Source organism: Myodes glareolus, chromosome 10, assembly GCF_982192425.1.
Source record: "Myodes glareolus chromosome 10, mMyoGla1.1, whole genome shotgun sequence".
In the NCBI taxonomy this organism is placed as follows: domain Eukaryota; kingdom Metazoa; phylum Chordata; class Mammalia; order Rodentia; family Cricetidae; genus Myodes; species Myodes glareolus.
This window is the reverse complement of record NC_142035.1, coordinates 22,993,978-23,099,273: the sequence shown is the minus strand read 5'-3', so window position 1 is coordinate 23,099,273 and position 105,296 is coordinate 22,993,978. Positions and strand designations below refer to the sequence as shown.

The following is a 105,296-nucleotide window of genomic DNA, read 5'->3' as shown; positions in this document are numbered from 1 at the left end:
GCTACACAGTGAGACCTAGTTTCAAAAAGAACAAAGATACACTGTCTGGATGAACCCCTTTTCCCCAGTGTTACATTTGTCTAATTAATGAGAGGTTGAACGCATCCCTAGCCTACATATACTAGTTATATTTTGTGCATCTTAACCAGGCATGCATGTGTCAGAAGACAGCCTGCAGGAGTGAATGTTCTTCTTCCACCACGTGGGGCCTGGTAATCAAACACAGGTGTCAGTCAGGCTTGGCCACAAGCTTTTCCTCACTGGTCCATCTCCCTGGCTCAATTATTCCTTTTCTTTTTTGTTTGTTTGCTTTGTTATTTATTTGTTTGTTTGGTTTTTCAAGACAGAGTTTCTCTGTAGCGTTGGAGCCTGTCCTGGAACTTGCTCTGTAGACCAAGCAGGCTGTTTTGTTTCTTGAGACAGGGTTTCTCTGTGTAGCTCTGGCTTTCCTGGAACTCGCTTGTAGACCAGGCTGACCTTGAACTCAGAGATCCACCTGCCTCTGCCTCCCAAGTGCTGGGATTAAAGATGTGCACCACCACCACCTAGACTCCCAATTATTCCTTTTAATTATTTCCTATGTGCAGAACTTTTGTTGAGTTCTTACACGTGGAGAGATGCAGACAAGGAAAGGTGAAATAGATGTGCTCCTAAGCCTGAAAAGAACATAGCACAGTTCCTTTCACAGTAGGAAAGAGTCGGGACAGGGGAATCTCTGAGGAGGGAGGACAGAAGCCCTTTGCTGAAGAGGGAGTCTTTAAAACAGGAGAGACAGAAACTGGGACCCATGGTCAGCATTAGGTAGTAGGAAGGAACGCTGTGTCCTGGGACTTGTAATTTGGTCAGCTTGACTGAAATGCAAGGAATGTACAGGGGAGCAATCATAGATAAGATTGGGCCATCAGAAGAACCGGGTCTTGTTATACCCCTTCAAGCTCTGTAACATGGCTCCTCCTTGTGTCAGCTTTTATGTCCCACTAACGGCATTAGGAAGAACTGGGGATGTAGCTCAGGTCATAGAATACTTGCCTAGCATGCAGGAGGCCATTGGTTTAATCCCAGCACCCCATAATTTATGCAGAGTAAATTACTCTAACCTCAGAACTTAGGATGAGTTCCTAAGAACTTAGGATGGAGGCAAAAGGATGGGAAGTTCAAGGTCATCATTATGTAGTGAGTTTGAGGCAAATCTGGGCTACAGGAGATCCTGCCCCTAAAACCTAAAAACCACTCAAAACAACAAAAAAGCTAAGCAATCACCATGGAACTCCATACTTGGCAAGAAAGGTTGCTTTTTAACTAAATCTTTTTGAGAATTTCATACGTGGTATTTGTATCATTTCCAAACACCCCTCCCCCTCCAACTCATCCTGTGCCCCATCATTCCCTCTCAAAGTCATGACCTCTTCTATAATTATTATTACATGTGCACACGCACACCCTACCGAGCCCATTTAGTGTAGCTCTTATGTACACGCGCTTAGGGTTGACCTCTTGAGATAACCTATCAGTATGTTTGCCTCTGGAAAATCAATTCTCCCTCTCTCAGCAGACACTGTTTGTCTGTGGCTCATCTAGAGGTGGGGCCTTATGAAATTTCCCTAACCAGGTTGGCATGTCTGGTGTTATTACGTGGGCCTTGTTGAGGTGACCATATTGTTGAGAGTTCATGGGCAAAGAAAGCATCTCTGGCTCTTACAATCCTTCTGATCCTTCTTCCCATGTTTCCTATGCCTCAGGTAGATGTGTGGGGGTCTCTGTGACCCCCCAGGGCCAGCAGAGAGTCACCCAAGTGAGGCAAGAGGGAGTTTGGTTCAACACGACTCAGTAGTTAGTTCAAACTTCTAGAGTCTCACCCTGGGCAGTTTACTTTGGGTGTATTTCAGCACAGCACAATTTTGAAAAAAGATTCCTCATAATTACTTCATCCCATGTCTACAATAAATCTTTTTTTTAAAAAAAAATTTATTTATTTATTTATTATGTATACAATATTCTGTCTGTGTGTATGCCCGCAGGTCAGAAGAGGGCACCAGACCTCATTACAGATGGTTGTGAGCCACCATGTGGTTGCTGAAAATTGAACTCAGGACTTTTGGAAGAGTAGGCAATCCTCTTACCCTCTGAGTCATCGCTCCAGTCCCTACAATAAATCTTAAGGCTTGACTACATCAACACTCTTTGTAAAGTACATGTGGCCTCTGCTGTAAAGATGGGTTCTATTGACTGAGAAACAGTGCTCAAGAGAAGGGTATAGGGAAGATGACTGAGACAAACATAAGAGTCTGGAGGAGTCAGGAGTGACCTGGCCGTACAGAGACCACAAAAGTCAACAGGCTATAAAGCACATCCAGTCCCAGTCTTCTGGGTGGGAAGCAGGTTATACCTCTCTTCCTTTGAGAGATAACCCCGTGTTTAACAGTCCTGGTTCCCTTACTGCTTACCTGTGAGCACAAGGGCCTCTGTGTCCCCTACACAGATGTAACCTTGGGGCCGACAATACACTGTCACTCATGCTCTGGATTTCGGCCAGTTGCAGATCTCTGCGGTAGCCTCTGTGTGCTGCAAAAAGAAGCTGCTTTGGTGAGGAGTGAGGGCTGCACTTCCCTGTGGCTATCAGTACTGAGAATACAATTAGAAACTTTATTGATTGAGGAAAATGGTAACAGCAGATTCCCCTCTAGGGTCTATAACCCCTTCAGCCACATATAGTTGGCCACGTTTACTACACCTGGCATGAATTTCCTCCTACTGAGAGGGTCTTCTGGTGTGGGAGAATTGTCTGTATTCTGTCAATCATGTTTAAATAAACGTTGATTGGCCAGGCAGGAGGTGTAGGCGGGAAAACCAGCCAGACAGGAAGTGGAAATGATGCAAGGAGAGCAGGAGAATTCTGGGGAGGAGGAAGTTGATTCCTCTCTTAAGTCCAATTTTGATAACCCTTGAGATAATAGTGCCACTACTGTACTATTTGGGACACTTCACCAGTTGGCCATTGTTCGGGTTCATTGGCTTTACAGATGGATAGACTGTAAAAGTAAATAGATTGGTTGTTACATCCCATCTCCCCATATAATAGCTTTGAATCTATGAGAGCTAGGCCTTAAAGAGGGGCCTTCTGGGAAAGTTACAGCTCGAATCTTCCAAGTTCTGTGTCTAAAGCATATGGTGTTTGCAGCAATAGATTCTTACCTTCAAGTTCTGGGAGGCAACCGAGGGCCACTGTTGTAGGGAGGAGAGAGCCGCTTGTTCATCCCGGCAGCCCGGCTAACTTACTCCCAAAATCATCACACAGAAGCTGTATGAATTAAATCACTGCTTGGCCCATTAGCTCTAACTTCTTATTGGCTAACTCTTACTGTTATTTCTTTGGGTCTGATCCCTTTAAGAGCTAACCACGACCACTCCCCAGCCACTTCTGACGTCCCTCGCTGCCATCTTAACTCTCTCTCTTTGGTCTTTCTCTCACACATGTTTCTCTCTGTCTCTATGTTTTTATGTCTTTATGTTTGTCTATCTCTGTCTCTCTGTTTGTTTCTTTTTAAGTAATAAATGTTTATCCTTATGTTTATTTATTATGTTCTGTGAGCCTTTTATCCACCATCCCCATCCGCCTGACTCGTCCGGCCGCATGGCGGGATCAGCCTGCCACCCTGGAGATCTTACAGGGACCCACAGCCATCCTTGTTGGGCTAGCGGCTGCTCTGCGAGCCTGCCAGGGAACACACCCGCTTATTTTTAAAGAACAATACTTACATCTTAATCTAACCCATTTCTATTCATCTGTGTATCGCCAGGTGGCAGTGGCTTACCAGCAAAGTTCAGTGTCCTATCTCTGGTGGTTCCATGGTGTCTCTCTGCCTCTGCCTCCTTTCTCCCAGCATTCAGTTCCCTCTTCCCGCCTACCTAAGTTCTGCCCTATCAACAGGCCAAGGCAGTTTCTTTATTCATTAATGAAAGCAACACATAGACAGAAGGACCTTCTATACCAGGCCACAGCAATAGCTTATTGTTGCTTGAAGAGAAATACTCCCCATTCCTCAGCTTTACACACTGGGTCCCCAATTGATGGCACTGTTTGGGGCGGCTTAGGAGGTATAGTCTTGTTGGAAGAAGTATGTCACTTGAAGTCAAGCTTTGGGAATTTAGAGATTTGCACCATTTCCAGTTTGTTCTCTCTACTTTGTGTTTGCAGTTCAGGTAAGAGCTTTCAGCCCAGTTGGTTGTTGGTGGTGCACACCTGTAATCCCGGTACTCAGGAGGTAGAAGAGGGTGGGATCTCTGTGAGTTTGAGGCCATCCTGGTATATGTCGCAGGTTCCATGCCAGCCAGAGCTACAAAGTGAGACCCTGTCTCAAAAATAAAGTGTACAGCCAGGCGGTAGTGGTGCATGTCTTTAATCCCGGCACTAAGGAGGCAGAGTCAGAAGGATCTCTGTGAGTTCGAGGCCAGCCTGGTCTGCAACACTAGTTTCAGGACAGCTAGGGTTGTTACACAGAGAAACCCTGTCTTGAAAATTCCTTCAAAAAAGTGAATTATATATGTGTGTGTATGTGTCACATATATACATACATGGGGTAATAATGCTTCTCTCAAGATCCAAAGACTACCAAAAACTCGAGTGCCAGGCAAGGAAAACCTCCCTTTGTATTATCGGTCAAGGTGGTCCAAGTTTGCTCTCTTTTTAAGAGTCAGGTTAGATGTCACAATACTTTCACACTAAGTAGGGGCTCACCTCTGTCAGATAAACTGGAACTCAAAGGAGCTCTCAAACAGAGGACAGGACAGGATCAGACGGGGACTGCTTGTTTGAGATCAGAATCCTTGATCCTCCTCTTTCCTCCTGGTCTCTGTGGAATCTAATCAAGCATATTAGCATCACCTCTCCAGAGTTTAGTACATGCACCTCCTTTGAGCTGGAACACAGCTTAACATGTTAGACTGTCTTCATACCTCAAACTCTCTAAGAACTTCCACAAGCTGGCTCACGTTCTAAGTACGATGTGATGTGGCAAAAAATATTGGACTGGGATGCAGGATTCTGGAATTCTGTTTTTGTTGTTGTGGGGTTTTTTGCTGTTTCTTTTGTTTTTGTTTTTGAGACAGGGTCTCACTATAGAGCCCTGGCTATCTTGAGACTCCTTATGTAGACCAGATTGTCCTTGAATTCAGAACTGAGAGATCCTCCCACTTCTGCCTCCATCATGCTAGGATCAAAGTCCTGTGCTACCACCATGCTGGGTCAGGATTTTCAAATTCTAACCTGTCATGCAACATGGTCTCAGTGAAGTAAATCCTTTTAAAACCCTCTCTGTACCTGTTGGACGCCTTGTGTAAATCGTGCAGGTTGCACTCCATTGCTTTTCCTAGTGTGGACCTAAATTAGGATACAGCATGTAATTATTTAAAATGTACATTCTAGGACAGCAAGATGGCCCAGTGGGTAAAGGCACTTGCTGCCAAGCCTGAAGACCTGAATTTGATTCTCTCTCTCTCTTTCTTTCTCTCTCTCTCACACACACACAGAGGAGAGAGAGAGAGAGAGAGAGAGAGAGAGCGCATATCTGAACACTAGACCAGCTTTGACTGCACAGTGAGATTGTTTAAAAAATAAAGACGGGTGATTAAAACATAATTTTTTAATGTGTTGAGTGATGCTCTGCTCCTTCTTAATATTTACTAAATATTCCTAAATACCTGGCCACTCATTATAGGCTAGACCTATCTAGCTGCTGGAGGATATAGAAGTGAACAAAACATATATATAATATATATATATATTATATATATATATATAAAATTTCCCATTCTTGCCAGTGGTGGTGACACACACCATGAATCCTAGCACTCTGGAGGCAGAGGCAGGTGAAACTCTGAGCCTTAGACTACAGACAGAGTTCAAGGACAGTCAGGGTTACATAGAGAAAACTTGTCTCAAAAAACAAACAAAAATCCTCAGAAGTTAAAAGTGTAGCTGGGAATGACGGAGATAATGAAACGTCTGTAATTGGGAGACCGAGTCAGCAGTATTAGCCTCCTGATTCGGGGTCATCTTGAGCTACATAGCCAGTACCAGGCCAGCAAGAGGTACATAGTTAAGACCTCATGTTCAAAACACTCAAAGGATTGCAGAGATGGCACAGTCAACGAAGTGCTTACTGTAGAGGCCTGAGGACCCAAGTGCAGAGACTCAGCACGCAGCAAAAAGCTAGGCCAGAGCTCAGGGGCCTGTCTGTAACTCCAACTCTGAGGAGGTGGACACAGCACAGTCCCTAGGACTCGCTGGTTTGGCTCAAAAAACAAAGAGAAGGGGCTGACATGGTTTGCCCCCCTCCCAAGATAGCTTTGGAGCCTGTTCTGGAACTAGCTCTTGTAGACCAGGCTGGCCTCAAACTCACAGAGATCCACCTGCCTCTGCCTCCCGAGTGCTAGGATTAAAGGCGTGCACCACCACTGCCAGGCCTGACATGGCTTGTTGCCTAAACATGAGGACCTGAGTTGTTATCCCCACGCCTGCAATCAAAAGTTCTGGGGGAGCCATAGTGTATTGCAGGCCATAGCTGGAAAAAAAAATGGTGAGCCCCGGGCACAGTGAGAGAGACCCTATGGCAAAACCGAAGGTGGAGAGCCGTAAGATAGCAGACATCAACCTCCGGCCCCACACACGAAGCCATTAAAAATAGCGGGCGTCTGCTTGGCTCCCAGTGACGTCACGCAGCTCTGTGACATGGCTCCTCTGTGACGGCAGCAGCGGGCAGAGTCGGCCGCGCGGCTCGGGGCTCAGGCAGGGTCCGACCGCGCGGCAGCGGAGGGAGGGCCGAGGGCTTTGGCTGCGGCGACTTCGGCTTCCCCTGGGAAGCTCCAGGGCAGGATGCGGCGGAGCCCCCGCTCAGGCTCGGCCGCATCCTCTCACAATCACGCACCCGACTTCTTCAGCGAGAACAGCAATAGTTCCCACAGCGTGACTTCGGGGGACAGCAATGGGCGCCGGTCCGCTGGGCCGGAGCTCGAGCAGCCCGAGGGCAGAAGGGCCCGGGGCTCGAGCTGTGGTGAGCCCGCCATAAGCCCAGGAGAGCCCGGAGGAGACACCTGGGCAGGAAGCTCTCGGCCGAAGCCTGCGCCTCGGAGCCACAAAGGCCAGACCGCCTGTGGCGCGGCAACCGTGAGGGGCGGGGCCTCGGGTGCGGGCGGGGTCGAGCCCGGGGGCGAGAGGGCGGGGCGGGCTCGCGGGGCGGGGCGGGGCGGGGCCCGGCGCGGACCAGGGTGCAGTTCCGATCTCGCCCCTGAGGGGGCGAGCTCCACGCGAGTCTCTGAGGGGCGGGGCACGGTGTCATGGCCGGTCCCGGGAGGGGGCGGAAGCGATCCTGTGATTGGGCATGGCTGAGGAGGCGCCGCAGCGCCGACGTGAGTGGCAGCCTGGACCCGTGCCCCGCCGCCCCGAGACTCAGGCTAGGGCGGGTTATTCTGCTGACTGAAGCTTTCCCGCCCTGGGTCTGGGGGTGTGCAGGGAGCGTGGCATGGGGGTGCGGCGGGACCGAGGCTTGTTAAGAGAGGCTACCCAGCTGTTTAGCACTAGGTTCAGGAGCCAGCGCCCGGGCCCCGGGGGAAGTGCGGGACTGCGGTGCCCAAGACCTCAATGAAGCCCTGGACTCCCGCAGAACCGGGTGAATCTCCTGCAGACTTGGAGGAGCAGCTCGACCTTCTCCCGGCCCTGGATCTGAGGCAGGAGATGCCTCCCACGCGGGTGTCCAAGAGCTTTCTGAGTACGATCCAGGACAGCCCCATTCTCTCGAACCTGGCACTCGGAACCCCAGTTCTCCTTCCGAGCCCGGGTCCGAGAATCCAGCCCCATCCCCTCTGACCTGGCACTCGGAACCCCAGTTCTCCTGCCCAAGCCCGAGCCCAAGTGTCCAGCCTCGGCTCGTTTTCCCAGCCCACCCTCACCTCCTGAGCCCCAGGACCTTGCCCCTGGCCCTTCCCGAGCCTTTCTGAACCTGCACCACCCCACCCACATGGCTTGCCCTCTCTGAGAGGTTTCTCCTGTCCCCGGCCCCCAGGTCTCCTCTTTCAGGTGCTGAGCGTATTGTTATCAGTGGCAGGAGACGCGCTGGTCAGTGTGTACAGGTCAGAGGAAGAATGGGCAGGGATGGCTCAGGGAAGGGCAGCAGGGCTGGGCCCCACCAACGCTTGAGCTGATTCGTATCTGATTGAGTTGCGTTCCTAGGAACTGGGTATAGAACCCTGGGGTCGAGGCTAGGGTGGGTTAGGGCCTCAGGCATCAGCTTCCAACCTGGTTCTTCAGGGAAGTCTGCTCCATCCGCTTCCTGTTCAGTTCTTTGTCGCTCCTGAGCATCTTCCTGGCAGGTGAGGAGCTTCGACTCCTTGGGGCCCCAGCTCTGAAGGTTTGTAGCCAAATTCAGCTCACATGTCCCTGTGCCCCTCGACCCACACTAGTGACTCCGCTTGGGCTCTCACAGTCAGTCCTTCTGCAACCCCAGCCCCAAACTCCCTTGCTTTCCTCCCCGTTCCCTTATATCAGCGGATGCCCTGTTCTCTTTTTCTAGTATTCTGGTGGGGTCTCCTGTACCTGGTCCCCACTTTGGAGAATGTGAGTTGAAGAGACTATGTCTCCAGGCGGGGTAAAAGTTGTGGGGAGGGCATCACTGGGCTGCTGGGAGAGGCAATGTAGGAAGTATTGAGCACAATCCCCAGAGGCCAACCCAGAATGGGAGGGAAAGGGCAGTAATTCTCAAAAAGGGAGGTCCTGGGAGTCTAGCCACACCTTGCTTATTTGCCCCTCCCTCAACAGGAGCCTAAGGAGATGCTGACTCTGAGGTGAAAGAGGGCAGGGATTGGGAGCTGGGCAGCTCTGCAAATCTCTGGGGGCTTTCAGAAAGGCGTGCACAGGGATGGGTAGCTGACACATGGCACCTACCTCCCCAATCCAGCCAATACCATCAGCGCGTGCACTCCCAGAGCCAGCAGCTGCAGCAGCTGCAGAAGGAGCTGAATAAACTTCACAAGGAGGTGTCCAGCGTGCGCGCAGCCCACAGTGAGGTGAGTCCCCTCCAAGGGGACTCGGGGGGGGGGGAGGGGCAGGTCTGCGCTTTGGAACTGCCACATCCTGGGTCCTGAGACGAATCTTCACCCCAGATACCCACTGTGGGGACTCTTTCTCAAGGCCCTTAAAGTCCTATCTCTGAATATTGGGTTACTGAGAAGCAGAGCCACTGTAAACTAGCCTGCAACCCTCCTATTCCAACTTCTGCCTTTAGAGAGTGGCCAAGCTTGTGTTCCAGAGACTGAATGAGGACTTCGTGCAGAAACCCGACTATGCACTGAGCTCTGTGGGTAAGCCGTAGATATATGGAAAGAAGCAGACTCTGGGACCTAGATAATCGCATTGATGAGAAAGCCTGGGAGTCCCTGAAAGTGACTTCTGCCCGCCCAGGAGCCTCTATCGACCTGGAGAAGACATCCAGTGACTATGAGGACACCAACACTGCCTACTTCTGGAATCGCTTGAGCTTCTGGAACTATGCTCGCCCACCCTCAGTCATACTGGAGGTGGGCCTGGAACCAGGGTGCTGGGGATGGTGCCAATGGGCAAGAGCCGGGAGAGGGCAAGAATCAACTTGGTGGAGAGAGGACTGGAGCTGAGGTCAGTTTGGCTTCAGAAGGTGCCCCACTGGAGGCAGGGTCTGGCATGGTGTGGGAAGGTTCCTGCCAAGCCAAGGATGGCGTTAAACTGAAGAGAACTCTAAGTGCTGGGGACTCAGCATTGCCTCATGTGGATAGGCAGGAACCAGGGCAGAAGGCAGAGCTCTGGGCTGAGTAGCAGCCCTAGGACAGGGTCTTGCTATGCAGCTCAGGCTACCCTCCAATTCCCAGTACTGTCTGGTCTCGGGGTTGTCGTGTGTTCTGATGGTCTGTCCAAACTCCTGCAGCCAGATGTGTTCCCTGGAAACTGCTGGGCCTTTGAAGGTGACCAAGGTCAGGTGGTGATCCGACTGCCAGGTCATGTGCAGCTAAGCGACATCACCCTACAGCATCCTCCACCCACCGTGGCACACACTGGAGGAGCCAGCAGTGCACCCCGGGACTTTGCAGTCTTTGTGAGTGGGGCAGGGACCAGGAGATGGAGCATCTGCTTAGGAAACCCTAGACAGTGGTGAGAACTATTGCTAGGGTGTGTCATTGTTTGCTCATCTGTAAACTGGACATACACACGGGCCACTACAGGCTGTAATGAGCATCATCATATCCAGATAGTAAGTATTGGCTTTCTAAGCTCTATACATATTATTTCATTGCTCCTGCAAAACCTATGAAGTACTGTTGTTTCCTCCCATCTGAAGGGGAATGATCGTGCTCTAAAAGGAGTGATTACAAACTCAGTCACATTATTTTTTTAAAAAGATTTAAGTATGAGTGGTTTTGCCTGTATGCAAGTATGTGCATCACATGCATGCCTAGTGCCCCAGAAAGTCAGAAGACAGTGGTAGATCTGAACTGGAGGTAAGAACAGTGTGAGCCACCATGTGGGTGCTGGGAACTCAGCCTGGGTCCTTGGCAAGAGCCACCTTTCCTACCCTGCTAACAACTTTCTAGTAGCCTGATTGGTTTGCTTAAGATAGGGCCTTCTCTGCAGCCCAGGTTGACCTTAAACTCACACTCCTGGCTTAGCATCCCTAGTGCTAGGCTATCCTGGCTGTTACATTCCACACCACACATCCTATGTTAGAGCATGAACCAGAGCACAGGTAGCTGTGGAGGTGTAGATGGCTCTGAACAAAGCTGTCCTGTGCTTCCTCTGTACCTCTCTGTTCCTCCATACACTCTTCCCCTCCAGGGGCTCCAAGCTGATGATGAGACGGAAGTGTTCTTGGGAAAATTCATCTTTGATGTGCAGAAATCTGAAATTCAGACTTTCCACCTACAGGTGTGTTTATCCCTAGGGGTGAGAGCACTAAGATGGGGCAATGGACATTGGTGGGAAGGACAGTCTTAAGAGCAGTTGTTGGCATGATCCGTTTGTCTCCCCAGAATGACCCTCCATCAGCCTTCCCCAAGGTGAAGATACAGATTCTAAGCAACTGGGGCCATCCCCGTTTCACATGCTTATATCGAGTCCGTGCCCACGGTGTGCGGATCTCAGAGTGGGCAGACAATGCCACAGGGGTCACTGGGGGACCCAATTAAAAATGCTGACGGTTGGAGGATTGAGATTTGTGCTAAAGAAAACTGCATCTGTGCTGGGAGGTCACCTTTGGGGTCAAGCTCTGGCTGCCTATAGCAGGTCAGTATGGCAGAACACGGCCCTCAACACATCCTCTTTATCTGGAGAAGTCCAGAGTCATATAGTAGCAGCAGGTAATGCTTATAGTATCTACCATATGCAAGAGAAAGTGTTGTGGACGTTCCACACTGTACATGATGCAGCTTGATCCTCAGTACAGAGAAGGAAACTGCTCAGGCGGCAACTCGCTCCACTCATATTCGGGAAAAGGAGCACAGGAATGGGGCCTCCCTCAAGAGGCATCCGTCTTCACCTGGAGAGTTCTCAGCAGCTGAAGTCATGCTTATGCTCAGTCCCTACCCCCAATTCCTGGAAATGTCCTCAGTTCTTGCTACATACAGATTTAGACGGAAACTCTCCTCTGGCAAACACTGGAAAGCTAAGATCTGGAAATTTCTTGGAAACCTTTTGAGCAAAGCTGACCTACGCTTGGTAGCTTTCATGCAGCTGGTCATTTCTCGGACCTTAGGTGTAGGTCATGTGATGTTCATCAGATCTAATAATCCTCACTGTAATGGCTAAAAGAACTGGTCAGGGTGGTGGGAAGTGCAAACAGGCAGTCAATTAGAGTTCTTAAGGGTGGAGAAAAGAGACTAGCATGGGTAGTCTCTTGGCTGTTGGGATCCTTCCTACTGATATGTGAGGCAGAACACTTATCCATCTACTTAAATTAGGGTGATAGTATTTTGTCATTGGAAGACATAAGTGCCTCCCAATCTAAGGCTGGTCTAGAACTCACTATGTAGCCCAGGTTAGCATAAAATAAAATTCAAGGCAATACTCCTGTCTCAGGCACTCCAGTGCTAGGACTGTAGACATGAACCACCTCATTAAGCTTCTGTTCATACTTTTCATATATGTACGTTGAGTGTGCATACCATTCTAGTATGGAGGTCAGAGGAAAACTTTGTAGAGTTAATTTTCTCCTTCCACCTCTATCCTGAAACTAGCTCTTGTAGACGGGCTGGTCTAGAACTCAAAGAGATCCACCTGCCTCTGCCTTCCAAGTGCTGGGATTAAACGCGTGTGCCATCACCGCCCGGCTTAAACAGGGTCTTATGTAAGGGAAGATGTCCTTAACTCTACAGCTCCCAAAATATATCCAAAGATAAGCTAAGTGGTAGAGCCCAACTCTAGCATGACTTAGGCCCTAGGCACAATTCCCAACACCAAAAACAAAACAAAACAAATATAGCCACTGAGCATTTATTGATAAATGGATACATTTTTTAAAGCAAATTAGCATATATAAAAATAAAAATTTTATATTGTGTATAAAAATATGAAACAGTAACAGCTGAGGGAAAAATACTTTGAATATGCTGAAAAGAACAACAGAATGAAGACTCTGACACATACAGCCCATGAAGAGGCTACTGAGAATAAAGTCAACCTAGGAATGATCCCTAGCCATAGGTAGGTATGGAAATAAATTCAAATTAAAAATGTGAGATCTGAGGAAAAAGGTGACTAACATAGACTTGGAAAAGGAGACAAGGCAGTTGTGATAAGGCATCCAAAATAAATGCAAACCAGATACAAATAGTATATTTTTTTGTCTGATCTGAAGCTCATAGTATGAGTCCACATCAAACCCACAGCCATCCACCTGCCCCTGACTCACAACTGTTGGCATTACAGCCATAAGCCACCAATCATTGTTCCCATTATCTCCCCCTCCCTTGCCCAGAGACAGGGTTTTCTGTGTAACAGTCAGTCCTGGCTGTCCTGGAACTCGCTTTGTAGACCAGGTTGGCTGGCCTCAACTCAAAGATTCAAGCACCACTGCCTCGCGTGTGCTGAGGTTAAAGGTGTGCAAACAATTTTTCCTTTTTTTTTTTTGGACACAGGGTTTCTCTTGCTGTCCTGGAACTTGCTCTGTAGAACAAGCTGACCTCAAACTCAAGAGATCCACCTGCCTCTGCCTCCTGAGTGCTGGGATTAAATGTATGTACCACCACACCCAGTTTTTTTTAATATTCTGTCTGTGTGTATGCCTGCACGCCAGAAGAGGAGACCCCATTACAGATGGTTGTGAGCCACCATATGGTTGCTGGGAATTGAACTCAGGACCTTTGGAAGAGCAGGCAATGCTCTTAACCTCTGAGCCATCTCTCCAGCCCCCACACCCAGTTTTTAAACAATGATTTATTAGCTCAGAAAACAAATTTTAAAATACCTCTGCTTCCTGGATGCTGGGATTCAAGTTGTACACAATCATGACTGACTGGCAGATTGAGTGAAATTTTAATTCTGCACTTAAAAGTTCCCTTCCTCCCTGCAAAAGAAAATCTGTTTTTCTAAATCAGGCACCAAGTGTACCATAGCTTCATCTACTTCATAAGCTAAGGAAGGAGGATCTCTTGAGTCCAAAGAGTCTGAAGTCAGCCTGGGCAATGTGGTTAAGACATGTCCCTCCTATAAAGTTTTTACAAAATGAATATATATGTTAAATCTCTAATAATATAAGAAAGCTATTAAGCTGTACATAGTGGGGCATGCTTATAATCCTAGCACTTGGGAGATGGAGTAAGAAGACAGAAATTCAAGACATCCTTGACTACACATGTAGGGCCAGGCCAGGGCTGAACTACATGAGACCGTAAGTCAAAAAAATAAAAAAAGGCAAACCAAAAAATATCAGAACTGTGAACCAGGCACAGTAGCACATTCCAGCGTCCACGAGGTTAAGGCAAGATGGTAAACTGCAGGCCAGCCTGGGCTACACAAGTGTTCCCAAAGAACAGAGGAACAAACCTAGCACAGGAGGTCTAGTAGCCCTCACTCTCTCAGCTTCGCCACCTCTAACACCTTCCATCTTATCCATGTTCCCAGCTCAGCTACACCCAGAGGAAGGAACAACCACGTGCTTACTTTATATACCAACTTTGTTTTCAAAGTTTGTCTCTGGGGTGATTAGACCCACTTTGCTTGGATAGGGTTATCAGACTTTCATTCAACAAGGCCAAGGTCAACAAAGACTCAGGTCAAAGTAAGCAAGGCTGTCTATACCAGTGTGTAACCCTGAGAAAGGGGTGGATCTTTATACTAGTCTTTCCTGAATGAGATGGGTCCAAGGCAGGTAGGTTGGTCAAGAGCAGCAATAGCAGAAACAAGTATAAATATATCAACTATAAAGTGGGAAAAATGTGCAGGGTTGGTCCACTGCCTAAAGGACTGAGTGGGCTAAAGGCTGAAATAGACTGACCATAGCCTGCTCTCCAAGGAAACTTATGCCTGGGGGGGCTGTGCAGGGCCCTTGGCCGGAGTTGGAGGTGCCTTCAATGGGGCCCAACCTTGGGCTCTGAAGTAGGAAACCAGCTGAGTAGGCACTTCTGCAAGTACAGTCTGTGCTAATGCCTCCCGTGGAGCCTGTCAGGAGAAGAAAGGCAAAGTCAATGAGAGCCTGTAAGTCTCTACATCTTACCCAAAATTCAACCTTTCCAGACTTTGATGAAAAGGCTTTATCTACTGAGCCTCAATACCACTTCCACCATCCTGCAAACTCCTCCCCTACTCACATTCTGAAACCGTCGATAAGGCACAAACTGCACTATGTCACGGGCAGCTGCTTCTCCACGACGTGTGCGAAGAGGGCCACCATCAGCATCCAGTTGTTCCATGACCTCAAAGTCAGCACCACCCACGCCCACAATGATCACGGACATGGGCAGCTTTGAGGCTTGCACCACAGCCTCACATGTGGCTTCAACGTCAGTCACAGCGCCATCAGTCAAAAGCAACAGTACGAAGTATTGCTAGAGACAAGTTCATATACTGAAGCAAATCCTCTTTCCCAAGCCCTCCCAGGCACACAGTCCCACTGATTAGATGCCCTCTTTACACACTCATCGCCACCCTGGCACCACAGCTACCCACAGCTCTTACCGAGGCTGTCCTCTGCTGTGCAGCCTGGGCTGCGAACCTAGCCACGTGGTTGATGATGGGTGCAAAGTTGGTAGGCCCATAGAGACGAACTTGGGGCAATGCTTGACGGTAGGCATCTACAATACCCTGGATGCCTACAAGGAACAGCAGAAAATTCTATAAAGTTGTAGACCTTAGACCACCTAGGATTAGGTTAGACCTGAAATCTTCCCATCTAGACCCAGAAGATGTAGAAACCTGGAAGTATTTCATCCTTGCTACCCAAGACAGAGCTCGATCCAACAAATGAAACTAAAGGGCAAAGAAGACAGGACTTGATAGAATATTTTGAATTAATTAACTCCCCAAATGTGAGTTTGTAGCTTGAGGGGCCTGCTTGTTGGGGTTTCTGTCCCGCCCAGTACCCCAACAAGCCAGCAAGTCCCAAAGAGAAATTACATACAGGACTCCATAAGGTTATAAGCTGATTGGCCCATTTGGTCAGGCTTCTTGTTAACTCTTATAACTTATATTAACCCATTATTCTCATCTATGTTAGCCATAATGGCTCCGTACCTTTTTTAGTGTGACAGCTTACATGTTTCCTCTTCGGTGGTCTGGACAGGAATGGCGAGAGAGCTTCTGCTTTCAGAATACTCCCAGTCTTTTTGCTCCACCCCTACTTCCTGTCTAGCTTTCCCACTTATACTGCCTGCCTGGCCAATCAGCGTTTTATTAAAATATGATTGACAAAATACAGATAATTCTCCCACACCATGAGTTATTTTCTGAGCTGGGCGGTGGTGGTGCACACCTTTGTACCCAGCCCCAGGGAGGCAGAAGCAGGTGAATCATGAGTTTGAGTCCAGCCTGGTCTACAGGGTGAGTTCCAGGACAGTCAAGACTACACAGAGAAACATTGACTTAAAAAAACAATATTTTCTGAACTGGGGAGTAGACTGGTTGTGTTAGTACTTTGGAAACTGAGCAAGAGGATTGCTATGAGTGTCAAGAGAGCCAGCAAGAGGCTCACTCGGCAGGTAAAGGAGCTTGGTGTGCAAGCCCGGTGACCTAAGTTCCATCCACAGAACTACATAGAGATAGAGTAGGACAACTGACCCCACAAGGCAAGACCCACCTGTCTTGCCCTCCCAAATGCTGGGGTTAAAGGAGTAAACAAGCACGCCCGGCCTGGGTCACAAATGTGAGGCTAGCTTAAATAGAGCTCTAGGCCATCCCAGCCAGGGTACAGAGAGATACTGTCTCAAGAAGGGGGAAAAAAAAAGTAGTTTGGGAGGCAGAGGCAGGCAGATCTCGATGACTTTGAGGCCAGCCTGATCTATAAGAGCTAGTTTCAGGACAGGCTCCAAAGCTACAAAGAAACCCTGTCTCAAAAAAAAAAAAAAAAAAAAAAGTAAGATGATCAGATGAGGTCAAGTCAAATTTTTCAAGTTAACTAGGTGCTCACGTGGAAGTGCTGGGAAGGCCCAAATCTTGGGTCTTTTTTTTTTTTTAATATATTTTTAAAAGATTTATTTATGTGCATTGGTGTTTTGATGTGAGGATGTCAGATCCCCTAGAACTGGAGTTACAGACAACTGTGAGCTGCCATGTGGGTGCTGGGAATTGAACCCAGGTCCTCTGGAAGAGCAGTCAGTGCTCTTAACTGCTGAGCCATCTCTCCAGCCCCAGATTTTGGGTCTTTGTGAAAAAACTTGGGACGTCACGTAAAACATCTCCCTAAACTAGGAATGTGGCTAGTGGTAGAGTGCTTACTCGTATACATAAGGCTCTGGATTCCATCCTTAGCACAGTCAGGTCAATGGTAGCCCACCCAGTCTTTTTCCAGGCTTTCATTTGAGACCAAGTTGCCCAGGCAGACTTTGAACTTTTGATTCTCTTGCCGCAGCCTCCTGCGTAGCTGGGAATATAGGGCTTTGCCAGTAGGCCCATAAAATTTTACTTATATTTTAAACCAAAGCACACAGCGGGAAGAACTTGCCCCAAATCTCAATAATAAGGTGAATTGACTCCACTGGGCTAGCTCTAACCTCCACTTCTCTCTCCCAGTCTTCTCTACCCACAGAAGCTCCCTCCTCAGGTGTGGAATTGTTTCACACTGGAGAATGGGGGATTACCTGCACAGTAGGGATTACTGGGATTGAAGTTCAAGGCAAATTCATGTGAGACCTGAGGACGAGAACGAAAATGACTCAGCCAGGTGTGGCTTATAAAGCTCCACTATTAGCCCACAGGACATTAAGACTAAGACTAGAAGGTTGCAAGTTTAAACCCAGCCTGAAGCATACAGCGAGACCTATTTCAGAAAAAGAAAAAAACAAAAAAGGCTGAGTATAGGAGTGCACACTTTTAATCCCAGCACAGGAGTGCCAGGATCTCTATATACTCAGATCAACCTGAACACACACCAAAAAAAGAAAAAGAAAAAAAAAATTAGACTTTTTCTATCTTCCCCTACATTTTAGCAACCTGAGTGTCATCTCCCCACCCCTGACACACAACATGTTTTAGCCCCAACAGGGCCTATGTAAACCAGGCTGGTCTTGAACTCTGAGCCACCTGCCTCCCAAACGCTGAGATAAAAGATGAGTCACAACACCCAGCAAAGATGTCATTTGTTTTTGTTTGGAGACAGGGTTTCACTGTGTATCTCTGGCTATTCTGGAACTCACTATGAAGACCAGGCTGGCCTTGAACTCACAGAGATTGGCCTACCTCTGCTTCCTGAGCCCTGGAACTAAAGGTCTACACCACCATGCCCACCTAAGATTTTATTTTTTATTTATATTTATGTTTGTGTGTGTGCATGACCAAAGCAATCAGAAGAATGCAATTGAGTGCCCTTTGAAGCTGAGGTACAGGTAGCTAGCCATCTTATGTGGATGTTAGGAACTGAACTTTGGTCCTCTGGAAGAACAACAAGGATTCAACAGCTGAGCCATCTCTCCGGGTACCACCAAGCCCTTTCTGTGTCAAGAAATAGCACACTCTTGAGCGACCCAAGTGCAATAGAGTGCATGTTTAGCATGTTTAAAGCCCATGGTTCAAGCCCCAAAACTACAAAATCCAAACAAGGGCATTCAGATCTATGGCAGGAGTCCCACAGAAGCAATTTGGCCCTGCATTTGCTGTATACCTGCCTGCAAGAACGGACCCCTGGATCTCTCCTTGAAGCTAGATACCAAGCAATAAATAAATTTACCACAGACTCGAGTTAGGATCTTGATATAAAAAACAACAGAGAAAAGTAAGAAGAGGGCTTACCTGCCAGTTAGGGGGTACCTGGGCCCCAAATCCAAATGCTGGAAACAGCTTGTCTCTGTGGAGGACAGGGAATTAGAAAAGAAGCAGTGAAAGGTTTTGAGTCTAGAGGCTGAAATGTGTAAAAGGCATGGGAGGGGCCAGAACCCCAAACTCACGAGTCGTAGTCTTGAACCACACTGCCCACACTCCACAGTGCTGTCAGATACTCATTGACTCCTGTCGGGCTCAGATAGTGCAGGGAGTCAGGTGAGGATGGGTCTCCATTGGAGCCAGTGAAGTCGACGCCCACCTGGAAAGAAAGCAAGAATGCAGACAAAGGCTACTTTACTTTAGCCTAAGGCCTGTTCATTTGCCCCTAGGATGGCAAACTTTACTTACAGTAAAGTTGATTTGGCAGCCTCCCATCACATAGTCCAGGAAGGAATACTCTGTTTCTACCTGCAGATGAAACCAGGGTTAAGCCGTGGCTAATAGGGGTTAAACATCATGGAGTCCAAGGCTCAGAACTCAGAGCCTAGGTCACATGGATTATCATCTTACCCGGCAAGTCTTGACATAGACAATTCCAGAGTTCTTGTAGCTTTTCTTTTTCTGCTGCTTCTCAGGGTGGACACATTCAAATTCAGCCTGGTAGGGAGCAGGAAACCGCCACAACATCATCAGCCAAAAGACCTAGGCTGAACCCTCCAGACTTTCCTCTGGGCAGCAGCCTTCTAGGTACACCAAAGCACTGCCAACAATCAACACTTACCGGGACTGCTTGAAGTTGGGCCAAGGTGGTGTGAAAGGTACCAATGAGATCATGTGACCCGTCACTGTCACAGTCTGAGCAGCGTACCTGGGGGGAGGGGTCTGTATATAAAGGAGACACAGGGCAAGCAAGAAGTCCCTTCCCAGGATCTATTCCCTTGATCAGTCTATTAAGGTAAACTCCTCACCTGGATGGGTGTGTCGGGGTCCCCACCACAGAAATGCTGGAGAGGAACTGAGAAGCGCTTCCATGTAGGGTTCAGGTTGTTCTTGATTACCTGGGGTAGAGGGTAATGAGCTCTGGCCTGGCCCATGAAGATCTCCCACCCTCTCCTACCCCATCAAAAGTCTTTCTCCCTCGGCTCCCAAACCTGCTAATCACAAACCCAGGAGATTCCCTCCTATGCCAGCCCCACCGATACCAGGAGTCACACCTCAGATCTGTATGTCAGGTGCCACTTTCCATCACCTTGGCGGAAGAACTCCAAGAATGGGTCAGATTTTCCTAGGAAGTCCTGCCGATGCCAAAGAGACCCAGTTATAGGACTCGGGAAGACAGCCAGTGTCAGCCCTCAGCCCCTTAATTCTTGGATCCCCAGGTCCTCTTTCCAGACACACCTTCTTATCCAGGTTCCTAGCTTCCACCTCCATGGTTACTACACGGCTGTCCTTTACCTCCTGGGCTGAAACCTAGGTGGGGAGGACTTTATCACCTCATGAATTATTCATTCCATAAGCTGCTCCCCATCCAGGGTTTATTCCTTACTGTAATGGTTCCCCGCCCAGCAGGCTTCCCCGGCTTCAACATCAAGGGGAGAGTCAGAGTCCGACTGGACACAATCTGGGAAAAATGAGGTGAGAGAGGCTTCAGCACCTCAGACAGGGTTAGGTCCTGCTTGGCTGGCACACCCGGGCTCCGGGGTTTCACAGCACACACAATCCCTGGCCCTGCCTACTTACCTGACCTAGGGAACACTCAGCTCCCCCTAGGAAGTCATCGTCCCCAAGCTCTGGTGTCTTGTTGTCTATGTCATAGATGCCAAAGCGTAGCTTTTGGACAGTCTCAAAGTGGTACTCAATCTGCAGAGTCTTGGAGAACGCAGGGCTTGAGCAGTTCCGGACTCGCTCAGTCCGGCAAAGCTGTGAGAAGAGGCCACCAAGCATCAGTTACAAACCTGATGTTACCCCGAAACATACTCTTGCCCTCCCTCAATGACCTTAACTTTCAAGGTCCATCTCACCTCAGCCCAGGTGCCCCCTCCCACATCCTGTAAAAGGACACAGAGTGGGTCAGATTTGGAGCTGATATCCTTGTCAATGAGATGGTCACAGGAAATGGACAGCTGAACCAAGGTCACACAGTGGGCCATCTGGGGAAAAAGAGTTGGGTCAAACATCAGGGCCTCTTCCGTCTTTCCCTGACTCTAATTTCCAGCCTGAGAAAACCTCAGGTTTCACACAGGCAGCCTCAATACTCCTGAACCCTAAGTGAGTTCAACAGCACAGGGCATAAACTCTGGCTTCAAATTAACCGTTATTCTAAGTGGCCTTAATGTCAACAAAGCTGTGCAGACCAGGACCTAGAGCCTTAACCACTGCAGAGCATAATCAACCTCACTGTGGACTGAGCACCTGACCTGAGGTCAGAATTAGGCCACATTTCAATCCCAACAGCCTCCAGTGGGGTCATTACCTAAATACTGCTCCCCAAAATCCTCTGCAGATAATGATCCCCTCCAACTCTGGGGCCTGCATCTTGCGAGTTGAGACCCATCCCCTCCACTGACTTCTAATCTCGAAGCAGCTGCGCATGTCTACTCCTCAGCATTTCCACGACACGATCCAGTCTAAACCGCTATTTATGTTGCCCAGAAATAGCAATAGTCTCTTCAGCTGGTCGCTTAACCTGTGCCATCCCTACTTCCGCTTCCCATCTCCACCCCAGAAGGTTATTAATATAGCAACCAAATTTATCCTGGCAAAACAGTCACACAAGGAATGGCGGCACAGCCTGTCATCACAGCACCCAGGAAGCAGAAGCAGGATTGCTCTAAGTCCAAGGGCCACCTTAGAAAGCATACAGAGTTCCAGGCTACCCATGGCTACAAAGTGAAACCCTGTCTCAAAACTCAAACAGACAAAAAAATGCAAAGTTGTGGCTCACACTGTAATTCTATCTCTGGGAGACCGAATAGAAGGAACAAGAGTTCCAGGTCAGCCTGAGCTACACAGTGAGTAGGAAGCCATCCTGGGTTACATGAGATCCTGATTCAAAAGCAAACAACAGGGCTTGAGGAGTGCCTCAGCAGTTAAGAGAATACTTTGCTCTTGTACAATTCCCAGCACCCATGCTGGGTGGCTCACACCTGCCCACAACTCCAGCCTCTGGCCCATACACTTAGTCCATAAACACATACACATTAATTTAAAATAAACATGTCAACAACAAAATCCTCCCTGACGTCACACTCTGAACCACCATTCGTAGAACATACACAAGCTGCACACTGGTCTGATGGACGATCTAACCTGAGCTGTCAGTTCTCTTGCTCGCTCATTCTGGCCTTTGCCTTCCTCAGGCCCACCGGATTCCTATTCCGAAGCCCACAGTCGCAGGCTGTTTTTATCAGCCATATGACTGTTCCCTCTCCTGTGGGGTTCCTACTTACCATTGCATCAGTGACGTAGGAGTCTTGCCTGCCACTAAATTCCCTCCCGCCACTGACACATCACAGGCTCCATTATTAATGTCACACTAGTACCCAACTTACTAGACATATTTTAGTTATATGATCAGTCTCTAGTACTAAAATGTAAACTGTGTGGAGAATTTATATGTTTGTGTACTGCTCTATCCTAAGCACCTAGATATGCTTGTTGCATGAAATCCAAAAGGCCATTTCCAGAACTAAGTCTCAGACTGACTGGCCTCTTGTCTCCAAATTCAGACAGCCCCAAACCTCTCCAGTCCACCTATTTCCTCCATGACAATCACCACCTTGCATGGATCACCAGAGCGACTACAGTGTGGTCCTTCCTACAGCCTATGATGATCCACAGTCAACACGCACCGTCTGTATCAGCTGTACACGATTCCCCACTGGACTTGCCTCAGCAGCACAGCTTCCTACCTAGCAGTACTTCCTCGGATGTCTCCAGCCTCAGACCAACCAGGTCTCCAGCCTCCACCCAACCTGCATCATCTCACGTTGGTCCCCAAGTCTTCAGTTCGTTGTTTTATGGTACTGGAACTGACTAGGCCCTGTGCACGCCAGGAAATCACCTGCTGCTGAGCTACATCTCCAGCTCTAGTCTCCCACCCAGAATATCTACACTGGTTATTTTTAGAGTCACCCACAGCACTTGAGCTCAAATGAATGATGAAAATCCCACTACTCTTCATCCAAAAGTCTGTAGCGGACTAAGCCAAGTGTATGTGGTATCACTCCCACCCGGTAGGCCTCCTGCTCCCCAGGCTCCACATTCCATCTGGCTGTGAGAGATTAAGGTCTGGAAGCAGTTGGTAGCCGCAACTACTCTCATCGGCAGGTCCAGCGTTCTAAGGTTGCTACTGCAAGAGGCTGCAGACTTCCAGTTTTCCCGATGGTTCCCTTAGGGGTTCAACAGACCACAGCATTGTGCCACGCAGTATTCTGAATTCCTTGTCTGCCACCTCAGGTTCTCGGAAGCAGTGTTCACTACTCATTTCACTGTTGTGTTAACACCACAGAGACCCCCAAAACTCAAGGTAATGTAAAAGGCGCATCAGCCAGGAGGCGCCAGGCTCACTACCGAACACATAGGAATGCTGAACAGTACCAGGCTCACTACAAAACACATAGGAATGCTGAACGGTACAGGTAGGCTGGATTCACTACCAAACACACAGGAATGCTGAATGGTACGGGTAGAGCTGAGTTCACTACCAAACACATAGGAATGCTCAACAGCAGCTCAACCAAATAGAACCGTCTGTCTGTATCAACAGAAAGCACTAGATTATCAAAGTCAGCAAGAGTATAACCCACTTTGAAACATATGTTCCTCAGGGAAGTGTATAATCAATAGATCCGAATACTTGCACATAGTAATATACACAGGCAAACAGAAGTATGTACACTCACCCCTCTATTTTGAGACAGGGTTTCATGTAATCCAGGCTGGCCTCCAATGGACTTTGCAGATGAGAATGACCTTAAATTCTAGATCCTCCTATTTTCCCATGTGAGTGCTTGGAATATAGGCATGCATCACCATGCCTGGGTTATTATAACCTATACACTTCTGTATAGTTCTTGACATTAAACATTTGAAGGTGTTTATTAGCTTCACACCTAACCCCAACACACCTTGAATATTGCTAATTCTAAGCCCAATACTTTTATTCCAGCTCAAGAACTTCAAGCCATCACATTTCTTACCCTCACAGGTGTCTCCTCCTTGGTTCTGCCTCACTTAGCCAATTTCCGCAGTCAACAACAAACCCTGTATAACTGCCAATGGCCGTTAGATTCAACACCAAACTCTCTAGCAACTATTTTGTTCTACTCCTGAGGTAGAATTGCTATAGAATTGAGTAGTGGTGTGGTAGAGTTAACCCTGCACGATTTAGCTCAAATTATAAGGCCTTTCTTAGCCACTTCCCTTAGCTCCCACCTTTAGGACAGACAGAATGTGAGAACCAATATCCTATCATAATGAACATCTTCTCGTCCACAACTCTGGTCTGACGTGATTCCCCTTAGGAATTCTAGCCCCATAGAATGTCATCATCTTTGGCTAAGTGTAGTGGTTTCTTTATCAGCCTTTTTGCAACCACACAGCCACTGTGTTTACTAGCTAAATAAAAATCAGACAGTGTCATTTCTCTGAGATAATGTCCCAATACATTCAACATAAAATCATTTAATATAAAAACCCTAAGTTTGAGGACAAGAGAGATGGTTAAGAGCCCTTTGTGTTTCCAGAGGGTCAGAGTTCAGTTCCCAGGACCTACGCTGTTCACACAGGCAGTTCACACAGACACCTGTGACTCCTGCTTCAAGGACTCCAACGCCCTCTTCTGGCCTCCACAGGCACTGCAAACACATGCATAAACCACCAATATTCATGGCTGGCAAGATGGCTTAGTGGGTGACAGTGTTTGCCATACCTGAGTTTGGTCCCTGACCCACAGGGATTTAATCCATGTGTAAATAGGCATCTAACCACCCAAGCATGTTCCTACAGGGCTGCCCTTTCCAATCCACACCCACAGTGTCAATTCTATTCTCCATTTCAGGGCCTTTGTACCATGTTTCTACCCTGAACAGCAAGCAGTGTAAGAGCAGCAACCCTGCCTACTTTGTCTGTATCTCTGGTACCTACTGGAACTAGATACTCAGTGAATATTCAGTAACTGCATTATTGATGAAACAACAGCAAGAGAATTGTCTTTCACTCCCCTTCCATTTAATTGTGGGCTCCTCCAAACTATCACAAAGTCATTAGCTCTATATACCCCGAACTAGTACTCAATGCATAAAGCTGCTGCTTGGCTATCTGATGGACTAATGGGAACTCATAACTTCAGGTCCTTTCCATTTGAATTATTGTACAGCAATAAACCTTCCCTTTCCTGCTTTTAATAACTGAATTGTGAAATTTTAACATGGAGGGCTAAGATGTTGCCTAGCTCAGAGTTTTGCCTAGTGGACACACATCTCTGGTTTCAACCCCCAACACTAAAAATAAACTAAAACAAAAACCAAACCATAAGACAAAATTTCAATACACGGCTCCCACAATTCTACTTTAATGAAAACCAATTTAAATAAATAGGCAAAAGATCTGAAGATGTTTTATAAAACATAAATAAGAAATAAGCGTATAAAATGATCCACACTGTAAATGACTGAGAAATGCAAAATAAAACAATGGGGCCAGGCAGTGATGGCACAAGCCTTTATCCCAGCACTTGGGAGACAGAAGCAGAGGCAGGCAGATCTCTGTGAGTTCGAGGTCAGCCTGGTCTACAGAGCTAGTTCTAAGACAGCCAGAGCTACACAGAGAAATCATGTTTCAAAAAAACCAAAACCAAACAAAAGACAAAAAACCTACAATGGGATAGTTACAAACCCATCAGTGACTAAATATAAAACCAACAAAGATTAAAATTGGCAAAGAATATAAGATTCTCGGAGATGGTGAAAGTATTAAATGTGCCACCCTGGGAAACAGCCTGGCAAGTTTGTCAGAAAGTCAAATATATACCTGTCCAAGTGCAATTCCACTGGCAGGTTCTAATCCAGAAGAAATTACAGCATTATGTCCAAAGCTTGATTAAAAATGCTCAGAGCAGCTCTACTTATTATATCCTAAAACTTGAAACATTCCTAGCATCAATATGAGAATGGATAGTTGTTTATAGAAAACCAATAAGCACAAAACAGATTATTAATAACTGAAATCTGGATAAATCTGAAGGATAAAATATATTGATTTTATTCATTAGTTTTAAAATAGGCAAAAACTGCCAAAGGTCGTGGCACACGTCTTTAATGCCAGCACTGCTGAGTGTTGGCAGAGGCAGGTGGATTATATGAGTTGAAGATTAGCCTGGTTTACAGAGTGAGTTCCAGGACAGTGAAAGCTACACAGAGAAACCCTATCATGAAAAACAAATGAAAAAGAAAAAAGAGACAAAACCTAATCTTTGCTGTCCTTCTTCCTCCATGGGGAGAAGTGGGCATTGACTGAGGAAAAACCATGTAAGTTCAGGAAAAGAGGGTCACTTGGGCCACAAAGGGTCTGCACTTCATTCCAGCCATGTTACCGTGGGCCCACTGTGTGCAAAGGAGGATATAGGGCTTAACTCTGTGATGTTACTAAGTTGGCCTTGTTTCCAGTCTCAATGTCAGGGCTTCCTGTGCAACCAAGATTTTCATTTTTTATTTTTTTTTTCTCACAGACATGCCCTTTTCTTTTTTGGGGGGGAAAAAAAACCTTAAGAATTTGCAGTTTCCACTGAGAATCACGTCTACCATCCCATCATCTCCCATCATCTGGGAGCAGAGGACAGAAAACTAGTTTACAGTCACCTTGGGTCATGAGGCTATCTCAGGAATATGGAAACAAAAACTCAGAGCCTTGTACACATGACACAAGCACTCTTACTCTGAGCTGCTTTGCCAGCCTCCACCAGAAATGACTTACGTGGCCCTTACTGGCCTCAAATATCAATTCATCTCAAGCACTGGGATTACAGGAAAAACCACAAACCAACAGATAGCTAGTATACTTTTTGTGCCAAACTTCCTTTAAATTATCTCTAATTGATGGAGTTATTAATTTTTCAAGTCTTCTGTTTGGGAATCTGTGGTTAAAATTCCTGGTGCATTTGACCATGGTTTATTATTCCTAAACAGCTACACAGAACTTGATTTGAGATAGCATCTTTTCAGATGGGTTAGGCTGGCCTCAAATTCACTATCTTCCTGCCTTTGGCTTCAGCGTGCTGGGATTAGTGTTGCCACCATGCCCCGTCAACAGCTACATACTTTATCCAGACTCATGTTTCATATAGTGCCATTTTCAACCAAAGGAGGCTTTCATTTCAACCCCCTTAAACACCGCAGTGAGGTGAATTGGTACAGAAAAATAAGAGATTTTATCATTTAAGAGGTTTGGCTTATGCTTCCTAGATCTTTGGGTACAGAATTCCTGCTCAATTATAGGATAAGCCAAGGACCTTCAGAAATTATTTAAATTCACCTGTCTAATGCTAAAGCCATCAAAGAAGAGGTGAGTTTTCTGATACCTCTGACAGCTCTCCTCTTTCCAGTGGACTAGTACAGAGCTACAGATGGGAACACCTAGAAGGTAGGGCTCCCACCTTCTCTGTCTTGTTCAAGGTCACTCGGGGATCTCACTCCTTTTTACTTTTTGATATTTTCTACTCCCACTGAGGGCCTCAGAGCTTTCTAAGCCCTGTACAGTTCTATGTCCTCACTTAAAACATGCATTCTCCAAGCAGTGCATGTCTGCAGTCCAGAAAAGGCAGGATTGAAGGTCTGAGTCCACCCTGAGCTCACATAAAGAGAATGTGTCTCAAAACAAATGAAACCCACTATCTCACTTTTATATTTGCAATATCGTGACCATCTAACCCACATTCTGTGACCTCAGGCAGAGGAGAGGCAGGATTTGGCTGTGGCCATGTGGTTAAGGGAGAATTAGAACACAAATATTTGGACTCCTTAAGACCTCCTCACAACTTTGTTTTTTGAGACAGGATCTCATCGTGTGGCCCTGACTAGCCTGTAACCTGCTATATTGGTCAGATTGGCCTCACACTTGCACAGAGCCTCCCAAGGATTGGGATTAAAGGTGTGAGCTTTCGTGCCTGTCCTAGAACTTTCTGGATTATAGTAAAACTCCTTCCTCTCCAGGGGGAGAAATGAACGTTTTTATATTCACTACCAATCAGATGGAGACAAAAGTATGGACCTCCCAACTCTAAAAACTGTTCTCACCTCTTCCTACCCATCAGACACTATTGTACCAGATGGTGTCCTACCTATATAGTTTGGGCAAAATGATCAAACCTTAGGTTCCTCAACTGGAAGGGGGTTAGGAACTAGCTCTAAAGATTAAATAATGTGTGCAAGTTTCCTAATATACAGTACTTACGACCTGTGCTGGAATTATCAGCATGCTAGCCACCACCATCTTCCAAGCCTAACTCATGCATGCTACCTTTCCCAAGCTCCCCAACAGCAGCACTCAATTTCTCTGGAGGTGCTGTATCTAACCTACAATGGGCAACTGCATTCTTCGGATGGCTCTCCATTTCCTTGCGTACTGTGAAACTTTTTGCAGCAGGGTCTGATATACCCCACAATAGCCTCTATCTTACAAGAAAGCCAAAACTGGCCCATATCTTTCTGCCTCTACCTCCCAAATGCTTAATTATAGGTCACAAATTCTGCTAGTATATCTTGGCTAGGCATCACGAACCTATAGACAACAGAAACTCGAACACTTGAGAGAAACTGGCATCACTGTAGTGGACCAGGGTTACATGTGAGCAGGTGGCCCTGGTAGGTTTAAGGAAAGACTAAATGCCTAAAACTCTCCTGTTTTTTCCTTGGGAGACAAGTTATCTGCATACCACTGTAGATAGGGATTCTCTTCACAAATACAAAAATCGTGTGCCCTTCATATTTTAACGACGTTCTTTTCCCTGCATCAGCAGGCTCCAGCTGCCTTTCATAAACCCCAAAACAGACTTTTTCCTCCTGGGTTCTACTGCAACTAACTCAGCACCAGATGGCTAAAACTCACTTCTCAGTTCTTTAAGCTCAGGAGTTACATGAGCCTCTTCAAACCCAAGAGCTTAACCAGGCAACCTTCCAATCCCTATCTTCCTTTTTCTACCCAAGGTACAGGTGGCAGCAGCTACAAGCAGGTCAGTGTGAGCGGGAGCAGCATTCCTTCAGACAACTCAGTCAAGATCACACCTCTTGTTGCCTACCTTGGCAAGATGGAGCAGCTCACAGACGCTGGATCGAGTCTTGGAGGCCAATCAGGAAATCCTCCAGAGGCTCCCAAACGAAGCACCACCACCCACTGAATAGCCCCCTTTCCCATGAACCAACCAAACAAGACTATACCCACCACTTTTCTTCCCTTCTCATGTCCTCAAAGGGATATGAAGAAGGCAGCTGTTTTCTTACCCATGCAACTCTAATTTCAGGATTCTCCAAATTTAAATCAGCAGCTCCAAAGACATTTCTCATAGTTCACAAACCGAACCAAATTTCTTTTTAAGACAGTCTGTAGAGCAGGCCAACCTATTATTCTAGATCCCTCATGCCTCCGTCTCCCGTGTGCTGTTATTAACGGTGTGCCTGATCATGTCCAAGTCCTTACTTATAAGTCCACTTATAAAAGTGGCATTCTTGAGTCATATGTGACTTAGGACAAATAAAACTGTGTTCACAAATTAAAATTTTAAAGTGAGATTCCTTTTGAAGCATATATTTCAAAGACGCCTATGTGCCATACAGAAAACCTAAGAGGGAAAATTCAGCAGTTTCCCACCTTGTATTGGGATGACCAAGAAAGTCTGAAAGCCACTCATCCAACTCCAAAAACGGTGAAGACTACCCCAAAGCCAAACAACATCTCACCTGTGCCAGACCATTCACAGAAGAAAAAAAAAAAAAAAGGCCTAGCTGAGAGAACTGAAGATGGAGGAACTCAGCCACCTTAGCATTGAGTTCCTCTTCACCCAGAGACTCTGAACACATCCTATACAAACTTCATCTGCTCACTTCAAAAAACCTGCCTGGTCAGTACCTGAGGACAAGTTAGCAGGTAGCAGTTTTGCTTCTCCATGCTTACTTGGAGTTAGGGAACTAAAATCATGGAGCACTGAGGGAGGCTCTTTCCAATTGGGGGCACATCATACCGCTAGCGACTTCAGTCCCCCTCCCCCAGATCCGGGAAAAACGGGGCAACACTTGCTATCTATGAAGTAATCGAGCATCCATGAAAATTCCACTCACAGTTAGACAGGTTCACAGCTCATACCTGTAATCCCAACACTGAGGAAGATTATTTTATAGCCATCTTGGGCTACAAAGTAAACTGAAAAATCTCTATCCAAACAGAACTAGCAGTAGGGCCTCAGGCAAGTTAGTCTCCTTTTCTTTGCTTAGATTTCCCTATCTATAAAATGGGAGTGGTAGTGTGCGCCTTTAATCCCAGCACTTGGGAGGCAGAGGCAGGTGGATCTCTGTGAGTTCAAGGCCAGCCTGGTCTGTAAGAGTTAGTTCCAGGACGGGATTCAAAGCTACAGAGAAACCCTGTCTTGAAAAACCAAATAATAATAAGTTAATTAAATAAAATGGGAGTGGTGACGGTACCTCTAGGAGCTTAGTGACCAATAATAAGGGTCCCTCATTTGGTGGGATGCCTACAACGTATTTTCTCCTTTAGTGCTCACAAATGAGTAAGTGTGCCTTTGGGTCTTGGTGTAGCACCACTTCTGCTCCGTTTGCTCATGGGGCAATCACAACTTAAATGACAACACGGTGCCTCCACCACACAGAAAAGGGAAAGGTCACAAAGAGGCTAAATCAAAATCACTTTAGTTCCATGCTTTTATCTTCTCTTTAGGGCAAAACTTAAACAGATTTCAAAAGAAATGGAGTAGCTGGGCTCACAGAACCTTAGACGCTTATCACTGGACTGGGTAATCTAAATCCTCTTTATAAACAGAGGCCAAAGGACACATTTGCCATGGGTCATAAGAAATGATGGTACCAAAGGGGATTTCTCTGTCCCATTCTACATTACTATTCACATCCTGTAATTCAGTCCAATCTTAGATCAAGGTAATCACTAAAATCTTCCTATTGTGTCTCCAAGGCCTCTTCTCCATGACCTTTATTAACTAGCCTTATACAAAGGGACAGAGGACATTCACCACAATCTCCTTATTACTGGAACAGGAACAGGATTTGCTGGACCCCACATTCACAGGATCTCAAAGGGTGAATTTGAAACAGCAAATACAAATACTAAGGCAAACAAATACGTGTGGTATAATTCACCTCAGAAAGGAGACTTGCAGCAGCTACCTTCAATGGTAGTCATTTGTCTTCACCCTACCCTGCTACAACATATTCAATGCCTGTTATACGTGGGGTGTTGTGAGGTAATAAATGACCATCTCTGAGCATCACAAGGGTACTGAAAAAACCACTGCCTCTCCAGTATGCATACAAATTGAGCAGCACAGCAAACCAAAGTAGAGCATGTTTCCATACTCCTCACTGGAGCAATTCACTTGGGTGGAATATATGGAGGTTTTTAAGGATTCTTCTCTAAAATGCCTGTCTGGAAAACTAAAATTTGCAATAGGGAAGCTATAGTATAACCACGAATTAGTTTCACATGTGTTAACTGTCTGACCATCTTTATGGACTGTCCAGGAAAGCCTTTACACAGTTCCTATGGTGCATTCAGTTTCAAGTACAACTAAACACTTATATATATGAATTTAAGAATCTAATCTCTTAAGAAACGGGCATTTTTCTGTCTGCCTTCACACCATTAAGACCTGTTGTGTTCAGCACACAAGTGCCCAAAAACGTGTTAGGACGACATATGGTCAAGCTATAGCTGCATGAAAATCTAAGTGTATGAAGTTGAGTTCCACCATCAAAGGAATAAAGAGGAACCTACTGTAGTAAATAGCCACCTGAGCAAGTTTATAGCCAAGAGGCATTGATGGTCCCATAGATCATAAGGCTGAAGGGAATACAGATGCTGTGTCAGCCACCTGGCCCCATTTGCAATCTAACATTGTGGAGAGAGGTCTAATTCAGAATGGAGCAAGACGTTAGGCAATTAGTAGCCAAATGATCTGTTATGTATAAGACTGTTCAAGCAGCAAGATTTCATTTTTTTTTCTCCCTTGAGATGAGGTCTTGAAGTCACTATGTAAACCAGGCTGATCCAGAGTGCTGGGATTAGAAGCATGTAGAATGACTAGCCTTTCTTAAGTGTGAACCATTTAACAGCTAGTATGTAGCAGCACAACATGGTTACTGTTTGGTACGGTCACATATAACCATCCTGGGCAATAAAAAGTTCAAAGTAAACACTCTTTACTTGTCAGGAAACTACATTCTGAGACCCATCACCTGGTTTCCAGATGATTTACTATGCGAGTAGGAAAAGAAAAAAAACTGGTAGCGGCGGGAGAGAATGAAATATCAAGGCAACTCGTGGAATGAGTTAGGCTGTTGCTATGCCTCTGTACTTGTTTTTCCTCCTTTCAGATTAGGAAGACAGACTCAAAAATTAATTGTTCCCTAGGCCAGAGTGTGGACAGGGAGAGGGGGAGCAATATCAGCCTTGCTACCCACCACTTCTCTACAACTCATCTGCTAAATTTTATGTCCTGACTTTCTTTGGCGGGAGGTCCCAGAGGTCAAGAGAAGTCAAAGATCTTGGTTGAGATTCTCTCCCCTAATACACAGCCTCAGTGTTTTTGAAGTGTTGTCCTGTACCTGGGACTGGACTGTTTATATCAGGATCATTTCTCCTGGACTCTTCAGTAGCAGAGTTGATATTTAATAGTATGTTGTCTTGATTGTTTGTGACTTATGCTGATTCAGAAAAGCCACACTTAATGATGCTTTTGAGACTTTCAGACATATAACGTAGCTCAAAACACCACAAATAAGTCTAGAACACACTAAAAATTACCATTTAATAGATGAACTTGCTTATGTTGATGAACATAAGGATCTTTACTGAACTGTGCTTACTGCAAAGGTGCTACCACAGTACTCTTCAAACTATCTTACAGTAAGCCGTCATGAGCTTTCAGAGTTTATACTAAAAAAATAAAATCTTTAGCCAGGAGTGGTAGGACACCCTTTAATGCCAGTACTCAGGAGCCAGAGGCAGGGGGTAATCTCTGAGTTTGAGGCCAGTCTGGTCTACAAAACAGAGTTCCAGGACAGTCAGGGAAACTTTGCCCCCCACCCCAAAAAGGATCTAAATGTAGATACTATCGTATCTTCTAAAATCTGTTTTGGGGAAGAGTAGTGCTAGGCGTACATATACATAACTCATTTGCTTTCTTGTGTAAATGCTAGAGAGCAGAAAACAATGAATTACAGAAGTGACCTCTCCTGAGCCCACCCCTTTCAGATGGTAGAGACACTGTATATGTGGGGGTGGCTAATCCCACTTAGTCATCTTTGAAATGCTTACTCAACATTGATCAGTTTTTAAGATTCAGACAAGGTGGCCTATGTCAGCTGTCCAGTTACTCCAAAAGCTGAGGTGGAAGAGTGATTCCCCCATCTAAGTCAGACTAGCAGTGTAACGATACATAGCTCTGTAATAGTCAGCTGCTACCTGGAGTATGTATTAGTCTAAGATCATCTAAAGCGAGATGGTAGCTCATTGTAGCTCAGTGGTAGGCTGTCTGCTCAGACTGTCTTAAACAACAGAAAATTCAAATACAAGCTAAAGTCTTATGTAATAAAGACAAAAATTACAAACATTTTCCAAGAACTTTGGTTGCAGGGAACAGCCCACTAACTTTTGCAACTCTAACCCATCCTTTTAAAAAATAAACCAGCCGTCTATGACAACTTCCTTTACTAATTCTCGTTAAGTTGAACAAATATGAAAGGGACGAACCAAGAACAGCGATGTCACGAAGCAGCAAGTGATTTGGTTCCCTTTTCTTCCCCACCTTAAACCCATCACAAAGAATACAAAAGCAAAGCTTTAAGTAGGTGAAATTAAGAATCTACTCCGAGAATTTCTTTTACTTTTTCACTGCAACCATTATTTTAAAATGAGAGTTCACAGACCCCTTGGAGACTCCTGGTGAGGAGTATCTGGTCCTCAAGTTTTCTAAATCCACATAACGAAGCCATTAGCTAGCAAAGCACACACAATAAAATGAAATTCTGATACCACAGATTTGACCTAGAATCAAGTTTCCTCCCTGCCATCCCAAGGCATCCTCTTCTTCCCACACTTCAGCATTAGACAAGAACACACAACAATTTTTTCCTCTAAAATAACCAAATCCAAATTTCCAAAGGCACAAATATATCATTTGTTAAACACAAAAATCCAAAAAGCAATATTACAGCTCAAAGACGTACTTTGTGCAGTTAAAGCATTAAAAGCATCAGCCTTTATTTTATGACAAGTTTATTGAACAGTATCCAAGACTTCTTCTTTATAAGTGAAAAACTGCTAAACGATGCCACAGTAGTAGGTGCTGGCATGGTGTGTCACACTGACAGCCTCTCGGCTGCACTGGTTTCTAAATTGGACTACAGAACTGCCAATAAAACAGCTGAAGGAAAAAAAATTTACACATAGCAATTGTGTGCGGGAAAAGTACTCAAAGTGATCACCACCAGAATCTCTTCCCAAAATGGACTAGGAGTCTTTTTACACATTCTTAACTCATTTTTCCAGTGCTTTTAAACTGAGTGCATTTTATTTTCACACACTTGTACAATCACAGATCCATCAAAATGGAGATTGAGTAAGCTTTTGTGTTTCCTTATTTTTGTGCAAAGTGACCATTTTCACCCAAAATGGGTAAGCTTGCTTACTTCCATATATATACAAACTCCTATCATCAAATAGGTCAAGACTGACCTTAACTACACTGAGTATTACCATCAGTAAGTTTGACATTTCCTAATGCAGGAACTACATTTCACTTAACACTGTTGGATTAAAACAAAACCCAAAACAGCCACTAATAATTGTACATCCAAACTAGTATAATCACAAAAAACACCTCCAAATTATGCTTATGAACTAAATCTATCACTGAAGTTCAAGAAAATTTACAAATTTGCTTATTTATAAAATACATTTGTAGGTTTTGCTAATCCTTTAAAAGCAAAAGGGAAAAAAAAACAAACACCAATAGAACTCAGGAAAAAACAAACCTAATGAAAAAGATTCTCGTCCATTAATATCAAAGTCACCGAAAACAGACAATAGAATTTACACGAGAAATTGAGAATACCTGGGCAGTGCTTACAAACACTCTTTGAGCAGAGCTTTACAAAGCCTTCATACCATACAAACGAAAAGATTATGTAAATTCAAGTCTCTACCAAACTAGTTCTGGAGAAAATTTGTCTGTCGAGAGGTATAGTTTCATAAAACACATTTTCATGGTTATTAAAACAAAAACTGAAACTTCAATGCCCAGAACAAGATAAAACAATATACTTAGCAGTTAGATCTGTTAATAATCTCATAGATAGATACAAAAATTGAAGTTCCAGAGGGCAGAGCATTTAATTACATTTCACAACAACCATTGTTGTGACCCAAGCAAATGCAGAACACGATTCTCTGATTTCTACACCAACACTATTTTCTTAATTTATTTAATGAACAGTGAGATCCAAGTTTTTCTTTTTAGCATTTATCTTAGATGTAGAAATAACAATAGGTGCAACTGAGTGTATGAAATATTTAATAAATGTGTAGGAATATACAACCAAAATAAATTGTGAGAAAGAATAAAAGACTGTCACCTTCCAACAACCAATTTTTCTAAAAGATAGTCAGCTTTCCAATGGAGAAAATAACCAGGAGTTGAAATAAGATGCCCCAAAGTAGTTCTGAAGTGTTCATATTCTGTCTTTAGAATGAGAAATGATTACTTAACAAAAACCATCACGTATAAACATATTGCTTTTTGAGGCAGTTATCTATCTGTCAAATAAATTATATCTGTGAGTTACTAAGTGATTCACAATGCAGCCACTTCTCAAAGTCTGCATAATCCGTTTCCTAAACAAAAACTCCATTCTATCACCCTCCAAGACTATAGCAGTGAATAGGTTTTTCCACACCTTATCACACAAGGGACTGTTGCCACTCTTAACTCAAGAGTTAACGACGAAACTGGATTTCAGTGTTCCACTGCCCTAGAACACCACAAAGGCACTACATATAGACATACATACATGTTTGTGTGTGGTATATATGTATATGTATGTGTGTGTACATATACATATATGTATATACAAGAAATGTCTTTTTAAAAGCAAATGCAGACTTCTAAATAATGTTGATGTGTTTCAAACCAAAGCAAAGTCTGTGAAAGATTAAATTTATTTTCCATGATTATTCAATAATCTTCAATTCTGTATGTTATGTTAATATAAAAGTTTTCAAGCATTTTAAATAAAGAAAAACCCCTAGAGAGCCTTAAGTGTCAATGAACAAGATGTGATGAGCCAAATACTTTTATGAAAAGGACATTTAGCCAACCAAAGTCTATGTGATCCCCTACTTTGGTGTCCTGATTGCCAAAAGGAAAGAAAATGAAAACGCAAGGAGTCATCTCAGTTCTCTCCTCTGATAGCTGTACTCTGTATAAAAGAGTATTTGTGAACAGGCTCATAATCGAACAACTACACCAAAAGCCTCCACGTTGACAGAATTAAGCACACATCAACCTACGGTCCACCTTAGGGATCTTACATTCTACAACACTAATGCTAACAAACTACCAACTTCAACTTCAGTTTTAAATTCCAAGATAGACTGCTCTTTCTTATGGACCCCTTTGTTCCAAATGTCACCTAAAATTGGGACAAAAGCAATTTGCTAAATTAGTCCATCACAATAAGGACTTCAAATCAAATACCTAAATATTGATTACTAAAGTGGTTTCTGGTTTCCCTTACCATCCAAACAATATAAACAATTTAACTAAACTAATAAAACTTAGCGGTCAAACCAAAAAAAGCCAGTAGAGGACTCCATAGTTTATTTTTATGGTAAAAGTCATTTCACACAACCATAAGTGTGACATTAGAAATCAAAGTTCAGGGTTATATAGCACAAACCAAGTGTGGAGTTTTTATATTAGAAATTAATTAAAAACCAGCGAAGTAGTTGTACTCATTACAAGTGAGTCAATTAGGCAAATAGCGGCAACATCTGAAGCAGGACTATCTATACAGCAAGAACCCTCAAGAAGCAATAAAGGTACATACAATGAATCCAGATACAGAGACTTTATTCAATTTTAAAAGAAAATGTCGGTTGTAGACAAAGCTTTGACCCTCTAACAAAGCAAATATGTCCAACTTTAAATCAAATTGCAAAAGTAGCCAACTTCTAGTTGTCAGCAACTGGCAAGAGCACCCTCCATGAGCTCTACTCTTGTTTCTATCTTCTTTATCCCATGTGGTATAAAAGAAGCCAATCTAGATTCCTTGATAAGCTTTATATGATCAACAAGTTATAGAAATAGTTTCTACTGGTATGGCCAAATTATTTTTGGTGTTCCCTCCAGATAGCTTTACTGTAACAAACTACAATGTTTATTCTGTGGATTGTAAACAGCCAACCAATGCTCTGTGTTATAGAAACCAATCTATCTGCAATAGAAACAATCCACAGGTTCTAACCTGGAAATACTAAGAAAACAATCTGGATGCATTAATCACAGCAACATGAAGATATACCCTAAAGAACTAATGGGAACGGCTACCCTAAAACAAGCTTTACCTTTCTTGAACCTATAGGCCTATCATTTAAGTCAATGACAGCAGCAGTGGCTTCATCCCGCGATTCAAAGGCCACCATGGCTTCACCTGTAGGCATACCTTTTTCATTGTATTTTAAACATACTGAACCTGGGATTACCTGATAACCATAAAAGAAATCTAAAATTTCATCAATAGATACAGTAAAGGGCATGTTCTGGACCTTAATTATTGTAGGTCCTGGTTTTCCAGAGCTAGCTCCAAAGCCAGGGGGACCCCCAATATGTATTGGGCCAGGCCCAGGCCCAGGCCCAAACGCTGGAGGCCCGCTCAAATGCCCAGGAACGTTTCCAAGACCAGGGGGTCCACTTCCAAAACCAGGAGGAGCACTTAAACTACCAGGGCCATTTCCAAAATTCTGAGGGATCCCCCCAAATCCTGACGGCCCACTTAAATTATTTGGTGCACCTCCAAAACCTGGAACTTCCAGTCCTAGGCCAGGCAAACCACTGTTTCCAACTGAAGGCATAACAGGTCTAACATCACCAAAGGCACCTCCTAATCCTGGAGGGGGAAGTGGTGGTCCAAAGGCATTCGGCCCACCAAAATTACCAGGGAAGTTAAATGGCGGACCATTATTGGCCTCCTTCGATCCTACAGTCAAGAAAACATGCTCTTCTCCTCCTGCAGTGGGAATGCCAGCACCAGGCATTGCAGGACCAGGTATTGCGGGACCAGGCATTGCGGGACCAGGCATTGCAGGACCAGGCATTGCAGGACCAGGCATTGCAGGACCGGGTATTGCTGGACCGGGTATTGCTGGACCGGGCATTGCGGGGCCAGGTATTCCGGCACCGGGTATTCCGGCACCGGGTATTCCAGCACCAGGTATTCCGGCACCAGGTATTCCGGCACCAGGTATTCCAGCGCTGGGCATCCCAGCACCAGGCATTCCAGCAGTGGGCATACCCGTATTAGGCATTCCAGCACCTGGCATTCCGGCACCAGGTATCCCAGCACTGGGTATTCCAGCAGTGGGAATTCCAGCAGCAGGCATCCCTGTACTAGGCATCACTGGTACTGCAGGATTACCTGGAACAGGAATCTTTAAGCCCTTTTTTCCTTGGGCTGGGGGATTTTTCTCAATCTCTCGCATATCTTCTAGGGTAACTATATGAACAAAAGCTTCTCTCCCATTCAGCTTTTTACGGTGTAAGTGTTCAGATTTACGTGCATCATCTTCAGTTTTAAACTGAACCAGTGCTTGCCCTAAACCTTGCCCATTATTATCAACAAGAACATGTACAGCATTCTCATCCACTGGGATTCCTTCTAGGAACTGAAGAACGTCCATCTTGGTAATGCTGAATGGAATGTTTGTTATATGGGCACAGACTTTGGCAGAATTGACATCCCCCTCCGGATTTAACACTATTTCCCTCTGGTCATAGCTGAAGTTCTGAAGTCGTTTTCGAATCATATCTATCTTTTCTAGCATACCTTTCTTAGTAATTGGATGAACTTGGATAAAGCGATTGCCCATGTATTGTTTATGACGGCACAGTGCAGCCTTATAGTCAGCATCATTCCTGAATTCTACAAAGCCTTCACCAGTTGCTTTCCCATTGGGTCCATAAGCTATATAAATACTATCTTCCACAATATCCAACTTCTTAAAAAAATCAATGACATGTTTGTTTTCTGCTTCAAATGGTAGCCCTTTTAAGTAAACACAAAAACCAGCCTCATGTGGTGATCTTGACCGTGACCTTTTCTGCCCACTGGGCGATTTTGACCTTGGAAGTGTCTGTGGAGGGGGATGGGCTTGTCCAGAAGACCCCATACTTTGTTTAAAAGTGATAAGACCTCCAGCAGCTACCCACTGTCTCTCTGTGGCAGGACTGACTTCCACATAGCGTTGAATCATCAGCATTCTGTTCCGTTTCAAAGCTTCAAATGTATCTTGAGGGGAGAGAAACTTAACCAATCCATTCCCATTATTTCGACCTACGTGATCTTTTAACAAATGTACTGCATCAACTCGAAGCCCGTGGAAAAACTCTCTGACATCATTTTCCATTGCAGAAAAAGGCATTCCATGCACACTCACATACAGATCATCAGGGTTGATGGGAAGTGACTTCACGCTGCTTTGAGAGTTCATCTGGATAGGGTTAACAGGATTTAATGGACCCAGAAAAACAGGGTTCAGATTATTGTTTAGACTCATAGGTGCTCCAGAGCCATTCATTCCAGCAGGTAGAGGCGCCACAGGTGGTGGATTCAAGGGTGGCATGCCTGACATGGGTGGCAACGGGTTAATAGGTGGCACAGAAGGGACTGGGGGAATGGGAGGCACAGGAGGCACAGGAGGCAATGTTGGTACTGGAGGAGGAACTGGTATTGGGGGAATGGATGGCAGCGGTGGCAAAGATGGCATCGCTGGGATTGGAGGAATTGGTGGTGGTGGGACCGTGTTCATTGGAGAAGCTGTACTCGGAATGGTCGAGCTGAATGTTGGACTCCCAAACGAAGTCCCCATACTTGGAGGAGCAGATCCTACGCTGGCTGTGGAAAATGTCTGTATGTTTTTGCTGCTCTCATGAACAGAAGTAGTAGCAGTAACTACACTTGGTGAAGGATTATTAAAGTTGGGTGCTGTTGCCGGCAAGTTTACCCTGCTGCTCATCCCTGAGCTAGGTGGTGGTCCTGATCTGCTAGCATTTGCTGGTGGTATATCTAAGTTGGCAGTTTCAAAACGCCTACGACTCAGTTCAATCATATTCTGCATTTCTGTTTTACTACTCAATAACAGTGTTACTTTTGACCCTTTAATTGTACCACCTGTGCGCATCATACCAAGCCTTGCATCTTCATCAGTGGCAAAAACGATGAAAGCCTCACCCAGTTCACCCCCTACAATATGCACGCCCCCATCAGGGATGGTCAATCCAGAGAAGAAGTGGCGAATGTCCATGGTCCCCGCCACAATTGGGAGACCTTGCAAGCGGATGACCACAGCCATGCTGCGCTGAAACCACACACACCTGCAGATGAGAAAAGGCAACGGCCATGTCAGACTCCTATTTATTATACCAAGTTTTTAGTTGCAAGAATGACCAGCTACCATATTATCCCACAAACATTCCCTCAAGCTATCACAATATCTTTAATTTAAATCACTGAAAGATCTGAACAATTGCAATAAAGAGGTTCAGTCCAAGACTCAAAAAATTCAAGAAAAACTATAGAATAAAGAAAGTCACCATAAACATTATTCAGAGCACTAAACTTTCAGTGAGATTTAGAAGAAATCCATAAAAATCTATAGGGGGAAATTATACAAACGATGCATCAAAAATTAATACTTAAAACTTATTTAGCCCCTTTAAAACGCTACAATTTTATAGTTATCAGAGTGATTCTTCATAAGGCTCAATCTCAAAAGCCAAAAGAAACAGAAAACTGGAATGTTCCTGGATTACAAACACTTAACAATAAAGTAGGTTCATATCAAATGAAGGACTTATATCAAATGTGAAAAGCATTCACAAGACCTTGAGTTCAATCCTTAGCACCAGAAATCACAAACGATAACAGATTTCATAATTTGTAGTAAAACAATTTGTTTTATAGTTCTTAAAACAAAGAACCATCTGGAGTTGCAGAGATGATTCAGTGGGTAAGAAAGTATTTTCTGTATATACAATTGTAAGAACATGAGTCCTAGCCCTGCATCCACAAAGTGTGGCCTAGAATTCCCCACTGTCAGCCTAGTTCCAGGTATAGTAAGAGATAACTATCAAAAGAATAAGGCAAAGAACAATGGAGTACCTGACATCTTCTTTCAGCAATTACCTGTACACACAGGCTTATATATGTGCACATGTGTACACGCACATGCATACATGTGTGCACACATGTACAAACACTATCTGGATTTACTATAAGCAAAGTTAATACATACTAAAAATCCAAAGAAATACTAAATATAAAAGCCAAAATCTGAGTTAACCTACATTTATTACCCTAAAGTGGAACCTATCACACCATTATTCACCATGGTTATTTAACCAATCTCAGGTCCAGTGATTTTACCATTTGCATTGAACAACAACTTTAAGCCAGGCAGTGGGGGCACACGATTTTAATCCTAGCACTCGGAAGGCAGAAGCAGGAAGACCTCTGTGAGTGTGAAGCTAATTTGAGTCTACAAAGTGAGTTCCAGAACTGGCTCCATAGCTACTAAGAAACCCTGTCTTGAAAAACCAAAAAAACTTTAAATCTTTAAAAACAAACAAAACAAACCAACAAACAAACACCTAGGGCCAGACAGGTGGATCTGCCTTTTATCCCAGCATTTGAGAGGTAGATTTCTGTGAGTTTGAAGCCATTCTGCTCTACATAAGAGTTTCAGGCTCTGAGGGCTTCATAATGAGATTCAGTTTCAAAGAAATAAAATAAATCAGCTGGTAGAATGTTTGCCTAGCACTCATAAAGTTCTGGGATCCATCCCTAATTCCCCAAAAGCTCAGTATGGTGGTGAATGTAAATTATTCCAGTACTTGAGAGGTTGAGGCAGGAGAGGATTTTGAATCTCAGAGCAATTATCATAGATTACATATTAATATACAATTCACAACTAGGGCCTCTGACCCAACTTAACAACTCCTGTTGAATCTTTTGTTGCTCACTGATCTCCTAGCAAAACCTGTCTCAAAAAAATATAAAATAAAAGGAAGATAGGGAAGGGGCTCAGTGAGATGGCTCAGCTTGCTGCCAATACTGAAGACTTCAGTTCCATCCCCAGGAGATGAATTAAGGGAGAGAATCAACTTAGACACACACACAAGTAAATAATTGTAAAATAATAATAATAATAAGGTTCAGCTGGAGAAATGGATCAGAAGTTAAGCATGCTCACTGCTCCTGCAGAGAAACTGAGGCCCAGCACCCTCACAGTAGCTCATAACCACCTCTAACTCGGTTTCAGGAGATCTGATGCTTGCTTCTGTCCTCCATGAGCACCAGGAACATGCGGTACACATAACAAAATATTCATATACATAAAATAATTCTTTAATAATAGTAATAGGGCAGCACTTGGGAGGCAGAGGCAGACAAGTTTGGCTATGGTGGCCTATACTTTTAATCCCAGCATCCAGAAGTCAGAGGCAAGCAGATAATCTGTAAATCTGAGGTCTACAGTGAGTTCCAGGACAGGTAGAGCTAAATGGTGAGATACTGTAGCAAAAAAAAAAAAAGTGTAGCAACAATATGAGCTGGAAATGTAGCTTAGTTGGTAAAGTGCTTGGCATCCATGAGGATTTTGGTTCAATCCCATCACCCCATTAACTGGGTACTGAGTATGGAGGCATATACCTGCAGTCCTAGCATGGGAGAGTTGGTCATAAGAGGATCAGTTTAAATTCATACTTGACTACTTGGTTACACAGCCAATTTAAGGTCAGCCTGAGCAATATGAAACCGCTTCAAAATAATAAGGGGACTGGAGAGATGGTTCAGTGATTAAGATCACTTGTTCCTACAAAGGACCCATGCTTAATTCCCAGCATCTATATAGTATAGTAGCTCACAAACACATAGTTCAGGGGTTTCAACTCTTTCTTCTGGCTTTGCCAGGTACATACACATACACATAGGCAACCATTCGTACACATGAAATAAAAATAAAATTTTAAAATAGGGGTAGAAAGATAGCTGAGGGGCTAGAGAGATGACTCAGAGGTTAAGAGCATTGCCTGCTCTTCCAAAGGTCCTGAGTTCAATTCCCAGCAACCACATGGTGGCTCACAATCATCTGTAATGGGGTCTGGTGCCCTCTTCTTGGCCGCAGGCATACACACAGACAGAATATTGTATACATAATAAACAAATAAATAAATAAATAAATAAATAAATTTTTCTTAAAAAAAAAAAGATAGCTGAGCAGAGCTTAAACTGCTCTTCTAAGGAACCAGAGTTCAGGTCCAAGGAGGCATACAGCTGCTTTTTAACTTCAGCCCCAGGGGATCTCATTCATCTGGCTTGTACAAGTATCTGCACTCATGTGTACAAAGCCAAAGACATACATAATTTAAATCTTTTTTAAAAAATTTATCTAAATAATTTTTAAAAGTTCCACCCAAGTTTGAATCTGGTTTCAAGATTTTCAAATATTTATTTGGTGTAGGAGGTTCTTCTGTCTATGTGTTGCTTTCACTGCCTTGGCCTTTTGATAGGGCAGCACTTAGGTAGGCAGAGTAGACAGAACTGAATACTGGGAAGGACAGTGAGCTGCCATGAAGCTCCTGCCTGAGACTGACCCTGGTTAGAATCTTTCCTGGTAAGCCATGATCCCGGGGTGTTATACAGATTATTAGAAATGGGTTGATTCAAGATGTGAGAGTTAGCCAATAAGAGGCTAAAACTAATGGGTCAGGCAGTGTTTAAAGGAATACAGTTTCTGTGTGATTATTTCGGGTGTAAGCTAGCAGTGGGGCCTAGTACCAAAAGCAGGCCCTCTTTCCATTCAACATTTATTGACTGATTGTTCCTGTTGCCATTGTGGTACCTGGTAGCATTAGCAATTCAATATTTTGGTTTTTTAATTTTGTTTCATTTTTCAAGACAGGGTTTCTCTCCTGGAACTCACTCTGTAGACCAGGCTGGCCTCAAACTCACAGAGACCTGCATGCCTCTGCCTCTAGAATGTTGGGATTAAAGGTGTGTGCCACTACCGCCTGGTTGCATTTCAGTTTTACTGTTTTCTACTTTAGTAAAAGGATGGGAATCAAAATTAGGGGATTAGAAAAATGATAATTTAAAACTAATATGATCAATCATGTTTTAAACATAATCCTATTAAACTGGTTCTGAGGCCTCAGGCAAATTTTAATTGTATGAGATCTGGTTTAATTACTTCTCATGTAAGAACATTAGAAAGGACAAGGTTGACTGCTATAAATTCTAAGGCTTATGCAAACCAATGGAAGCAATTTGTCAATGTACAAACCCTAATTTAGTGTAATAAAGTCTAATTGAATCACAATATTATAATTACTATAAAAAATAGAAATATATTCTTTGGTTTTGATAGTTGAGGTTTTTTTCCTATTTGTTTCTATACACACCCACACACCCACACCTACACCCACACACACTCACTTATTCACTCACTTCCTATCCTCTCTGTTTATTTTGAGACATGATCTTAATAGGTAGCCTCAGAAAACCTGGAACTTCCTAAGGAGACCAAGCTGTCCTCCATCTCACAGAGATCCACCTGCCTCTGCCTCCTAGGTGCTGTGATCAAAAGGTATACCATCATTACTGGTTATATGTTCTATTTTAAAACTTTTTGAACAACCAAAACCAAAAAAGTCCACCTCACTGTTTACTATATCTGAAGAGATTTCAAAACTCAAACAAACAATCAAACGGGATATTGAGAATCACATTCTATTATAGACAATTAAGAGTCACTGGCCTTTGCATCTTAGGACACAAGTAGAACAATGAAATAATGACAAATTCTGCCTGTTAACATTCTTACTGGTTTGTCTGGTCTCTCGTCTCTTTGACTACGCAAGTATGACTTCCTTTTCTGAGAGAGGGTCTCTTACACTGGTTGTATAAACAAACGGCCCTCAATTTCTGGATCCTCCTACCTTCATCTCCTCAGTGCTGGGATGTACTACCTAATACCCAGTTTATGTGATACTGGAAATTTAACCAAGTTGTGCTTGCTAAGCAAATACTTCACCAACTGACTTATTCCCCTAGTTCTCACACAATTATACAAAGATAAAAAGCAATCTTCAAATTTAATCAAGAATGAAAGACTAGCAAAGAGAGAATATTCTATAAGACTATCATAAAGCACTGAAAACGGGTGGGTGAGTAAAGCTTTTCATATATGGACTTCAAGAGTTAACAAGAGGGCTGGTAAGACGGCTCAGGTACAAAGAGACAACTGACTCTGGCAAGCTGTCCTATGACTTTCACATGTGTCACTGCGAGCACACGCAAGCACACACACACACAACTAAAAAAGAAATAAATATCACAAATAGACTTTCTCGATTATCTATTTAGTAGGCAATATGAAAGTTTATCAGATCATTTCCAAATAACTGAGTCAAGTTCACATTTCTTACTGAGTATGAAATATTTAAGTGCAAATTGTGATGGGACTCTGTTTAATTTTTTAAAAAAAGTTCCATCACTTTCTATAGAGAAAACTTCATACAGAAGTCAAGTATTCAAAACCTGAGAAGCAGATACTTCTAAGTACTGAGCAGATACTTCTAAGATACTTCTTAGATACTTCTAAGATACTGAAGCAGATACTAAGTACTGAGAAGCAGTTTGCAATTAAAGAATAAGATGAGGGGGCTGGAGAGATGGCTCAGAGGTTAAGAGCATTGCCTGCTCTTCCAAAGGTCCTGAGTTCAATTCCCAGCAACCACATGGTGGCTCACAACCATCTGTAATGGGGTCTGGTGCCCTCTTCTAGACTGAGGCATACACAAAGACAGAATATTGTATACAAAATAAATAAATAAATAAAAAATAAGATGAGAACTTGAAAGAGTCCCAAGAACACAGATTAATCACAAGTCTAAATGACATTCACAGTAAATTTCTAAACCATATTAAGAGATTAATTAAGTCTTCAGTACAATGCATCCACAAAAACATTTCAATTATTAATAACCTGCACAAAATTGCCAGCTGGAAAAGGGCTGGAGAATCAAACCAAGCAGAGTACAAGACTTGCTCCTAAAGCTATCTGACAAGAAACATTGTGAGGTTTTGAAAAGCATGAAGTGGCATCTGTTACTCTGCTACTAAGTATCTGCACAACAGGAAACCTTAACCTGAACTTGAGTCTAGCTTGTTCCCTTCAACAAAAAGTTAAATTCAATTGCTAAGGTTTAAAATTCATACTCTGTAAACTATCACCTAACATCTATTCCTGTATTTCTAGGGAATATTAATAACCATACCAAGGAGCACTGTATTTACCATCCATCTGTAATGCTACAGGGGAGGGCGCAAAGCTTACTGTCTAGACTCTCAGAGGAAGCAAACACTCATTCCACCCTCTCCCCCAGATATGCTTCTAACACACACATACACACACAAGCACACAGGTTACTACATCTACTTTCGTATTTCTTAATACGATATCTCATTTTATTTTGTATAAAAATAAGCCTATTCAAAAATCTCTTACCTTGTAAAACAAGAGATGTATTTTCTTAAGAAGTAGAGGCCAAGTCAATCCTGTGGGCAACCAATTAAAACCAACTTTTAGACTGCAATAGAGAATAAATGGAGGCAAAAATCAATGCAGGAAACAAAACACGCACAGGCCACACTGAACTGTACATTATGAAGGAGAGTAAGTATGAAACCAGTGGAGTACTGCATAAGAATGTACAGTTTTTTGGTTTTTTTTTTTTTAAGGAAAGAGATACCAAAGTCCCACACATTTTTAACTTGATACTGCTTTCAAGTCTGAGAACCATTCTATCAAGACTATGCCATCAGGTATTTATATAAAAAATATGCCATATAGCCAAAAAAATAAATATAAAAATAGTACTAAAGCTCAGCTTCTAATGGTAATTGCTTTTTATTACTTAATGTTTATAATTCAGAAAATTCCATATATGTTCAACCTCAACTTATTTTCTTAAGTTTTCATCAAACATCTGATGAAAAAGCACAAATTTACACAGAGCAATTTCTGGACAAACTGTCATCAGGTCGGGGATACTCACAGAAGCCACTGCAATTACTCTTTCAAATATATTACCCTTGCATCAAAATATCACAGATCACAATACAACTGAAATACAAGTTCTGTCTCTTGAGCATTGATTCCACTATATTCAACACACGCGCTTTCTTTCAACATAATTCCAAAAACCCTTGTTTAAAAAATTGTCTAAAGCATATCTGTAACCTTAGCACAAGGAGGCAGGACTAAAACACTACTAAGCCTGAGACTAACCTGGGCTACATACTGAGTTCTAAGTGCAACCTAAGCCTACAGCAACTCTGTCTCAAAAATATTTCTCCAGCTAATGTCATAGTACATAATAATACAATAATACTTTAAAAAGCACAGACAGGGTAGAAGGGTACTTATCTTTCAGAATAATTTCTTCCAAACTATAGTGAAGCTACTAACAATTCACAAGCAATACAGACAACCGACTGTATTCTTTTAATTCAATGTTTTTATGTGTATGGCTGTACTTATGTATTTATGTCTGTGCACCATGTGCACGCCTGGCACCTAGAGGCCAGAAGAGGGCTTCAGGTTCCGAGACTGGTGCTACACACAGCTGTAAGCCGCTACTGGGGTGCTGGAAATCAAACCCAGATCCTCTAGAAGAGCAGCCAGTGCTGAGCCCTCTCTTCAGCCCCCTAATTATATTTAAAAGATCATTTTAAAATATATTTTTAATTAACCTTTTTTGGAGGGGAGAGGGTGAAAGCAGTCCTCAACTGAAGAAAACCTAATATATTTTAGGCAAGCCCTCTACCACTGAGCTCTATCCTCAGTTCAACATTTTATTTCAAATTTCTCAATTTACTGTATGTAAGTATGCATGTAATGTGTGTGCACATCTGTGCATGCCACAGAATGCATGTGAAAATTACACAACTCTGAAAATTGGTTCTCACCTTCTACAATGTGGGTCCCAGGGCTGGAACTCAGATCATCAGGCTTGGAAATAAGTTGAGTCACCTTATCAGCCCTATTATTTTATTTTACTTTTTAAATCAGGCTGGTGATGCTTTTGGCTCAAATATACGAGTTGTTCATTTTGTTTGGGGGACAAGTCTCAGGTACTTCAACCTAGTCTCAAAACTCACTAAGTAGCTGATTCTCCTGTCTCCACTCAAGTGGCTAGATTACAGGTATGTGCCACCAAGACTCACTGAAAGTTTGTTTTGGGGAAAGGTCTCACACTGTAGCCCATGCTGGAATTATAAAGCATGTATACCATTTTTTAAACTAGTGATAAAAATCTGCTGGGCGGTGGAGGTCCATGCCTTGAATCCCAGCACTTGAGAGGCAGAGGCAAGTGGATCTCCTGGTTTGAAGCCAGCCCGGTCTACAGAGTAAGTTAGTTTCCAGGACAGCCAGGGCTACACAGAGAAACTCTGTCTGGGGGGTGTCAGAAGAAGATCTTGGTTTTCAGTACTTGCCTTCCACCTTGAGAAATGGCTTTTTTTTTTTTCCAGCGGCAATACTTTAGGCTAGCTGGTCCGTGAACTTCCCAGGACTGTCTCTACCACCCATCTCCCCATAGGAGCACTGCAGTGACAGATGTCACTATCTCTTTTCTCTTTACATGAACTCTAGGATCCTCATGCTTCCAGATTTATACACTAAACCAGTTTCAAACAGCCATCTTTAACTTCAGAGAATAAAAGAAAACCCTACCCACTCTCTCATACTAAGATTACCAACAAAACTACTTATCTGAATGATACTGCTAAATTATTTGAGATCAAGCAAGCCACAGCAGTAATTTTTATCACCAAAAAATAAAACAAAAAAAATTTTTTTGGGGGGGGGTTGGAAACAGGGTTCCTCTGCATAGCTGTGGAGCCTGTCCTGAGTTCAAAACCAGCATAGACTGCATAGGGAATTCAAGCCCAGTCACGATATAATGAGAATCCTGTCTCAAAAAAAAAAAAAAAAGAAAGAAAGAAAGAAAGAAAGAAAGAAAAAAGAAAAAAGAAAAAAGAAAAGAAAGAAAGAAAATAGGAACAAAACAGAAGGTATGGGCCTGGGGCATATCTTCCACATAGTAGGGAACTGAGGTTCCTAATGGTTTTTTTTTTCCCCTTTTCAGACACAAGACATCACATGTCTACCCATAGAAGGATAAATTTAGGTCAGCCGGTTACGCCCAAAGGGAACGCCCTATATCTACAAGGTTCCAAGAATTTAAGAAGGAAAATTCTTATTACATCAAGAAATGTTGAAAACCCATCTGATCTCAGCAAATGTGTAGTTCAATTTGTGTAATCCAAGTACCACACTATCGGATGCATCCCTATACCAAGGAGAATTATACATATTGGGGCTTTTGGGTTTTTTTTAAATATTTATTTATTTATTATTTATAAAATATTCTGTCTGGATGTGTGCCTGCAGGCCAGAAGAGGGCACCAGACCTCATTACAGATGGTTGTGAGCCACCATGTGGTTGCCGGGAATTGAACTCAGGACCTTTGGAAGAGCAGGCAATGTTCTTAACTGCTGAGTCATCTCTCCAGCCCCCCCCCCCCCCCCCCCCCCGCTTTTGGTTTTTTTAAGTCCTGGAACTCACTTTTATAGACCAGGCTGCTTTCAAATGCACATAGCTCCACTTGCCTCTGCCTCCTGAGTGCTGGGATGAAAGGTGTGTGCCACACCACCCACACATCAGGGCTAAATAACAAACTACAGAACCTTTTTTATCACAGCTTGTCCTTCACAAGTAAGGCAAATGGAAACTGAAAACTGCGGCACTTTTATTTCAACTCCTCACTTTGTAAAGACCAGTTATTTTTATCAGTTCAAAAAACTATCTCTATTATTTTATGTGTATAAACATACCTACATCACATACACAAAATACTGGCGGAGGCCAGAAGAGGGAGCCATATCCTCTGGAACTGGTGGTACATAAGGCTCTGGGCTATCATTTAAGTTCTGGGAATTGACCCTGGTCTTCTGGAAGAATACATATATATAAAAACTGCTAAACAATCTCTCTAGCCCCAAGACCACAAACAACAGAGGTAGAGGTAGCACTGTTTTCTAAGAGTCTGCTTACTCCTATGTGCTAAAATGAATTGAACATAAGATACGAAAACTTAAAAAAAAAATCTATCCCACTCACCTGAAGCTCTGGTAAACTTTGAAAGCACATGAGTAAAAAAAAATTATGAAAAAAAAAGTATTAGACCATATGTGGCGGTATGTGCCTTTGATCCCAAAGCTCCCAGATACAGTCAGGTGGATGTCCAGAGTTCGAAGCCAGCCTTGTCTATAGAAGAAGTTCCAGGACAGCCAGGGCCACACAGTGTGACCCTGTCTCAAAAATAGGTATCGTAGCTAGACAATGTGCATATGCAATGACAGCACTTAGGAGGTGGAAGGAAAAGAATGAGAGTTTGAGGTTGGTCTGGACTACACAGAGAGACTCATAAACATACACATTTTTATATACATATAAAGTATAGGGACAGGCAAAAAGAAAACTAACCCCAGTTTGCCAATGATTCGTTGACATAGTTTAAAAGACTAAACAACCTTTTTTAGTGTATTTTTCACTTCATTTCCTAACAGATGTTGCTTCAATACAACAGATATAAGATACAAACATAAATTATAAGCATTTGCATATTATGACTAGATAAACCTTTTTTTTGGTTTTTTCTAGAAAGGTTTCTCTATAGCTTTGGTGCCTGTCCTGGAACTAGCTCGTGTAGACCGGGCTGGCCTCAAACTCACAGAGATCCACCTGCTTTTGCCTCCCAAGCGCTGGGATTAAAGGTATGTGCCATTACTGCCCAGCTTGACGAAATAAACTTTATTTACCAACCATGCCAATTATTTGAAACTTCATGGTAAAATGTCCATCAACAAACCTTTCCATTGCTAAGATATAACCTAAAAGTTTATAAAGGTATAAACTAAAACCACAGCTTGTCCACTCTTCATCAGACATCAATCTTTACAGGAATCAGGGTAAAGCAGAGCTACATACTTAAGATCCAAAAGAAAGAAAATCCCAATAACCCCTGAAATAGTCACCTCAGAGACCAGCAACAAAGTTTCTATTACAACAGGCACAATGTTTTCAGCAGTGTAATCGCATCATAGACACCACCAAACCACACTTCATCCCCTAGAGTTTGTCCCCATCACCAAATAAAACACATTGTAGATCCTGTGACCATTTTTATTAATACAATCTTCTGACACTGATAAAAACATATGATACTAAATTTTCACATTAACTTCCTATTTAGTACTCAGAGGCAGTAAATCAAGACATTTGAAATAAGATGCCCCTCCTGCCAAAAAGATTTTAATATTGTTATTATTGATTCCAACAAAAAAGTCCTTTTTAATTCATTTATACTTCAAAACAAAAAATACTGTTTCTAGCCTAACTAACCACATCTACTTTCACTGTGACTTTAAACTTAAAACTCAGCAAAGCAAAGGGTACATAGGTGGTTGGTAGTGAAACCGCTAGAACTACAAGTGAAATTCTATTTTCTGTGTAGTCTCTAACCAAAGACTTTAAGCAAGCATTCATTTTTATAAGTTTTATTAATTAAGAATAAATATATAGACTAGGGCTGGTGAGACTGAATAGGCTGCTTTTCCAGAGGACATACGTTCAATCCCAGCAACCATCTATAACTCCAGTTCCATGAGATCTGACACCAGCTCTTATAGCCTCTGAGTTCAGCAGGCATGAACATGAAATGTAAGACATACATGTAGGCAAAACACCCATACAATAAAAAACTAAAAGTAAGCTATGAGTTAGATTTTAAATTGGACACTGCATTTTTAGGGAGAGATTTCTAAAAGTATACATTGCGCAATCAATTACTAACAACATTCTCAGAAGAAATCATTTATTCAAACTAAATATTGCCAGCCAATTACTATCCCAGTGACTCCAGACGCTTAATAGTTCAATGTCAGCCTAAGTTACCTAACAAGATTCTATCTCCAATGAGGAACAAACAAAAAACAATCAAACTTCCACAAATCAAACAGTGGCGTGACTTTCTGCAAACCGGAGTAAGACTATATTAATGCTGGCACTGGATTCTAGTATCTGACCCGCGGTATAAAGCACAAGTATAAAAATGAAGTTTTATACCTAAAAACAGTATCAAGAAGTCCAAAACTTTCAATATGCAGTCGATCAAAACATTCAACATGTCACAAAAGAGTAAAAGAAGCCTACAGTGTATTGCTAAAAGCCTAGAACAATAACCAGTGGTTTCTAAAGCATCACATATTCACCTGACAGATTTAAACATAAAAGTGAAATTATACATTCCAACCCAGAGTGACCAACATTTAATCAAGCATAAAATGATATAAAAATGCAACACATTTTGATAAACTACCCAATACACACTAAGCCTTGTGAACTCACCTAAACACAAACATTTCCTTCAAAAATTGCATCAAGTTATGTGAACAGTTCTTCCAACTTTTAGTATCCTTAGAAAAATGTCCAGACACAATCACTTTCCACCAAATCCAAGTCTCCATCTCGACAAAAGTTACAAATTTCAAATACAAGTACATCAGTTTTATATTTCTATTAATTTTAATAAAATTTTTGTAGAACTTTTTCCAACTGCAAATGCTCTTTAACAGTTGCAGTATACGCTGGTTACCAAGGTCCCGAACAACTTTTATTTTTTAAGACTGAGGTTCACCAAAAATTACATTTGACACTTATCCAAGAAGCCTGAAGAAAATCCACTCAATCTCTTCCTTCAGTTACCATCCTAGTTTTTCCCGCCAGGTTATGAAGACTGGCATCAACTTAATCTTAAAGACCATCAGACGATTCCTGCCAACTGCACACACAGACATCTGCGAATCTAGGCGTCAAGAAGGCTTTAGGACCCAGAATGCTGCAACACAGCCTGCAATTCTCTACAAACACTTTCTACCAGAATGAATTAATCATTTGCACTGAATTAACCCTGAGTAGACCACACGGGAGTCCTTCAAACTTTTCACTATAAAATACACACACGAGCCCACTCGCTTACCAACGGGCAGCCAAACCCGCTACCTTACTCTATCCCTCCCCCATTACTAAACTGCAGCTCCTAAAAGGCCTTCCCCCACCTATTTCACGCGGCTGCAAACTAGCGCCACCAACCTTCAGACAGCTAAGGCAGCCACCCTCCTCCCTGAGGCTCCTCCCCAAAGGTGCAGGGAAGGTGCAGCAGGTAACAGCCCCTTCCCTATTTGGGGACCAAGGACCTGCCATGCTTGCTACAATTCTCATGACTTCCCCACCTCCTCCTTAGCTACAGGGCGGCTCCAGAATTCCCTACACTCCCTAGGAGGCCCCTCCTCAGCGCTGGACGTAGGAAGCACTGCAAGCCCCTGCACCCTCAAGTCCTGAAGGTGACTGGTTCCCGGTCTTCCAGGAAAGGTTCTCCACTAGGTGACCCTAACGTAGTCGCCTTTTGCTGGCCAGAGGCCGCTGGAACCTCTTTACTTCGGGGCAGAGGTGCGAGTTAAAACCTCGGTCCCGTTTGAAGCCCAGGAAACCTTCTCCATCCTGCGTGCAGGCGTTTTCATCGCAAACCCCCCCCCCTTCCCGGCCACCTCGCCCGGGTAGTAGGTCGCAGGCCGCGGGGTCATCAAAGGCTGGCCGATTGCCCTCTCAAGACCACCGGGGCGTCCCCACTACCGCCTCGTCCCCAAATCGGTACGCCGGCTCCACCTCTCGCATCCTCGGAGGCCGCAGAATATGAGCCGCACCCCAGGACCCCCGCAGCCTCGGAGCGACCCCTTTGTGTAGGTCGCTCGCGGCCGCGGGCTCCGAGGCCTGGGAAGGCCCCGCCCCGGGGCACCAAGGAGGCGGCTCGAGCCCCGCACAGCCCCGCCCGTTCCGGGGCTGCGGGAGTCTTACCGGGGAGAGCTTGCGCGGCACCAGAACCCAGACCCGAGTTACCCCCCGTGCGAGTGCCTCAGCCCCGCGGCCGATAGCCCCAGCCCGAACGGCTTCCCGGAGCCCACTGCAGCCAAGCACCTCCGATGCCGCCTCACAAAATGGCCGCCCGCCCGCTCGGCCGCTCCGCGTTCCAGGAGGGGGCGGGGCGCCGCCGACGTCACGGTGGGAGACGCAGGCGCGCTGATGTTGGGGGGGGGGGGGTAGAGGAAACCTCGGACGCTGCAGGTTGTTGTGGTGAAGGGGGTCTTTTAATCTCTGGTGGTGGCGTTTGCTCTCTAGCCAGGTTCTTTGCAGGGCTTTGTGGAGACTGCCTTAGTTCTTTGAGCATTGTGAAAGGAGCGGAACAGTGCCTACATTGCAGAACTGTCTTGGATTAAACGGACCAGAATTGTAACTTTGATTAGGAACTCTGCCGACAAAAGCTTGATTTTTTTTTTTTAACTATTAAAAATATTAGGCCTTGGGACAGGAGAGAAGGCCCAGTGGTTAAGAGCGCTGTTATTACTCTTTCAGAGGACTTGAGTTTGATGAGCCCCATTGGGAAGCTCACAACCACCTATAACTCCAGGCACAGAAGATCTGAGGCCTTCCTCTGGACTCCAGGGCTCCTGCACTCGTGTGCACATGCCTTCACACACAGACATTAACAAAAATAAAATAAATCTAAAAAGAAGTTAAAAAATTATTTCAAGGGCTGGAGAGATGGCTCAATGGTTAAGAACACTGGCTGCTCTTCCAGAGGTTTTGAGTTCAATTCCCAGCAACCACATGGTGGCTCACAACCATCCTTAATGAGATCTGGTGCCCTCTTTTAGCCTGCAGGAATACATGCAAACACAACACTGTATACATAATTAAATAAATAAATAAATAAACTTTTAAAAAATTATTTCAACCGCCAAGCGTGGTAACGCACTTTCCGAATCACAGCACTTAGAAGACAGAGGCAGGATCACTATGAGTTTAAGGCCAGCATGATCTATAAAGAGTACCAGGACAGCCAGGGCTATTACACAGAAAAACCCTTTCTCAAAAAACAAAAACAAAAAAATATTGCGAATTTTTTTTTTACTATGGTGGTTCAGATTTCCAGTATTTGATTATGCAGGTAGTCCTGAGCTGCCCCAGACCCTGTCTCAAGAATATATATAAGGCTAGGTGTGGTGGCTCATGCCCTTAATCACAGCACATCAGAGGCAGAGGCAGGCAGGTGTCTGTAAATTCAATGCCACCCTAATCTACAAAGGGAGTGCCAGGGCTATGTATTAAGATTTTTCTGGCCAGGCGGTGGTGACACACGCCTTTATTTATTTATTTATTTATTTTGGCACACACCTTTAATCCCAGCACTCGGGAAGCAGAGGCAGACAGATCTCTATGAATTTGAGGCCAGCCTGGTCTACAAGAACTAGTTCCAGGATAGGCTCCAAAGCTATAGAGAAACCCTGTCTGGGAAAACAAACAAACAAAAAAACCAAAAAGAAAGAAAGAAAGAAAGAAAGAAAGAAAGAAAGAAAGAAGGAAAGAATTTTCTGAGCAGAACAATGGTGGCTCACATCTTCAATCCCAGCACATCGGAGGCAGAGGTAGGCAGATCTCTGTAAATTTGATGCCACCCTAGTCTACAAAGGGTGTGCCAGAACTATACAGTAAAATTTTTCCAACCTGGGTGGTGGTGGTACAGTTCTTTAGTCCCAGCACTTGGGAGGCAGAGGCAGGTGGATCTCAGTGAGTTTGAGGCCAGCCTGGTCTACAAGAGCTGGTTCCAGGACAACCAGGACTGTCTCAAAAACCCTGTCTCAAAAAAAAAAAAAAAAAAAAAAAACGATTTTCTTTTTTAGGGCTGGGGATCTAGCAGACGGTAGCATGCATCACTAGCATGCACGAAGCACGAAGCTCTAGGTTTGCCACAGGCACCAAATAACTAGATGTAGTGGTGCTCACCTGTGACTCCATCACGTAGGAAGGAAGTGAGGCAGGAGAACTTAGAGTCTAAGCAAGAACTGGTGAGAGACTCCTGCTGCAAAGGCTGATAATGAGCAGAGTTTAATCTCTAGGAACCGTGTGGAGGGAGAACCAATTCCTTCTAGCTGTCCTCTGGCTGACGCACATGTACTGTGGCAGAAAGGTGCACACACAAGTGCACACACACAAAACAAGTGAAAACTTAACACTTTTCTTTCTCATGCCTGTCATCCATTGCACAGGAAGTATGAGGCCATCATGGGCTGCATGAGACCGTGCTTCAAAATAAACAAAACTGAATGAAATTTCAGTTCAGGAATATTTGTTTAATTTATCCATAAAATATATCTTTTTAAAAATAATTTAATTTTTTTATTTTTATATGCATTGATTGGTGTTTTTACCTGAATGTACGCCTGTGAGAAGATGTCAGATCCTTGGAACTGGTGTTACAAACAGTTGTGAGCTGCCATGTGGGGGCTGAGAACAGAACCTGGGTACTCTGGAAGAGCAGCCAATGTTCTTAACCACTGAGCCATCTCTCCAACTCCCATAAAATATATCTTAATATTATCTGGTTACAGGAAAAAAAAAACTATTCTCAGATTACTATGGACCTAGTCCTCATCAATCCTCATCACTGACCTCCCTTCTCCCTAACTGTACCCTGTATTTTTTTTCCCGGTTTTTGGGGGTGGGGTATTGAATTCTTTTGACACAGGATCTCCTGATGAAAGACTCCCGTGGGCGTCTTCCCTCGGGAGAGACCCCATGCCCAAAGATCAGTTGAAAACACGCAGCCGGATGCAAACAGCAGGAGGTTTATTGGATGGATACGCAGGTACCTGGGGCTACAAGTCTCTGGAAGACTTGCGCGCCCGCAAGTTGGGGATGAGGGGTTCTTATAGGAGAGCAAAAGCGCGGGTACAGAAGCAAAAAAGCTTTCATTTCATTGGTCAATTTAAATAAGGCTAAGCTGAGTGGCACATTCCTGACCTTTTACCTAAATACCAAGGAGGGGGTTGTCCAGACCCACCTGGATACCAAGGAGGGGATTGTGCTACCTGTTTTTCTTATCTCTTCCTGCCTTCCTAGCTTGGCTGGTGACTAGATGTCTGATTGCACAGCCCCTGACTCTTGAGAGGCCCGCTCTGTACGTGACTCAGGCCTCGCAATCCTCTCTTCCTTGTTTCTATGGCTAGTCCATAAATTCCTACCTTGCAGCCAGATAAGGTTGCCCGGCTCTAACTTTAAGTATCTTTGTTCAGCATTCCGGAGGTTCTGAATTAAGCCTGTTATTTGTTCAGCACTCTGGAGGCCCTGACTCCGGAGGCCTTTAATGAAGCTTGCTATCTGAAAACCTTTGCAGAGCGTTATAACTGTAGTTAAAATGAGTTGGGGTCCTTCACTGCAGTTCAGGCTGACCTGGAATTATACAGTCCAAGATGTCCTTGGATTTCTGATCCCTTTCCTCAAACTCCCAAGTGTTAGGGTTAAGGCCTATATCGACACACCCAACTTTATACTTTGTATCTTTTCTTTAAAAACTGGGGACAGGAGGCAGGAGAGGTGGCTCAGATGGCACTGCCTGATCTTCCAAAGGTTCAGAGTTCAATTCCCTGAAATCTCATGCCAGCTCACAACCATCTGTAATGAGATTTGGTGCCCTCTTCTGGCCTGGAGGCGTGCATGTAGGCAGAACCCTGTATACATAATAAAAAAATAAATCTTTTAAAAAAATGAAAATAACTGGGTTTCATGTCCTAAATTCTGCTACAGAGCCATATTCACAGCCCTGTATCCTACACATTAATGAAAATCTCTCTATCTTGGATCTAGCCTTCACTCAGAAAGAGAAGCATCAATTTACTAACAAAATCAGAGCCTAAATGGGGTTGGTATAGGCACACCACCCTTTAATCCTAGTACTTAGGAGGCAGAGGCCTGCCCAGTCTACATAGTGAGTTTCAGAATAGCCAGAGCTTCACAGAGAAACTCAAAATACAAAACAAACAAATAAACAAACAAAAATCAGAGTCCAAATTCTCACAACCCCATCAACTGTTAGGCAAAATGTGCCTATACTGGCAAACTGAAATAACAGCTGCATTATAAAACCTATAAACCTGCACATTCCATATACATGTGTATGTGTGTCTTTATACCAAACACACTACTTAGGGAGGCAGAGGCAGAGACTTGGTCTACATAGCAAGTTCCAGGTCAGCCAGACCTGCATCAAAAATAAAGAAAATGAAACAAAACCTAGCCTTTAAATGTATGTGTATACACACACACACACACACACATACACACATACATGTATGTATGTATTGCAATGAAGCACAAGTAATAAAAACTCAGAGAAAGAAATTGGGGTTCAACCTGAAGATTCGAAAAGCAAAGTAGTCAGCCGCTGGCTCTTACCTCCACCTCAGTCCAAAATGGCGATCCTGCCTCCAGGAATCTCAGAATGAGATTGTGTATTGAGAGCTGTTTCCTCCTGTTTTATAATCCTCTCTAGAGTTGCGATAAAAGGCCTGCACCACCGCGATTAAAGGCATGCAACGTCCAGTTTCCATGGCAACAAGTGTGACTACTGAGATTACAGATGTGTTTTACCATTACCTAATCTATAAGGCTGACCAGTGGGATTATTTTACTCTCAGATCCTAAGGCAGGCTTTATTTATTGAAATGCCACTACATTTCCCCTTTTTGTTTAAAATTATACAGATAATAAAAACATCAACAATGTCTAGTCCATTTGCATTTGACAAATTCAGAGAAAATATTTCATATCTATCCTATCTTGGTAAGTCCAAAGTGTTGTACCTAATTTATTTTCTGTCATAACTTGCTTTCTTCATCTGGTAAATTATAACTATCTAATCTTCAACTCCCTCAGAGGTTTGGACATTAGAGTCCAACTCTGTAAAGCAGGATATTTTGTGTCCTGCTTGTCTAACTAGGACAGCATACTGTTATGGGGTTTGTTTGTTTTTCGAGACAGGGTTTCTCTGTAGCTTTGGAGCCTGTCCTGTCCTGGAACTAGCTCTTGTAGACCAGGTTGGCCTTGAACTCACAGGGTTACGCCCGTCTCTTCTTCCCAAGTGCTGGGATTAAAAAGCCAGTGCCGCCACCACCACTCAGCAGGACTACATACTATTAGCAGTTGAGGCTGGGGTATTTTCTTGCCCTGTGGTTTCCTATTGTTACAAAGAAAGTAAACTCCATGCAGATTTTCTTCAATGCCCATTATCTTCTCTGAAGTAGATTGGTGCTGCCAGGAGCAGAAAGGTCTTATGAAGAATCTAGCCAGGCGGTGGTGGCACACATTTAATCCTAGCACTCGGGAGGCAGAGGCAGATGGATCTCTGTGAGTTTGAAGCCAGCCTGGTCTACAAGAGCTAGTTCCAGGACAGGCTCTCCAAAGCTACAGAGAAATCCTGTCTTGAAAAACAAAGAAAAAAATAAAAAAGAAGAACAACAACAAGGGGCTGGAGAGATGGCTCAGAGGTTAAGAGCACTGGCTGCTCTTCCTGAGGTCCTGAGTTCAATTCCCAGCAACCATATGGTGGCTCACAACCACCTGTAATGAGATCTGGTGGCCTCCTCTGGCCTGCAGCATACATGCAGCCAAAACATGTATAAGTAATAATTTTTTAAAAATAAAGAAGAGCCTAGGTTATTAAAAGATCTTAAACGCCATATTCTATAGATCTCTGAATTGTTTGAAAATGACCTGTCTATCTAAAATATCTTTGTTTGACCTTGAAAACATATCTAGTGTGACTACAAGTTCCATTATATCAGGTGATTAACTACTAACCTAGAGTATATATTGCTATAGATGCTAAGGGAATAGGGATTCAGCCCAGCACTTCAGGCATGCTTACTTAGGTAGTCACTTTACAACTAAGATATCCCACCACACACACACGTGTGTGTGTGTGTGTGTGTGTGTGTGTGTGTGTGCATGTGCTCATGTGTGTAGGCCAGAGGTTAGTATTAGGTATCTTAGTCCTTTTTTTACCTTATTTTTAAAGCCAAATCTCTCATTTCACTCAAGGAGCTTACCAGTTTGGCTCTTTTGGCTGCTCTGTAAGCTGAAGGGACCCTATTATTTCCTCCTCCGCAGCGCTGGGGTGAAAGGCTTAAGCCACCACACTGGCTTTTTGACTTGGGTTCTGGGAACTAAACTCATCAAGCTTGTGGGAAAAGCCCAAGAAAGAGGACTGTTGCACCTTGGAGGCCATCCTTGTCTACAGAGCAAGATCTCCTCTTAAAAACCAGAGGAGAGCTGGGCGGTGGTGGCGCACGCCTTTAATCCCAGCAGTTGGGAGGCAGGAGGATCTCTGTGAGTTTAAGACCAGCCTCGTCTAGTTCTAGGACAGGCTCCAAAGTTACAGAGAAACCCTGACTCAAAAGAAAAAAAAAAAAAAAAAAACAAACCGGGGCTGGAGAAATGACTCAGAGGTTAAGAGCATTGCCTGCTCTTCCTGCTCTTCCAAAGGTCCTGAGTTCAATTCCCGGCAACCACATGGTGGCTCACAACCATCTGTAATGACGTCTGGTGCCCTCTTCTGGCCTTCAGGCATACACGCGGAAAGAATATTGTATACACAATAAATAAATAAATATTTTAAAAAAAAAACCAACCAGAGGAGAGTTGTGGGGGACGGTTCTGCTGGTCAAGGGCTTGTCTGCAAGCATGAAGATGGAGTCGAATCCTATGCAAGTAAATTCTGAAGCAACCACTCTCCGAAAGACATAAAGTAGGACCAGACATAGTGGTTGAAGGGACACTGGTTCACACGAGCACGTGGCTCTGGCTGGCCTTGCCCTTCTCCCCAGTTCCCTGTCTCACTACAAACTGTTAGATTGCTTTTCCAGAAACTAGCCCCCAAGGTTCATTCCAACCCCTCCCCGCGAGGCTGACTACCAAGGTCCAGCTAACAAAGTATTAAAATCCAGCAATCAAAATCCCCCTTTGGCACACCTAATTAACATGCCCAATTAAAATTAAGTACCTCATCCTAACATGGGATTTCCTCTTGTACCTTTATAAACTGCCATTTTTCTATGGGCCATATCTGTCTCCTCTCTTTCCAGAGGCCTTTGTCCTCTAGGACAAATACCTCTGGCCCCTTTCCCTGGTTCCCTTCCTCTTCTCTGTCTTCCTTCATCTCCTTTCCCTGCCTTCTGTCCCGGTGGGGTAAATAAATCTTCTTTGGTCTGAGAACTTGGTCTTGAGGAACCTGAGCCCCCTGATACTTTTCCTTTCAGTGGTGCACACCTTTAATCACAGGATAGATAGATAGATAGATAGATAGATACATACATACATACATACATACATCCTGAACCAGGGCCAGTGAGATGGTTTAGCAGGTAAAAATCACTAGCTGTAAAGCCTTGATCTAAGTTCAATCACAAAAACCCATAGGAACTGACTCTACAAAACTGTCCTAACCTCCACAAGTAAACCTTAGCTAAACACACACACGCGCGCGCACACACACACACACACACACACTCATGTGCACACATATAGGTTTATATAAAATTTAAAAAAGTTTGTTCTGGTGTTTGAAACAGAGACTCACTGTGTAGCCCTGGCTGGCCTGAAATTCAATTTGTAAACCAGGCTGAGTTTGAACCCACTGACATCTGCCTGTCTTTGCTTCCCAATAGCTGGTATTAAAGCCTTGCACAACCACACCCAGCTGTTTCTGTTGCTGTGGTTTTGAAACAAGGTATGGTAGAAGCCAGCCATGATAAGCTAAATAGAAACAGACCACCCAAAGGAAGTTCTTTACTTCCAACCATTATCACCTGCCAGAGTAAAAAAGTAGTTTAACCCGGTTGCAGGAAGAACCACAAGCTGAGATTACCTGAGCACTACCCAAGAACAGACCATCCAAAGGAAATGCCTAGCATTCCAACCACTGTAGATAGGATCACCCTCCAGCACACCTGCACCAGGACGCCCCTAGACAAATGTTAGCCAATCAGGGGTCCTGAACCTTAGAAATCCCTCACCTCAGAGGGCTGGAGAGATGACTCAGCAGTTAAGAGCAGTGGCTGTTCTTCCAGAGGTCCTGAGTTCAATTCCCAGTAACCATATGGTGGCTCACAACCATCTGTAATGAGATCTGGCGCCCTCTTCTGGCCTGCAGGCAGACATATAGGCAGAACACGGTATACATAATAAATAAATATTTTTTAAAAAAAGAGAAAAGAAATTCCTCACCTCCACCTTTATTTTACTACCACAAAAACCCAACTCTAACAGAGCTCGGGGCTCTCCATTATTCCAATATGTTGGACATGCAGAGAGACTGAGTTTGCAAACTTGTATAAAATAAAGGCTCTTTGCTTTTGCATACGGGACAAGGTTTGCAAAACCTTGTTGGTTTGGGGGGGACTTTGTGGATCTGGGCATAACAGGTATCTGAATGTCTTAGTGTGAGAGCTAAAGTTACATTTTAAGTTTTAATTATTATGCCTAAGAGATCTATGAAACAAAATGCTTCTGATCTGTAAGGCCCTTGCCCAAGAACAGATAATGCCTGAGATGCTGGAGGCTGTTATTTATGGGAGAGAACAACCCACACGTTTTTCATATCTCTAAACAAGTTTGCTTGACCCATCTGCACCAATGTGCTCGATCACATGTGGGCGGGGTTTCACAGGATGGAGGTGCATTAGGATGTCTGCTTGCGGGGGGGGGGGGGGGGGGGGGGGGGGGGGGGGGGGAGGCATGGCCCTGATGGGAAATGCAATGAATTATGGGTTTTCCTCCTTAAGCCACTACAAACTGTGATTCCAGGCCACTTCCCAGGAACCTGGGTGTGGACCTGGTCAGAGTCCATCCATCTGATCAGTATTTAATTATAACTTGCTTCCAATTTGGCTTCAAACTGTGGTGGTAGTCTTATTCTTGACTGGTGGGATTAACATTAGCAGGCTCAGCCTGGGGCGAGAGCCTCAGGGAGGTCACACAGAACTTGCTGGTCTTCAGTGCACACTGGAATTCCTAACAGGTTTTTGTTTTGTTTTAACATAATTTTTTTATTGATTCTTTCGGAATTTCACATCATTAACCCCAATTCCACTCATTTCTCAGTCTCCCTATATCTGCCCTTCACCCCTGCAGCATCCACCCAAAAGAAAATTTTTTTTTAAATATTTTTTATGGTTTATTTAACTTTATTTTATGTGCATTGGTGTGAAGGTGTCAGACCCCCTGCAACTGGATCTTCAGACAGTTGTGAGCTGCCATGTGGGTGCTGGGAATTGAACCCAGGTCCTCTGGAAGAGCAGTCAGTACTCTTAACCACTGAGCCATCTCTCCAGCCCCCCAAAAGAAAATTTTAAAAAAATCAAGCCAAACCAAATCAAACCAAACCAAACCAAACAAACAAACAAAAAATCCTCTTTGCCAGAATATGTGATGTGGTGCACGCCTTTAATCCCAGCACTTGGGAGGCAAAGGCAGGTGGATCTCTGTGAGTTCAAGACCAGCCTGGTCTACCAGAGCTAGTTCCAGGTCAGCTAGGACTGTTACAGAGAGAAACCCTGTCTCCATTAAACAAAACAAAACAAACAAGCAAACAAAACCTCTTGGCTCCTCCTCCTTTCCCAACTCTCTCACAGCTCTCCATTCATCTTAGTGATACTGAGAGCCTTGGCGTACCACTCAGTACACTCCTGTCCAATCAGTTTTATTTGGCAAATGTTCTCTGCAATGAGTCATTGGTCTGAGGGGAAGCCTCTGGTTCCTGGTACGCACTCACCATGGGACCTTTACCAAGGCTCTTGTGTAAGACTTTAAGACAATTCTGAAGCCATTTCTGAACCCTCTCAGCCTTCGTGCCTTAGTGCTTCCCCTCCTCCTCTGGGAACCAAGGACCTAACAGCTACACGCGCACGTACTCAGTTCCTGAACAATTACCCATACACGTGTTGGGCCCTAAAGCCCCACCAAGGAGGAGGGCGCCCCAAGAAACACTCTCAGCACGGTTGATGCAATAGCAAGAGGAATTTTTATTCTGCCACGGCAGAGGTCCCTCAGCCTCGAGAGGAGAAGGACCCCTGCTTTGTCTATTACAGGTTCTTTTAAAGGAAAAAAATCACAGAATCAGGGAGGGGGTGGTACAGAATCAAAGGGAAAGTCCAGAAATCATTTGTCAACCATTTTGACTAGTTCATTTAACAGTTAGCTAACTCTAATTGATCAATAATATGGCGGTTACAAGCAGGAACACTTGCAGATCGTCTCACCCCAGTTCCAGGGCCTGGGTCTATAGAAGAAAGACTACAAAGGGGATGGAAAGTACTCAAAGCCCCAGTGCACACATGGTTGGTTACCTGGGTCCTGGTTCCCAGGAAGGGGGGTGCAGTAGTGCTAAGGCACCTGGTTCCCAGGAAGGGGGGTGTAGTAGTGCTAAGGCGCCCCAAAGTCTTTCACACGTATGTTTTGACTCAGTCCCCTGGGAAACGGGGTCAAAATGACCTCTTACCTCATCTGATCTGACAATAGCTCTCCAGCCCATTATTGGTATTAGTCCTTTTCGAATAAGCCAATCATAATGGTCAAGGAACAACCCCTCTTGTTTCTATGGGGCCTTCTTTAAAAATAGACTGTACCAGCTATTCGAGGTCTCTTGGCTTCCCGAATGCTGAGGGACCCTGTCATGACAGAATTAATAAAATCCTCATGCTTTTGCATCGGCTGTGGTATATGAGGAGGTCTCTGGGGGCGACTCCTTCTCGGTTTGGACACTAGAGTCCAACACGTGAATATCCTGCTGTTGCCAAAGTCATGAAGATCCTTCCAGTATCATTCCCAGGACCAGTCCCTTCACGAGCTCCAGTGGGTTATACATGGGGTAGATGTTAGGGTGGGCCAAGCCAGGCGCTGGATGTGGGCCTGGGTGGCAGCTGAGTTGGTCAGTCCTGGTCCCTGGGGCCTACCCTCATCAAAAGTGAGGGACAGAGTAAGCTCACTCTATGCCTATGTAATCATGGCCAGCTTCCCATGCCCAAGGAGAAAGCTTGAGTGGTGGGACCAGCTTTCTTGCTGCAGTGTCCACCTAGGCGCAGGGCAAGCCTTCCTAAGCACAGCAAAGAGTGGGGCCAAACTGGGCAGTGGGGACGCACACCTTTAATCCCAGCAAAAACTTAAAAAAAAAAAAATCACCATGGACTTCTGATTTCATCAAGCATGGTTCCTATAGCCCCCTCGTGGTAACCTGGGCCACAGATATCAACACAGACTCCAGCCGTAGGGTAGTGGCGCTCGCCTTTAATTCTAGCGCTCAGGAGGCAGAGGCAGCAGATCTCTGTGAGTTTGAGGTCAGCCTGGCCTACAGAGTGGGTTTCAGGACAGCCAAGGCTGTTACACAGAAAAACATGTCTCAAAAACAAACAGACAAAACAAACAACAATAAAACCCCACAGACTCCAGTTACAGCAGGACCACGGACCCACACATGGCACTTGGTAGCAGTTCAGACACAATGGCTCCGGATGGCAGTGCAGACCACTCAAAACTTCACGACCCTCCCTGGTGACCCCACAGCCCTCAGACACCAGTAAGGCTGCAGGTTCAGTCCGTTATTATCCTATTGAACTCTAGTGTCCAAACCGAGGAGTCGCCCCCAGAGATCACCTCATATACCACAGCCGATGCAAAAGCATGAGGATTTTATTAATTCTGTCATGACAGGGTCCCTCAGCATTCGGGAAGCCAAGAGACCTCGAATAGCTGGTACAGTCTACTTTTAAAGGAGAAGGCCCCACAGAAACAAGAGGGGTTGTTCCTTGACCATTATGATTGGCTTATTCGAAAAGGGCTAATACCAATAATTGGTTGGAGAGCTATTGTCAGATCAGATGAGGTAAGAGGTCATTTTGACCCCGTTTCCCAGGGGACTGAGTCAAAACATACGTGTCTGGGTAATTGTTCAGGAACTGAGTACGTGCATGTGGAGCTGTTAGGTCCTTGGTTCCCAGGGAAGGAGGGGAAGCACTAAGGCATGGAGGCTGAGAGGGTTTGGAATCGTCAGAAATGGCTTCAGAACTGTCTTGAAGTCTTACAATCCTAGGGGGAGCATGAAGGCGTGCAGACAGAAGTGGTGCTGGAGCTGAGAGTGCTACATCTTGCAGGCAACAGGAAGTCAACTGACTGGGTGGTATCCTGAGCATAGGAAACTTCAAAGCCTACCCCCACAGTGATAACACTTCTCCAAAGAGGCCAATCCCACTCCAACAAAGCCACACCTCCTAATAATGGCACTTCCTATGAGACCATGGACCAATTACATTAAACTACCACAAACAGATTTTTTAAATTATTTATATTTTCGATGGCTGAGCAGTTAAGAACACTTGCTATGATGCCAGTTACACAGGATGCAATGCTTCAGGCTTCTGGGAGCACCTGCACTCACTTGCAGAGGCACAGAAAATGGTAACTGGGGGCTGGAGAGATAGCTCAGCGGTTAAGAGTACTGACTGTTCTTCCAGAGGTCCTGAGTTCAATTCCCAGCAACCACATGGTGGCTCACTACCATCTATAATGGGCACTTGGAGTGTAGGTACGCATGCAGGCAGAACACTGTACAAAATAAAGAAATGAATCTTTAAAAAAAAGAAAGAAAAGAAAATGGTAACTGAATGAAACCAAACAAATCTACCAGCAGCGTTCTAAAATTTAAATATATAGGGCTGGAGAGATGGCTCAGTGGTTAAGAGCATTGCCTGCTCATCAAAGGTTCTAAGTTCAATTCCCAGCAACCACATGGTGGCTCACAACCATCTGTAATGAGGTCTGGTGCCCTCTTCTGGCCTGCAGGCACACAAGCAGACAGAATACTGTATACATAATAAATAAATAAATTTATATATATACATATATATATTTATTTAAAAGCTTTTTAGTTTTTGTTTGTTTGTTTGTTTGTTTGTTTGTTTTGAGACAGTCTCTCTACAAAATCCTAGCTGACCAGGCTGGCCTTGAAATCACAAAGATTTGCCTCTGACTCCTAGCACTGGGATTAAAGGTGTGCACCACCACACCCAGATTGACTTATTAAGGATGAGCAGATTTGGGGAGAAGAGAAAAATAAACAGGAGGATGATGGCTATCTCTACTGAACAGAGACGGGTGCCTCAATCATTCACTTATGGCCAGAGATACCGTGAGGTATCTGTGGAGAGCTTCAGATGACTACAGCGATGATGATGTACGTGGGGTTGCTCTTAATGGTAGCACTTAAGGTGGTAAGCGCAAAATGGAGTCGGAATGCAAAAAAGAGAAGCAGTCATACACTTAGGAAGGTCATATAAGAAAACGTTGGGACTTCCCCCAAAGATAGTGGCTGGTTATCAGTCCCATGCACACACAGACAGGAGAGCATCTCTACCAATACAAATAGGTTTGTTGTTTAAGAGATCTTCTGAATATTCTCACACGAGACTTGCCAGGGGAGTGGACTCACTGCAGTGAAGTTTGTTTCTATCCAACTGTTACCAAGATATGTTTTTATTTATCATTCATTCATTCATTTATTTATGAGACAGACAGAGCCACTGCGTAACTCTGACTGTCCTAAAACTCACTATGTAGACCAGGATTGCCTTGGACTCACAGAGATCCACCTGCCTCTGCCTCTCTTGTGCTTGGATTAAAGGCATGCTTGAAATCCTGTTAAGAGACATTTTCAAAATTTTTGCTAGTGTCCACTATCCCAATAAAAAAATTACAATGTACTCATCCCCAGGATCCAGAGATGTGTTCCTCCCCACTCTGCAACAGTCGGTTAGAATTACCATCACACACATTTTTCCTTCCCACAGTATTCTATGTATTTCTACACCATGCAGGAGAACATTATACAGGCATGAGAGGGATGGGTGCAGTTTTCTAGCAATCTTGTTTATATCACAGTCTTTTTCTTGGGGTGCTCTCTGCTCATAGCTGTTAGATTATTTGCTTCCCTCCTTGATAACATTAGTGATTCTGATTTCAGTTTCTCATTATTTCGGTCTTGCTTTTTCCTCTTGTAACACTGGTGAAAGAGTCAGAAATATGACAGAATGGGGAATAAACATTACATTTACGGGGAAAAAAATCATGCAATCTAGTCTAACAGTTTTTAAAAGACTTTTTCCATGGAGATGGAGTTACAGATGGTTGTGAACTGTGGGCACTGGGACCTGAACCTGGGTCCTCTGCAAGAATAGCAAGTGCTCTTAACTGCTGAGTCACCTCACCAGCCCCTATATAAAACTATATATTAGATTTTCGAGACAGGGTTTCTCTATGTAGCCCTGGTTGCCCTGGAATTAGCTCTGTAGGTCAGGCTGGTTTCAAACTCACAATGCCTGCCTCTCTGCCTCCTGAGTGCTGGGATTAAAGGTGTGCGCTACCGCCACCACCTGGCCCCTATTCTAACATATATTCCTTTTTTTAGGGTTAATTAAAATCTGCTCCTGAGTTCAGACACAGATGATCTACCCTAGCTGCACAGCAATTTCTGCTCCTTTCTGAGGAGCTACTGCTCCCTCTTCATAGTATTCTGCTTCCATGTGACCCCGTGGTGGCTTGAGAAGGAAGGACCCCCCTAGACTCATGTTTGAACGCTTCACCAGGAGTGGCATTATTAGGAAGCGTGGCCTTGCTGGAGTAGGTCTCAGAAGCTCAACCCTCCCCTATATTGGGCACTCACTTCCTGCTTTTGGTTGATGCAGGACTCTCAGCTCCAGAACTCTCCAGCACCATGCCTGCCTGCCCATTGTCATGCTTCCTGTCATGACAAGAACGGACTGAACCACTGAAACTGTAAGCGAGCCACTCCAATGAAATGTTTTTTTTGTAATAGTTGCTATGGTCATGGTGGTTCTTCACAGTAACAGAAACCCTAGTACAGCCCCAGACAGCTTCCCTACAACACTTACTGTCGCAGCTCTCCCTACTGATCCTCAGAATAGCACAGTCACACCAGTTACAGCCTTTGTTCACTTCTGATTTCTACCCCTCCTCTACTGTGGAAGCTCATGGGGCAGTGTTCTTTCTGGTCCTATTAACCAATGTATTCCTGACACCAAGAGTAAAGTGTGTGTCCTGCAAATCCTTTAAGTTGTTAGAAGAAAAGATATGCAAGTGGATGAGTCATTCATGGGACGCAGGTGGGGGAGGTCTCCACATCTGTCAAGAGCAGTTCTTCTCCCTCAAGAGTCTCAAAAACTCACAGAATAAAGTGTGTGTGGGGAATGGACATTTATTTCTCCAATCTTCAAATTAACAAATTTTAAGGAAATAAACAAATGATTAGAATCAAATGGATATTTCTATTTCCATTAAATGGAAGAATGAATGGAAGAGGAGCTGGGAAGTGGTGGTGCACACCTTTAGTCCCCGCACTTGGGAGGCAGAGGCAGGCCGATCTCTCTGAGTTTGAGGACAGCCTGTCTACAAAATTCCAGGACAGCCAGGGCTATTACACAGAGAAACTTTGTCTCAAAAAACAAAAAAACAAAAAACAAAAAAAAAAAAAAGGAAAAAAGGAAAAAAGAAAGAAAAGAAAGGAAGGAAGGAAGATGAGAACACAAAGCAAACAAGCCTTTAATAAAACTTGTTTTGGTTGCAGTCAATGTAAAGAGATGTCTTTTAAAGCCACAAAAAAAGGTTAAAATAAAGTTTGTTTATGCTAATTGCTACTGGTGCCAGTCCAGCTGAGCAGAGAGTGACGATCCAGAGGATGACATAGAATCTAGAGCCTTCTGCAATTCTTCTACCTCCTCAACAGCAGGTATGCCTAGGGGGAGTGGCATGCCAGCGCCTCCAGGCTTTCAGCTAAGAATGCCCACTCACTAAAGAGTAGAGAAGAGCTCCTCTGGAGGAAGAGGTTGAGGCTAGGAAAGATACTTCCTGGAATTTCTCAGTTGAAAACGTTCTGTGGTAAAGTCAACAGGGCTACTCCATCTCTGGTTTGACCATGGACCACTCAGCATGTAACAAGGTTTCTGGTTGTACACGGGTCAGTGAGGCAGGAAGGGCCAGGTCAGCACAAAGTCACGGGACCACTCTTCTAATGCTGGGTCCACTTGATGCTTTTGAGATCAATGCCATCCTGCACCATCTCCCAGAGGGGACTGTCAAAGAGAAGAGGCATTAAGTGAGTGAGGACTCAGACAAGAAACAGCAGCCAACACAGGCGTTCAAGCCCTAAGCAACAATTTGCTTCCTCTGCCTTTGCCCTGGTGAACGCCAGTACAGGAGACGAACAAACCTTTTCCAGCCTCTCCCTAACTTAAAACACCATCTATGGCTTTAACCCAGAAAAACGTCTGGGCATTAGGCCTGAGCACCACTCTTATACAGGAAATGATACCGAGAAGACTGTGGATAATGTTGCTTATGATTATAAGGGATACCACTTTTATGTAAAATTTACACTTTATGGAAAAAAAATTTACAAAATTTTGGAAGACAAATGTGCTCTCATGGATAATGTTCTTAAAACCAGATTGACTTTGAGGGTGGTGGCGGTGAGAGCGACAATTTTGTTTGTTTGCTTTTGCCACTGAAGATTAAACCCACACTCAGCCATCTCCTCCCCTGAGTTATAGCCCTACACCCAACAATCGGACTCTGTAGCTTCCGTTCTCCAGTTAATTTTCTTCAGTGTTACTGAAGCCCATCCTTTGTTTCTCTTTCTGAGAAAAGGTTTCATTCACAATCTTCCTGCCACAGCCTGAGAGCTGTGATTTCAGACCTGTGCATGATTCCTGGTTTGGTTTTGTGCCTTCTTGGCAACTACCGTGCCTCCTAGCTTTGAGCCCCAGCCCTTCCCTTGTTATCTGTATGATTGGGATCAAATCCAGGGTCTTTATTGATGTTAGACAAGCAATCTGTGTGCTACATATAAAAACCCAGGATTTTGTTGTTGTTGTTGTTGTTTTGAGACAGGGTTTCTCTGTGTAACAGTCCTGGCTGTCCTGAACTAGCTCCTGTAGACCAGGCTGACTTTGAACTCACAGAGATCCACCTGCCTCCAGGATCAAAGGTGTGTGCCGTCACTGCATTTTGAAAACAATCCAGTCCTGGCGGTGGTGTTGCACATCCTTAATCCCAGCATTTAGGAGGCAGAGGGAGTCGGATGCCTGTGAGTTTGAGGCCAGCCTAGTCTACAGAATGAGTTCCTGGATAGCCAAGGCTATACAAAGAAACACTGTCTCAAAATACAACAAACAAAAAAACCTGAAAAACAAGAAGCCAGGGAGTTCTCCTTCCTTCCTCTGTAAAATCTACATGCTCTTTGAACCGGGGTTTCGGCAGCTTGCGTACAGAGAGGAGACAGTACAGTTCCTCTGCAGCATCTGTCTGCAGCAGCCCGTACCTCATTTCCCGGAGGCGTTTCACATGATGGATGCATTTCTCCACAGTGTAGTCCACCTCCTCTTCGGTAGTGAAGCGGCCAATGCCGAACCTAAGAGAACACAGGAGAGCTCTCTACCTGATCCCAGGGTTGGTTTGGTTTTCTTTTTTGGCCAACACTCACTGAGGACCTACTAAACAATGGATAAAGAAAGAGCTAGGGATGCCATTGGTTCAGTGGGTAGAGTGCTTGCCTAACACACATGAAGTCCAGGGTTCAATTCCTGACTGCTTATCAGGCATGGAGGTAACTTCTGTGACTCCAGCGCTTGGGAGGCAGAGACAGAACAATCAAGGTCATCCTCGGGCTGAAGAGTGGGTGGGAAACCAGCTGGGATCTGGGAAAGCTACTGGCTCATAGGAAGAGGAAAAAAGAGCACAGACCTACCTTCCAGGTAAAAGCTTCCTAGAGCACAGCTGGGGATCAGAATCAACTGAGAAGTTTCCTACACTTACTCCAGACCTGGTGGGCAAAGGATCTGAGCATGGGACTCAGACATCATCTTCACCAAGATTCAAGAAAAGGGCAGGGGCATAGCTCAGGAAGAAGAATGCTTGCCTATCATGTATGATTCCCCAGAATGCATAAACCAGGCATGGGGGGCACACACTTGTAATCTCAGCACTCTGTACCTGGAGATAGGAGGACAGAGTTCAAGGCCAGCTCAAGGCTAGCCTTTGTGTCAGACAAGATCTTATCTCACCAAACAAGTAACAATGGCACACACAGGTACACACACGGCAGCTGAATGCACTGACCTGATAGAAGAGTGTGCTAAATCCTCATCTGTGCCGATCGCTCTGAGGACGTAAGAGGGTTCCAGAGATGCAGAAGTGCAGGCACTAAGGATGGAGACATGAACCTTTAGCCCATAGGACAAAGCCAGGGTCACTCCCCCAGGGCCCTGGAATCACACCACAGGGACAGAGGAAACGTAGCCTGAAATGTCATGGGGCCTGATGATGCCCTGTACATCTTGGGATGTAAACTCAGCCCCTCTGGTACCCACAGCAGATAACTTTCTGGAGCAAGGACACTGTCAAGGGGTGAAAAAAACATGTCAGATCCATGTACTTGATCTGACAAAAGAGCCAGAGAAACTTCTGCATCTAGAGCAGAAGACACGATGTGTAACCCTGGGGGTTTACAAAATGTTTGTTTAACACTGTAAAGACACATACATCTTCAGGCGGGCATAATGCCTCACACCTTTAATCCCACCACTCAGGAAGCAGAGGCAGGAGTATCTATGTGAGGTTGAGGACAGCTTGGTCTATACAGAGAGTTTCAGGACAGCCAGGGATACATAGAGAGATCCTGTCTCAAGACAAAGATGATACATACATATTCTAGGTCTTAAAATCCTCCAAGAGAGACCAGATAGAATGGTGAACGTCAGTCTACGGCTGGTAGCTAAAAAGTGACCTTTACCACCGTCAGGAAGTTCAGTGACATGTAGGGTACTTAACAGGCCAGCTAACTACCTTGTCCAACTCACCTCCCTGAGGACAAAGCAACGTCCTTGAGTGCCATCAGCAGACTCTCCCCTTCCACATATGCAAAGGAGAGGTTGATACAGCCTGAAGAAGAGAGAACACGGTGATGGCCCTGAGTCTCAGCCTCTGCCAGAATGGAGTCTGCCAGCCGGAGACAGAGCTCAGGGGTAGATACGCCTAACATGAAAGAGGCAAGTACAGACAAGACAAAGCAAAACAAAACAGAGCAAACAAACAAAACAAACTTTTTTAGCTGAAAATATTTTTAAAAAACAAAACCAGAATTGTGGGGCTGACCACCAGGATGGCTCAGCAGGTGACACCTTTGTTACACAAGCTTGATGGTCTGAGTTCTATCTCTCGAACCCATGTAAGAGTGGAATGAGAGAACTGACCCCACAAAGTTGCCCTCTGACCTCCACAAGTGCACTGTGGCAGGCATTCCCCGTGCACACATAATAAATAAAAGTTAAAAAGGAAAACAGAATACAGATTGAAAGGGCATATCCATACCAGGGTAGTGTTGTTTGGGGTCCCCGTTCATCACCACATCTGGAAGGCTGCTCATTATCTTCTGCACCAGTCGCTCTGCTAACTTGGAGATTCTCTTGTGGTCGTACTAAGGAGCACGTAGGAGAGAACTAAATACAGTGTCCACCAGCCAGCTCAGCGACAAGGAATTCCAGAAGCCCTTCTCTACCCAGGACAGCTGTGCGCCACACAGGCCCTTCTAATGCTTGGTATATGTGGGGATGGCTGCATCTCCCGCACTGTCTGGTGTGCAAAAGGTGAGCAAGAGCTGAACACAAGGTTCCAACAACTCAGAGAAAGATGGACTGGCCAGGTGGTGGTGGCGCACACTTTTAATCCCAGCACTCGGGAGGCAAGACGATCTCTGAGTTTGAGGCCAACCTGGTCTACAAGTGCTAGTTCTAGGATAGGCTCCAAAGCTAAAGAGAAACCCTGTCTTGGAAAATAAAAAAGAAAGATGGACGTTAACTACAAGTGGGGCGGGGCATATATGGATTTTCAGTCACCTCCTTGAGAACAAGGAGGTGCGGGACCTTGACAAAGCAGGTTTTTATTTAACTGTGTGTGCATGTGCACAGATTTTCTTACAGGGATTGATCCCAAGGCCTTGCACACCCTAGGGAAGCACTCTACTGCTGACCCAGCACTTTACTTTCAGTTCTGATCTTGCTATGTAGTCCATGCTAATCTTGAACTGAAAATTCTCCTGCCTCAGGCTCCTAAACAGCTAGGATTACAAGAAAAAGATACCACACCCGGTTCAAAGACAGGATTACCTTAGACTTCCTCTTCCATGCAGAGATTGGCCTCAGCAATGCTGAGATGTTTCTAAATGGGAGATCCTGCCCAGGGGGATATTCTGAGGGGGAATTACTGCTCTCTCCAGTACCTACCTCCATCTCCTGTTGTGCCAACTCACAGGCAGCTCCCAGCCCCACCACCAAGGGTGTGGGCACTGTCCCAGACCGCATACCCCGCTCCTGTCCGCCGCCACTCTGTAGGGCCTCCACACGCACCCGGGGCCTACGCCGGATATAGATAGCACCAACTCCTTGAATAAAAAGTTGTTAGAAAAAAAGAGAGACACGAATGAAACAGAATATTACTTTCTAAAGAAATTAAAATATTATTTCAAATTTTACAGCTAACTTTACCTAAATAAAAAAATTAAAAGAGCTGAGCAGTGGTGGTGCACGCCTTTTATCTGAGTACTCAGGGGCAGAGGCCAGCCTACTACTCTACAGAGCAAGTTCCTGGACAGCCAGGGCTACACAAAGAAACCTTGTCTCAAAAATCAAAGAAACAAACAAAAAAGTAGAAGGAAAAAAAAGAAATGGAAAAAGCTACTATTTAGCAAAAGTATTTAACATAAATTATGTTACTACAGGAATAATGACCAAGATTATTTTAAGCAACTCCCTATCAAACAACAGAGGATTCTTTTTTTTCTAATTAGTTAAAAAATTTTATGTTAATTGGTGTTTTGCCTGCAGGTATGTCTGTGTGAGGGGGTCAGAAGCCCTGGAACTAGAGTTATAGACAGGTGTGAACTGCCATGTGGGTGCTGGGACTTAAACCAGGGTCCTTTGGACGAGCAGCCAGTGCTCTTAACCATTAAACCATCTCTCCGGCCCCAGGATTATTCTTATTTACCCCTTTAAATAATTTATTTATTTTTATTTCATGAGTCTTCATGTTCTCCCTGCATGTACGTCTGTGAAAGTGTTAGATTCTGCTGGAACTGGAGTTACAGACAGTTAGGAGCTGTCATGGGGGTGCTGGGAATTGAACCCAGATGCTCTGGAAGAGCAACCAGTGTTCTTAACTGCTGAGCCATCTCTCCAGCCCCAGGATTATTCTTTTTTATATTTTTATTTATTTATTTATTTATTTGTTTATTTATTTATTATGTGTACAATATTCTGCCTGTGTGTATGCCTGCAGGCCAGAAGAGGGCACCAGACCCCTTTACAGATGGTTTGAGCCACCATGTGGTTGCTGGGAATTGAACTCAGGACCTCTGGAAGAACAGACAATGCTCTTAACCTCTGAGCCATCTCTCCAGCCCCCCCAGGATTATTCTTAAGAGCACAAAACAGACCACACATATAATTAAAAATAAAAATAATCACACACGCACAAAACCCAAATATAAAAAACAAAGTTCAAGATGAAGAAGGAGAAGAAGGTGAGACAATGACCACCCGCTAGCGGCTAGAGAGATGGCTCAAAAGTTTGTTGCTCTTGCAGAGGATCCAGGTTCAGTTCCCAATACCCGCCATGGCAGCTCACACAGCTATAACTCCACTTCCAGGGGATTCAATGGCATTGCACTCACACTAATACACTTAGATGCATTCAAACAAAACACTCATACACATAAAAAGAAAATAAATTTTGTTTTGTTTTGTTTTTCAAGACAGGGTTTCTCTGTAGCTTCGGGAGCCTGTCCTGGAACAAGCTCTTGTAGACCAGGCTGGCCTCGAACTCACAGAGATTCGCCTGCCTCTGCCTCCCGAGGCTGGGATTAAAGGCTTGTGCCACCACCACCCAGCTAATAAATAAATCTTAAGACAAATAACTTAGGTAATAATTGTTGGGAGAATATAATTTATTCTATGTCAATACAATGAAACACCAAGCAGCTATAGGAAAGACTGACATTCTTTTTTTTTTTAAACTATTTTATGATGTTCTTTTTTTTTAAATATTTATTTATTATGTATACAATATTCTGTGTGTCTACAGGGTATAAGTGGGCACCAGACCTCTTACAGATGGTTGTGAGCCACCATGTGGTTGCTGGGAATTGAACTCAAGACCTTTGGAAGAGCAGGCAATGCTCTTAACCGCTGAGCCATCTCTCCAGCCCAAGACTGACATTCTTTTATGCTGACATTGTTAAAACTCTAAAATACACTGTTAGGAATCTGGTGAAATTAGGATTGGTGGCACGTGCCCACATTACCAGCACTGGGAAAGCAGAGCCAGCCTTAGGTAAAGGTACAAACCCCTGATGAAAGAGAAGGAAAGAAAGGAAGATCTTATCAACTCTGCACTATACTTTTCCTTTCCTTTCAGTTTGATTTTCAGAGTCTCAAGAATTCTAAGGTGACCAAGAACTCAATAGGTAATCAAGAATAAACTTTCTCACTGGGTGGTGGCGGCGCATGCCTTTAATCCCAGCATATCACTCCAGAGATAGAGGTAGGCTGATCTCTGTGAGTTCAAGGCCAACCGGGTCTACAGAATGAGTTCCAGGATGGCCAGGGCTACACAGAGAAACCCTGTCTTGAGAAACTGAAAAAAAAGAGGGGAAAAAAAAAAAGACGGGTCTAATTCTAAAGACCTGGTTAGTCTGGAATTCACTATGAAGACCAGACTGCACTTGAATACACAGAGATCTGCTTGTATCCAGGACATTGGAATAAGAGGAATGTATTACCATATCTAACATTTTATTTCATTTTAAGATGTTTTGTTAGGTGAGAAAGCAAGATCAGAACATACATAATTTGGGTAAAACGAAGTGGAGGGGCCAGGTGGTGGTAGTACATGCCTTTAATCCCAAAGAAAAAGAAAGAAAAAGAAAAAGGAGTGGAGGGAGGGATAGTATGGCTGTTCTTAAAAATCAACAGAACAACTGTGTAAAGGATGACACAGTAGACATGTCTACAGCCCCTCACTCAGGACACTGAGCAAGGAAGAAGGCAAACTCGGAGGCAGGTTGGACCAAATCACAAGACCCTGATGAGGGGTGAGTAGACTCACAAGAGATCCCCACTCAAGCCACATTCTGGAGCAGAAGTTGGTGTCTGCAAAAACAGCTCAGAAGACTGTGAGTTATAACCTGGTGGGAACCCTTAGTAGCCAGCATGGCAGGGCAGATAGTAATATCAGCCTATTTAATGGAAACGGTTCTGTTGTTTTTACTTATTCTACTTACAGATGTCTAGGGAAAACTGAATGAACAGAATCCCGTTTTCCTCAAGCAAATTATCATCTATATTCCTTTTAAGGACAGTGTGGAGGGATCAAGGAAGAATGCCAACTGTGCACACAGCATCTACAGAGAGGCAAGTGTTTGGGCTATTGTTCAATGATACTTGCACATTCCAGGCCATTCTGAATATACAACCTGTTTGGAAAGTAATCACAGTTTCTAATAATTGTGATGAGCATCTGTCAAAGGGGTTGCTGAGAAGTTCAAGGAAGAGGCAGGGGCTGGTACCTTTAGGACCATAGAGTTTGTGACCGCTGATGCTCATGAGATCAATTTTCATATCGTTGACATCAAGTGGGATCTTTCCAACAGCCTGGGCTGCATCAGTATGGAAATACACCTTTTTGGAACTGCAAATCTTCCCTGAGGAATGAGAGAGAATGACCCATAGCACAGTGAAAGTAAACAGGCAAAAGCCCTGCAAGGCACCATGAATGACCTAAGCGACTGTTAAGGCATTATGTAAGTCCTCTCTGTCTTTCCACCTCCCCCTTTCCTCTCTGTGCCTCACCTGATACCTTCCAACTCCCACTGTCTCTGCTATTACTCTATAGATCAAGGGCAAAACAACAAACCACAAACACACATGCTATGTTGATGCCCAAGATCCTTCATACCATCTCATTTACTATAAGGATACAATGTCACCTTTAAATCCTTAAAAGAAGGAAAGATTAATGGATATTTTTGCTAATTTGCATAGAGATTACAAGGTAAGGGGGCTGGAGAGATGACTCAGAGGTTAAGAGCATTGCCTGCTCTTCCAAAGGTCCTGAGTTCAATTCCCAGCAACCACATGGTGGCTCACAACCATCTGTAATGAGGTCTGGTGCCCTCTTCTGGCCTGCAGGCATACATGCCAGACAGAATATTGTATGTATAATAAATACATTAAAAAAAAAGAGAGAGATTACAAGGTAAACTCTAAATGGTGATAAAGAACACTCTAAAGAGAAAAAGGACAGATGGTCTTTTCTTATTGTTTTGTCATTAGGGGCAAAAATATGAAATAAAATTAAAAAACAGGCTGGACAGTGGTGGTGAACACCTTTAATCCCAGCATTTGGGAGGCAGGTGGATTTCTGTGAGTTCAAGGCCAGCCTGGTCTACAAAGCAAGTTCTAGGACAGGCTCCAAAGCTACAGAGAAACCCTGTCTTGAAAACAAAACAAAACAAAAACAAAACAAAATAAAACAAACATGAAGGGCACTCGACTACATTCTAAAAACTCAACTAGTAGCCATGCTACCTAGAATACAGTCAGCAAGGCTCATAAGCTCTTCCCTTGGTCCGCTTGGCTGTCATGTTCTAACTGTTTGTACTTGCCCCTTACATGGACCTTACAGGGATGGTAAGGGATAACCTATTTATTATACTCACCTATTTCTGCAATCGGTTGCTTTACACCAATCTCATTGTTCACAGTCATAACTGATACAAGGCTGGTATCTGGCTGAATGGCAGCCTCTAGTTCCTAAGAATGTAGGAGTAAGGAGTGTATATGATGCCAAGAGAACAACATGAATAAGAAAGCAGACAACCTTAAGTCTAGAAAAGGGGCCTTTCACTATAACCCTATCTGAACACTTAAATATTAAATAATAGGGGGTTTGGGGATGTAGCTCAGTGCTTGCCTAGCATGTGGGAGGCGCCGAGTTTAATCCCTAGTAATCCCAGTTTAAAAGAAAAAAGAACAACAAATGACAACACAAGGGACTGGAGACACGGCTCGGCAGTGAAGGGCACTTCTGCTCTAGAGGACTCCTGTCCAGTTCTGGGCACACCATGGAGGATCATAGTTCTCTGTAACTCCAGTTTCAGGGGATTAGATACTTTCTTCCAGCCTCCACAGGCATCAGGTACACAGATGGTACACAGATATGCATGCAGGCAAAACACCCATGCACAAAAAGTAGAAATTAGCTGGGTGGCGGAGGTGTATGCCTTTAATCCCAGCAATCGGGAAGCAGAGGCAGGCGGATCTCTGTGAGTTATGAGGCCAGCCTGATCTACAGAGGGAGTTTCAGGACAGGTTCCAAAGCTACAGAGAAACCATGTCTCAAAAAACAAAAACAATAACAACAAAAAATAGAAAATGGCTGGGCATGGTAGCACACGTCTATAATCCCAGATCTTAGAAGGTAGGGACAGGAAGAATGGAGATCAATGCCAGCCTCGGCAACATTGAAACCCTATCTCATGCTCTTTCAGAGGACTTGAGTTCAATTCCCAGCAATCACATGGTAGCTCACAGTCATCTATAATGAGATCTGATACCCTCTTCCAGCATATAGGCAGAACACTGTATACATAATAAACATATAAAATCTAAAAATTAATTAATTAATTAATTAAAAAATTATGGACTGAAGAGATGGCCCAGTGGTTAACAGCAATTGATGCAGCTGTAGAGGACACGAGTCCAAGGCTCAGCATCCACACAATGGCTCACCTGTAACACCTAGACACTCATAAAATAAATCTTAAAAGAGAAAGGTTAGTTGAGTAGGTATTATAGCCCATGACTATAATGCCAACTCTTAATAGGTTGAGGCAAGCGGATCAGGAGTTCAAAATCATCCATGGTTACATAGTCACCTGAAGCCAGCCTGAGATTTACAAGACACTGTCTCAAAGACAAAAAACAAAAAACTTAAAGCTTACATGAGATCTTAACTAGATCAAATAAACAAATCCTGATTTCAAGCTGCTACCGAGCTACAGAAGTAAGAGCAATGTGATCACTGCATGCATACAACATGGAAACAGGACAGAAACATATATTCAAGCCTGTTATTTGTAGACAGGGGCTCACTCTGGAGTCCAGTCACCTCAAACTCTGGTGATCCTCTTGTCTGAGCCTCCAGAGTGCTAAGTTTAAGGGCAAATTCCACTGTACCTAATCTATACTAATGTGTTTGCTTTTCCAGTTGTGGGGATCAAGCCTACAACCTGTGCATGCTATGCAAGAATTCTAGCTGGGTAGTGGTGGCATGTGTCTTTAAACCCAGCACTCTGGAGGCAGAGGCAGGCGGATCTTTGTGATTTTGAGGCCACCCTGGCCTACAGCACTAGTTCTAGGACAGCCAGAGAAACCTGCTTTGAAAAAAGTTAAAAAAAAAATTCTACCACTGAGTCACATCACCAATCACCATGCTTCCTTTATAGGTCGACACAAATCACCAGTGCTGGGAAAAATGAAGCCAGAGCTCATCTGTAGTGTGACTCCCTGACATCCTACACTCACGTCCAGAGCTCACCTGTGGTGTGACTCCCTGACATCCTATGCTCACATCCAGTAGCTCTCAGACAACAGAATCACCAAAAGAGCTGAGAGGCAAGTTTTTCAGAGAAGAGCAGTACACACCCGGAGAACATAATCTCCTTCTCTGCGGGTCTGTTCCATGCTCCACTCTCACCGTTAGTTCAACCTTGAGGCTCCACCCAATGCTGGAGACAGGCTTACAGGATTACTCCAGTTTTGTCCCTCATGCCTACCGTAGGACTCCTACCTTTAAGTCAATGATCCCACTCTTCTGCACTGGGAGGTATGTGATCCGAAAGCCCTCAGCTTCCAGTGAGCGGCAGGAATCCAGCACACATTTGTGTTCAGTCTGGGTGGTGACCACGTGCTTTTTCCGTGACCTGTAGAACCTGGCCACTCCCTAAAAATTGATGATAATCAAAAAAAAAAAAAAGGACAATATACAGAGGTAGCGATGGCATGAATCCTATTTTTTTTGTTGTTTTGAGTTTTGTTTGTTTTGTTGTTGTTATTGGTTTTTTTGAGACAGGGTTTCTCTGTAGCTTTGGAGCTTGTCCTGGAAAACTAGCCCTGTACCTAGATATAGGCCTTGGACATTCCCCAAAGCATGTACCTTACCCTCTGAGGAGTGGATGGGGGTGGGATGAGGGGGTAGGTAAAGGGAATGAGAGGAGGGGAGTGGGAACTGGAATTGGTATGTAAAATGAATAAAAGATACTTTGTTTTCTTTTTTTAAAAAATAATAATAATTTAAAAAAAAAGAAAAAAAACTCATTCCATAGACCACACTGGCCTCAAACTCACAGAGACTGCCTCTGACTCCCGAGTGCTGGGATTAAGACATGTGCTACCACTGCCTACCATGAATCCTATTTATAAAAGTCTTTCTGTGAGTGTCTGCTAAAAAGCATGCTAAAGATAGTCTATGTCACAGACCAAGTTCCTACTCATGTATGTAATATTTTTAACATTTTAAGAAATTATAAAGATAGGCTAAAAAAATTGAAATACCCAGAATTCAGAGTGTAATAAAATAATGAGAACATTTATTTTATCTAAAAGATAAACAAACAAACAAAAATCATAGGCCACATACTTATAGTCTCAGCACATAGGGGGCATTTGCAAAAGAACACATACATACTGGAACCACCTCAGTCTACATAATAAGTTCCAGGCCTCTTAGGGCTACATAGTAAGACCTTGTCTCCAGACAAACCAAGGAACTAACAAAAGGGAGGGAGGGAAGGAGAGAGGGAAGGAGGAAGTAAGAAAGAAAATAAACATAACGGAGTGCAATAGCCTGCAATCCTTGTACTATGGAGGCTGAGGAAGGAGGATCATTTGAACTCCTAAGTTTGAAACCAACCTGAACAACATAGTGAGAAATCACCTCAAAAATAGATAGGTAGATAGATAGATAGATAGATAGATAGATAAATATAAAAATTAAAAAATAAAAAGTGCTTGCTGTACATGCATAAGGACCTATGAGGCTGGAACGATGGCTCTTACGGAGAACCTAGATTCTGTACTCAGCATCCACTGGTAACTCACTACTGTCCTTGACAAGGCACCCAACACCCTCCTGTGGCTCAGAGGGCATGAGGCATGTTATGTGCTACACACAAGCACGCAGGTAAAATACACATAAACTAAAAAATACATAAGGGTTTTTTGAAGTTGAAATAAATGAGACTAAGGACCTGGGTTCTATCTTAGAGCCTAGTGTTCTTGTCATACCATTTCTGGGGAAGAAGAGACAGGAGATCCCCAGTGACCTACCAGCCAGGTGGGACAGCTCAGTTAGTGAGCTCCTATGCAATGAGAAACCCTGTCTCAATCCAGCTGGTGTTCATGAGGGTGACACCTGAGGATGCCCCATGGCCTGCCCATGTAGGGTGATGACTTTCAGTAGTAAATTGTTTTTTAAATCTTCACATCAGGTGTTGAAGCTATTTCGATGCCATTTGACTCAGTAGTTAAAGAGTCTTTTCCATGTTTCTTATGCATCTGTTTTGCAATACGAACACTGATAAGTTTGGATGTCTCTTCTGTTTTTATTTGAGAGATGTTCTTATTTAATAGTGTATGTTTGAGGGTTCAATCCCTAAAATCATTCAGGAATTTTTGTTTGTTTGTTTTGTTGTTGTTGTTTTTCAAGACAGAGTTTCTCTGTGTAGTTTTGGAGCCTATCCTGGAACTCTGTAGACCAAGTTAGCCTTGAATTCACAGAGATTCACCTGTCTCTGCTTCCTGAGTGCTGGAATTAAGGCTGTGTACCCTCACACCTAGTTTTGCTGAACTCTTTTTTTTTTAAAAAAACTTTATTTAACTTTATTTCATGCGCATTGGTATAATGATGTCAGATTCTCTTGAATCTGGAGCTACAGATAGTTGTGAGCTGCCATGTGGGTGCTGGGAATTGAACCCGGGTCCTCTGGAGGAGCAGTCAGTGCTCTAAACCACTGAGCCATCTCACCAGCCCTCTTTTTTTTTTTAAACTTTATTTAACTTTTGTTGAACTCTTTATAATAGTTAAGAAATGGACCCAGCCTAAATGTCCATCAACAGATGAACAGATAATGAAAATGTGGTACCAGATGATAAAAGGGCTGGGGAAGAAATCAAAGAATTAACACTCTTCACAATAGCCACAAACAGCATAAAATATCTCGGAGTAACTCTAACCAAACAAGTGGAAGACTTGTATGAAAAGAACTTTAAATCTTTGAAGAAAGAAATTGAAGAAGACACCAGAAAATGGAAAGACCTCCCATGCTCTTGGGTAGGCAGAATTGATATAGTAAAAATGGCAATCTTACTGAAAGCAATCTACAGATTCAACGCAACGCCCATCAAAATCTCAGCAAAATTCTTCAAAGACCTTGAAAGAACGGTACTCAACTTCATTTGGAAAAACAAAAAACCCAGGATAGCCAAAACAATCCTGTGTAATAAAAGAACTTCTGAAGGAATCACAATCCCTGACTTCAAACTCTACTACAGAGCTACAGTACTGAAAACAGCCTGGTATTGGCATAAGAACAGACAGGAGGACCAATGGAACCAAATAGAAGACCCGGATATCAATCCATGCATCTTTGAACACCTGATCTTTGATAAAAAAGCAAAAAATATCAAATGGAAAAAAAAGCATATTTAACAAGTGGTGCCGGCATAACTGGATATCAACATGTAGAAAAATGAAAATAGACCCATATCTATCACCATTCACAAAACTCAAGTCCAAATGGATCAAAGATCTCAACATAAAGCCAGTCACACTGACCTTATAGAAGAGAAAGTGTGAAATACACTTGAACGCATTGGCACAGGGAACCACTTCCTAAATATAACCCCAGCAGCACAGACACTGAGAGAAAGAATTAATAAATGGGACCTCCTGAAACTGAGAAGCTTCTCTAAAACTGAAAAGGACATGGTCAACAAGACAAAACGACAGCCTACAGAATGGGAAAAAATCTTCACTAACCCCACATCAGACAGAGGTCTGATCTCCAAAATATACAAAGAACTCAAGAAATTGGACACCAAAAGATCACATAATCCAATAAAAAAATGGAGTACAGACCTAAACAGAGAACTCTCAACAGAGGAATCTAAAATGGCTGAAAGAAACTTAAGGAAATGTTCAACATCCTTAGTCATCAGAGAAATGCAAATCAAAACAATTCTGAGATTCCATCTTACACCTATAGGAATGGCCAAGACCAAAAACATTGATGACAACTTATGCTGGAGAGGTTGTGGGGAAAAGGGAACACTTCTGCATTGCTGGTGGGAATGCAAGCTGGTACAGGTCCTTTGGATGTCAGTGTGGCGATGTCTCAGAAAATTAGGAAACAACCTTCCTCAAGACCCAGTAATATCACTTTTGGGTATATATCCAAAGGATGCTCAATCGTGCCACAAGGACATGTGTTCAACTATGTTCATAGCAGCTTTGTTTGTCATAGCCAGAACCTGGAAACAACCTAAATGCTCCTCGACTGAAGAATGAATAAGGAAAATGTGGTACATTTACACAATGGAGAATTATACAGCAGAAAAAAAAACAATGACAGTTTGAATTTTGCAGGAAAATGGATGGAGCTAGAAAACATTATTTTGAGTGAGGTAACCCAGACACAGAAAGACAATTATCACATGTACTCCCTCATAGGTGGTTTTTAAAATAAAGCAAAGAAAGCCAGCCTACAAACCACAATCCCAGAGAACTTAGACAACAATGAGGGCACCAAAAGAGACTTACATAGATCAATCTACATGGGAAGTAGAAAGTATAAAAAGACAAGATCTCCTGAGTAAATTGGGAGCATGGGGATCTTAGGAGAGGGGAGAGGGAGGGAGGAGAGCAGAGAAAAATGTAGAGCTCAATAAATATCAATAAAAAATTTTTAAAAATGTGGTACATTCACAATGGTATTTAATTCAGGCATAATGAAAAATAAAATAATGACATTTTTCAGAAAAAAATGAATGAAATCAGAAATCATTACATTAAGAAACATAAGTCAAATACAGAAACAAATTCTGGGCCAGTAAGTCTGTTCAGCAGGTGAGAGCAGTCGTCATTGGCAGACTAACTGAGTTCATCCCTGGAGCCCATGATGGAACCATCTACCACAGTTATTCTCTGACCTCAACATGTGTACTGTGGCACATGCATGCACACACACAAATCAATCAATTAATTAAAAAACACAAATAACATGTTCTCTCTTAAGTGGAATATGGACTTACATGTGCGTGTATGTGAATACAGACATGTGTGTGTGTTTCTAGTCATAAAGGTAGAAAAGGTGCCATAAAAAGGAAAAAGCGATCTTTGTATATATGTGTCTGTCTGCATGCACGATGTGTGTATGTTCATGGGCATGAGGACGAGAACATATGGAATCATGGGACGGCCTCTGGTGTCAGTCCTCACCTTCCACTGCACTGGAGGCATGGCCTCTTTGCTGCTCGCTTCTGACCTGAAAGCTCCTGGAGCACCTCCTGTCTCCACCTCCCAGTGAGGTATACACACACACACACACACACACACATACACTATTATACCCTGCTTTACCTGTGCTCTGAACTCGCACAGCAAGTACACTAACCACTCAGCCATCTCCCTGGCTGGAGAGACAATCTTTTTTTTTTTTAATTTATTTATTATGCATATAGTGTTCTGGGCACCAGATCTCATTATAAACAGGTGTGAGCCATCACATGGTTGCTGGGAATTGAACTCAGGACCTCCGGAACAGCAGTCAGTTCTCTTAACCTCTGAGCCATCTCTCCAGCCCTGGAGAGACAATCTTGGTGGCGAGGGGAGGAAGGGAGCAAGGGAAGGTCGTGAATATAGATGACGTGAAAGAGAAAGGAGAGCTTGTGAGGGATGGCCAAAGGGACCAGCAAGGATGGAGCAGGGTAACGGAGGAAGGGTAATGCGGGAGGCGAAGGAACAGGAATAAAGCCAACTGGCATATGTGTATGAAAATGCCGTAATAAAACCCATTACTTGATATGTTGATTTAAAAATCAATTTAAAAAATTTAAATCTTGGGGAATGGAGAAATTGATGTTCTTGCAAAGGACCTTTGTTCAGTTCTCAACACCTTCATGGCAGTTCACAACCATCTTTAACTCCAGTTCCAGAAGACCCAACATTTTCTTTGGCTTCCACAAGTATCAGTCACACATGTCATGCACGCAAACAAAATACTCATATATACAAAAAATAAAAACAGGGGTCAGGTGGCTGGAGAGATGCCTCAGTAGTTACGAGCACTGACTGCTCTTCCAGAGGACCTGAGTTCAATTCCCAGCAACCATGTGGTGGTTCACAACCACCTATAATGAGATCTGGAGACCCCCTTCTGGCCCACAGGCAGGATACTAAATAAATAAATAAATAAATAAATAAATCTTAAAAAAAAAATAGGGGCCAGAAGTCTTTAATCTTACCACTCAGGAGGCAGAGGCAGATGGATTTCTGAGTTCAAATCCAGCCTGGTTTATAGAGCAAGATCTAGGATACGACAGAGGATACCCAGAGAAACCCTGTCTCACTGGCAGCTCTTCCAAGAACCTAGGTTCAGTTCCAAATACTTGCATGGTAGCTCACAACTATTTGTAATTCTTGTCCCAAGGGGTCTAATACCCTTCTCTGCCCTCCAGAGGCATGCCACACATGTGGTACACTGCTGTGGGAGTTCCTTCAGCTCCTTCAGCCAATCGCCGCTGAGTTACCAGCCCATTGGGGCGTGGTCTCTCCCTTTAAAAAAAGCAGCGGCTGTCCTCCACTCTCTCTTTGTCTTCCGGCTCCGTTTCCGGCCCCTGGACTCCTTTCCTGTTCACGCGGAGGGGCTGTTGTCTGGGACGGTAATCTGTAAGTTTTTTCCCCTTTGAATAAATAACCATTCTATTAATCATAATTCCAAACTGGTGTGGGATTGTCTGTGACTTACGCCTTCATCTGGCGCCCCACGTTTGGTTGTAGAACCCCCCCTTCCCCCCCACTCAACTGCTTGCTACCAGCTCGGCTAGTCACGAGACCTCCCTCAGCTGCGGCCTGTGCCCTGTGTGTGGAGCCAGCAGTTCAGTTAAACCCCACGCCTCCCAAGCTCCACAGGCTCGGGACAGTCTCTGCCTGCCTGGTTTGCTCTTTTCTGAGTTGTTTTTAAATTTCCCTTGTAAGTGCGGTGCTTTAGTGGCGTGAATCAGAACGACTCGGTCACGTGGAGGCATACGCGGCTTCCGGGTTGCTCTTTTCTACCCCTGGATTCTGGGTTTCTGGTTCCGTGTATGGAATTGATTTAATTAAACTTTCTTTCTTGAGCAACTTATATTTCCTAGTTTTTAACAAATACTAAGGCAGACACTGAAACAGGACCTGTTTAAGTCACCTTTGCAGTGGTTCTAGTCGCAACTTGGCAACAGCGCCGCCAACTAGACAAGAGGTAATATGGCAGTTTTTGTTTCCAACGCCAATTTTACTGTTTTCTTTATTAATACAATGGATTATGTCATGCAAGGTTTATATGACTATGGGAATATATTAATTTACTTGTTGCTAGGTTTCAGTTTTCTTTTCAATATTTTATCATTAAGAAAGATACGATTTTTACGGACTAATATTGAACAACTAGTTGAAAGGATTAAAATTATTGAAAATCAGGGGTTATCTGAACAAGTGGATACTATGATAGACAAAATTGACTCCATGTCCAAGGGTACTAGGAAGTTACCTGAAAGGGTACAGGCTGTTGAATTTGACGTTCAGATGTTACCACAAAGTTTTGATAAGGTAACAGATAGAATGAACCTCCAGAATGGGAACCAAAAAACTGATACCTTAGTGAAATTACTAGAAACACGGGTAGGTCAGGAGATTCAGGATTTAAGGGATACAATGATAAAAAGATTAGAAATGATTGAAGAAACTATTGGAGCTGGTGAACAGAGTAAGAAGGCACAAGGACAGGATACAATGCCACCACCAGCTGTTAGAACTGGCTTACCCAGGGTCCTAACAACATACCCTGTAATTTATTCTGACAAAGGGTTAACTTCCAAAGGCTCAAAGGGAGTTAAAGAAGCTAGATGGACACCAATAGCAATGAATGATTTAAAAGAAATTAAGCAAGCTGTCGTTAACTTTGGCTTGCACTCTGCATTTGTTAAGGAAATGATAAGGACTTGGGCTTCTAATGTCAGAGCTACCCCCCATGATTTCTCTCAGCTAGTGTCTGCAGTTTTAGATGATGGGCCTTCCTTGATGTTTGGAATTTATTTCAGAGAAGAATCCAAACATATGGAACAGCAAGGAAGAGCAAAAGGTGTGGAGGTTTCCCAAGATCAAATTCTTGGTGTAGGAGCATATGCTGATCCACAGGTCCAAGCTCTTTATGATGAAGAAGTGCTGTCCTTATGTCACAAAGCAGCCTTGAATGCTTTGAATAGAATACAAGATCCAGCAAAAAGGGTCGAATCATATACCAGGGTTAGGCAGGGACAGAGAGAACCCTTTACTGACTTTGTGCAAAGATTAATTAAGGCTCTGGACATAGGGGTAACAGACCCAGAAGCTAGACGAATACTTCTTGAATCTCTAGCTTTTGAAAATGCAAATACTGAATGTAAAAAGATAATTGGGCCTTTAAGATCTAGATCAGCACCAATGGAAGAATGGATACAGCATACAATGAATGTTGAGATGTTTAGCTATAACGATGAATCCTGGGTAGGAGAAGCGATTTCCAAAGCTATGAGGAGACATCAAACTACCAGGTGTTTTAATTGTGGTAAATTAGGACATCTGAAAAGGGATTGCAGGCAAAGAAATCCTAGGAATAATATCTCCTCTGGGAATGACAAAAGTAGGAGATCTCAGCCTTCAGGTATATGCAGAAGATGCGGTAAAGGCCGACATTGGTCCAACGAATGCAGGTCAACAACAGACAGACAAGGCAACCCGATACCATCGGGAAACTCCTTGAGGGGCCTCTTGCAGGCCCCCAAGCCAAAAGTGGCCCAGTCATTCCCAGTTACAGTCGAAAATGTGTCTCACCAAGAAAATTAAAAACTCCAATGTCTGCCGTAAAAAGTAATACTGGTCTAAATGATGAATTACATGTGGAGAATGAGTCAAAAAATTCAGGAGGACAGAGTAAACGTATATTTTGGCAAACGTATATTAACGATCAAAGACCAAAGCTAAGAGTCTGTATAAATGGCATTTTTATTGAAGGCTTATTAGACACAGGTGCGGATGTAAGTATAATTACTCCAGAATCCTGGCATCCGAATTGGCCTCTTCATGAGGTAGATGTTCAGTTCCTGGGAATTGGAACCCTATCTCGTGTAAAACAAAGCACAAGATGGGTGGAATGCATAGGGCCTGAAGGGCAAATAGGAAGATTAAGGCCATATATAGCAAATATTGCAATAAATTTATGGGGCCGTGACCTGCTACAGCAATGGAATACCCAGATTAACATTCCTGTAGTTCCAGGAACTCACAATTCTGGGAAGGATATAATGAGGTATTATGGAAAAAGGTCACCAGCCATTCAGGCTGTACAAGAACACACAGCCAATAGCAAACCTTTAGAGGTACCAACAGCCCTACCTTTAAAATGGCTAACTGAGAAGCCAATATGGATCAAGCAGTGGCCTCTAGCTGAAGATAAGTTACAGGCTTTGGAACAGCTGGTACAAGAGCAACTAGATGCTAACCATATTGAAGAATCAACCAGCCCTTGGAATTCTCCTGTGTTTGTTGTAAAAAAGAAATCTGGTAAATGGAGAATGGTGACAGATCTAAGAGCTGTCAACAAGGTAATTCAGCCTATGGGTCCGCTACAATCTGGAATTCCTTTGCCTTCTCTATTACCAAGAGGATGGCCTCTTATAGTTATTGATTTGAAAGATTGTTTTTTCACTATACCTTTGCAAAAAAAGGATAGAGAAAAATTTGCCTTCACAGTGCCTACTTATAATAATTCTCAGCCTACTAGGAGATATCAATGGACTGTCCTCCCACAGGGGATGCTCAATAGTCCCACATTGTGTCAATATTTTGTTAATAAGCCACTGGAAATAATTCGTAAGCAATTTCCCAAGTCCATAATTTATCATTACATGGATGACATTTTATTATCTGATTCAAATAAAGATATTTTGGAAAGTATGTTTGAAGAAGTAAAGAAAGTTTTGCCTAGGTGGGGATTACAAATTGCCCCTGAAAAGATTCAAAGAGGAGATTCTATTAATTACCTAGGCTACAGAATAGGGTTAGAGAAAATTCGAACACAAAAGGCACAAATTAGGAGAGACCGGTTACGGACTCTTAATGACTTCCAAAGATTGTTAGGAGATATTTCCAGTCTACGACCAGCTGTTGGGATAACACCTGATCTAATAGTTCATTTAAACAAAACCTTAGATGGTGATAAGGATTTGAATAGTCCCAGAAAATTGACAGTTGAAGCAGAAAAGGAACTGACAATGATTGAGGAAAAATTACAGGAGGCACATGTGGATAGGGTCAACCCGAATCTTAGTTCCATCCTAGTCATACTGCCTTCCAGAATTTCTCCTACAGGGATTTTAATGCAGAGGGAAGATATTATTTTAGAGTGGATATTTATACCTCATAAACCAAGTAAAAAATTAAAAACTTATGTAGAAAAGGTTTCAGAATTAATTATAAAAGGTAAACTGAGACTTCGTCAACTAGCAGGTATAGACCCAGCAGAAATTATAGTGCCTTTTACTACTGAGGAAATAAGAAAGTTATGGGAAGATAATGAACCATGGCAAAGAGCTTGTGCTAATTTTTTGGGAGAAATTAGCAGCAACTATCCCAAAAGTGATAGACTTAACCTCATAAAGAGAACTTCTTGGATTCTTCCTAGAATTGTACGTGATGCTCCAATAACTGGAGCTCGGACATTTTATACCGATGCAAATAAATCAGGGAAAGCAGGTTATAAATCAGAAGAATTGAGTAAGGTGGAACAAAGCCCTTATAATTCTGTCCAGAAGGCAGAATTATATGCCATTCTTATGGTGCTAAGGGATTTTAAAGAACCTCTTAATATAGTTACAGATTCACAATATGCAGAAAGAGTTATCTTGCATATTGAAACCGCTGAATTCATACCAGATGACACAGAGTTGACTTCATTGTTTATCGAGGTACAGGACATAATTAGGAATAGGCTTTGTCCAATGTACATAACACACATCCGGTCCCATACCGGTCTGCCTGGGCCTCTAGCACAAGGTAACGCTGAAATTGACCAATTATTGATTGGAAGCGTTCTGCAGGCCTCAGAATTTCATAAAAAACATCATGTCAATAGTAAAGGCTTAAAGAAAGAGTTTTCCATTACATGGCAACAAGCTAAGGACATTATAAAGAGATGTCCTACTTGTTCTTTCTATAATCAAACACCATTGCCTGCAGGGAGTAACCCAAAGGGTACTCAAAGGAATGAAATCTGGCAGATGGATGTGTTCCACTTTATGGAATTTGGTAAATTAAAATATGTACACCACACCATAGACACGTATTCAGGTTTTCAATGGGCAACTGCCCTGAGCTCAGAAAAGGCTGATTCGGTAATCACACATTTATTGGAAGTTATGGCCATCATGGGTATACCTGCACAAATAAAGACAGACAATGGTCCAGCATATGTATCTAAGAAAATGAAACGCTTCTTTGCTTATTATAATATAAAACACGTTACAGGTATACCAAATAATCCTACAGGTCAGGCAGTTATAGAAAGATCAAATCGTACTATAAAGGATATGCTAAACAAACAGAAAGGGATGAAAGATACCCCCAGAAATAGATTGCATAATGCTTTATTAACCTTGAATTTTCTTAATGCTAATGAGAAAGGAACAACAGCAGCAGAGAGGCATTGGATAATGGAAAAAACTTCTGAACTAAACCAACCTGTTTATTTCAAAGACGTGCTGACCTCTCAATGGAAGCCAGGAGATGTGCTACGTTGGGGAAGGGGTTTTGCTCTTGTTTCCACAGGAGAAGAAAAATTGTGGATACCATCAAAATTAATAAAGGTTCGATTTGAAGAGGAGAAACCTCTTGGAAAGGAGAAATGACAGCATCTACAATGATGATAACCATACAGGTGGTAAGAAAAGCATATAGAATGGGGGCAGGGTTCTGTTCTTATCTCCACAGGAAAACACTGATCTTTGAAAAGTTCAAGGGACCCTGGATATTTGAATACTGACAGATGGAAAATAACGGCCCAATAGGGACTATCAAGAAAACTGAATAGGTTCTGTAAGTACCATATACTAAATCATATTTCTAAATTTATAGAGCTGGTTTTAGAGTTGGACTCTGGCTCAGTCCCTCTCTAATTCCAAGCCTGTTGTTTAAAGAAAAACCCAGAGTTTCTGGAGTTTCTGTCTCATGTCAAGAGCCATGATATGGGACAGAAAGAAATATGAGTTTAGAAAACATCTTTACTTTTCTTCATATCTATCATACCTTCATTAAATATATCTATCATGTCTCTCATTGAATATAGGTATTCATGTATATGTCTATATAATTAATGTTTAAGTTTTCCACAATGAACAATGAGTTTTTCCTACAGTGACATTTGAAGTTTCCAGGAAGAAGATGGGGCCCCATAACAACAACTCCACCTGGTTGATATGACGTCATGATACTGATAGCGCTACTACAAGACCTGTTTTGGGTACCAGCTGCACAAGACGGTTCCAACGTGCTGAAATGGTGCACATCTTGTACAACATTCTGGCCAGACCTCCACAAAATACTCAGAGACTATTTGCAATTTTAAAAGACATTGATCTTGAAATTTAACCATCATTTTACTTTCACAGGATCCCCCAGAAAGAACGTCGCCCCCATGACAGCTGGAAGTAATTCTAGAGAACGACGTCCCCTCTCCCAATAAAGTTTGTCCTTGGGTTTAGGGACATCATTTAGGGGTTGGTTATAATTAGTATACAGTTGAGGGTTGGGGGAGGAATTTTATAAGCACAGGAATCTTAAAAAAAAAAAAAAAAAAAAAGGAGGGATAATTGGATTATGGGATAAATAGATTTGTACTTGTGAGTTATTGCTTTTAGACAAACATATTGGTATCGATTCTTATATATTGATACAAAGTTAAATTATGTTGACTATTTTATGCATGCATGCTTCATGCTTCTACCTCTGTTTAAAACATTTTTATGTATTTGTATATATATATTGTATTGATATATGTATATTTACCATATTGCATTGTACACTTCTACCTCTGATTAAGATACTTATATATTGTTTATGTATTGATATATATTTACCATATTGCAATGTATACTTGCACATTGTTTATATTTGGAGGTCTCATTGTCCTCATTTATTGCACACTTGTTTATTATCTCAGTCTTTAAGTTAGATAGATATTGAGAATTATATAGATCAACAGTCATCTAAGTTTGTCATTTATAATTAGACTAATCAGGTTCTTTAGATATATAGAGATTATATTCAGTATAGATAGATAATCTTCAACCTCTTCAAAGAGCTGTAGAAAATGGCCTTTAATCTAATTCAGAGTTCTATGGTAGGGAGACACAATCACTCCTGGCAACACTGATCTATGCCCGAGAGAATGTTGAGCACCAAAGACACTCCACCTGGAGCCTTTCTTCTTGGCAGAACTGGCCTTTGGGTAAAGAAATGCTCATACCTCAACTACTGACAGAGTTACAGAATATCCGTAAATGGATAAAACAAGACTGTCATATCCTGCCAAGACAGGGTAAGATAGTTTTGAAGTTTCTTGCCTTTGAAAATGGTATGTCAGTTACATCAGGCCTTAGCCAAAGTTGGTTGCTTCAACGCTGCAAATGTGACTTTGGGTGTTTGTCCAGGTAGCCAGTTGTCTCTGCGATTTGGTACATGTTCTGGAAGTTGTTTGATTGCACTTCCTAATTACTCAGATAACATTATTTCCCTTCTCAGATCTTCGATGGGATTGAAGATTATATAAATGTAGTTACTTTCCTTTCATGACTTGGCCAAGTTATTTGTTATACAAGACTTAAGCTAGTTAGAATAGGATATTTGTATTTATTGTATATAATTTCGTAGGTTTGTACTTATTGTATATAATTGCGTAGTAGGCTTAGAACTCTCTTACTTAAACAAAAGGGGGAGATGCTGTGGGAGTTCCTTCAGCTCCTTCAGCCAATCGCCGCTGAGTTACCAGCCCATTGGGGCGTGGTCTCTCCCTTTAAAAAAAGCAGCGGCTGTCCTCCACTCTCTCTTTGTCTTCCGGCTCCGTTTCCGGCCCCTGGACTCCTTTCCTGTTCACGCGGAGGGGCTGTTGTCTGGGACGGTAATCTGTAAGTTTTTTCCCCTTTGAATAAATAACCATTCTATTAATCATAATTCCAAACTGGTGTGGGATTGTCTGTGACTTACGCCTTCAGTACACAGACATACATGCAAGCAAAAACACCCATACACATAAAATAAAAAATATATTTTAGAAAGATAAATAAGGGGCTAGAAAGTTGGCTGGTAGCTAAGAGCACTTGCTCTTGCAGAGGAGCCTGGTTCACATGAATCACATGACGGCTCACAAACATCTGTAATTCCAATCCCAGGGGATCCAACACTCTTCTGACAAACTTTAGACAGCAAGCATGCACAGGGTGCAGAGACATACATGGAAGGAAAATGCTCACACACATAAAATAATAATTTTTTTAATTAATTAATTTATTTATTAATTTATTTTTGAGACAGGGCTTCTCTGTGTCTTGGAAGTCCTGGAACTCACTCTGTAGACAAGGTTGGACTCAAACCACCTGCCTCTGCCTCCCAAGTGTTGGGATTAAAGGCGTGCACCACCACCACCAAGTGCTAACTTTTTTTTCTCAAACGTGCATTGGTGTTCTGCCATGGGTGTTAGTTCCCCTGGAACTAGAGTTACAGACAGTTATGAACTGTCATGTGGATGCAGGGAATTGAACCTGAGTCCTCCGGAAGAGCAGTCAGTGCTCTTAACCACTGAGCCATCTCTCCAACCACCCCCAACAGAAAATTTTAAGTAAACAATAAATCCTTAACAAAGGAGACATTAATATTATCCGGTGCACAAATTATTTTTCAAAAACTAAAAAATTTAAAATGATAAAAATGAGGGCTGGAGAGATAGCTCATGGTTAAGAGAGAATACCGCTCCTGTAAAAGACTCAGTTTCGCTCCCAACACACATACTGGGTGGCTCACAATCATCTATAATTAGTTCCACAGGGATCTACTGCCTCATGGCCGCATTCCCATGAACATACCCACACACAGATACACAAAGTTAAAATAAAACACTTTTTTCATCTCAGAAAAGCCTGGTACAGTGGCACATGCCTTTAATCCTAGCATTCAGGATGCAGAACCAGGCAGATCTCTGAGAATTCAAGGCCAGCCTAGTCTACAGAGCAAATTCTAGGTAAGCCAGAACTACACAGTGTCTAAAACAACAAAACAAAACAAAACAAAAACAAAAACACAGAGAGAGGCACTATAACGGAATAGTAACTTATCAGTAGTACAAGTGGTACAGCTGACTTTAGCCAGCTTGAGTCTAGTTGTCCAACACCAAAAACTAAATAAATAAGAAAAAAATAGACAAATTTGCTAGATCTAAGTAAAACGTGATTAAATTACGTTGTATAGAAGATCACCATGGCTATTAATAGTGGGACACTTGCACAAAGCATCCGCCTGCCCCAAATCTAGAAAGACTAAAACCAAATGACCAAGGCCAAATGAAAGGCACAGAAGACAGCAAAGGAACAAGCACTGAAAATGCAGAGGAATTCTGTAAACAGATCTAGTCAGAAAGAAAAGGGAAAGCTGGTAGGAAAGTGGCCTTCATCAGGCTAGTGAGAGCAAACTAACCCTGGCAAGCTTTTGTCAACCCAAAACAAGCTAAAGTCATCTGAGAACAGCAACCTACCTGAAAAAAATGCCTTCATCAGACTGCCTGTAACCAAAGTGTAAGGCACTTTGCTTTATTAATGATTAATGTGGAGGGCCTAACACACTGTGGGTGGAGCTATGCCTGGGCTGGAGGTTCTGGGTGATGTAAGAAAGCAGGCGAGAAAGCCAGGGGAAGAGGCTGTAAGCAGTGCCCCTCTGTGGCGTCTACTTCAGTTCCTGCCCTGAGCTCCTTCCCTGCCTTCCCCTCATCAAGGGCTGTAACTTGTAAGGTGAAAGGCACCCTTTCCTCCAACTGCCATCAGTCACGGCAACAGAAACTAAGATAGTTACTGCATTCCGCTTTTTTTTTAAAAGGATGAACAACCTAAAAAAACAAATGGTACTGGTCTAAGAGCTACCTCCTTTTCTATCCACTGCCATACTGAGCTCAGACCAATAGGATAAAAGGCAAGAGAGACGCAAAGGGCTGAAGAAGAGCTCGCAAGACTCCTCAGTAGGCAAAGGTACTTGCCTAGTGACTTAAATATGATTCTCAGAACCTAAGAAAGGGGGAAGGAGATTTCAGGCTCTATAAAGTTGTCTGATGACTCCAAAACAATTTTTTTTTCTTTTTTTGGTTTTTCGTGACAAGGTTTCATTGTGTAATAGCCATAGTTGTCCTAGAACTAGCTCTGTAGACCAAGATGGAATCAAACTCAGAGAGATTTGCCTGCCTCTGCCAAGTACTGGGATTAAGCGTGTGCACTACCATTGCCTGGCTACAATTTTTTTTTTAAGGCAGAAGAAATAGGAATGAGTTGGTAGTTGGAAAAAATACATCTATGAGTCCAAACGATAGAGAAGCACTAATCTCTAAACTCAAGAAAGCTCACAGATAGTTTCTGTCTCCCTTCTGTTTCCTCCTGTCCCTCATCTTCCCAAATGTGCCTCGAATGCTGGAAGTATGGAAGTATTCCACTCTACAACGCTCTCACCCCCTTCTCTTACCTTAATCGCTATGTTGTTGGACTCAGTCGCTCCACTAGTAAAAATGATCTCTCGAGGATCTGCTCCGATCAGAGATGCTACTTGCTGTAAACCAAGAGCCAAAGATACACAGCGTGAGTCGCGGGGCAGGACTGGGGCTGCATACACAGCTGGAACTGAGTTCTGCAGCCGTGTTCTACTGCATTCCACCTGCCGATCAGGTCAGACTCGGGCTGAACAAGGAACTGACTGTTACAGCTCAGGTATGCTAGCCTTTCTCCATTCTAGGACAGGCTAGTGAGAATGCCAAATGTAGCTCAGGTGGTAGAGTGCTTGCCTGATATTTATGAAGCCCTGGGCTCATTCCCAGCACTGTGCATACCAGGTATGATGGTGGACACCTGAAATCCCAGCACTCAGGAAGCTGAGGTAAGACAGCCGTCATGAGCTTGAGGCCAGCCTGGAACACACAGTGAGTTCCAAGCCGTCTTAGACTAGAGTGTGAAACTGGTCTTAAACAACCAAAGTAGGGAGACAGTGAGCTGGACCAGTGTGTAAAGATCCTGCTGCAGAACTTGGCGCCCCAGGTCCACAGAGGAAGAAGAAAGTCTGCTCCAAGTTGTCCTCTGGCCTCCACACGGCATATTTTGGTACATATGTGTACACATACATGCACCCAAGCAACACAAAAATGCATACCCACACATTTGTAACTTTAAAAAATTATTTTTTTTGCCAAGTGGTAGTGGTACATGCCTTTACTCCAAACCCAGCACTCAGGAGGCAGAGGCAGGCAGATCTCTATGAGTTTGAGGCCAGCCTGGTCTACAGAGTGAGTTCCAGGACAGTCAGGACTATGCAAAGAAACTCTGTCTCAAAAAACAAAACAGCTGGATAGTGGTGGTACATGCTTTTAATCCCAGCACTTGTGAGGCAGCAGCAGGAGAATCTCTGAGTTCAAGGCCTGCCTGGTCTACAGAGCAAGTTCTAGGACAGGCTCCAAAGCTACACAGAGAAATTCTGTCTTGAAAAACAACAACAACAAAAAACCCAAAACCAAAACCAAAACAAAACAGAAAAAAAAATTCTGCTTGGTGTAATGGCACACATCCTTTAATCCCAGCACTCTGGAGGCAGAGGCACGTGGATCTCTGTGAGTTTGAGATTTGAGGCCCACCTAGTCTACAGAGTGAGTTCCAGGACAGCCAGAGCTATTACACAAAGAAATCCTATTACAAAAAAACAAAAATAAACCAACAAAAAAATTCTAACAAAATGTCAAGTAAGGAACTGGGAAAAGTGGCACAGGCACCAAGTCACTTGCCGCTCTTCTGGAGGACCAGTTTTAGTTCCCAGTATTCACATGGTGGTTCACAATCATCGCTAACTTACAGTTTCCAGGGATCTGACAGCCTCTAATGGCCTTTTCAGGTACCAGGTTCATTCATAGTACAAACACACACACACACAAACAGAACATCTGTATGCATGAATGAAAAAAAATATTTTTTAGTAGTAAATTTTGTTTTAAAATAATTTTTTACATTTATTTTTGGTTTGGGACATTCATGCCACAGTATGTGGATTTTGGGGGATCAAACTTAAGTCACCAGGTTAAGGTACCTATGCAGGCATCACACTGCCCCAAGACATGTATTCTTTTTGTTTTTTGTTTTGTTTTCTTTTTTGAGGCAGGTTTCCCAGTAGCTATGAGGTCAGTCCTGGAATTCACTCTGTAGTCCAGGCTAGCCTTGAACTCACAGAGATCCGCCTATCTCTGCCTTCCAAATGCTGGGATTGAAGGCGTGCGCCACCACCACCCGGCTATGAAATGCATTTTTAAAATGTATTTACTGAATTAAGTACTTCTTGAGCTACGTATAACTGTTAACCTTTACCACCACTGGCTCATGTAATATTTACCCAATAACCTTACAGAGTATGAACCATTGCACTTTCCACTTGATAGGTGAGGATCTTAAGGCTTAAAGAAATGAGGTGATTTGCCTGAGGTACTTTACCTAGTGAATGAGAAGTAATTAAACACCTGCAATCAAACTCCAAAGCTATTCTCTGAATCTCTCTTAGAAATAAAACTATTTCCTAAGAAAGAATGCCTCCCACAGGCCACCAAACCGGACTCCCAAACACCTCAGAATCCATTGTGCTAACCTGGCGAGCATGTTCCATGGCTGCCTCGCTCTCCCAGCCATATGCATGAGTCCGAGAATGTGGGTTCCCGTAGTAGTTCACAAGGTATGGGAGCATGGCATCAAGGACCCTGGGATCCTGAATACAAGAGAATTGGTTAGTCTTCTTGAGCCCTTAATGAACTCAGAACCTACTCCATCCACTGATCACTGCCCACCTCGCTCGGTATGTTTCCGGCCCATCGGATACTGCCTGCTTTCTTCTACCCTCCCACATACGAATCAAGTATTGACCTGAAATACACCCACTTCAAAATCACCTGAAATCCCAGTGCTCTACCATTCCCTCAAGCAGTTTACAAACACTGTCTTTAATTTTTCTTCTATTTATTGATTGAAAAACAGGGTCTTATGTAGTTCAGTCTGGCTTTAAATTTGTAATCTTGCCGCTGGGTATGGTGGTGCAGGCCTTTAGTCCCAAAGGCTGGGCACATGCGGAGCAAGTGCTTTACCACTAATATTCCCATGCCACCCAGCCCTGTTCTTAGAACTGTTGCTACAGATGACGCCATTCCTGCTACGAAATGAGTTACAAAGGTCTGTGACTTGCCAGTGTGGTAGCATAAACCTTTAATTCAGAACTCAAGAGGCAGAGGCAACAGGATCTCTGTGAGTTTGAAGTCAGTCTGATCTACAAAGGGAGTTCAAGGGAAGTCAGGACTGCACAGTGAGACACTGTCTTGTCTGTTTGTTTGAGACAGGGTTTCTCTGTGTAACAGCCCTAGCTGTCTTGGAACATGCTTTGTAGACCAGGTTGACATTGAAGAGACCTTGTCTTAAAAAAATAAATAAATCACGCCTTTCAACCCTGCATTTATGAGGCAGAGGCAGGCAGATCTCTGAGTCCAGCCTGGTCCACAGATCAAGCTCTAGGACAGACAAGGCTACACAGAGAAATGCTATGTAAGAAAATAATAAGTACATAAATAAAGACAGTGTTGGCATTTGATGGAATCAGGCAAACATCCTTCCACACACATGGATGAAAATTTGTATTCATAATGGAATTGGGCTGGGTGTAGTGGCACATGCCTTTAATTCTGACACTCAGAAGACAGAGGCAGAAGTGGGAGTTCAAGACCAGCCTGGTCTATAAAGTGAGTTCCAGGACAGCCATTGCTGTTACAGAGAAACTCTTGTCTCCCAAAATCAATGCCCCACCAAATAAAAAATCCAAACCCAAACCAAAAAAAAACCCAAAACAACAACAAAACAAAACACCCAACCAAACCAAACCAAACCAAAAAGGAACTGAGCCATAGATAGTAGAATATCTGCTTAGCACCAAATTACTAGCTTTTTTTGTTTGTTTGTTTGTTTGTTTGTTTTAAAAATAAGAGTCTCAGATTCAAGAGAAGTAGCTGAGAAATCACTCAGCTATGCCTGCTCTTCCAGAGTTCTTTCAGCAGCAATGACTGCTCTTTCAGAGGACCCAGGTTCAATTTCTAGCATTCACATGGCAGCTCACAAGGGCCTATATAACTATAGTTCTAAAGAATCCAACGCCCTCTTCTGGCCTCCACAGGCACTGCATACATGCGGCACACAAACATAGGCACTTATTTGGAAGATAAAAGAAATAAGTAAGTGGGATCTCATGGATTCCCGACTAGTTTCAGACTGATGAGGTAGCCAAAAATGACCTAAGATTCTAATCTTCGTGCCTTTGCCTCCCCAGTGCTGGAATTACAGTAATTCAGTTTTATGTGGTGCTGGGGATTGAACCCAGGACTTCCTGTATTCCAGACAAGTACTCTACCAACTGAGTACCAGCTCAGTAACTTTTTTTATTTCATGCTTACCATGTGTTAGACAAGTATATATTTTCAGTTCACTTAACACTTGATCAAATTCACACAGTTATTACATGGTACAGTACTGCTAATTCCAGAGCCCATGTGGGTATTTGTTTGTGTTCTTTTTTTCTTTCCTGCTTCCTCCCTTCCTTTTTACTTTTACATAGGTTTGAGCTCTCTATGCGGTCCAGGCTATAGGCTTGAGCTCTCTTAAACTCTGGGTGCCACAACGTCCAGCTCCAAGGCCTGAGCATTCTACATTCACTGTTAACTACAACACCAAGGTCAATAGCTTAAAAAACAAAACAAAACAAAACAAAAAAAACCAATAAAGCCTTTTCTAGTGATCTAAAATCTAAACTCCCTTTTCTAGCAAAGTTAATGGTTCTCAATCCTACAGAAATCTAGCCTTTCAGTGAAATGTGTCCTTCTAACTTTTTCTCCCTTCAAAAAGCCTCTTAGTCCTTAGAGGAAAACTTAGTCCTTACCAGAGGCGTTGTAGCCTGCACATCCATATAGAGAGGTCGTAGCACTGCTTCTGAGGGAACAGCCGAAAGAAGAGCATTATCTACAACGGACAGAGTGGAGGGGCAAAATGAGAAACGATGCAACCGTGGATACAAGGTACACAAAACAAAAGATAGTCAAAGTTGCTTCGAGGTGAATTAAGGAAGGTTGAGGTCGATTGTCAAAGGAAAAGAAAACAACGCGTGGTAAAAGACATAGGAAAGTAATAGACTCAGGATTCCAGAAGGGACGCTGGCGGCAATAGGGAGCAATCTTCAAACTCTGCTGCGGAGTTGGATGCGCTCTAAATAACAAAAACATAAGTGAAAAGCACAGGTTACTTAATAGGTTCAAGGCGGGAGGAGCCTCGACTAACATCTTTACCAGTTGGCCGGGAGAGATCTGAAAGATGAGACCCCGGCTCAGACATGGCAGGATGTAAGGGCCGTACCGAGAAAATATGAGAGCAAGCAACAGGAAGGTTTAGAGTCTGGGACTTGGAACCCGGCGGGCAAGCTCCGCAACAATACAGTGCGTAGCAGCAACAACGCAACCGGTTCGGACAACCAGGGAGAACCGGCCCTAAACTGAAGGGGGGGCGTACCGCGCAGGCGCAATCCCCGGGTGGGCGCCGTGAACCTAGGCCGGGCCGCAGCGGTAGCCCGAGCCGCCCGCCTCCAAGTGGTTCGCAGCATGCTGGCAGCAGTAGAGCCCACCATCCACAGCGCTTCAAGTCCTCAGCCCATGCTCCCGGAAGTAACTGCCCTGCGCTCCGGAAGCGATCGGACGGGCGACGAGCGCCCTCCGCCTAGCTTTCGGTGTGAGACGTAGAGCCTAGCGAACGCGGCGGCGAACGAGGTGAGGTGGGGTCGGAGCGACCCGGCGTCGCGCGTACGGGATCCGGGACCGTGAGGACGGGGGTGGGAGCGTGCGTGCGACGGTCTGGCTTCGGGCCTGGGTCCTGCGGAGCCCTTCCGTGAGCCGCTGGGTGACGCCGCAATTGGCGGCCGGGCCCTCACTATCCTAACTCTCTCACCCAGATGCCGGTGGCCGTGGGTCCCTACGGGCAGTCCCAGCCCAGCTGCTTCGACCGTGTGAAGATGGGCTTTGTCATGGGTTGCGCCGTGGGCATGGCGGCCGGGGCGCTGTTCGGCACCTTCTCCTGTCTAAGGTGAGCGTCGCGGGCGACTTCCTGGATCCCTCGGACGGGAGAGGACACTTGGTTGTGGTTGGAAGCACAGTGCTTGGGGATCTGAGCTCTAGAGTCAGAATGGCTTTCTGACCCCTTTGTAGTTCAGTCACCTTAAGCAAGTTAGAGGCAGAGTTTCCTCAACTCTAGTCGAGGACAGTACTTTAGCTGTACTTTTGAAAAAATCAGTCATATTCGTATACTTTACATATAATCTGGCACATCGTCAATGGTTATTATTGTTGCATGGCATTTTAACTTCCAACTGCGTGTTGAGCCGCTCTATTATCCTCAGAATAAGGTGTAGAGATAAAGCCGATAAACTAACTTCTGTAGTCCAGTGTTCTACCTCTGAAATAATACTGTAATTCTAAAGGCCATCTCCACATTGGGATAATGTACATATATATCTTGCTATTTATTCAGTACTAGTTAAATGTCTTGCTAAATAGTGTAGTTACAAAGTTTATAAATGTAATGATGTCTGCTTTACGATTTACACAGCTATTACTGTTCCTCCATGGGGGAAGAGTAACATTTTAAGAATGACAAACCAGGCATACACATTTAATCCAGTCTGGAGGCGGAGGATCTGTGAGTTCGAGGCCAGCCTGGTGTACAGATGTGCCAGGACAGGCTCCAAAGTTACAGAGCCCTGTCTCAAAAAATGAAACATGCTGGGCGGTGGTGGCACACCACCCAGCACTTGGTAGGCAGAGGCAGGCGGATCTCTGTGAGTTCGAGACCAGACTGGTCTACAAGAGCTAGTTCCAGTACAGGCTCCAAAGCTACAGAGAAACCCTGTCTCGAAAAAGAAAAACAAACAAACAAAGACAAATAAGGTAAAGGGATTTTCGCTTTTAATGCTTGACCTACTTCAACACATTATAGAGGAAGTTAATTCAAATCTTGTCTGCATTTTTATTACTACATGACCCCTTCTTGTTTGCCTCTTCAGGATCGGAATGCGGGGTCGGGAACTAATGGGCGGCATTGGGAAAACCATGATGCAGAGTGGCGGCACCTTTGGTACATTCATGGCCATCGGAATGGGCATACGATGCTAATCAGGGCAGTGATTGCCTGCTACATCTATACTTTCCCATCTATTTCGACCCTTGTACAATAAAAGCTTTTTTCTTCTCAGTCTCAGCCTATTTTTACTTCAGACATAGCATTTCAAAGCATAAAATCAAGGGCTTAAGAGATTATTGAGGTCAGTGTCCACATGGTTACTAAACTTGAGTTCCCTGGGATCATCTGGACTCTTAAGGCACACATGGTGTACGTGGAATACATCCAAGTGCATCACTAATAATTAAATGTCTAGCCAGATTCGTTGGCATACAAATTTAATGCCAGTACTCTGTAGATGGGAGCAGCCATTGCTAGATAGACTGCTTAAAAAAATGTTTAACTATCTGAGCTAATGAGATGTTTCCCAACTGGATAGTGATGGTGCATATTTTTAATGACGACACTTGGTAGGCAGCAGAGGAAGGTGATCTTTGTGAGTTAAGAGGCCAGCTTCCAGGATAGGCTCTAAAGCTACATGGAAACTCTTGAGATGCAAATATTCTCAGAAATACTGGCTCAGCATATTGAATATAAACATTAAGCCCTTGATGGTAGACAGAAGTATACAGTTTGAACAAGGACATACACAGCAAAATGACCTATTAGCAAAAGTTGAATATCCTGAGATTTGTCTTCCGAGCTTCATGTCTGATATGAAAAACACTGTTTTCTTGTCTACATCATCTCCTAACCAGCCTCACTTCAACATTTGACATATTAATTATGTAGCCTCCTCATAAAATCCCACTGTGATGAGGCAACTACAGACATCATTTGACTGGTTCTTCTGAAATTTGATTACTTTTTTTCAAACAAAAGCTGATTAGCCAATAAGCAAATATGTGTTTTGAGGGGACATAGAAAAAAATTAAGAACTACCAACTACTGATTTCTGATCTGAGAGGGAAACTGCAGTTAAAGGATTTCACTCAGAACGGACACTTCAGTATACTTTCTGAATATTGTTATTCAAGCAGCAACTTTTACTTCCATCCCCTTCTCTACAATTAAAGATGTGTTGATTGGCAAGCTTGGATGAGGACATACTTGTTACACTGGTTACTTGTAAAAGAGCAGATCCAATACTATCTTATAGTTGACTCAATATTTAAAGCAATTAGCATGCTATGAAAATCCATTGGAATTCATACTGCCTATTGTGAAAATGAAAAGATGGGTAGGAGAGCTCAGTGCTAAGAATGCTTACTGCAGAGGTAAGAGCACTGACTGTTCTGTGGACCCAGGCTCATTTCTCAACACCCACATGACAACTTAGAGCTAATTCCAC

The 105,296-nt window shown here is 43.5% G+C and overlaps 5 protein-coding genes across 11 annotated transcripts; 2 read left to right on the top strand and 3 right to left on the bottom strand.

The window, feature by feature from the left end:
- The first annotated feature begins 6,760 nt into the window (after positions 1-6,760).
- Positions 6,761-11,226, top strand: Spag4 (sperm associated antigen 4). Its single transcript, XM_048431581.3, has 12 exons — positions 6,761-7,181; positions 7,659-7,763; positions 8,058-8,124; positions 8,303-8,364; positions 8,565-8,608; positions 8,810-8,835; positions 8,949-9,057; positions 9,276-9,351; positions 9,452-9,567; positions 9,948-10,115; positions 10,853-10,942; positions 11,047-11,226. The coding sequence occupies exons 1-12, from the start codon at positions 6,872-6,874 to the stop codon at positions 11,200-11,202; spliced, it is 1,329 nt and encodes a 442-aa protein (XP_048287538.1). The 5' UTR covers positions 6,761-6,871; the 3' UTR covers positions 11,203-11,226.
- Positions 11,227-12,489: 1,263 nt separating this feature from the next.
- On the bottom strand, positions 12,490-54,137 carry Cpne1 (copine 1). 6 transcript variants are annotated; one of them, XM_087911075.1, is made up of 17 exons: positions 53,979-54,069; positions 46,505-46,554; positions 20,443-20,571; positions 20,162-20,341; positions 19,968-20,042; positions 19,820-19,891; positions 19,636-19,716; positions 19,390-19,479; positions 19,203-19,289; positions 18,992-19,078; positions 18,830-18,889; positions 18,607-18,740; positions 18,452-18,506; positions 17,305-17,356; positions 15,188-15,321; positions 14,821-15,057; positions 12,490-14,671 (listed from the first exon to the last, which is right to left on the bottom strand). In XM_087911075.1, the coding sequence occupies exons 3-17, from the start codon at positions 20,569-20,571 to the stop codon at positions 14,531-14,533; spliced, it is 1,614 nt and encodes a 537-aa protein (XP_087767201.1). In that variant the 5' UTR covers positions 46,505-46,554; positions 53,979-54,069; the 3' UTR covers positions 12,490-14,530. The 6 variants fall into 6 exon arrangements, with proteins under 6 accessions (XP_087767201.1, XP_087767199.1, XP_087767202.1 ...); XM_087911073.1 differs by having other exon boundaries at positions 46,505-46,586; positions 53,979-54,037; XM_087911076.1 differs by lacking the exons at positions 46,505-46,554; positions 53,979-54,069 and adding an exon at positions 54,099-54,137.
- On the bottom strand, positions 36,523-40,288 carry Rbm12 (RNA binding motif protein 12). Its single transcript, XM_085697163.1, has one exon. The coding sequence runs from the start codon at positions 40,286-40,288 to the stop codon at positions 37,265-37,267; it is 3,024 nt and encodes a 1,007-aa protein (XP_085553289.1). The 3' UTR covers positions 36,523-37,264.
- Positions 54,138-69,260: 15,123 nt separating the features above from the next.
- Nfs1 (NFS1 cysteine desulfurase) lies at positions 69,261-102,487 on the bottom strand. Of its 2 annotated transcripts, none has more exons than XM_048431595.3 (13): positions 102,347-102,487; positions 101,724-101,803; positions 99,402-99,518; positions 97,251-97,334; positions 80,979-81,131; positions 78,847-78,940; positions 77,695-77,829; positions 74,357-74,514; positions 73,446-73,551; positions 72,935-73,016; positions 72,195-72,278; positions 71,398-71,487; positions 69,261-70,150 (listed from the first exon to the last, which is right to left on the bottom strand). In XM_048431595.3, the coding sequence occupies exons 1-13, from the start codon at positions 102,459-102,461 to the stop codon at positions 70,087-70,089; spliced, it is 1,362 nt and encodes a 453-aa protein (XP_048287552.1). In that variant the 5' UTR covers positions 102,462-102,487; the 3' UTR covers positions 69,261-70,086. The 2 variants fall into 2 exon arrangements, with proteins under 2 accessions (XP_048287552.1, XP_085553288.1); XM_085697162.2 differs by lacking the exon at positions 102,347-102,487 and adding an exon at positions 102,127-102,187.
- Romo1 (reactive oxygen species modulator 1) lies at positions 102,459-104,077 on the top strand. The gene is made up of 3 exons (XM_048431596.3): positions 102,459-102,600; positions 102,783-102,913; positions 103,890-104,077. The coding sequence occupies exons 2-3, from the start codon at positions 102,783-102,785 to the stop codon at positions 103,996-103,998; spliced, it is 240 nt and encodes a 79-aa protein (XP_048287553.1). The 5' UTR covers positions 102,459-102,600; the 3' UTR covers positions 103,999-104,077.
- The last annotated feature ends 1,219 nt before the right edge of the window (positions 104,078-105,296 follow it).

Excerpts from the sequence above, each read along its gene's own strand:
- Cpne1 (XM_087911076.1), bottom strand. The coding sequence starts at position 20,571 with ATGGCCCACTGTGTGACCTTGGTTCAGCTGTCCATTTCCTGTGACCAT. Across the intron at positions 15,322-17,304 it reads CAGTAATCCCTACTGTGCAG|GCATCCAGGGTATTGTAGAT; the intron begins GTAATCCCCCAT and ends TGTTCCTTGTAG. Across the intron at positions 15,058-15,187 it reads CACAGCAGAGGACAGCCTCG|CAATACTTCGTACTGTTGCT; the intron begins GTAAGAGCTGTG and ends ACTTGTCTCTAG.
- Spag4 (XM_048431581.3), top strand. The coding sequence starts at position 6,872 with ATGCGGCGGAGCCCCCGCTCAGGCTCGGCCGCATCCTCTCACAATCAC. Across the intron at positions 9,058-9,275 it reads TGCGCGCAGCCCACAGTGAG|AGAGTGGCCAAGCTTGTGTT; the intron begins GTGAGTCCCCTC and ends TTCTGCCTTTAG. Across the intron at positions 9,568-9,947 it reads CACCCTCAGTCATACTGGAG|CCAGATGTGTTCCCTGGAAA; the intron begins GTGGGCCTGGAA and ends AAACTCCTGCAG.
- Rbm12 (XM_085697163.1), bottom strand. The coding sequence starts at position 40,288 with ATGGCTGTGGTCATCCGCTTGCAAGGTCTCCCAATTGTGGCGGGGACC.
- Romo1 (XM_048431596.3), top strand. The coding sequence starts at position 102,783 with ATGCCGGTGGCCGTGGGTCCCTACGGGCAGTCCCAGCCCAGCTGCTTC. Across the intron at positions 102,914-103,889 it reads GGCACCTTCTCCTGTCTAAG|GATCGGAATGCGGGGTCGGG; the intron begins GTGAGCGTCGCG and ends TTGCCTCTTCAG.
- Nfs1 (XM_048431595.3), bottom strand. The coding sequence starts at position 102,461 with ATGGTGGGCTCTACTGCTGCCAGCATGCTGCGAACCACTTGGAGGCGG. Across the intron at positions 81,132-97,250 it reads CCAACAACATAGCGATTAAG|GGAGTGGCCAGGTTCTACAG; the intron begins GTAAGAGAAGGG and ends ATCAATTTTTAG. Across the intron at positions 70,151-71,397 it reads AAACGCCTCCGGGAAATGAG|TCCCCTCTGGGAGATGGTGC; the intron begins GTACGGGCTGCT and ends TCTCTTTGACAG.